We start from the raw sequence: 144,179 nt of genomic DNA on the forward strand, positions 1-144,179 counted from the left end.
TTTTGATGCTTTTGAGAAGAGGAATCAGATTTTTGGAAAGAAATTATTTTCTGTTTCTTTCAATTCACTTATTCCTGGGGGGAGGGGGAGAAATTTCCAAGGTTTCTTTTAAGTAGATCCTCTCACTTTTTTTTTTTTTTAAGTTTCAGTGCTTTTATCCTCATAGATGGAAATTGATATGTGCCAACTGTTAACTTGGTCAAGGAAGAGTTGAGCTGTGTTCTCTTATAGGTACTTGTTCTTGAGTGAATTTGGGAAATATTTTATACCTTACTATTTTTATATTCCCCCAAATCTGGAATTTAGCTATGGTAGAGAGATTTTGCTTGTATGCTAAAAATGTCTTCCTCTTTCCCCCTGTTGTGGCCAGCCATTCCAGTGACAAGACCTGGATATACCTAACCTGTTTGAGTGTCTTTCTGTGCTTCGCTTCCCTTAATGGTGTCTAGGTCTCAGTCTGTTGCCCTCAAATCAAAAAAGAATCCTGGGGTTGCGTAATGGTTCTAATAGGGTCCAAATATTGCTGATTAACACAGCATGGAGTGTGCCCTCACTGGTTCATCATCTTCCCTTGCTTCTTGCACTCACTCTTTTGGAATACGGGTTGTTGGAAGGAATCTACAGAAGGGAAAGTCTTTTCTCAAAGGAGGTGGAGGAGGCCTCTACGAGAATTATTTGGTACTTTCTGTCATATCACATCTAATATCTAATAGAAATTGGTTAAGTTTTCTGAGAAATAAAGATTGCTCTTTTCTGTTTTCCAGTGATGACACATATTTTCCCTGTTTTTCTCAGGGGGAGGTACAAGGGATTGAGTACAGAGGTGCTTTACCACTGAAGTATATCCCCAGGGTCTTGCTAAATTGCTGAGGGTCTTGAAAAATTGTTGAGACTGATTTTGAACTTTCAGTCCTCTTTTCTCGGCCTCCTGAGTCACTGGGATTACAGGTGTGCACTATCGTGTCTGACTCCTCCTTATTTTTTATTTTGATTTCTTGTTATTTCAGTGGATTTTTTAAAAAAATGCAGGAGGTAGTGGACAGTTATATTTTGTTTATCTAACTAATATCTTGTCTGGTATATATAATTTTTGCCAGCATGTTTAATTTGATGAAATACGGGCATAGAATTATTTTTAAGACATGTTTATATACCAAATTTATGTAAGGCTCATTGTATTTAATTTGGAAGTTATCTGTTTAGAAGCTAATTCGTACTTATTTGCTTTCTAGAAAATGGATTCTACATCTCTGTTCCCGACATTTTTAGATGTGGATCTGACAGTATCACATATTGAATGTCTTCCCAAGAATATTCTGGTGAAATTTCAAGGCAGAAATAATAGTGAATGTGAGTTTGACTACCACATATTGCAGAGGGAAATACAACATATTCCAAAAGTAAAAAATAATGTAAACATTGATGAACTTTGTTTGGTAGAAGAAAGAGCAACTGGAGAATGGCAGAGAGGAAGAGTTGTAGACAAGAAAAATGAACTGTACACGGTACTCCTTATAGATCGTGGAGAAGAGCTAAGAGTTGATAGTATGCATGTTGCTTCAGCCTGTGATAATTTATTTGATCTACCACCACGCGTAGTATTTGGAATTTTTGCCAATATACTTCCACTTGGGGAAAAATGGTCTCCTAAGGCTTTGAATTATTTCAAGTCATTAGTAGGAATACAACTGAAAGGTTATGTGCAAGCTATTTTGCCTTTGCAAATGATTCTTCTTGAAGTGCCAAAAGTTATATCCCAGGCTCTTGAATTACAATTAGGAAGATTTATTGATGGAGATTCATTTCGTCTTATTGTGGAAATGTTAAAAGAATTCCCTCAACAAATGCCAGATTTATTACAACATAAAGAATCTAAATTACCATTAAGTAATAATGATACTTTACTTGATGTTCAACATATTCTGGATAATTTGCAGCCATCTTTGTCAGTAGGAAGTTTTGAAAGTGTAAAGGTATCATCAGCATTGAGCCCAAGTAAGTTTTATTGTCAATTAACTAAATGGATTCCAGAACTAGAAAACTTGACAGTATGTATGACTTTGCATTATGATATTATCAGTCAAGAAACTAGCCCCACATGTGATAATTTTGGACTACTTTGTGTTGCCAAAAGGAGAAATGGACAGTGGCATAGAGGAATTCTTCAACAACTCTTGCCCAATAATCAAGTAAAAATTTGGTTTATGGATTACGGCAGTAGTGAGGCTATACCCTCAATTCACGTAAAGAAGCTGAAACAGGATTTTATTTTAGTACCATTATTTTCATTTCCATGTTCTCTGACATATTTACACAGTCCAGATAGAGATGCGAGAAAACTTCAACTGAGTGTATTTAAACAAGCCTTATTAGGACAAATAGTATATGCACACATTGATTGCTTCAATAAGGATGAGCATTTGTATTATGTAACATTACAAGCTCAAGAGTCTACAATTAATTCTAAATGTCTGCTGAAGACTGTAGACACTCAAGTATTTTGTCCAGTATCTGATCCAAAAATCTCCAATACTTTGAGTGAGACAAGTACTTCTGATGTAAACAGCTTTGCAACTGAAGGTTTTATTGGAAATACAGAACAGTTAGTACACTATCCAAATAAAAGAGACATTTTAAAAGTAGGTTTTCCTATTAAAACTGTAGAAATGGAGATGGAGGCTGCCTACGTAGCTTTTGTAGCATATGTATTAAACCCATCAAATTTTTGGGTGCGTACCAATGCCCATCAGAATGAATTTCAAGATATAATGAAAAATATAAACAAATTTTATGATTTGTGTGAAAACGATGAACTAATTCTAAGAAATCCTGAACCTGGATTATTTTGTTGTGCTAGATACAGCAAGGACAGATGTTTTTACAGAGCTGTCATAACTGAAATTAATGGTTATGAGATTAATGTTTATTTTTTGGATTATGGAAATACTGATTCCATACCATTTTTTGATGTAAAAATTTTGCTTCCAGAATTTTGTGAGTTGCCTGCCTTAGCCATGTGCTGTTCACTTGCACATATATTTCCTGTTGAAGATTTATGGGTAAAGGCAGCAATTGATTATTTTAAAAAAATTGTTTTGAACAAAGAAATTTTGCTTCAAGTTATAGCAAAAAAAGATGACAAGTACACTGTAAATATTCAGAGTATTGAAGCCTCAGAAAATATTGATGTTGTCTCTCTTATGTTACAAGCTGGATATGCAGAATATTGGGAAGTAGAACCCGAATGTTTTCCAAAATCTGTAAGTGAATATTCTGTTTTAAATTTAAAATCTAATAACAAAGTTAATATTCAGAAAGCCATGTCTGCCCTTCTTGAAGGACCTAAGTCTAAAAAGCACCAATCAAATAAGCTGGAAGAAAATTGCTCACCTTTGTCTGAGTCACCAACTGTTAATTTCTCAGATTTAAAAAAATTTTTCACCTTGTCTGTGGCACCTAGGTCATCATGGACTTATAAGGAATATATGTTTAAACCAGGAACAGTTCTTGAAGTTAGATGCTCTTATTATTATGGCCCAGGTGATTTTTCATGCCAGCTACAATGTAAGTTAGAAGACCTAAAATTACTGATGGAACAAATACAGAATTATTATAGCATTCATTCTGATCCTTATCAGATTGGTCAGATTGCTTGTGTTGCTAAGTATTCCAAAGATAGGAAGTGGTATAGAGCTGCTGTTTTGACTCATGTATCAAAAAAAGAAGTTGATGTAATATTTGTTGACTATGGTTACCAAGAAAGAGTTTTAATTAAAGATCTTTGTGCAATTAATCCACATTTTCTTTTTTTAGAAGGTCAAGCCTTCAGATGTTGTCTTAACTGTTTAGTTGAACCCATTAGTTGTAAATTATTTAGTTGGACAAGAGAAACATCCAGAGACTTTGGAAATTTTATTACTTCATCTAAAGGATTATTGACTTGTATTATCTATGCTTTAGTTCTTAAACATCCAAACTGTTTATGTAATTTAGTGGATTTAAGATCCTCATTTACTAGTGCAAAAGAATTTATTAATTGTGGCTCTGCACAATATAGCATGTTATCAAAGCCACTTTCATCCTCAGTTAGTCTTTACAGTTTCTATTATTCTTCCTTTAACATAAAAATTGGAAGTGAAGAAGAAGTGTATATATCTCATATATACAGTCCCCAAAAGTTTTATTGCCAGCTTAGTAGAAATGATAAAGATCTGGAGATGGTAGAAACAAAAATCACAGAGATGATTAGCCTCAAAAATTGTCCAAAATATGATTTTAATAAAATGAGGTTGTGCATATGTAAATATGTGGAGGATGGTCTCTCATATAGAGCTTTAGCAAAGCGAACAGATTCATCATCTGACTTTCTAGTCTATTTTGTGGATTTTGGAAATAAGCAGTTAGTAGAAGAAAACATGTTGAGGGCCATTTCAAGTCAGTTTCCAGAGTTGCTATTTATACCTATGCAAGCTATTAAGTGTTTTTTATCAGATCTTAGAGACATAGATATTCCAGCAGAAATCAATAGCTGGTTTGAAAACAATTTCTTGGGAAAACCACTGAAGGCAGTAATATTGTCCAGGGAGTCAGATGGCCAGCTTGGTATAGAATTATATGATGGGCATCAACATATAAATCAGAAAATTAAAATGTTGCTTCATGCTTATGGAAAAAAACATTCTGACCAAGCACAACATGGGGAAAAGACTCATAAATTAAGTGAGAATAAGAGGCTTGCTGCTTCTTTGAAAAGCAAAAGTAATGTGAAAAGCAAAAGTAGTCTAGTAACATATTCTGAAAACAAAACTGATAAATTAGTGCATCCTAAAAGTATATATGCCAGGCTTTTGAAACCATCAGTTTGTTACAAAATTGAACCTGTGTCTAAAAACAAAGTAAAGAAGTCATTGAATGATGGACTTAAAAATAAAAGTGTAAAAATTGTCCCTGGACCTGAACATATTCTTGATGAAAGTGATGTGGGCCAAAAATCGGTAAAGGTTGTATCTCAGTCATTTGTTGGTGGGTTAACTCAAACAGCCTCACAAAACCCACATAACCTTATTAGACCACAGACCAAAGACCTTCCTCAACCCCAAATTTACTTGAATGCTCAAGTAAAAGGGTATGTATCTAATATTAGTAATCCAGCAAGTTTTCATATTCAGCTTGCGGAGAGTGAAAATATAATCCTTAGACTTGCAGATGCTCTAAATGAAAGAAAAGAAAACAGAGTGAAAAAGCAAAATTCAGTTAAACTGCTGGTGGGAGATCTTGTCGTTGCAGAGTACTCTGGTGACAGTGCCATTTACAGAGCAGTAATTAAGAAAATTTTGCCAGATAATTCTTTTGAAGTAGAATTTATAGATTATGGCAATATCGCAATAGTAAGCACATCTAAAATTTATGAACTTAAGAAGGAATTCTTAACTATTCCTCCACTAGGAATCCATTCTTTTCTTAGTGGAGTAAAATGGAATGAGCCCGATGAAATATGGGACAGCAAAACTGTGGATTATTTTGCTTCAAGAGTAAATAACAAAACAGTTTCTTGTGAATTTTTGAAAAAGCATGACCAGAAATGGGAAGTAAATATAATCTGTGATGACAAATGTGTCATTGATGAGCTACTGAAATGGACAGCATGTTCAAAACTGCAGAAGACAGTATTGCAAATGCCTCCTGTTGTCTCTCAGAAGGTGAGTCTTGGTGTTGATAATGAATTGAAAAAAGGAAGATCAAGTGAATCTGAAAGTTCTGTGAGCCTTCAGCCTTCCTACCAAGAGCTGGTGAAAATTCCTTTTGAGGAGTTAAAACCCGGTCAGCTTGAAAAAGCTGAAATACTTTATGTTTCAAAGAGTGGAAGATTTTATGTGAAGTTGTCCAAAAATAAAAAAATCTTATCAGATCTAACATTATTAATTGCTAAAGAAGAACAAAACCCCTCTTTCTTATCAATGGAAAATGTTGAAAAAGGTTCAGAATGCCTGGCAAAATCTAAAAAAACTTTAAAGTGGTACCGATCAAAAGTAGAAAAAAAGTGTATTGATGGGAAAGTGCTTGTTTTTTTAGTAGATCATGGTAGATGTGAAGTAGTGCCTTTAAATAATACCAAGGGGCTTAGTGGTGAAATCAGAAATATTCCACAACAAGCTGTGCCTTGTAAATGGATTTGGTTTGAAAATTCTAGGAACAAACCATTTGAGTCCATTGTGTGTTTATTTGCTCATTTGGAAATAAATGTTCTCTTCCTGAAATATTTAGACTCTGCTTGGGAAGTAGAAATTTTGGTAGATGGCATGTTACTTTTGGAATATTTAAATTTCAATATGGATCGGGTTGAAGAAAACAAACTTCAATCTTCAGGAATAATTTTCAACATGGAATCTCAGACTCTTATGTCATCATGTGCAATAAGATCATTTACTTGGGCACAACTCCAAAATGGTAGGCAGTATTCTGGTATTGCCACTGCTGTTTCTGATCCTTCAGACTTCTGCGTTCAGTTGGAGGATTTCTTTGACACAATGAAATATATTTTTATGTTGCTTTCTGATCTACCAGAAACCTTACAAACATTGCCTCAAGAGCTCATAATTCCTGGTTCTAGTTGTTTATTCAAATATGAGTTGGAAGATCAATGGAATAGAGTAGAAATTTCTGAAGTCCATGATAGGTCTTTACATCTTGTGTTCATTGACTATGGGTTTTCTCTTTATATAGCTTATTCAGACATAGTAAATCTTAAAGTTGTTCCTGAGGAACTTCTGAATTTGCCAAGGCTGAGTTATCCATGTATCTTACATGGCATCTCACCTATTACAGGGAAACATTGGAATGAAGAAGTCAAAAGTTTTTTTCAAGATTTTCTTAGCAAACCAGGCTTAGTTTTTCAGTTTAGGGAATGCGGTTTTGAAACAAAACTGAAAGTAGATGTCTTTCATGAGAAAAACAGTTTGGCAGATATATTAGTTGCATCTGGTCTTGCAGTGTATTCTAAGGATTCAGCTCATCTTGATGTAATTACGACTACTGGATCTACTAAAATCCAATATAAATTACAGAATAAGCCTTTTTGTGCATTGTTAGATCAAAATTGTTTCAGAAAAGAACATATAAATTGTACGTGTGCTGAGAACCAAAAGCTTAAAAAGCAGAAACCTATAAAAAGGAAAGATGTCTATAAGAGCCTCTTAAGGAAAATACATATTAGGAAAAAATTGGCTTCTAGAAATTTAACACTGAGAAATAAAGTTGGTAGTGGAAAACATAATCCCCAAAGTACCACTATGTTTGATACATGTGCAGCAACTTCATTTTGGGAACTGCCTGATTGTTTGAAAAATAATACCAACTGGATTGAAAGCATTTTTGAAAAACTACCATCTGAAGAAGTACAAGAAAATAACACATTGGATTTAAGGATAGGAGTAAAAGCATTGCAAGTTAATGAAAAAATTGTATCAGAAAATTTACAGGGTAAGTAGCCATTTTTTATAAGTAGATTCTTTAGACTCTGTTTTTGATTCTTTTAAGTTCACATGTGCTGAAATAACCCAAATTGAAAATATCAAATTGCAAGGAAACAATTGAAAATATGAGTAAATTGATATACTGGGTATAATAATTTGGATTATAAAATGTTTCAATATTTTCACCTTTTTGAATGGTGAACTTTTTAGAACATAATGAAAGTTGAGGACTTTAACCACACTGGCATGACATTTACAAATTATTTCAAGGGTTTCACAAAACTCCCAAGATCCCTACATTTCAGGTTGATAAATCATGCTATTGTTAGGGAACTTCCCAGGCTGATTTTGAAGAGCCAAATTTCTGTTATGTAAGATGAATTTTATCTTCCAAGTTTCCTTGAGTGTGCTTCAGGGATGTTGCTAAACACTTAAAATATATAGAGTAAACCAACTCTAGCATATTTTCTCTTAAACCTTTTAGATATCAGACTGATTCTAAAATGTTAAAATTTTAATATTTATGTACTATGGTATTATCTGGTTTTATATAATGTAGTATCATCTGATTATATTCATTTTCTCAGTGGATTAATTACGGAGGATTTTGTAGGCTATAATGACTGTCCCTGCTTAATGATTGTTCTGACTTTATAAATAGAATTTATTCCATATTCCCATATTGTAACCAGCACAATAATAGGTCACATTCTTTCAGTGAATAGAGGTATCTTGTTTTTATTGATGTACTCTTAGAAAGTGTTTCACATGAAGCTGGGTGTGGTGGTGCACATCTGTAATCCCACCAACTTGGGCGGTTGAGGCAGGAGGATCGCCAAGTTTGAGCCCAGCCCGGGCAACTTATTAATAAGATTCTATCTCAAAATAAAAAAATAAATAAAAAGCTGGGATGTAGTTCAGGGGTAAGCCCTTGGGTTCAGTCTGCAGCACTGCAAAAAAAAAAGTGTTTCACTTGAATTCATATTTAGATATTTTATCGTGGAATTGATAAATTATTTCAAATTGACCCTTTTATCCTAACTTTTGAATGTTTCATTACTGTAGCAATGATTATGAGTGATACAAGCAGCTCCCAGTTTTGAGTGCTTGTTTTATTCTAGGCACTATGCTAAGTGTTTATATGTATTAGCTCATTTAATGCGTAGTACAGCTCTACTAAAATTAACAAAGGAAATTTTGAAAAAAATTTTGAAGCCTGTGTCCCTTTTTCAGATATTCTGTTTTAATTGATGAAGGGCTATAGCATTGGGATAAGCTCCTCGAGTGATTCTGATATACCAAAGATGGGTACCACTGTTCTAGACCATATTGTGGGTAACTTCTTGAATTATTTTGTAAGAGTATGTAAGTTTGGAGTTTAGATCATACTTAAGATAGACTGCAATAATCCTGGGTCAAACTTGAGTAAATGTTATGCTAAAAGTAACATGTTACAAATGACCTAGATGTGTGATGCATTTTAAAATTTTTGGTCATGTATTGTTCTACTGATAGAAAGTGGATCACTATACATTTAGAAAATTGGTTTCTTGACTTTTCCATAGTTTCACCCTATTCAGGGTAATTGTTATTTGCAGACATTTTTTTTTTGAGAACAAAATTTGCTTGTCTTTTGGTCCAAGATGTTTTTCATTAAAAAAAATTGTTTGTTTGCCTGCATTCTTGTTCTTGCCTGGAAGTCCTTGAATAGACAGTGTGGGAACTGGAAAATATACCAACCATTTAGAAAAAAGCACAGAAGAGAAGAAACTGTGACCACGCACAGAGCAGGCCCAGCGGCCTGCTGAGGGGCAGAGCCACCCCCCACCCCCCGCGCCTGCCAGGTGACCACCAACAGAAAAGGCCCAGTGGCCCGCGGTGGGACAGAGCTTCCAATCACTCCTGCAAGGTAGGCGGGCCTGCGACCCACCGGCAGAAGAGGAGCAGCGGCCTGCTGTGAGGCTGAGCCGCCCCCTCCCCCTGCGCCGGCAAAGTAGAGGGAACTGTGACCACGCACAGAGCAGACCCAGCGGCCTGCTGAAGGGCAGAGCCGCCCCACACCCCCCGCGCCTGCCAGGTAGGGGAACTGTGACCACCGACAGAAGAGGCCCAGTGGCCCGCGGCGGGACAGAGCTTCCAATCACTCCTGCAAGGTAGGCGGGCCTGCGACCCACCGGCAGAAGAGGAGCAGCGGCCTGCTGAGAGGCAGAGCCGCCCCCTCCCCCTGCACCGGCAAGGTAGAGGGAACTGTGACCACGCACAGAGCAGGCCCAGCGGCCTGCTGGGGGGCAGAGCCGCCCCCCACCCCCCGCGCCTGCCAGGTAGGTGGAACTGTGACCACCGACAGAAAAGGCCCAGTGGCCCTCGGCGGAACAGAGCTTCCAATCACTCCTGCAAGGTAGGCGGGCCTGCGACCCACCGGCAGAAGAGGAGCAGCGACCTGCTGAGAGGCAGAGCCGCCCCCTCCCCCCCGCGCCTGCAAGGTAGACGGAACTGTGACCACCATCAGAACAGGCCAGACCCGCAACCGAGAGACAGAACAGGCCCAGTGGCCTGAGGAAGGGTAGAGCCGCCCCCCCCCCGCGCCTGCAAGGTAGGCGGACCTGCGACCCACTGGCAGTACAGCCCCAGAGGCCTGCAGAGGGGCAGTGCCGCTGCCTGCGCCTGCAAAGTAGACAGAACTGTGACCACCGACAGAACAAGCCTAGCGGCCCGCAGAGGGACAGAGCCGCCGCCCGCGCCTGCGAGGGAGACTTTGCAACTATACAAGACCAATATAAATATATAGGGGGAAAATTCAATAGCACAACAGTTTCACCAAGTAGAAAGGAACGCGAACAGTATGAAGAGACAAGGAAAGAAAGGACCACAAGCATTGCAGGTCAACTCAACGTTAGAAGAGGTAATAGCTGCAGCAGATGGAATGTCAGATAAAGAATTCAGGATATACATGCTTCAGATGATCTGGAGTCTCAAGGAAGACATCAGACAGCAAAATCAGACAATGAAAGATCACTTCAACAATGAATTACATAAACAAATCCAAGAAGCAAAAGATCAACTATACAGGGAAATAGAGGTTATAAAAAACAAACAAACAGAAATCCTAGAAATGCAGGAAGCAATAAGCCAACTTAAAAACTCAATTGAGAATACTACCAGCAGAGTAGAACACTTAGAAGACAGAACATCAGACAATGAAGATAAAGTATTTCAACTTGAAAAGAACATAGACAGCTCAGCAAGACTGTTAAGAAACCATGAGCAGAACATCCAAGAAATATGGGATAACATCAAGAGACCAAATTTAAGAGTCATTGGGATACAGGAAGGGACAGAGTTTCAAACCAAAGGAATGAGCAATCTATTCAATGAAATAATACGAGAAAACTTCCCAGACTTGAAGAATGAGACAGAACCCCAAATCCTAGAAGCCTACAGGACACCAAATGTGCAAAATCATAAGAGACCCACACCTAGACACATTATAATGAAGATGCCCAACATACAGAATAAGGAGAGAATTTTAAAAGCTACAAGAGAAAGGAAGCAGATCACATTTAGGGGTAAGCCAATCAGGATAACAGCTGATCTTTCAACACAGACTCTGAAAGCTAGAAGATCCTGGAATAACATATTTCAAACACTGAAAGAAAATGGGTTCCAACCAAGAATTGTGTTTCCAGCGAAATTAAGCTTCAGGATGGAAGATGAAATTAAAACCTTCCACGATAAACAAAAGTTAAAAGAATTTGCAGCTAGAAAACCATCTCTTCAAAACATCCTTGGCAAAACATTACAGGAAGAGGAAATGGAAAATAACAATGAAAACCAACAGTGGGAGGTAGGACACTAAAGGGGGGAAAATAATCAAAGAGGAAAACAAACCATGTTTAGTAACATAAATAAACAAATATGGCTGGAAGAACAACCCATATCTCAATAATAACCCTAAATGTTAATGGCTTAAACTCACCAATCAAGAGACACAGGCTAGTAGAATGGATCACAAAACAAGACCCAACAATATGCTGCCTACAGGAGACGCATTTGATAGGAAAAGACATACATAGGCTGAAGGTGAAAGGTTGGGAAAAATCATATCACTCATATGGACTTCGGAAACAAGCAGGAGTATCCATACTCATATCAAATAAAATAGATTTCAAGCCAAAGTTAATCAAAAGGGATAAAGAGGGACACTACATACTGCTCAAGGGAACCATACACCAACAAGACATAACAATCATAAATATTTATGCCCCAAACAATGGTGCAGCTATGTTCATCAAACAAACTCTTCTCAAGTTCAAGAGTCTAATAGACCACCATACAATAATCATGGGAGACTTCAACACACCTCTATCACCACTGGACAGATCTTCCAAACAAAAGTTGAATAAGGAAACTATAGAACCCAATAACACAATTAATAACCTAGACTTAATTGACATATATAGAATATACCACCCAACATCAAGCAGTTACACTTTTTTCTCAGCAGCACATGGATCCTTCTCAAAAATAGATCATATATTATGTCACAGGGCAACTCTTAGACAATATAAAGGAGTAGAGATAATACCATGCATCCTATCTGATCATAATGGAATGGAACTGAAAATCAACGATAAAAGAAGGAAGGGAAAAGAATACATCACTTGGAGAATGAACAATAGGTTACTGAACGATCAACGGGTTATAGAAGACATCAAGGAAGAAATTAAAAAATTCTTAGAGATTAATGAAAACACAGACACAACATATCGGAATCTGTGGGACACATTGAAAGCAGTTCTAAGAGGAAAATTCATTGCTTGGAGTTCATTCCTTAAAAAAAGAAAAAAACAACAAATAAATGATCTCATACTTCATCTCAAAATCCTAGAAAAAGAAGAGCAAAACAACAGCAAAAGAAGTAGAAGGCAAGAAATAATTAAAATCAGAGCTGAAATTAATGAAATCGAAACAAAAGAAACAATTGAAAAAATTGACAAAACTAAAAGTTGGTTCTTTGAAAAAATAAACAAAATCGACAGACCCTTAGCCATGCTAGCGAAGAGAAGAAGAGAGAGAACTCAAATTACTAACATACGGGATGAAAGAGGCAATATCACAACAGACACTTCAGAAATACAGAAGATAATCAAAAATTATTTTGAATCCTTATACTCCAATAAATTAGAAGATAGTGAAGACATCGATAAATTTCTTAAGTCATATGATCTGCCCAGATTGAGTCAGGAGGATATAGACAACCTAAACAGACCAATATCACTTGAGGAAATAGAAGAAACCATCAAAAGACTACCAACTAAGAAAAGCCCAGGACCGGATGGGTATACAGCAGAGTTTTACAAAACCTTTAAAGAGGAACTAATACCAATACTTTTCAAGCTACTTCGGGAAACAGAAAAAGAGGGAGAACTTCCAAATTCATTCTACGAGGCCAACATCACCCTGATACCTAAACCAGACAAAGACACTTCAAAGAAAGAAAACTACAGACCAATATCTCTAATGAACCTAGATGCAAAAATCCTCAATAAAATTCTGGCCACTCGGATACAAAAACTTATCAAAAAAATTGTGCACCATGATCAAGTAGGATTCATCCCTGGGATGCAAGGCTGGTTCAATATACGGAAATCAATAAATGTTATTCACCACATCAATAGACTTAAAAATAAGAATCATATGATCATCTCGATAGATGCGGAAAAAGCATTCGACAAAGTACAGCATCCCTTTATGTTCAAAACTCTAGAAAAACTAGGGATAACAGGAACATACCTCAATATTGTAAAAGCAATCTATGCTAAGCCTCAGGCTAGCATCATTCTGAATGGAGAAAAATTGAAGGCATTCCCTCTAAAATCTGGAACAAGACAGGGATGCCCTCTCTCACCAGTTCTGTTCAACATAGTTCTCGAAACACTGGCCAGAGCAATTAGACAGACAAAAGAAATTAAAAGCATCAAAATAGGAAAAGAAGAACTTAAATTATCACTATTTGCAGATGACATGATTCTATACCTAGCAGACCCAAAAGGGTCTACAAAGAAACAATTAGAGCTAATTAATGAATTCAGCAAAGTGGCAGGATATAAAATCAACACGCATAAATCAAAGGCATTCCTGTATATCAGCGACAAATCCTCTGAAATGGAAATGAGGACAACCACTCCATTCACAATATCCTCAAAAAAATAAAATAAAATACTTGGGAATCAACCTAACAAAAGAGGTGAAAGACTTATACAATGAAAACTACAGAACCCTAAAGAGAGAAATAGAAGAAGATCTTAGAAGATGGAAAAATATACCCTGTTCATGGATAGGCAGAACTAACATCATCAAAATGGCGATATTACCAAAAGTTCTCTATAGGTTTAATGCAATGCCAATCAAAATCCCAACGGCATTTCTTGTAGAAATAGAGAAAGCAATCATGAAATTCATATGGAAAAACAAAAGACCCAGAATAGCAAAAACAATGCTAAGCAGGAAGTGTGAATCAGGCTGTATAGCGATACCAGACTTCAAACTATACTACAGAGCAATAGTAACAAAAACAGCATGGTACTGGTACCAAAACAGGCGGGTGGACCAATGGTACAGAATAGAGGACACAGAAACCAATCCACAAAACTATAACTACCTTATATTTGATAAAGGGGCTAAAAGCATGCAATGGAGGAAGGATAGCATCTTCAACAAATGGTGCTGGGAAAACTGGAAATCCATATGCAACAAAATGAAACTGAATCCCTTTCTCTCGCCATGCACAAAAGTGAATTCAAAATGGATCAAGGAGCTTGATATCAAATCAGAGACACGCCGTCTGATAGAAGAAAAAGTTGGCTACGATCTACATACTGTGGGGTCGGGCTCCAAATTCCTCAATAGGACACCCATAGCACAAAAGTTAATAACTAGAATCAACAAATGGGACTTACTCAAACTAAAAAGTTTTTTCTCAGCAAAAGATACAATAAGAGAGGTAAATAGGGAGCCTACACCCTGGGAACAAATCTTTACTCCTCACACTTCAGATAGAGCCCTAATATCCAGAGTATACAAAGAACTCCAAAAATTAGACAATAAGAGAACAAACAACCCAATCAACAAATGGGGCAAGGACCTGAACAGACACTTCTCAGAGGAGGACATACAATCAATCAACAAGTACATGAAAAAATGCTCACCATCTCTAGCAGTCAGAGAAATGCAAATCAAAACCACCCTAAGATACCATCTCACTCCAGTTAGATTGGCAGCCATTATGAAGTCAAACAACAACAAGTGCTGGCGAGGATGTGGGGAAAAGGGTACACTTGTACATTGCTGGTGGGACTGCAAATTGGTGCAGCCAATTTGGAAAGCAGTATGGAGATTTCTTGGAAAGCTGGGAATGGAGCCACCATTTGACCCAGCTATTCCCCTTCTCGGTCTATTCCCTAAAGACCTAAAAAGAGCATGCTACAGGGACACTGCTACATCGATGTTCATAGCAGCACAATTCACAATAGCTAGACTGTGGAACCAACCTAGATGCCCTTCAAAGGATGAATGGATAAAAAAAATGTGGCATTTATACACAATGGAGTATTACTCTGCATTAAAAAATGACAAAATCATAGAATTTACAGGGAAATGGATGGCATTAGAGCAGATTATGCTAAGTGAAGCTAGCCAATCCCTAAAAAACAAATGCCAAATGTCTTCTTTGATATAAGGAGAGTAACTAAGAACAGAGTAGGGTCGAAGAGCATGAGAAGAAGATTAACATTAAATAGGGATGAGAGGTGGGAGGGAAAGGGAGAGAGAAGGGAAAATGCATGGAAATGGAAGGAGACCCTCAGAGTTATACAAAAGTACATACAAGAGGAAGTGAGGTGAAGCGGAAAAATAATATAAGGGGGACAAACGAATGTCAGTAGAGGGAGCAGAGAGAGAAGAGGGGAGGGGAGGGGAGGGGAGGGGAGGGTTGGGGAGGGGAGGGGGGATAGTAGAGGATAGGAAAGGCAGCAGAATACAACAGACACTAGTATGGCAATATGTAAATCAATGGATGTGTAACTGATGTGATTCTGCAATCTGTATATGGGGTAAAAATGGGAGCTCATAACCCACTTGAATCAAATTGTGAAATATGATATATCAAGAACTATGTAATGTTTTGAACAGCCAATAATAAAAAATTAAAAAAAAAAGAAAAAAGCACAGAAATATCTGGTAACCCTGGGGCAATGAGACAGTGCTTGATAGTGATGTGTGCCTATTCTCCTGTAGCTGTTTATTTAACTGGAAGACATCTTTGAAAGAAATCTGGAATGATGGTCCATTTCTAGAGAGGAGTTTGACATTTAAAATTTTAGGTAATAGCTAGACATACAAAATATCAGACTTAATATTTATAATACAAAACTAGTGAGTGATAACAGATTTATGAGTTACTTGCATTGATGGTAGTTTAAAGTATGGATAGTAAGGCCTGAGTCCCTGAGTTTGAATACTTGCTTCATCCCTTATTAATTATAAAATTGTGGGTAAACTTTTTAACTTCTTTTTGCCTCTGTTTCTTTATTACCCCGTTGGCTGATCATGGGGATTAAATAAGTTAAAAACCTATAAACATTTTCAGTAGTACCTGTCATATATTCAGTGCTCATGTTAGAAATAATATATAGTCATCTGAGTAAAGCTGCTAATTTTTTGAAAGTTATTTTCATGATATAATAAAGTTTCATTTTTGTTTCTGGGCTTGAAATTAAAACAATATTGCCATGCAAGAATCTGAAATACTTAGGGTGAGATACAGACACACACATATAATGGTTGCATTAATGATTAAATTTTTATTCAAAATATAGGTTTATGTTTAAGAGAAACAATTATAGTTCTACATAAAGAATAGGTTGTATGTATTTATTCCATCTGGATATATATTGTTAAATGACTAAATAAAGATGTTTTAGTTTTTATGTATAAATATATACACAGTATAACTGTATAACTTGTTCCTGTTTTGTTCCCTCTTTACACTTTGTATTTTGATTTTTAGGAATTAAGTAAAAAATCCTGTTGATGGTAGGACTTTAAAAATAAGTCTCAAGTAAGTCAATAAGACCCACAATACTTTGAAAATTATAACATATTAATATTTGTTTGTTTTTCAGTAGAGGGAGATGAAACCCCAGATCATTTATGCATCCGTTTGACAACAACTGATCAATAGGATACCAAGTCATTACTGTCTTGTTTTAGATGCTCCACTTCTAGAATAACATGGTAAGCACAGGGACAAGGACCTCTAACGATGAAAACATGTTAAAGGAATCTCGATTTTCAGATTATTTCCCCAAGAGACAATGTTTAAATTTGTAGAAATTTTCTGTGACCAAGAATGTGATGCTTTGTTTTCAGTAACTTAGGAAATGTGGATCACCAACTTTCTGTGTCTTGGAAATATTTTGTTTGGTAACAGTCCTTTGTGGTTGTGGTTTCAAAGCCAGTGGATATCATTTGACCTTAACCTACTGATATTTTTCAGGTGTCTTTCTTACTAAAGTATTTGTTTCAGTGGCTACTTTGCAGAGTCATAATTACAACTGTGGTTGCTAAATAGAAAGTGGGGCTTGTAGGACTGATGTTTATTTAAAGGATATAAAGGAGAGATCAGACTTAATCTATTCTTCTCTGTCTTTAAATCTACATTATATTTTTCTTTCTTTCATTTTATTTTATATCTATTTTTCATTTGATTTTATATTTTTGTTGTTAATCTTTAGTTTTATTAGCATATGTTAGTTGTACATATTAATGGGATTTAGTGTTGTATTTCCACACGTGCAAATAGTATGCACCTACCAAATCCAATTTCTTTCTATACCCCTGCCCTCAACACTCCCAGACTCTTGCCATCTCTATTGTACATTTAGGTTGACTTTTTTTCTCCTCTTAAATTTGTGGATATTTCTGACAGTCATGAACACAGTTATCGAGTGGGAAGGAGGATCCATATTTTGTCATTGAAGTTACTTGTGAACTGGAATTTGTTTTATGTTTTAAAAATGTTTTAGAAAAAAAATGTTTTAGTTACAGATAATAGTGGGGTTTAGTTACAGATAATAGTGGGGTTTAGTTACAGATAATAGTGGGGTTAATTTATTTTAATATAATCATAAATGCATGGAATATGATTGGCTCCATTTCCAATACTTCCTCTTTCTCTTCCTTTCTCCCCTCCTTCCCTTTTTCCCCCTTCACTGCTTGTCTTTTTTCTATTTATTTATTGTCTCTTTAGTTGGTGCTTTAAAGCAAAATTTGGTCAATTTCTTTCTACAGTTTCTCCCTTTTTCCATCCCTTCTCCTTCTCCTTCTATCTCTGTCTTCTAATGTACTAATCTATCTTGTATTTTTTTATGCAAAAAAGAGCTCTTCACTTTTTTCCTTATTTTGCTATAGCTTCTGTATATGAGAGAAAACATTTGACCTATGACTTTCTTTTTTTATTGATTTTTTTTAAAAAAATGACAGCAGAATGCATTACAATTCTGTTACACACATAAGCACAGTTCTCCGGATCTCTGGTTGTATATAAAGTATGTTGACACCAAATCGTGTCTTCATATATGTTCTTTGGATAATGATGTCTATCACATTCCACCATCCTTGCTAACCCCCTGCCTCCTCCCTTCCCCTCTCACCCACCCCTGCCCTATCTAGAGTTCGTCTATTCCGCCCATGCTCCCTACCTACCCCACTATGAATCAGCCTCCTTATAGCAGAGAGAACATTCAGAATTTGTTTTGGGGGGATTGGCTAACTTCACTTAGCATTATCTTCTCCACTGCCATCCATTTACCTGCAAATGCCATGATCTTATTCTCTTTTATTGCTGAGGAATATTCCATTGTGTATATATGCCAAACTTTTTTTATCCATTCATCTATTGAAGGGCATCTAGGCTCCACAGTTTAGCTATTGTGAATTGACTTTCTGAGTCTGGCTTATTTCACTTAACATAGTGTTCTCCAGTTCCATCCATTTACTAGTGAGGCTATTGTGAATTGTTCTGCTATAAACATTGGAAAATGCTGCTTTTAGTTCTTTTGGATAAATGACAACAGTGGAATAACTGGGTCATATGGTAGTTCCATATCTAATCTTTTAAGGATTCTCCATATTGATTTCCAAAGTGGTTGTACTAATTTGCAGTCCCACCAACAATGTATAAGTTTTCTTTTCTCCCCACATCTTTGCCAACATGTATTATTATTTATATTCTCAATGACTGCCATTCTAATTCTGATGAGATGAAATCTCTATGTCGTTTTGATTGAATTTCTCCCATTGCTAAGGATGTTGAACTTTTCAAAAATATATGTGTTGGCCTTTTGTATTTCTTCTTTTGAGAAATGTCTATTTAGTTCATTTCCACACTTATTGATTGGATTATATGTTTTTTTGTTTGTTTTTGGTGTGTGTGTGAAGTTTTTTGACTCTTTATATATTCTGGATATTAATCCTCCATCAGAAAAGTAGCTATCAAAGATTTTCTTCCATTTCATAGGCTCTTTCTTCATGTTCTTGTTTCCTTTGCTGTACAGAAGCTTTTTAATTTGGTGCCTTCCCATTTTGATTCATGTTTTTATTTTTGCAGATAAAGTTTTTTTCTTCATTTTTTAAATAAGTTTTTTACTTGTTTTAATTAGTTACACATGACAGTACAATGATCTTGACATATCATACATTTGAATCAGATGGGGTATAATTTCTCATTTTTCTAAGTGTACAGGTTGCAGAATCACATAAGTCATGCAGTCACCTATATACATACAGCAACAATAGTGTCTATTTTATTCTGCTGTCCTTCTTTCCCCCCCTTCCCCTCCCATCACTTCTCTCTACCCAATCTAATGTGGCACACTTCTTTTTTTCCCTCACATTGTCATACATGTATTCTGTATAACGATGAGGGTCTCCTTCCATTTTCCATGCAATTCCCCTTCGCCCTCCCTTTTCTTCCCACCTCTCTTCCCTATCTAGAGGTAATCTTCTCATACTCTTCCTCCATATCCCATCTTATATCAGAGAAGACATTTGGCATTTGTTTTTTTAGGGATTGGCTAACTTCACTTAGCATAATCTGCTCTAATGCCATCTATTTCCCTGCAAATGCCATGATCTTGTTATTTTTAGTGCTGAGTAATATTCCATTGTGTATAAATGCTACATTTTTTTTAATCCATTCATCCATTGAAGGCCATCTAGGTTGGCTCCACAGTCTAGCTATTGTGAATTGTGCTGCTATAAATACTCATGTGGCTGTGTCCCTGTAGTATGCCGTTTTAGGTCATTTGGGTATAGTCCAAGAAGAGTAATAGCTGGGTCAATGGTGGTTCCACTTCCAGCTTTCCAAGGAATCTCCATACTGCTTTCCAAATTGGCTGCACCAATTTGCAGACCCACCAGCAATGTATGAGTGTACCTTTCTCCCCGCATCCTCGCCAGCACTTGTTGTTGTTTGACTTCATAATGGCTGCCATTCTTACTGGAGTGAGATGGTATCTTAGAGTAGTTTTAATTTGCATTTCTCTGATTGCTAGAGATGGTGAGCATTTTTTCGTGTATTTGTTGATTGATTGCATATCCTCTTCTGATAAGTGTCTGTTCAGGTCCTTGGCCCATTTGTTGATTGGGTTATTTGTTTTTTTGTTGTTTAACTTTTTGAGTTCTTTGTATACCCTAGAGATTAGAGCTCTATTTGATGTGTGAGGGGTAAAAATTTGTTCCCAGGATGTAGGCTCCCTAATCACCTCACGTATTGTTTCTCTTGCTGAGAAAAAACGTTTTAGTTTGAATTCGTCCCATTTGTTGATTCGTGGTTTTAATTCTTGTGCTATAGGTGTCTTATTAAGGAACTTGGGGCCTAACCCCACATGATGGAAATTAGGGCCAACTTTTTCTTCTATTAGACACAGAGTCTCTGGTTTGATTCCTAGATCCTTGATCCATTTTGAGTTAACTTTTGTGCATGGTGAGAGATAGGGATTCAATTTCATTTTGTTGCATATGGATTTCCAGTTCTCCCAGCACCATTTGTTGAAGATGCTATTCTTTCTCCATTGCATGCTTTTAGCACCTTTGTCTAATATAAGGTAGTGGTAATTTTGTGGGTTGGTCTCTGTGTCCTCTATTCTGTACCATTGGTCTACCAGCCTGATTTGGTTCCAGTACCATGCTGTTTTTGTTACTGTTGCTCTGTAGTATAGTTTAAGATCTGGTATAGTGATGCCACCTGTTTCACTCTTCCTTGTAGATAAATTTTGATTGAGCAAGTTTAGAGTATTGGCTTGATTTCTTAGAACCATATAATTATTCAATTATACTTAAGAGTCAGCATAAGTTATGTAGTTCTAAAGAACTGAGTATTTCAGAAGTTAAAGACTATTTGGGAAAGCTTGGAAAATTCCTATGCAAGTAAGGGAAAACAGTGTATCATTATCTGTACATATATATTGAACATGTTGAGGTCTTCATTTTTTTGAGATTGGAAAATAATTTTGAGAAATACTGTTATTTATGAAGATCTGTGAGTTTAAATTTGGTATTTTGAATTTTAAAGTTTAATTCAAGACTGGGAAATGTTGTATATTTCTTTTACATAACAAGCTAATGTCTAATTTGTAGCTATTTTGGAACAGAGAATTTTACATATTACTCTTTGTAATCTAAACTCTTTGAAAAATTTTGAGTTATTTTCTCCCAAAAAAATACCCTGCCAGATTTTGAAGAATTTTTTTTCCTGTAATTATGAAGAATGTTTCTGCTGGAAAAAATGGTTCTCTTTATCTATCACTAGGGTGCTTTTTTTGTTTTGTTTTGTTACCATAGAATACAACCCAGTTAATTATATGGGTTAATGGAAATGAATTTGAATGCCAGAGTAAGATTATGTGATAACTCTTTCAGAGAGGGGCCATTTAACCAGTAAGGACCTTACTAGCCTTTCCAGAGTTCTTTTTAACTTTACTTATGTGTCTTAATGTTTTATGTCTTTTATGTTTGGAAATGACAACAAAGACATACTAGGAAATGTAGTTGCAATATTTAAATTATTAAATACTGTAGAAAATGATGTTTCACAAGTCTGCATTTTAGTTTATTCCTATTTGTTTTCCTATTTGGATACAAATATGAAAATAAAGTAGCTGAACATCTGATAAAATTATGTTGACTTCTAAAATTTTAAGATAGTGTTTAATTGTAGCTTTTCTTTTGTTTTATGTTTATTTTGAAGGTACATTGATTTTTTCACATTAATTATTTCATTGTGCTTTAATATTACTACATGGAAGATATGTCATAATATATGGATTAATTCAAAGTATTGTCAAATGAAAACAAAAAGGATATTAATTTTAAGATTTATGTTTTCTTTGGGTAGTTAATATTAGAATAATGCATTTTTCTCATCCTAAAGCACTCACATGAATTTAATGGTAGTAGGATCAGTTATTTGTAAGTGTTGACAACTGATTTTTGCTTAAGAATTTGGGAAGCAGAATGTTATAGGCAAAATATTTCAAAAATTTTTAATTATTAAATTATACCCTTTGTATTTTCATTTCTAATTTTGCTGTACATAAATAAATTTTTAAACTCATGTAAAAACAGTTTATCAAATGGGAAAAGTATGATTTATTAGAAAAACACTTAAGATTATTATTTTTTTTAAATTCACACATGGCACGTACAGTTTTTTAGAGAACTTATGCAAAGAAGAAAATGATAGAAACTGTATTACAGCTATTAATGTGCAAAAAAGTATGATTCATTAGAAAATAGTTCAGATTATTGTTTTAAAAGAGAATTTCTGCACATAATCCATTGGGTTCTGATTTAATTATAATAAGACATATCAATCCATAATTGTTAAATACAAATTATTTAGCCATTTTTCTAGCATAATCACTTTTATTCTGAATTCTTCTGGAGAAGATGCTGAGTGAATTAAATTTCAGTGTTTAATTTTCTGATTTTTTTTACTTTTTCATCTATTTATCTTCATAATGCCAGTATATTTTTTTCCTGATTTTTGAAAAGAGAATTGAACTATAATATAAACTTAAAAATTTGTTTTGAGGTATTGTTACTTTTATTCCTGTATACTCAAAGGAAATTCCTTTTGTTTCAAATATCCCATCTTTTGAGTGAAAAAGTTTTCACAGTAAAAATATTAAGTATTAAGATACTCTGAATATATTATCATTATCCTCCTTTATAATCCTGTCCCTCTCTCTCCTGTGATATAATTGGTCATCATATGTTTTATAAGTCACAGTATTAGATATAAGATATATAAAAATGAATAAATTGAAGTATAATTAATTCTTAAGATATTTCCATTGTAGTGGTAGAAACTAATAAACAACAATAACAGAGTGGTCTGTAATAAAAGTGCATAGAATGGGCATGTAGGAATGGACAGAGATAACATTCTGAGATTAAGGAATTAATTGAAAAGAATTGACAATAATGTGACTTGTGAGTTTGACTTTTGAAGAAGATAAGGTACAGAGTTTTAGAGACCTTAAGCAAACATAAGTAAGGAAATGGTAGAAACTATAGTCTATCCAAGCAAAGTTGGCACTCTCACCAACACACTGCTTTTATTTGAAATATCATTACTTGTAAATATGTGTCTTTTAGTTTTCTGGAACCTCAACCTTCTATAATAGTGCAGGATATGGAAATTTATGGTAAAGGGCAGTACCTGATACTTCTAGAACCTCTTGAGAGTGACCATTTTGGAGTCCACATGTGAGATTTGTCTTTCTGTGTCTGGCGTACTTCACTTAGCATAACATTATCCATGTTAATCCATATCATTACAAATATCAGGATTTGCTTCTTTTTAAAGGATGGGTAAGTAATATTCCATTGTGTATAAGTACTGCATTTTCTTTGTCTGTTCATCCATTGTTGGACACTTAGGTTAATTGCATATCTTGGCTACTGTGAGTAATGCTGCCATGAACATGGGAATACAGATGTCTCTCTTCAGTGTACTTATTTCATTTTCCCTGGATGATAAATACTTAGAAATAGGATTGCTAGATTGTAAGGTAGTACACCTAATATGTTTTGTGGGCCTGTGTTAACCCAAGTGTTCTGTGCACGTCATCTTAAAATTTGTTTAAGTATTTACTCAGTCATCCACGTCTACAATATTAACTAAAAAAAATCAAATGGGACCCTGACTATGACCATTAACTAGAAATTTACTGACAATAATTAACATCTTTGTGTATGGCCATCAAACAATTTCAAATCCACTGACTAGGCATACTTGTCTACAACTGAAATTACAGTCATCTCTTAGTGTTCTCTGGGGATTGGGTGCAGGAACCCCTGCGTGTACCAGAATTGGCAGATGCTCAAATCCCATATGTAAAATGGCCTAATATTTGTATAGGACTTATGCACATTCTCTTGTGTATAGTCAGCTGCTCTGTATCTGTGGGTTCCACATTTGTGGAATCAGCCACCTGCAGATCAAAAATGTAGTTAGGCCTGAGACTGCACTGAATATTTATAGATTCTTTTCTTGGCATTATTCCCTAACTAACATAGTATACCAACTATTTATATTGGGTTACATTGTTTTAGTTATTATAAGTCACCTAGAGATGATTGTATGCATGTTATATGCAAACATTATTCCATTTTATATAATGGATTAGAGCATTTCTGGGGCTTGGTATCTGTAGGGAGATCCTGGGATCAATTTTCCTTAGACACTGAAGGACAATACATATTTCTTTTGGGTATGTGCTGGGTTATCAACTACAAATCTTGTACCCTTTCTCTTAGTATGGATTTTTCAGTATACAAAGTTTGAGGCAAGATCCTTTGATACAATTACTTTATTTGGGAGTAGGAAGACTGGAATGGGGGAGAATGAGATAGGAAAGGAAGAAAAATGAACAAAAAAATGTATTATTGAGGTCATTGTTAGATACAATGGGAGCCCAATTCCTAAGAAGTTGAAAGAATGCATTCCAGAATTGTACATCTGAAAGTTAGGCGGTTGGAGCAGGTTTTGTGGTCTTAGGGAAGGCACACAGGAAAGAGAACACTGCTCACAATGAAGGCCAGATACATTACAATGCTAACATTTGAGCTTGCAGATACCACTATTAAGACTAAGATTTGTTTTAGACTGAGAGGATTTTTTCAGGGCTCTAGTGGCATTTGCTTCAGCCCATCCCTTGAGCAGCTTGCATCTACCCTGTAACACATTGTCTAGTCTGTTTTTGAGTCAAGTTGATGACTCATTGAAATCACTATAAAATTATTAGAAGAGTTAGTGGAACATAATGGATCCCTCATAGTTGAAACTGTTTAAAAGGTTATAATTTTATATCATCTTCTGTCTTCTCTACTTTTTTAGGTTTTCTGAACATTTGACTAGCATCCCAGCTGGTCTAGATTGCTTGCTTGTTGGGTAGCCAAACCATGATTCCTGAGACAGTTGGCCCCTTAATGATGCAGTTGCCTGCCACAGGCAACCTATTGTCACTAGATGTTGACATGCTTAAAGACATCTAGAGAATCCCCTGAGTCCTGGTCATAGTCCTTCTTACCCTCATTATGTAGTAGCAGCTTTAGCTGGTATTCACAATACTTGGGTTACTGTCTTTCAGGGTGTGACCAGTTGTCTCTTGATTCATCAGCATGAGATGCCAAAGGGATTAGGCAGCAATCATAGCTTTAAGGATTGGGGAAATCTTAGGGTCTTTGGTGCAATTATCACACCTTTCCCACCCAAGGAACCTGTTCCTTTGCTTTTGTATACCCTAAGATTTGTAGAGATGAAAAGACAAATTTGAGAATAGGTCACTGAAGTGATTGGAAAGGCCAATCTGACTTGACACCACTCAATTCAGGACTTAAGTATGCCAGCTGTTGGGTCTAACACATCATGCAATGGCTATTGTTGAGTGCATATATCGCATCTTGGAAATTAGTGCCTTAAATCTGACTGTGGTTCCTTATTTGTATGCTACCCTGATTATGACACTGGTCATTTGGCCATTGTGGTAGACAGACTGACATTAATGTGATATATGGTAAGATTAGCAGTTCCCATAGCTGCATACTTATTTTATATCCTTTACCATGAAATATGTTTCTTGATCTGAGGTGATTCTAAATGTGATCTCCTGTAAGACAATTTTAAGTAGTGTGACTGACAGCTATTCTATAGTAAACAAATTTATCCCATATCCAAAGCAGATGCCAGCTCTCTTAAGGTAGTCATCACTCCAGCATGGAATGAATTCAGTGCAGAATATTTGTCACTAAGTGTTTGTCTACTTTTGACATGTGCACCATATTGAGGTTCATCATTGGTTTCTACTGCTGACAGGAGTATCTGCAATAGAGATTGTTAGATATGACTTGGTGAGAAGTAACGAGGTCATTGCTTACATCTGTCCCTGCCACCTTAAGGCTATTCATGGATCCTGAAAACATAGGGCAGCACGGCTGAGAACAGAGGTTGTATGAGACCTCCCTCACTTTTAGGGCATATCTTTGTGGGTTGTCAACTGAATGCTTAGGTATTTTGCAGGGTGCTTCTACTTTGGCTGGACTCAAACTGCAAAATATTCCAGACACTCCATAACCTCCCAAATATCTTTTAAACTCACAGTCTCTTAATGCTGCCATATGAACTAGAGTTTTGCCTTACAGATTTGACACCCAGAATTGTCTAAGGAAAGACCCTTGGGGAGTTGCCATGAAAGCCTCTGGCCTTCACTCTTGGCTCTCCTCACTCATATCCTGTCATCATAATGTCTTGAACTTTTCTCTCTTCATTCTTAATTTAGAAAAACTGTTACTTTGTGCCTCTCCTCCTCCCTGTACTGTGGTCCAAGTATACTTTTCCTAGACTTTCTCTATGTATCTTTCCTTTCTCAAGGATTACAGATCTTCATGGGTTACTTTTGAATGATTTCATAGATTCTCTTTAGGTTTCATGTATAGTTGTTTTTAATGGAGGATGTCCTGTGCTAGCTACTCTCATGGCCCAAACTAGAAGTTCCTAGTTTTTTTTAATTACCTTTTCCATTGGACATGGAAGCATTTGGAGTTAATACAGGCATGAATTCTGGGCTTATTCTTCTCTGGCTCCTTGTTTAGTGTCCAAATGATTTCCCAGCACTTCAACCTCTCTTCTTTACCTATTAGTTCAGTGGCATTAAGATTCTAAAGTGGCATGGACTAACCTGAGCTTTCAGTTCCCTAGTGCTTTTGTTGGGTTTTCTGATGGGAATATTCTAAGAACTTTAAACCAACAAAATTCATAGTTGTAGAAGCAGAAAGTATAAAATTTTTCTCTTGGTGATTGAGAATTTTCCTTAAGTACCAAAAGAATATCCCTGACTTAGGCTATAATACTATAGACATTCATTTTTTAGGTCATTTTAATTCATTTTAAGCCAGACCTGAACATTCTATTTCTCAATCCCTGGTTATTTTTATCAGTCTCTAGGTGATGATCTGATGATGCTGGTCGGGGAACCTGTTACTGTTTGGATATGAAGTGTCCTCCAAAACTCCCATTAATGCAGAAATATTGAGAAGTGAAGTGACTAGATTATGAGAGCTGTAACATAATCAGTCCACCCTAGTTTGAATGGACCAACTGTGGGGGGTAACTGCAGGCAGATGGGGTATGATTGGAGAAAGTGGGTCATGGGGGGCATGCCCTAGAAGGATTATTCTTCCTGTGCTCACCCCACTACTTCTTAACCCCACCATAAGCTGAGCAGCTTTCCTTTGCTGGGCTCTTCCCGCATGGTGTGCTGCCTTACCTTGGGCCCAGAGCAATGGAGACCATTTGTGAATTGAGACCTCTCAAACCTTGAGCTCCAAATGAATTATTCCTCTCCTAAATTATTCTGGTTGGGTATCTTGGTCATGGTGATATAAAACTGACTAAAATAGAACCATTCCATAGAGATCACAGGAAATCCTCATGAGACCATATATCAAGAAAGGGAGAATAGCAGTGGATGCCGTGGGAGCTGAGACATTTGTGTATATAATGTACACTCTTGCACGATGTTTGGTCCTGCCTGTTGTTGCAAATAGTATTTCTACTTTATGGAACACTGTTGTACTTTTACAACTATGATTTGTGAGTTAAATACTCATTTTGTAATGGTTAGCTCAGTTTATGTTTTAACTTCATGGTCCACAGTCAAGTGGTCTTGGTATTTTTTCCCTAATGCATAGACATCCTGACATTTTAAGTATTTTGGAGGAAACTAAGAGTAATACATTATGCACAAACTTTTGGAAGTGTAGCAGGGCATTTTTTTTTTCAAAAGTGAATCTAGTGTGATCTTCTGAGTTTGTGGACTCTTTTAGTTTGGGGGTCTGAATGAGGGCAATGACTTTCTTGTAGTGATTAAGTTAGATTGCTATTCATCAGACAGTTTTTGCTTATGTTGATCAAGTAAAACTTTAGTAGACTGCTCTCTATTTCAGTTCTGAAATATTGTGATTGATTAACCTTTGCTTCAGATCCATGTGGGTTAAAACATTTTAATTGTTGCTCTCATCTTATTTCCCATTATAGTAGTCACATATGACTTGTCAGTAGTGGTTAAATGCTTCTTCTTGGTTTCTACCACTCTGGAATTCCATCATTCTTAATGATTACAGTGATTCCATTTAAAGTGCATCATTTTTCACTATTATTCCTGGCATGCAGCTAATAGACAACACAGAGCTTTTACTGATATATTTCTCAAATCTATGTTGAAGGGGGTGTTCTCTGGATCCTCCTGGGAGACATAAAGAATGGCAGTTCACATGTAATAAATGTACTTGCACTCCTCTCTCCCCATGGCTGTGGATTTCTTCTCTATAACGGGTTATCATACTGGCGTGGATCAGATCTCTGGAGGACTTGTTAAAACAGATTTCTGGGTTCCCCTGTCAGCTTCTGATTTAGTATCTCTGGAGAAGGCCTAAGAATTTAAATTTTTCTCAATTCATAGGTGATGCTGCTGATGCTGATCTGGGGACCACACCTAGAGCACTATTGCTGTATATATATCAAGGAGATTGTGGTCATCTGAACATAAATGTAGGGCATTGTTATGCTTACATTTTATTCAACTGGCTAGGAAGCTGTTAAATCATTCCTGTCTGTTTGATTTCATATATTGTAGCAATTACTCAGTATCAGATAATTGAAAGTCCTCAAAAGACCCTATCAGTATGTAAAGAATACAGTACTTTAATAAAGATAAAGGTGCAGTATAGCAGGAGAAAAAAAAAAGAACAAGCAAACATATGAGAGGCTTTTCTCTCAGTCACATAGGACACGCTTTATATGTAGATTCAGAACCATCAAAATGCATGTGAAATTGATCCCTTGGACTCAGGGATGCCACATATTCATCTGACAGAGTCTTTTATATCCCTCTGATTATGTTTTATAGCTTTTTAAAAATTTCAGTAATGCAAAAAAATCTTTTTCTTGAAGTTGTATTATTCATTTTGCACTGCTATTTTTCTTCTTTCATATTAAATATTTTCCTTAAATATCTTTTTTGTCCATTTATGTTAATTAGTGAAAGGACTAAAAAGATGGATAGAATGTCTCCATTTAGGAGCTGAGAGATAAATGTACAGAGACAAAGCATTTTGTTGTATTGGTTTAACTTTAGTCATTTCTTCTGCTTACAGTGCTCTCATTTTCTGCATGGTGGATATAAACCAGACTACCAATCTGGGAGAAGTTGAATTAGGAAACAGGTTCAAACTCATTATTCATTGTATGTAGAATTTTATTTTGTTTTTAGTATAGTGCACTACACTGCCCTGTTGTGCTTGACATCACTAAATTGGAACTCTGACATATTTCTGGTATAATTTTTCTAAGACATTTTAATCTAAAGTTCCCTTTGTAATCTTGCATATTATTGGGGCGCCAAAAGAACTTTTATTTATGTGACTCTTATAACTGCTTCCATGTTAGAAAATAAAACAAATAATGTAAAATATTTGTTTACTTATTGTAACTTAGCAACAATTCAGTTAGTTTTTACATGATTGACACATTTATAAAAATTTATAAAGCAAAATATTGAGGAGAGAGGCATTCTTCTTAATGTCCAGTTTAATAGAAGAAAAGTGGATTTTCATATCAGCTTTGCATTTTTGTCTTTCCTATAACACATGTTTTTTAGCCCCTGAAATTCCACTATGCTCATGAAAGACTGAGCACACAAAAGGCAGGTGACATTATTATTATCAAAGTAGTTTTTTCCCTCACAGCCTCCCTTAAAGGATCCAGGGGCACAGTAAGTATAATCAGATCATCATTTCAGAACTCCTGCTCTATAGAATAAACTTCCTTTCTTCTACTGAGTAGTGGAGAGGTAATTACCTAGGCATTTGTGGTTGGACAGGGGGTCATTGCTTTAACTTCTCTACACAGAATATCAGTAAATTCTGACACTTTTTAAAAACTCCATCCACTCACTCTTTCTATATAAAAATAAGACTATTATGTGGTATATCCCTGGAAATGCTATTGCAGATTTAAGACGATTGGCCATCAGCTACCACCAGGATCCTGTTTTCAAAATAGCTTGGCTAACATTGTTACCTTCCCAGAAGAGGAAAAGGGAACAAAGAGAGGAAGAGAATCCTCTTGTAAGAAATGGGAGAACTTATGACTCTACCTCCACAGTCATCTCCCTGCCAAATCTCTCCATATCAGACCTTTGTGATAAGCATCGACTAATTTGTAATCACTTCTGTTGCTGTTCTTTTTTGTGCTTTTTGGATTTTATCTTTTAAAGTTTAGATTTTTTTTGTTTCAATAGGTGTTTTTTTATCAATAAAAATTATTAATGAAATATTTTTATTATATCATAAGTTCAATATTATTGAATATCTTATTGGAGTCAACAAATTGTGGTAAGACATTAAAAGGTGGCATGAGATGAATCTTCTTTCATCTGATTTATGAGTCATTACACATATGAAAAGATTGTTCAGTCTCCACTCATCCATGGCAGTGAGGTGGGCAAACAGATAAAGCTTCAATAATTCAATTGATTCAACCTGGTATAAGGTTTATTTTTTATGCTTTTATGAGTGCATTGTAGTTATTTATAATAGTTTGGCTCATTTTGACAAAATCATACATGCAAGGAATTGAATTTACTCCATTTCAGTCCCCAGTGTCACCCTTTCTCTCCCCTCCTCCCTCTCCCCTCCTCCCTCTCCCCTCCTCCCTCTCCCCTCCTCCCTCTCCCCTCCTCCCTCTCCCCTCCTCCCTCTCCCCTCCTCCCTCTCCCCTCCTCCCTCTCCCGTTCTTCTTTTACTATGTAGGTCTTCCTTCCACTCATTTACTTATTTTTTAAATTTTTTTAGTTGTAGATGGACACAGTACCCTTATTTTGTTTATTTATTTTCATGTGGTGCTAAGGATCAAATCCAGTGCCTCACACATGTGAGGCAAGTGCTCTACTGCTGAGCTACAACCCCAGCCCCTCATTTACTTATTTTTAATTGTATATATATATATATATATATATATATATATATATATATACATGTATATATAAAGGTGGTATTCACTGTGATATATTTATACATACACATAGCTTAATTTTTAAGTTCATTCTGCATTTCTTCCTCCTTCCTGTCCCTTCTTCCTCCCCCTCAATCTCTTTCTTCTACTCTACTGATTTTCCTTTATCTTTATATCTGTCCACCTTTAACACTCCCCCTTATTTGGCTCTAGCTTCCACATAAACTTTGAAGCCTTGATTTTCTGAATCTAGCTTATTTCACTTAGCGTGATGTTCTCAGTTCCATCCACCTACCAGAAAATGACATCATTTCATTCTTCTTTATGACTGAATAAATTAATTTCATTGTGTGTGTGTGTGTATATATATATATATATATATATATATATATATATTTTCTTTATCCATTCTTCTGTTGATGAGCACTATTCTTGGCTATATTATGACTTGTGCTGCAATAAACATTGATATGCCTCCATCACTGTGGTATGCTGATTTCAGTTCTTTTAGACAAATACCAAGGAGTGGGATAGTTGAGTCATATGGTAGTTCCATTCCTAGTTTATTGAGGAATTTCCAGAGTAATTTTACTAATTTACAGTCCCATCAAAAATGTGTAAGTGTACATTTCCACCACATCCTCACCAGCCTTTATTTGTATTCTTAATAATTGCCATTCTAACTGGAGTGAGATGAAATTGCCCTGTAGTTTTGATTTGCATTTCCTTAATTGCTAAATATATTGCTCATTTTTTCCTTTTATTTGTTGGCTGTCTGTGTTTTGTTTTTTGGAAAATGTTTAGGTATTTTTTTAATCATTTATTTACTGTTTGTCATTAGTGTTAAGCTTTTTAAGTTCTTTATGTATGTAATAGGGGTAGCCGGTAAAGATTTTATCCTATTCTGTAGGCCTTCTTCATGATCTTAATCATTTCCTTAGCTGTGCAGAGGGTTTTTAATTTGATGCTGTTATACTTATTGATTCTTATTTTTATTTCTTGAACTTTATGGTTTTTGTTGAGGAACATAGTGCCTGCATCAATTTTTTGAATGTTAAAACTATGTTTTCTTCTGGAAGTTGCAAAATTTCTCATTTAATTCCTAAGACTTTGATCCACTTCAAGTTTACTTTTATACAGGGTGAAAAATCAATTTTTATCCTTTTACATATGGATATGTTTAAAAGGCTGTCTTTTCTCCAACATGTTTTGTGCACCTTTGTCAAGTATCAGATGACTGTTTCTATAAGGGTTTGTCTCTCTATTTTATGTTTTATTTCATTGCTCTTCTTTCATGTCTTTTTCAGTGCCAATAACCATGCTGTTTTGTTGTTCCATCTCTGAGGTATAATTTGAGATCAGGAATTATGAACCCTCATCATTGCTCTGCTTTCTCAGTATCACTTTGGCTATTCTAAGTATTTTATTCTTTCAAATAAATTTTAGGACTGTTTTTTCTAATTGTTGAAGAATACCATATTTGCATGTGGACTGCATTGAATTTGTATAATGCTTTTGGTAGTATAGCCATTTTGACAATATTAATTCTGCCTGTTTACGAACATAGGAAGTTATTTCCATCTTCTAAGGCTGTCTTTCATTTATTTCTCCAGTGTTCTGTAGTTTTCATTGTAAAGGTCTTTCATCTCCTTGTTTAGATTAATTCCAAGTGTTTTATTTATTTTTGAGGTTATTGTAAATGAGATAGTTTTTTAATTTCTTTCTCAGAGATTATTGGAGTATAGAAAAGCTATTGATTTTTGAATATTGATTTTGTATCCTGCTACTATTCTGAATTTGTTTATCAACTTTAAAAGTCTTCTGATGGAGTTCTTTGGCTCTTCTAGATATAGGATCATGTCATCAGCAAACAGATAATTTGACTTCTTCTTTTCCTCTTTGTATCCCTTAGTTTCCTTCTCTTGCCTGATTGAAAGAACTATAGAATATAGAAGAACTATATTAAATAGGAAGGATGAGAGTGGATATCTGTATCTTGTTCCTAAGATTATAGGAAATGCTTCCATGTGCTTTCTCCATTCAGTATGACGTTGGCTTTGGTTTTATCATATATAGCCCTTATAATGTTGAGATAAGTTCTTCCTTCTCTCATTTCTCCAGTTGTTTTTTTTTTTTAATATGAGTGTGTGCTGGGTTTTATCAAGGGCCTTTTCTGCATCTATTGAGATGATCATGTGATTCTCCTGCTTAATTCTATTTATGTGGTAATTATATTTATTCATTTGCATATGTTGCACAAACCTTGCATATCTGGGTGAAACCCATTTGATCATGGTATGCTATCTTCTTGATGTGTTTTGAATAAATTTTTCTAATATTTTATTATGGATTTTGTATTTGTGTTCATCAGGGATATTGATTTTTAGCTTTCTTTCCTTGATGTGTCTATGTCTGGTTTTGGTATCAGGGTTATACTGGCTTCACAGAATGTATTGAGGAGTGTTCCCTCCCTTTCAATTTCATGGAATAATTTGAAGAAGACTGGTGTTAGCTCTACTTTAACAGTGGTGTAGAACTCAGCTAAGGATCTGTCTGAGCTTTTCTTTGTTGGAAGGCTTTTAATAGCTGTTTCAGTTTTATCGCTTGATATTGGTATGTTTAGATTTTCTATATTCCTGGTTTTTGCAGGTTGTATAAGTCTAGAAATTTGCCAGTGTCTCCTATATTTTCCAGTTATTGGAGTATAAATTTTCAAAATCATTTGTAATGATCCTCTGGATTTCAGAATTATCTGTGGTGCTAGCTCCTTTTTCAGCTCTAATTTTGTTAATTTGGTTCTTTTTAATCTTTCTTTTGGTTAGTTCAACTGGGTTTATAAATCTTTAGCTTTTTGTTTTTTATAGAACTAATTCTTTGTTTTATTGATGCTTTGTATATTTTTTTTATTCTCAGTTTCATTGGTTTCGACTGTGACATTATTTTCGGTTTTCTATTGATATTGGAATTAGTTTGCTCTTTTTTTTTGTCCTAAGAATTTGAGGTGGAACTTTATATTATTTGGAAACTTTTTTAAAAAAATGTAGGCAATAAATGTCTCTGCAGTCTGCTTTCCTTACTGTTCCAAATATTTTGATATGTTATGTCTCTGTTCTCATTTGTTTCTAAGAATTTCTTGATTTTTTAAAATATTTAAGAGATTTATTAAAGCATCTTATCACAAAGATAGAAACATACAAATTAGAAACATGCAACCATCATCTTCCATGGTTTGGCTAAATGTTATATATTTTTCCTGTTTTTGTAGCTGAAAACTTCATATCTTATACCCAATTCATTCATCCTGAATACTGAATTCAATCTTCCTGAAATTATCCAGGGCAGCAAATAACCAAGATACAAACCATTATATTATAAGGAAAGTGCAAAGTTAAAAAAGAAAATATGTAGAGAATACTCCCTCCCCACCCCCGTTAAAGGCATACAACGGCACTTTGTTCTTTTTATGCTAGATTGTCTTTGAAAAGAATTAAATTGTAATAGACTTAACAGAAAACAAAAAGATTTACTGAATGTCCAAAAAGCTCCTTAGTGTTTGAAAATAAATGCTTAGACAAAAGACAAAGTATTTTATATCAAACAAAAGAGCCCTGTAATGCAGCATTCTGTAAAATAAACAAGACAAGAAGCTGGTATAGGGTTTATTGACAGAGGCAGAGCATCTTCAGGCAGGTAAGTAAGGAGACGGTGGTTCCTTCTCAGGCATATTCACTGCCATTTCATTTCGTAGGTTGGCAAAACATACTGTGGAAGTGCTTCAAAGGCAGGGTATGCGGCAATCTCTGGCACGTTTCTGTTGTTGATATATTTGTAGCAGTTCCAAACACAGTTAATTAGATAAGCTTTAAAAATGATAAATACCACAAAGAACACAAGAGCAATGAATAGCAGGCAGCTGGAGTCCAATGCCAGGAGGTCATCTTTGTAGGGAAAATCAGGTAATTGATCCAGATATTCTTTGATTCTTGGCAAATAAGTGAAAGAACTGATAGCAACCAGACAACTGAGAACTAAGTCAAAAAGCCGGGAACAGAAGAATGGAATCAGCCAACCCAGCTGATGAGAAATTGCTCCATATACCAGCTTTGAACTGACGATAAACATAACAACTGAGACGGCAGAAAGGACACAGGCATCATCTGCCCCGCAGCTGAACCCAGGGAGCTCAGTCACAGTCTCCAAAGGCAAAGGACGCGTCTTCAAGCCCGCCCCTGCTCCGGGCCCTCGAATTGCTTATTTCTTCTATGATCTATTCCTCATATAAATTTCCATGTGCTTATGTGTTTTCTATAATTAATTTGCTTCTGATTTCTAATTTCATTATGATTTGATAGTATGTATAGGACTATATCAGGTTGGTTTTTTTATTTTTTTATTTTTTTGGTGCTTGTTAATACTTACATTTTGACCTAGAATATGATCTGTTTTGAGAAAGTTTTTTTGAGCTGCTAAGAAGGTGAATTCAGCTGTTTTTGAACGAAATTATTTCATGGATATCAGTTTGGCCCATTTGATTTATAGTATCATGCAGGTTAGAATATATATTTATTGATTTTATGTTTGGATGATCCTGTCTATTGGTGATAGGGGTGTATTGAAATCACCCAGTTTTATTGTATTGGGATATAGCTGGAATTTAACATCAAGAAGTAGATTTGGGTCTACTCTTTCCTCTATTAGGCACAGGGTCTCTGGACTATTTCCTAGGTCCTTGATCCACTTTGAGTTGAGTTTTATGCATGGTGAGAGATAGACATTTATTTTCATTTTGCTGCATATGAATTTCCAGTTCTCCCAGCACCATTTGTTGAAGATGCAATCTTTTCTCCAATATATGTTTTTTGGCGCCTTTGCCTAGTATGAGATAACTGTATTTATGTGGCTTTTTCTCTGTGTCTTTTATTCTATACCATTGGTCTACGTGTCTATTTTGGTGCCAATATCATGCCATTTTTGTTAGAATAGCTTTGTAGTGTAGTTTAAGGTTTTGTATTGTGATGCCTCCTACTTCATTCTTCTTGCTAAGGATTGCTTTGGCTATTCTGGGTCTCTTATTTTTCCAAATGAATTTCATGATTGCTTTTTCTTTTTCTATGAGGAATAACATTGGGATTTTAATTGGAATCACATTGAATCTGTATAGTGCTTTGGGTAGTATGGTCATTTTGACAATATTAATTTTGCCTAGATTTAAAAAAAGATTCCAAATGAATTTCATGATTGCTTTTTCTAGTTTTATGAAGCATGTTATTGGTATTTTAATAAGAATTGCATTAATTCTGTATAACACTTTTGGTAGTATTGCCATTTTGACAATATTAGTTCTGCCTATCCAAGAGCATGGGAGATCTTTCCATCATCTAAGGTCTTCTTCGGTTTCTTTCTTTAGTGTTCTGTAGTTTTCATTGTAGAGGCCTTTCACCTCTTTTGTTGATTCTCAAGTATTTTTTTTGAAGCTATTATGAATTTTTTCCTAATTTCTCTTTCAGAAGATTCATCAGTGATGTTTAGAAATGCATTTGAGTTATGGGTATTGATTTTGTATTCTGCTATTTTGCTGAACTCATTTATTAATTCTAGAACTTTTCTGTTGGAAATTTTTGGATACTCTAAGTGGATGCTGATTCAAAACAGGGAGGGGGAGGCATGGGAAAAATGGAGGAACTTTGATAGGGCAAAGGGGAGGGAGGGAGGGTGCAGGGGTGCAGGAAAGATGGTAGAACGAGATGGACATGATTACCTAGGTACATGTAAGACTGCATATAGGGTGTGACACTATATCGTGTACACCAGAGAAATGAAAAGTTGTGCCGAAGTTGTGTACAATGAATAAAAATGCATTTTGCTGTCACATATACCTAACTCAAATAAATTTTTAAAAGAAGTATTTATTTTTCATGTAATTAGATGCATTGACATTTGGGGCATAAATATTTACTATCATTTTATCTTCTTGTTGGATTGTGCCTTTTACCAGTATGTAGTAGTTTTCTTTGTCTCTTCTGATTATTTGTTTTAAAATATGCTTTATCATATAGGAGAATGACCATTCCTGCTTATTTCTGGACTCCATTTGGATGGAATACTTTTTTTCCTTCATTTTACTTTCAGTCTATGGGTGTCTGCCTATGAGAAGTTTTTTGCAAATAGAATATAGTTGAATCTTTTTTTAAAAAATTCATTCTGTCCGTCTTTCATTGGGGAGTTGAGTCCATTTATATTCAATGTTATTATGGATAGATGTTTGTTATTTCCTTTAATTTGTTTGTTTATTTTTGCTATATTTAATTTGATCTTAATTTTCATTTAATTAGTTGCTTTTCTAGTGTGCTTCATCTATTTGGATGTTTGGGGTTGTTTTTTGGTTGTTCTGTGTGCAGTATATCTTCATTCTTTGTAGTGCTTGCTTAGTGGACAAAAAGGTTTTCCTTGGGCTGGGTATCTATAGCTCAGTTGGTAGAGTGCTTGCCTTGCATGTACAAGGCCCTGGTTTCAATCCCCAGACCTGTATCCCCACCCCACACAAATTTCTTTTCCTTTTTCCTCATCCTGGAAATGTTTTATTTTCACATCAGTTCTGACACATAGCTTCTTTTTGGGATATAGCAATCTTGACTGGCAGTTGTTTTCTTTTAGATCTTGGAATATCTCATTCCAGGAGGCCCTACTAGAGTGAGCCTATTCCTTTATCTCTAAACATGACCTGACATTTTTCTCTTGCAACTTTTAATATTCTTTCCTTATTTTCTATGTTGGAAATTTTGATTATAATGTATCTTAGAGAGGTTCTTTTTTGATCTTGTCTATTTCTTGTTGGGTACGTACATCCTGTATGTGGATGTCTTATCTCACTTCTAATGTTAGGAACATTTTCTGCTTTTATTTAATTGAAGAGGTTCTTAATGCCTTTATCCTATATCTCTATGTTCACTTATGCCAATGACTCTCTTGATGTTGTCTCAGAATTATTGTAAATTCTGAGGTCCCCCTATAGCTGTTTTTATTTGGGGTATGTTTGTTGGTTTGGGTTTTTTCTCTCCCCTCTTCTATGTGTTGATGTATTGCTGAGGTTCAAGTGGGGTTTGTTCATGTGTGGATCTCTGCTATACATCTGGGTCTCAGGGTCCTCCCATAAATTCCACTTTTAAGGTGAGGAGTCTAAACCACCACAGGCTTTCCATAGTCCTCCAGCATGGGTGTGAATTACCAAGGATCAGACCTTGAATACAGATGAATCTGTCTGACTGGTTACGTGTATCTTCCCAGTTGCTTATATGGGATGCCAGCAACAAAGGGGGAATCTCCTCAGTTTTCCCAGCCTACATTACCCTAGGTACAGTCCTTTCTACACCTGTTTCAATTACTCCGGAAGAGGCACCCTTGACTCCACAGTAGGCAACTGCTGGGTCTAGCTGGAAACTTCCTTCATGAGTTCTTAATCTCTAGCTTCTGCTAGCTGCCCTGTGGCCTCCTGTAAATGGTTCCTGCTGCTGCAGCTGTGGTTCCTGGCCGACTCTGCTTGTTGGCTGAGTGAATTTGCTCACTTATCACTTCCCCACACCATCTCTGGGTCAGTTAAGATCAGCCTCCATCTATATTCCTCAGGTTCTCGCAAGCCAATTTTATTTGCCACACTTTCCTCTATCTCTGCCTTTACTCCCCTCCCCTCAGTAGTGGGCTGGTAACTAAGCTGGTCCATCTCTAATACATTATTTCTTATATTGTGTTCAAAGTTTCCAACTTTCTGTGTCTCCACAATTGTTCTACTGCTCAGTGTTGAATGTCGGTGAACTCCCTTAGTCACTCACTTTGCAGAGGAGCAGTCGTCCTGCTTTTTAAATCTTGAGCTGAGAACTGATGAGGAGTGTACGCTTCCTCTCATCTGCTGACTTCCCTTTTCCTTGATAAGGGTTTGAGAGACAGCAAAGGTAAAATGTTGCAGACAGTGGTTCTTCCTTTTGTCATCATGTATGTTGCATTGTTGTCATTATGCGTTTTCGTCTCCTTCATTAATTTTCTTGATAAACTGGTGTGGAGGATTTTATTTCCCCCCAAATAACTACAACAGTGTCACCTCTCCACATCCTGTTCTTCAAGGAATATAGAGAAGTGATGCTCTGTGACCATAAAAGGCTTTGATAAGATTGGGTCATAAGGCTATGAACCTTTGCTTTGTTCACTAGAAAATTTGGGCTTTATCGAGATTGTCATGCTGTGGGGAAATCCATGCCACATGAAGAAGACATGATTAAGGTGCTTTTATGACATATGCATTCTATGCCATTTAATCTTTCTAGATGAGACTCACTCATGATAGAGATAAGAAAAGCCAACCTTCTCATGTCCTCTCTGAACTTTTGCCTCACAGAATCTGTGAGTGTAATATTCTTTTTACCATCATGTTTTGCAATAAGTTATTATGTAGAAATGATAAGTGGAACAGATTTGGGTACCAGAATTGAGATACTACCTCAATTTTTGGTCAGGGAGGTGGGCAGAAATATGAAAAGCCTTGATGAAAGAAACTTGACAGGTCTCCAGAGGCTATCAGTAAGGGCTTTAAGGAAAGTGAGGAAAATGTCATGGAAAGTGGTGAATGGGATTACTTTATCATAAATAGTAGAAGAAATTTAGCATAATTACTACTATCATAATACATAAAATTGAAGATGTACAAATGAAGTAAGGTGTAAGACTATAAATAGATTTCCAAGTGAAATGTTTCATTTGTTCTTTTTAGTTATACATGACAATAGAGTATATTATGACATATTTATACAAACATAAAGTACATATTATTCTAATTAGGATCCCAGTCTTGTGGTTGTACATCATGTGGATTCACTGTTGTGTATTCACATATGTACATAGGAAATTTAAGTCAAATTAATTTCACTGTCTTTCCTATTTCAACCCACCCTCACTTCCCTTCATTCCACTTTGTCTAATCCGATGAACTTCTCTGCTTTCCCTACCCCCTTGTTGTGTGTTAGCATCCACATATCAGATAGAACATTTGACCTTTGGTTTTTGAAATTGGCTTATTTCACATTGCACCATAGTTTCCAGATCCATTATTTACTATCAAATGTCATAAATCATTCGTTTTTATGGCTGAGTAATATTCTATTGTGTATATATACCACATTTTCTTTATTTATTCATCTGTTGAAGATCACCTAGGTTGTTTCCAAGGCTTAGGTTTTGTGAATTGAGCTGCTATAAACATTAATGTGGCTGATTACTATAGTATGCTGATTTTAACTCTTTTGGATATATACTGAGGAGTGGTGTAACTGGCTCAAATGGTGGTTCCATTCCAAGTTTTCTGAGTAATCTCCATACTGCTTTCCAGAGTGGTGCACCAATTTGCAATCCCATCAGCAACATATGAGAAAACCCTGTTTCCCATATCCTTGCCAGCATTTACTGTTACTTGTATTCTTGATTGTTGCCATTCTGACTGGAGTGAGATGACATCTCAGTGTAGTTTTAATTTGAATTTATCTAATTACTAGAGATGTTGAACATTATTTTATGTATTTTTTAACCATTCATATTTCTACTTCTGTAAAGTGCCTGTTTAGTTCCTTTGCCCATTTATTAATTGGATTGTTTGATTTTTTGAGTTCTTTATATATCCTAGAGATTAATGCTCTATCTAAGGTGCAGGTGCAAAGATTTTCTCCCATTCTGTAGTGTATCTCTTCAGGCTCTTGATTGTTTCCTTTGCTATGAAGAAGGTTTTTAGTTTCATGCTATCCAATTTATTGATTCTTGACTTTATTTCTTGCACTTTAGGAGTCTTGTTGAGGAAGTCACTTCCTAAGCTGACATGGTGGAGAGTTGGGCCTATATTTTCTTCTAGTAGGTGCAGGGTCTCTGGTCTAATGCCTAGGTCCTTGATCCACTTTGAGTTGAGTTTTGTTCAGGGTGAGCGAGAGGGGTTAAATTTCACTCTGGCACGTATGGATTTCCAGTTTTCCCAGCACTATTTCCAACAGGTTTTCTTAAGATAACATAGAGGAAAGGAAGCTTATGATTTGTTAGTTTATAGAAAAAATTAGAGAGACATATATGAATCAGAAATTTTTTGATTTAAAAAACAAAATTGATCTTCATTCATATCTTTTCCAGATGACAGAATGTTCTTATTTTAAAAGGGCCCTAAAGCAAAGATCAACACATAGTGTTGATAGGAAAACACCTCTAGATAAAGATAAGATCTGGATGTGACTATAAAACCCTGTTAACACATCAGAAATGTCTTAGGTGTTTTCTCATGGACCCCTTAATGAGCTTGAAGGCATGCTTATAGCTCTTATTGGTAAGCCTATGGGAAAGAAGTATTTACTTCAGAGATTGCGCCTATGAACTTTAACTTTATATACTATAAATTGATCCACTGGAAGATTAGTAAAAGTTATTAAAGAATTTAAATGGAATTGGTCAATTTTTACAGAAAAAAAAATAAAGAGAAGCCTTTTGATGTCCAAAGTCCTGTGACCATGAAGGTAGAGAATCTAACTCAGATGCAAATATAGTGATGTAGAATTACTGAGAGGATGAAACCAAAAATTTAAGGAATGGATCCAAGAGCCATGGAGAACCATTTCCAGGAGCTATGACTAAGACAATACAGGAACTGAGAGTAATACTGTTGTGTATCAGTGATTGCTCTCTGCCTGGTGGTATTTTTCCTCTTCTTCTCCCTCTCCCGCTACCCTACCCATGAGATTACTTGTAGAAATTATTCTGTGCTTATAACACAGTTGTGTGTTGGATGTTTAGGGGCTAACTTGCCACTTTGTTTCATAGGTCTTCAGATCAAGAGGACATATACTTGAGGAACAGCTTCTGCAACTGGACGTGATTTAGATAATAAGATTCAAGACTTTGTTTGATGTCAAAATGAAATGAGACTTTGGATGTCTTGGAAGAGGGTTTAAAGTACTGTGCATATAGGAAGGATATGAATTTTTCTGGCCAGTAGGCAAACTGTGTCATATTTTCCAAAGATTGTCACAATAATATTTCACATTTTACATGTTTTATTCAATGTGACCTTGCCACTCCCAACAAAAGATAAGAGTATAGCTTCCCTTCTCCTGGATCTGGGAAGGCTTGTGACTGCTATAACCAGTATCACATATTAGAAGTCATAGCATATCATATAAGTAATACCATATGACATAGGCTGGGTCATAAGGATGATGCAGTTTAGCCTTATTATCTCAGACACTTGCCTCTGGTACTATGTGTCATTATTTGAGAAATCCATCTACATGATAAAGCCAATCTCTGAGAATCCAAATCATTTAGGGAGGCTTGGGTACATGCACTAGCCAGTTGAACTGTCCAGTGAGATAAGCCTACTCCATCACGCCCTATCCAAACTCCCAAGATATAGGACTCATGAACTTAATAAAATAGTTGTTTTGTTTATTAGTCATTGAGGTAGTAACCGTAACAACTGGATAGTTTAAAAATCACATAAAATTCATTAGACCTGTTTGGTACCACACAAGTAGCGACTTGGTAATGAATTAGCTGATTTCACTGAATAAGTTGATGACAAAAATTTTAGTTGTCTGGTGGCTTGCTTACATATTTATTTAGATTTGAGGTGCTAAGTCACATGGCTATGTCTGAGTTCTAGATGATGTGCCACTGTACCTTAGTTTACTTGTAACATTCCGTTTGATTTACATTTTGTTTGACTTCATTAAAAACTTCCATAAATGTGATTTCAATTTGTCTCCATATTTTACACATATTAGATAAGAGATAAATGAATAATGATTAACTGAATATTATGTTTTTTTAAAATCTTTTTAGAGAGAGTACTTAATGGGTTTTAAAAATCCTATAAATGTTTTAGTAAACAGGGATTACATGTACCAATATTAACCTCTATATTTATTAGGCTTATTGTCTATCTTTTAAGGATCATTATTTAATCTTCTGTTAATCTGTATATTTAATTTGAATATAGTACAATTCAAATATTCTAAGAGGTAAATATTGTAGATAAAAGCAAATTTTTCCATCAGTTAAGAATGCTTCTATAATTTTTTGGGGGGGTTTTACTGACACCTAGTGGCATTCAGTCTGGTATGTAAAAAATTCCTTTTAGCTCACTTCATTCTATTATTCTCTCTATAAGTGTCTTCTCTTATTTTTTAATTTTTTAATTTTTTTCTTCTCTTATTTTTTAAAACTTAATAAAGCAAACAAAAGGAAATTTCAGGTGTCTCAATGTGACCAGCATTTTTTGAGGATACATGATACTATACAAATACACACACACACTCACATATAATTTGACATAAACAAACAAGTAGGATTATGTTATTCATTTTGACTCTAGGTTTTTACTGTACTTATTAATTTCCTTTATTTACTTGAATTCTCTTCCTCCTTTATACATTCATATAATTCCTCCACCCGTTTTAAGTTAGGTCATAATAACATTCTAGATTTTTCTCCATGTGCCTGTAATAAAACATATGAGTGAATATTCTTCTATAAACATACAAGTACAATGTACACATTTTGTTATACTTTAGAAAAATAAAATTGTGCCTATTTTTCTGCACTTTGCTCTTCTTAGCATACCTCTTGGAAATAGTTCTAAGATAAGTATGTAGTCCAAATTATTTTTTTAAGTACATGCATGCTATTTACAACTGCAGTTTTTCTACTGCAGCCATTCACCCTTTCAGTATTTTTGCCACCTTGAATATAGCAATGCACACCCATGTGTGTATATCCTTATAAAGGCTAACTTTATTTATCCAAGATAACTTTTTGTAAGTTAAATTGCTGGAGAAAAGAATGCATTAATTTCAATAGGCATTACCACTTTGCTTTCAAAAATAGTTAAAATGTGTATGATTAATATGTGAGAAAAATATGTTTCTACATAGCCACTAGTATATCTTATAGGATTGTAAATATATTTGCCAGTGTGACAGGTATAAAATGATTTATTTTGAGTTTTCTGGTGACTAGGGAATTTGAACAACAACTTAGTTCTTAGTTTGTTCACTCTGAATTTATTCTATGGATTTTCTGATTTTAACTTTTGCTCTTAATATATTATAAGATGCTAACCCCTTGTTTCTCAGCCAGTTTAAAGGTAATTTTATGGCAAAGATTATAACATAGTTTCAAGTCTTTATGTAATTAATCATGTCCATCTTTTGTTTTTATGACTATGGATTTTCAGATATAATAAAGTCTCCCTTACACAGGATCTTATTCTTCTAGGTTCCCTGCCCTTGCTTTTAAAAATTATTTTTGCAAAGTTTTTATTATGAGTTTAAATTCAAAAAATAAAAATAATAAACAATTGAAGTCTTAATTCATCTATAATTTAATTATTTTAATAACATTTAAAAAAGTGAAGTAAAACATACATAGTACAGTATTAAAGAATTACCAGGAAGTGAACACACCTGTGTAATCACCAACCAGTCACTAAATTTCTATTCCTTCTTAATTGCTAATTTTGTAATTCTCTGGATTAGTGACTAGTATCTATGATGATAGCCTTCCTGCCTCTCTTCATATTTTTGCTGCTTGAACCTGATCCTTGAACAATTAGTTATGTTTAGTCATCATTGACCTTCATGTAAATAAATTTGTATTTGTTTTTAAATATTTAATATTATCCTTTTTTTTTTGAGTATAGAAGTTCATTATCCTTCCTGTATAGCATTACATTGTATGAATATGTGGCTTCTATCCATTCTGCTACTGGTGGATTTTTGAATTTTTTTCAGTTTATGACCATGTGGAACAATGCAGTTATGAACATTCTTGTGCATTAACACTTTCAGTTGAACATATACTCCACAGAGAAATTGATGAGTCACAGGGCCCAAATATGTTCAACTTTGGTAGATTAGCAATTATTGCCAACAGTTCAACAGTTTTCCAAGTAGGCATACCAGTTTACACTTCCACTCGTGGATTAAGAGTTTTAGAACTCTACTTTTTCACCAGCACTAAAAATTTTCTTTTTCATCTGAAGTCATTCTGATGGATTCAGTGGGTATTAGTATCTCATTTTGGTTTAAATTAGCATGTCTCTAGTAGCCAATGAAGTCAAATTACTTTTTATATGTGTATAGAGAATTATTTCCTCTTGTGAATTATTCCTTCTTGGCCATTTTCCCATGAGGTAGAATTTTCTTATTGATTTGTTGGAGGTCTGTGTATTTTAGGAGTCCAGGACCCTTGTCGCAAATATCTTCCTTTAGTGGCATTTTTTTTTCTATTTTCTTTAGGATAGTCTATTAATTATTTTTGATTAACAGAAATTCTTAGTTTAATGTATGGATTTTTTTGTTCATGTTTAGTGCATTTGTTTTCTGTTGAAAAAATCTTCCTATACTCTTAAATTTGTGATTTTTTTTTCCTATTCTAGAATTTTGAGTTTGATGTAAAACTTAATTAACTTTTTTGTAGGAAATAAAGAGTGGGTCAACTCTCATTTTTTACACATAGTATTGTGGAGCAGTACTTACTTGGTCCACAAGCATTTATTGAAAAGGGTAATGTTTAAACCCACAGCACTGATGTATGCTCATGGACATTAATAAGATGTTCATCTGTGCATTGGCAGGTTTTATTTTTTGACAGTGTCATGTAGAAAGTGAGTAAACACCATACTATCTTAAATACTGTGGCATCACACTAAGCCTTGATATTTGCCAGTGTAAATTTACTGCCTTTTTTTTTGTCGTTTCTTTTTTTTTATTATTAGTTGTTCAAAACATTACAAAGCTCTTGACATATCATATTTCATACATTTGATTCAAGCAGGTTATGAACTCCCATTTTTACCCCGTATACAGATTGCAGATTCACATCGGTTCCTCATCCTCTTTTTTACATACTGCCATACTAGTGTCTGTTGTATTCTGCTGCCTTTCCTATCCTCTACTATCCCCCCTCCCCTCCCCTCCCCTCTTCTCTCTCTACCCCCTCTACTGTCATTCATTTCTCCCCCTTGTATTATTTTTCTCTTTCCCCTCACTTCCTCTTGTATGTAATTTTGTATAACAATGAGGGTCTCCTTCTATTTCCATGCAATTTCCCTTCTCTCTCCCTTTCCCTCCCACCTCTCGTTCCCCCTGTTTAATGTTAATCTTCTTCTCCTGCTCTTCCTCCCTATTCTGTTCTTAGTTTCTCTCCTTATATCAAAGATGACATTTGGCATTTGTTTTCTAGGGATTGGCTAGCTTCACTTAGCATAATCTGCTCTAGTGCCACCCATTTCCCTGCAAAGTCCATGATTTTGTCATTTTTTAATGCAGAGTAATACTCCATTGTGTATAAATGCCACATTTTTTTTATCCATTCGTCTATTGAAGGGCATCTAGGTTGGTTCCACAGTCTAGCTATTGCGAATTGTGCTGCTACAAACATCGATGTAGCAGTATCCCTATAGTACACTCTTTTAAGGTCTTCAGGGAATGATCCGAGAAGGGCAATAGCTGGGTCAAATGGTGGTTCCATTCCCAGCTTTCCAAGAAATCTCCATACTGCTTTCCAAATTGGCTGCACCAATTTGCAGTCCCACCAGCAATGTACAAGTGTACCCTTTTCCCTACATCCTCGCCAGCACTTGTTGTTGTTTGACTTCATAATGGCTGCCAATCTTACTGGAGTGAGATGGTATCTTAGGGTGGTTTTGATTTGCATTTCTCTGACTGCTAGAGATGGTGAGCATTTTTTCATGTACTTGTTGATTGACTGTATGTCCTCCTCTGAGAAGTGTCTGTTCAGGTCCTTGGCCCATTTGTTGATTGGGTTGTTTGTTCTCTTATTGTTTAATTTTTTGAGTTCTTTGTATACTCTGGATATTAGGGCTCTGTCTGAAGTGTGAGGAGTAAAGACTTGTTCCCATGATGTAGGCTCCCTATTTACCTCTCTTATTGTTTCTCTTGCTGAGAAAAAACTTTTTAGTTTAAGTAAGTCCCATTTGCTGATTCTTGTTATTAACTCTTGTGCTATGGGTGTCCTATTAAGGAATTTGGAGCCCGACCCCACAATATGTAGATCGGAGCCAACTTTTTCTTCTATTAGACGCAGAGTCTCTGATTTGATATCAAGCTCCTTGATCCATTTTGAGTTAACTTTTGTGCATGGCGAGAGAAGGGAATTCAGTTTCATTTTGTTGCATATGGATTTCCAGTTTTCCCAGCACCATTTGTTGAAGATGCTATCCTTCCTCCATTGCATGCTTTTAGCCCCTTTATCAAATATAAGATAGTCAAAAGTAGAGGGAACTGTGACCACGCACAGAGCAGGCCCAGCGGCCTGCTGAGGGGCAGAGCCGCCCCCCACCCCCGGCGCCTGCCAGGTAGGTGGAACTGTGACCACGGACAGAAAAGGCCCAGGGGCCCGCGGCGGGACAGAGCTTCCAATCACTCCTGCAAGGTAGGCGGGCCTGCGACCCACCGGCAGAAGAGGAGCAGCGGCCTGCTGAGAGGCTGAGCCGCCCCCTCCCCCTGCACCGGCAAGGTAGAGGGAACTGTGACCACGCACAGAGCAGGCCCAGCGGCCTGCTGAGGGGCAGAGCCGCCCCCCACCCCCCGCGCCTCCCAGGTAGGTGGAACGGTGACCACCGACAGAAAAGGCCCAGTGGCCCGCGGCGGGACAGAGCTTCCAATCACTCCTGCAAGGTAGGCGGGCCTGCGACCCACCAGCAGAAGAGGAGCAGCGTCCTGCTGAGAGGCTGAGCCGCCCCCTCCCCCTGTGCCGGCAAAGTAGAGGGAACTGTGACCATGCACGGAGCAGGCCCAGCGGCCTGCTGAGGGGCAGAGCCGCCCCACACCCCCCGCGCCTGCCAGGTAGGGGAACTGTGACCACCGACAGAAAAGGCCCAGTGGCCCGCGGCGGGACAGAGCTTCCAATCACTCCTGCAAGGTAGGCGGGCCTGCAACCCACCGGCAGAAGAGGAGCAGCGACCTGCTGAGAGGCAGAGCCGCCCCCTCCCCCCAGCACCTGCAAGGTGGACGGAACTGTGACCACCATCAGAACAGGCCAGACCTGCAACCAAGAGACAGAACAGGCCCAGTGGCCTGAGGAAGGGTAGAGCCACCCCCCCCCGCGACTGCAAGGTAGGCGCACCTGCGACCCATTGGCAGTACAGCCCCAGAGGCCTGCAGAGGGGCAGTGCCGCTGCCTGCACCTGCAAAGTAGACAGAACTGTGACCACCGACAGAACAAGCCTAGCGGCCCGCAGAGGGACAGAGCCGCCGCCCGCGCCTGCGAGGGAGACTTTGCAACTATACAAGACCAATATAAATATATAGGGGGAAAATTCAATAGCACAACAGTTTCACCAAGTAGAAAGGAACGCGAACAGTATGAAGAGACAAGGAAAGAAAGGACCACAAGCATTGCAGGTCAACTCAACGTTAGAAGAGGTAATAGCTGCAGCAGATGGAATGTCAGATAAAGAATTCAGGATATACATGCTTCAGATGATCTGGAGTCTCAAGGAAGACATCAGACAGCAAAATCAGACAATGAAAGATCACTTCAACAATGAATTACATAAACAAATCCAAGAAGCAAAAGATCAACTATACAGGGAAATAGAGGTTATAAAAAACAAACAAACAGAAATCCTAGAAATGCAGGAAGCAATAAGCCAACTTAAAAACTCAATTGAGAATACTACCAGCAGAGTAGAACACTTAGAAGACAGAACATCAGACAATGAAGATAAAGTATTTCAACTTGAAAAGAACATAGACAGCTCAGCAAGACTGTTAAGAAACCATGAGCAGAACATCCAAGAAATATGGGATAACATCAAGAGACCAAATTTAAGAGTCATTGGGATACAGGAAGGGACAGAGTTTCAAACCAAAGGAATGAGCAATCTATTCAATGAAATAATACGAGAAAACTTCCCAGACTTGAAGAATGAGACAGAACCCCAAATCCTAGAAGCCTACAGGACGCCGAATGTGCAAAATCATAAGAGACCCACACCTAGACACATTATAATGAAGATGCCCAACATACAGAATAAGGAGAGAATTTTAAAAGCTACAAGAGAAAGGAAGCAGATCACATTTAGGGGTAAGCCAATCAGGATAACAGCTGATCTTTCAGCACAGACTCTGAAAGCTAGAAGATCCTGGAATAACATATTTCAAACACTGAGAGAAAATGGGTTCCAACCAAGAATTGTGTTTCCAGCGAAATTAAGCTTCAGGATGGAAGATGAAATTAAAACCTTCCACGATAAACAAAAGTTAAAAGAATTTGCAGCTAGAAAACCATCTCTTCAAAACATCCTTGGCAAAACATTACAGGAAGAGGAAATGGAAAATAACAATGAAAACCAACAGTGGGAGGTAGGACACTAAAGGGGGGAAAATAATCAAAGAGGAAAACAAACCATGTTTAGTAACATAAATAAACAAATATGGCTGGAAGAACAACCCATATCTCAATAATAACCCTAAATGTTAATGGCTTAAACTCACCAATCAAGAGACACAGGCTAGTAGAATGGATCACAAAACAAGACCCAACAATATGCTGCCTACAGGAGATGCATTTGATAGGAAAAGACATACATAGGCTGAAGGTGAAAGGTTGGGAAAAATCATATCACTCATATGGACTTCGGAAACAAGCAGGAGTATCCATACTCATATCAAATAAAATAGATTTCAAGCCAAAGTTAATCAAAAGGGATAAAGAGGGACACTACATACTGCTCAAGGGAACCATACACCAACAAGACATAACAATCATAAATATATATGCCCCAAACAATGGTGCAGCTATGTTCATCAAACAAACTCTTCTCAAGTTCAAGAGTCTAATAGACCACCATACAATAATCATGGGAGACTTCAACACACCTCTATCACCACTGGACAGATCTTCCAAACAAAAGTTGAATAAGGAAACTATAGAACCCAATAACACAATTAATAACCTAGACTTAATTGACATATATAGAATATACCACCCAACATCAAGCAGTTACACTTTTTTCTCAGCAGCACATGGATCCTTCTCAAAAATAGATCATATATTATGTCACAGGGCAACTCTTAGACAATATAAAGGAGTAGAGATAATACCATGCATCCTATCTGATCATAATGGAATGGAACTGAAAATCAACGATAAAAGAAGGAAGGGAAAAGAATACATCACTTGGAGAATGAACAATAGGTTACTGAACGATCAACGGGTTATAGAAGACATCAAGGAAGAAATTAAAAAATTCTTAGAGATTAATGAAAACACAGACACAACATATCGGAATCTGTGGGACACATTGAAAGCAGTTCTAAGAGGAAAATTCATTGCTTGGAGTTCATTCCTTAAAAAAAGAAAAAACCAACAAATAAATGATCTCATACTTCATCTCAAAATCCTTGAAAAAGAAGAGCAAAACAACAGCAAAAGAAGTAGAAGGCAAGAAATAATTAAAATCAGAGCTGAAATTAATGAAATCGAAACAAAAGAAACAATTGAAAAAATTGACAAAACTAAAAGTTGGTTCTTTGAAAAAATAAACAAAATCGACAGACCCTTAGCCATGCTAGCGAAGAGAAGAAGAGAGAGAACTCAAATTACTAACATACGGGATGAAAGAGGCAATATCACAACAGACACTTCAGAAATACAGAAGATAATCAAAAATTATTTTGAATCCTTATACTCCAATAAATTAGAAGATAGTGAAGGCATCGATAAATTTCTTAAGTCATATGATCTGCCCAGATTGAGTCAGGAGGATATAGACAACCTAAACAGACCAATATCAATTGAGGAAATAGAAGAAACCATCAAAAGACTACCAACTAAGAAAAGCCCAGGACCGGATGGGTATACAGCAGAGTTTTACAAAACCTTTAAAGAGGAACTAATACCAATACTTTTCAAGCTACTTCGGGAAACAGAAAAAGAGGGAGAACTTCCAAATTCATTCTACGAGGCCAACATCACCCTGATACCTAAACCAGACAAAGACACTTCAAAGAAAGAAAACTACAGACCAATATCTCTAATGAACCTAGATGCAAAAATCCTCAATAAAATTCTGGCCACTCGGATACAAAAACTTATCAAAAAAATTGTGCACCATGATCAAGTAGGATTCATCCCTGGGATGCAAGGCTGGTTCAATATACGGAAATCAATAAATGTTATTCACCACATCAATAGACTTAAAAATAAGAATCATATGATCATCTCGATAGATGCGGAAAAAGCATTCGACAAAGTACAGCATCCCTTTATGTTCAAAACTCTAGAAAAACTAGGGATAACAGGAACATACCTCAATATTGTAAAAGCAATCTATGCTAAGCCTCAGGCTAGCATCATTCTGAATGGAGAAAAATTGAAGGCATTCCCTCTAAAATCTGGAACAAGACAGGGATGCCCTCTCTCACCACTTCTGTTCAACATAGTTCTCGAAACACTGGCCAGAGCAATTAGACAGACGAAAGAAATTAAAGGCATCAAAATAGGAAAAGAAGAACTTAAATTATCACTATTTGCAGATGACATGATTCTATACCTAGCAGACCCAAAAGGGTCTACAAAGAAACTATTAGAGCTAATAAATGAATTCAGCAAAGTGGCAGGATATAAAATCAACACGCATAAATCAAAGGCATTCCTGTATATCAGCGACAAATCCTCTGAAATGGAAATGAGGACAACCACTCCATTCACAATATCTTCAAAAAAATAAAATACTTGGGAATCAACCTAACAAAAGAGGTGAAAGACTTATACAATGAAAACTACAGAACCCTAAAGAGAGAAATAGAAGAAGATCTTAGAAGATGGAAAAATATACCCTGTTCATGGATAGGCAGAACTAACATCATCAAAATGGCGATATTACCAAAAGTTCTCTATAGGTTTAATGCAATGCCAATCAAAATCCCAACGGCATTTCTTGTAGAAATAGAGAAAGCAATCATGAAATTCATATGGAAAAACAAAAGACCCAGAATAGCAAAAACAATGCTAAGCAGGAAGTGTGAATCAGGTGGTATAGCGATACCAGACTTCAAACTATACTACAGAGCAATAGTAACAAAAACAGCATGGTACTGGTACCAAAACAGGCGGGTGGACCAATGGTACAGAATAGAGGACACAGAAACCAATCCACAAAACTACAACTATCTTATATTTGATAAAGGGGCTAAAAGCATGCAATGGAGGAAGGATAGCATCTTCAACAAATGGTGCTGGGAAAACTGGAAATCCATATGCAACAAAATGAAACTGAATCCCTTTCTCTCGCCATGCACAAAAGTGAATTCAAAATGGATCAAGGAGCTTGATATCAATTCAGAGACACGCCGTCTGATAGAAGAAAAAGTTGGCTACGATCTACATACTGTGGGGTCGGGCTCCAAATTCCTCAATAGGACACCCATAGCACAAAAGTTAATAACTAGAATCAACAAATGGGACTTACTCAAACTAAAAAGTTTTTTCTCAGCAAAAGATACAATAAGAGAGGTAAATAGAGAGCCTACATCCTGGGAACAAATCTTTACTCCTCACGCTTCAGATAGAGCCCTAATATCCAGAGTATACAAAGAACTCAAAAAATTAGACAATAAGAGAACAAACAACCCAATCAACAAATGGGCCAAGGACCTGAACAGACACTTCTCAGAGGAGGACATACAATCAATCAACAAGTACATGAAAAAATGCTCACCATCTCTAGCAGTCAGAGAAATGCAAATCAAAACCACCCTAAGATACCATCTCACTCCAGTTAGATTGGCAGCCATTATGAAGTCAAACAACAACAAGTGCTGGCGAGGATGTGGGGAAAAGGGTACACTTGTACATTGCTGGTGGGACTGCAAATTGGTGCAGCCAATTTGGAAAGCAGTATGGAGATTTCTTGGAAAGCTGGGAATGGAGCCACCATTTGACCCAGCTATTCCCCTTCTCGGTCTATTCCCTAAAGACCTAAAAAGAGCATGCTACAGGGACACTGCTACATCGATGTTCATAGCAGCACAATTCACAATAGCTAGACTGTGGAACCAACCTAGATGCCCTTCAATGGATGAATGGATAAAAAAAATGTGGCATTTATACACAATGGAGTATTACTCTGCATTAAAAAATGACAAAATCATAGAATTTACAGGGAAATGGATGGCATTAGAGCAGATTATGCTAAGTGAAGCTAGCCAATCCCTAAAAAACAAATGCCAAATGTCTTCTTTGATATAAGGAGAGTAACTAAGAACAGAGTAGGGTCGAAGAGCATGAGAAGAAGATTAACATTAAACAGGGATGAGAGGTGGGAGGGAAAGGGAGAGAGAAGGGAAAATGCATGGAAATTGAAGGAGACCCTCAGAGTTATAGAAAAGTACATACAAGAGGAAGTGAGGGGAAGGGGAAAAATAATATAAGGGGGACAAACGAATGTCAGTAGAGGGAGCAGAGAGAGAAGAGGGGAGGGGAGGGGATGGGAGGGGAGGGGGGATAGTAGAGGATAGGAAAGGCAGCAGAATACAACAGACACTAGTATGGCAATATGTAAATCAATGGATGTGTAACTGATGTGATTCTGCAATCTGTATATGGGGTAAAAATGGGAGCTCATAACCCACTTGAATCAAATTGTGAAATATGATATATCAATAACTATGTAATGTTTTGAACAGCCAACAATAAAAAATTAAAAAAAAACATAAAATAAAATAAAAGAAATGGCAAAAAAAAAACAAAAAAACAAATATAAGATAGTTGTAACTTTGTGGATTAGTCTCTGTGTCCTCTGTTCTGTACCATTGGTCGACCTGCCTGTTTTCGTACCAGTACCATGCTGTTTTTGTTACTCTTGCTCTGTAGTATAGTTTGAAATCTGGTATCGCTATGCCGCCTGATTCACACTTCCTGCTTAGAGTTGCTTTTGCTATTCTGGGTCTTTTATTTTTCCATATGAATTTCATGATTGCTTTATCTATTTCTACAAGAGATGCCATTGGGATTTTGATTGGCATTGCATTAAACCTATAGAGATCTTTTGGTAATATCACCATTTTGATGATGTTAGTTCTGCCTATCCATGAACAGGGTATATTTTTCCATCTTCTAAGATCTTCTTCTATTTCTCTCTTTAGGGTTCTGTAGTTTTCATTGTATAAATCTTTCACCTCTTTTGTTAGGTTGATTCTCAAATATTTTATTTTTTTGAGGATATTGTGAATGGGGTGTTTTTCCTCATTTCCGTTTCAGACATTTTGTCGCTGATATACAGAAATGCCTTTGATTTATGCGTGTTGATCTTATATCCTGCCACTTTGCTGAATTCATTTATTAGTTCTAGTGCCGCAGTCTGGCTGGGCACAATCAGGAGCCACTTGTCAAAAGAAACTAACTTTATTTTTAGAACCACACACGCCAAACAAAACAGCCTCTCAGGAAAAACCCTCAGAGCCTCAACTGCCACCACCGGCTTTCCACAAGCCTCTCTCTCCCCCACAAGCTTCTCTCCACCTCCCACAATCCTCCTGCTCTTGAGGCCGATTGGCTGGGTCACATGGGCGGAGCCAAAAAAGTCCCCCAATGAGTAGCTCCGTGGTCTGAAAGGGCAGGGAAACAGCCCAATGAGCATCACCGCAGAGGAGCCAATCATCTAGATGTTGCTGGGCCCGAGGAGCCAATCAGCTAGATGTTGCTGGGGCCGCTGTGAGCCAATCATCAGCCAGCAGCTGGAAGTTTGCTGGCAGCTGGAAGTTTGCTGGGGCCCCTTTGGCTGTGGCTCTCAACATCTCCCCCTCTCTGTTTAAAGAACAAGCATGTGGCTTAGGGACCGTGCCTGTTAGGCAGTCCAATTCAACATATGGTCCTTACCCGTCATCGGATGAACTGACCTCTAGGCGTCAGCCTCCTGTCTTAGGTTGGTACCACTGCAATTGGATCATACCCGTCACTGACTACCGGTCCAGCATACAGCCATACTTGTGGATAGGCCTTTGCACCTGTGGGGGGGTGAGGTTCTTTGCCTCACCTCTGTTGGCCCCCAAATTTTAGACCATCACTAGTAGAGGAAGATGCAAAATGCCATGACATTAAGCCAATTGAGGGCTCCTTTGAAAAATTGTACCACCGGTGACACCATCAGCAAAAATACTCCAGCACTACCACAATTCGCTGTACCAACAGATAGTTCACAATGCATACAGGTGAGCTCACAATGTGTCCAGGCAAGTTCTGCAAGCAGTTCAGTGATGGCTATTGTAGAAGCTGTAGATTGGTTTTATCTTTGACTTCACCAGCACTGGGATGAAGATAGGAATTCTGGCAATAATGGCTAAAGAAAAAATTATGTAACATTACAGAAGGCACTAAAAGAAAACAATTTTCTTAACAATTTACATTATCTTTAAGAGAATTATTAAATATAATGAAAAGGAAAGGTGAAAGTAAACAAACAGATCTGTTAACCTTCTTTTTTGTTTACATATTAAAACAATCCTCAACAGTTGTTTACCCAATTTAAATTAAACCATATAAATCACGTGAAAAAAATATTTTGATCCATTTTATCATGAGCGCTCATCATATATGATATATGGACATACGTACATTCAAACATATAACACAAAACACAAGTGTGCACACATAATATAATACATACAACACATAACATTATAGTAAAGGCCTTATAACTTTTTACAGGTGAAATCTCCATTGCAATGTTTAAAAACTCTATAGTCAAAAAATAGAACTGATCAGCAAAACATTAACCTAGGTCTGTATGAGCTCAAAAAACAAAATAGAACTTCATGATGTGGCAAAGGGCAATAACAAAATAGATATTGAAAAAAGCATCCTGGTTCTATTGCAGATGTAAGAATAGCCAAACTGGAGTTTTGGATATCAGTTGTTATGGATTTGAGCCAAATCATCTTCTTTTTGGTCTGTAGAAATCGCTTTAGTTAATCTTTCTGGAATCCAAATCGGCTGCTGTTCTCCCTGTGGAAACACATAAACAGACCCCCGACTCCAGACAATCACTGGGTCAGGACCTTGGTTAATCTCTCTGGAATCCAAATCGGCTGCTGTTCTCCCTGTGGAAACACACAAACAGACCCCCGACTCCAGACAATTACTGGGTCGGGACCTTTCCATTGTCCTGTTAGAATATCCTTCCAAAGTACCTTGGGCTTATGTACATTTTTTGGACACATATGCCTTTCCGCAGCACTAAGTCCTGATGAATCCAAATTTAAAAAGTTAATTCTAGTAGTTTCTTTGTAGACCCTTTTGGGTCTTCTAGGTATAGAATCATGTCTTCTGCAAATAGTGATAATTTAAGTTCTTCTTTTCCTATTTTTATGCCTTTAATTTCTTTCGTCTGTCTAATTGCTCTGGCCAGTGTTTCGAGAACTATATTGAATAGAAGTGGTGATAGAGGGCATCCCTGTCTTGTTCCAGATTTTAGAGGGAATGCCTTCAATTTTTCTCCATTCAGAATGATGCTAGCCTGAGGCTTAGCATAGATAGCTTTTACAATGTTGAGGTAAGTTCCTGTTATCCCTAGTTTTTCTAATGTTTGGAAAATAAAGGGATGCTGTACTTTGTCGAATGCTTTTTCTGCGTCTATCGAGATGATCATATGGTTCTTATCTTTGAGTCTATTGATGTGGTGAATAACATTTATTGATTTCCGTATATTGAACCATCCTTGCATCCCAGGGATGAATCCTACTTGATCATGGTGCACAATTTTTTTGATGTGTTTTTGTATCCGATTCGCCAGAATTTTATTGAGGATTTTTGCATCTAGGTTCTTTAGAGAAATTGGTCTGTAGTTTTCTTTCTTTGAGGTGTCTTTGTCTGGTTTCAGAATCAGGGTGATGTTGGCCTCATAGAATGAATTTGGAAGGGCTCCCTCTTTTTCTATTTCCTGAAATAACTTGAAAAGTGTTGGTATTAATTCTTCTTTAAAGGTTTTTTAAAACTCTGCTGTATACCCATCCGGTCCTGGGCTTTTCTTGGTTGGTAGTCTTTTGATTGCTTCTTCTATTTCATCTATTGATATTGGTCTGTTCAAATTGTGTGTATCCTCCTGACTCAGTCTGGGCAAATCATATGACTTAAGAAATTTATCGATGTCTTCACTATCTTCTATTTTATTGGAGTATAGGGTTTCAAAATAATTTCTAATTGTCTTCTGTATTTCTGTAGCATCTGTTGTGATATTGCCATTTTCATCCCGTATGTTAGTAATTTGAGTTCTCTCTCTTCTTCTCTTCATTAGCATGGCTAAGGGTCTGTCGATCTGATTTATTTTTTTGAAGAACCAACTTTTAGTTTTGTCGGTTTTTTCAATAGTTTCTTTTGTTTCAATTTCGTTGATTTCCGCTCTGATTTTAATTATTTCTTGCCTTCTGCTACATTTGCTGTTGTTTTGCTCTTCCTTTTCTAGGGCTTTGAGATGAAGTGTAAGGTCATTTATTTGTTGGTTTTTTCTTTTTTTGAGGAATGACCTCCAGGCAATGAATTTCCCTCTTAAAACTGCTTTCATTGTGTTCCATAGATTCCGATATGTTGTGTCTGTATTTTCATTTATCTCTAAGAATTTTTTGATTTCCTCCTTTATGTCTTCTGTAACCCATTGATCATTCAGTAACATATTGTTCATTTTCCATGTGATGTAGGATTTTTCCTTCCTTCTTTTATCATTGATTTCCAGTTTCATTCCATTATGATCAGATAAAATGCATGGTATTATCTCCACCCCTTTATATTTACTGAGGGTTGCCCTATGGCATAATATATGGTCTATTTTTGAGAAGGATCCATGTGCTACTGAGAAAAAAGTATATCCACTTGATGATTGTTGATATATTCTATATACGTCAGTTAAGTCTAGGTTATTGAATGTGATATTGAGCTCTATAGTTTCTTTATTCAACTTTTGTTTGGAGGATCTGTCCAATGGTGAGAGAGGTGTGTTGAAGTCACCCATAATTATTGTGTTGTGGTCTATTTGATTCTTGAACTTGAGGAGAGTTTGTTTTATGAACGTCACAGCACCCTTATTTGGTGCATAAATATTGATAATTGTTATGTCTTGTTGGTGAATGGTTCCTTTTAACAGTATATAATGTCCTTCCTTATCCCTTTTGATTAACTTAGTCTTGAAGTTGATTTTATTCGATATGAGGATGGCCACCCCTGCTTGCTAATGAGGACCGTGTGCGTGGTATATTTTTTCCCAACCTTTCACCTTCAGCCTGTGTATGTCTTTTCCAATCAGATGTGTCTCCTGGTGGCAGCATATTGTTGGATTTGCTTTTTTAATCCATGATACCAGCCTTTGTCGCTTTATTGGAGAGTTTAAGCCATTAATGTTCAGAGTTACTATTGATATATGATTTGTACTTCCAGCCGTGTTTGATTATTTATTTATTTATTTATTTTAATTTGGTTTGTTTCTCCATGATTAGCTTTCCCCCTGCCCTCTGGCTTTACTGAGGTACTTCCCACTGTTGGTTTTGGTTATTGGTTTTCATTTCTTCCTCATGTAGTGTTTTGCTCAAGATGCTTTGCAATGCTGGTTTTCTGGCTGCAAATTCTTTTAACTTTTGTTTATCATGAAAGATTTTTATTTCGTTGTCATATCTGTTGCTTAATTTTGCTGGGTACAAAATTCTTGGTCGGCATCCATTGTCTTTCAGTGTTTGAAATACGTTGTTCCAGGATCTTCTCGCTTTCAGCATCTGTGATGAAAAATCCGTTGTTAACCTTATTGGTTTACCCCTGAATGTAATCTGCTTCCTTTCTCTTGTAGCTTTTAATATTTTCTCTTTGTTCTGTATATTGTATATCTTCATAACAATGTGTCTTGGCATTGGTCTACTGTGATTTTGTATGCTCGGTGTCCTGTATGCATCTACAATTTGTACATCCATTTCCTTTTTTATTTCTGGAAAGTTTTCTATAATTATTTCATTCAGCAGGTTGCTCATTCCCTTGGTTTTAACCTCTATACCTTCCTCTATCCCGATGACTCTTAAGTTTGGTTTTTTTATGTTATCCCATATTTCCTGGATGTTTTTCTCTTGATTTTTTACCAGCCTTTCTGAGTTGGCTAGACTCTTTTCAAGATGATATATTTTGTCTTCATTATCTGACGTTCTGGCTTCTACTTGCTCTACTGTGTTAGTGATACTCTCATTTGAGTTTTTAATTTGGTTATAGTTTCCTTCATTTCTAGAATTATTGTTTGATTTTTTTATAATGTCTATCTCCTGATAAAGATGCTTATTTGCTTCTTTTATCTGTTTATGTAATTCATTTTCAATGTGTTCTTTCATTGTTTGAATTTGCTGTCTCATATCCTCTTTAAGATTCCATTCCATCTGTCTAAGGTATTCCTTGAGTTCTTTATTTGACCATTTTTCTGATGCCTCTAGGTCCTCCTGAATATTTAGGCTGTCCTTCATTGTTTGTACTCCTTTTCTTCCTTGCTTTTTCATGCTGCTCATGTTACTTCTTGTTCTGTTTGACTGTTGAGTTACTGTTTACTCCTATAAATTTATTTGATGCTTGGGAGGAAAGGTATTAGAAGGGAAGGGAAGAAGTCACTAAGGAGAATGAGAGTCAGCAGGTAGAATTCAAGGAAGGGGGAATAAGGAAATTGAAGAGAAATGAAAAGACAAAAAAAAAATAGAAAATAAAAAAAAATTAAAAAAACAAAAAATAAATAATGAAAAAAAATTTAAAAATATTAAAAAAAATAAAAAAATTAAAAAAAAAATCAAAATGAAAAGAAACCCAAATAATAGTAAAAAAAATTTAATAAATGCAGTCTTAGAGTTTGATTAACTTCTCTTCCAGTCTGTGGAGCTGTTCCCACCAGGCCAAACTTCTCCTCTCAATACGCGGGAACCAATCACTGTGCAGCAGATTCTCCTCCCAGACTGGGCGGTCTCCAATCCTGAGTGCCTAGGGCCTTTTCTTGTGTCTAGTCACTTCCCCACTTTTCCTCAAGCTAGGCCCCGCTCACTGCGCTCACCACAATACTGGCTACACGCCAGGTCTGTTTCTCCTGGGAGCCCTATTTTCTTGCACGACTGGGCACACTCTCCCTGTTTGCCATTCCCTCAGACCCTAAGTTTGTGGAGCTTGGGGCTGAGAACCCTCAGCGTATTTTGCTTGCCCTCCGGTAGCCACGCCCCCGGTAGCTGGTGCAAGAGACCTCAGTTTTCAGCACTAGTGGGAGCGTAGCCGGGGGTTCCCGCACCGCGGGAGAGCTGGGAGTAGCCCTTAAGGTTTCCCCGCTGTGTCGAGGGGGTTACACACCTGTTGCCTCCAGTTTCAATGAAGTTATCTCCTCCGCCGCATTCTGGTGACATCAGTTCTCTGCCATGGTGGTATCCCATGCAAATGGCGACAGTTCTTTCCCTTTGCCGGGTGAGCAATGCAACGGGTGGGTCCTGACTGGCTCCCCCAAGCCCTGTCTCACTCCTGTGGCCACTGCCTATGAAGGCTCGGTTGGTATTAACCTCCGCAGATTCAGAAAGGCCGACCAGTTGTTTCAGCGGGATCGTTTAGTGCTCAGTCACAGCGGTTTGTCTGCGAGATGCAGGCGAACGGGAGCTTGAATTCAGCCGATCCGGGCTCCGTGTGTGTTCTGAGAGGCCCAGACTGTTCGCCCCAGATCCACGTCAGCTCAGCATTGCCTAGTGATCCTGAGCAAACAGCATTTAGAGGGTTTAAGACTCCCTAAGCCTGCGCAGCTGAAGAGGTCAGAGACTTGATCTCTCCGTGCCCGCTGCCATGTTGGATCCCCCAATTTACTGCCTTTTTTATCCATTTAAAAAGATTATCTTGCCTGTACTTTGCTTTTATATTTTTATAACTTTATAATTAGGTTTAAATTTTCATATAGAAATATGCTATTCTGATTTTCATTTGGATTTGATTGCATCTGTAGATCATTTAGGGATTTATACCTCTGTAATACTGATTTTTCTGGTCTATGAATATGATAAATAACTTAGTTCCTTTAAATTTTCTTTTAAAAATAATTCATAATTTAAAAAATAGCAATCTTATACATCATAGATATTTTGCTAGGATTTAATAATTTATATACTCTCATTTATGTTATACTTTTTAAAAAATTTAGTTAACTCACATAAAAAATACAATTTGATTTTTGTATATCAAAATATAAATGTATCTAGTGACCCTAAGTACATTTATTAATATTTGCATTTCTAATAGTGTCACTTATGAAAAATGAATTTTTTTTTCATCTTGTATTTTTTAATTTTTCTTTTGCCTAGATGTACTCAAGTTCTGTGTGATCTGGAATAAAACAAAGAGGTTGTGAGGGTTCTTGTGTCATTCTAGATTTTGAAAAGAACTTTTAATCTTCTAACATTAAATATGTTATATGTGAAAGTGATCATTATATATTTTATATGATCTTTATATACTAGATTAAAGAGGTTTCTATATCTTCTTTGCTAAGAATTAGTATGAGAACTTATTGAATTTTATCAAATTTCTTATATTGATATGATGTTTATTGTGGGTTATTTCATTATTCCATTTTAAATCAATCTTGTGTTCATGGACTAAAATATACTTAGTCATGATATTTTATCATGTTAAAATTTCTTTGGGTTTAATTTGGTAGCTTTGACTTAATCATTAGAGAGATGCCTTCATAATTCTTTTTTTCTAATTAAATTGGTCCTATAAATAGAATTGAAAAGTATTTGTTTTCTTTTTTTTTTTTTGAAAGATTTTGTATAAGTTTTCTGTTACCTCATCTTTACGTGTTGTGGCTGGAGGAGGTGAGCACTGGGGGCATACATTTAAGGTATATATTTTGTGTCTGGTGAGTGGAATCTCTCTGTGCTTTCTGGTCCTCATGTGAGCCTCTTCTGTACCACATACTCTTCTGTCATGATGTTTAGCCTTACCTCGAACCCTGAGGAATGGAGCCAGACCTCTGAAACTGTGGGCCCCCAAATAAACTTTTCCTCCATTAAAATTACTCTTGTCACATCTTTTAGACACAGTGGGGAAAAAGTTGACTGAAACAGAAATTGATACCAGAAGTGGGGTCATTTCTGTGACTAACTTGACTGTGTAAGTTCATAAGCTTTTTGAGCTTTTTGGAATTGCAGGAGGAATTTTGAGATGCTTAGCAATGCAAGCTGGAAATGATTTCAGATTGTTGTAAGTGGAGCTGAATGACCGATTCTGGAGGGAGCTCAGAAAACAGGAATGCCAGTAAGACCATGGCAGTGAAGACAGGACTCAAGATGGTTCAGAGAAGGAGGACTCTGTTGGAATTTGGAGTAGAGGCCATTTGTGTCATGTTCTGGCCAAGAAGTTGTCTGCATTTTGCCTGTGGCCTGAGACTTTCTGTGAGGCTGATTTTAAAAGCAATGGACTTCTTAATCTGGCAGAAAAAAAAATTTCTAGGCAGCATAACATTCAGGCAGTTGTGTAGATATTGCTAGAGGATTTTAGCCAAATTAATTGTGATAATCAGGAAGAGAAAGCAAAGCAGAAAGATCTGAAAAACTTGGACTTGAAAGGTGGGAGTAAAACTGGGCCTAAGAAAGTTAGAGTTGTTAAAGACATTACTTCCATTAAGGCAATGCTGAAGACATTGCCCAGAGACAATGAGAAAGATGGATTGAGGGCATCTGAGGAATTGGCAAGATCATATCCATCTCAGACTCAAGGAAGTAAAAATAAAAAAAATCTCTTGACAAGAGACCGACCAGTAGGCATTCTTCTTGCACTAGGGAGCCTAGAAAGTTTTTCCAACATGCTCAGCTACCCAGCCACTCAGAGGCTGCTGCAACCAGGGTTCATGGAGACTAGGCTATTTCTTGATTTGTTGGCAGACTTTGTCATTAACCATGTGGTGCTGGTTCTTCAGGATTGCAGGATGCTGGAGTTATGGGTTCATGGAAATTTCCAGTGAGATTTGAAAGGAAGCTCTGGGAGGCTAGACCAAATGCAGTAGGGTTGGAGTCCCTATGGGCTGCCCCTGAGAGGGAAGTGTGCATGGAAATGTGAGTAGGAAGCTAAAGCTGAAGTAGAGGCCCCTACGATTAAGAAATGCCAGTAACATGGAATGTCTGCCAAGAAAACCTGTAGGAATTGAGCAGAGACAAACCATGAGAGATGCCTTGTGGGCTTAAATAAGCAAAGCCCATGGGCAGAGCTATACAAGCGCTTTGGAGAGGACAACATGATGTCATGTGCTTCAGATGCCAGATATAGAACTACAGGACTTGTGTGCCCAGCTGGATTTTAGTCTTGCTTTTTGTCCTGTCCCTTATTTCTGTGTCCCTGTTTTTCTGAATGGAAATGTTTACTCTATACATTTATATATTGGATACTTATAAATTGTTTTTTATTTTTATAGGACCTCACCATGTGAGTTTGCCCTGAGTTTCAGAGGAGACTTTGTACTTGAACTTTTGGGCAATCTTGGAACTGTTGAGACTATGGGGACTCTTGGGACTGTAGTAAATGCATTTTACATTGTGAGATGGTCATAAGCTTTTAGGCTTATGACCAGTAAGACCATGGCAGTGAAGACAGGACTTCCAGGCGTCAGGGGCAGAGTGTTATGGTTTGGATGTGAGGTGTCTCCCCAAATGCTCATGTGGGAGACAATGCAAAAAGGTTTTAGAGAAAAAAATGATTGGGTATGAGAGCCTTAGCCCAATCAGTGAGTTAATCCCCTCTTGGGATTAGCTGAATGGTAACTGAAGGTGGGCAGGGTATAGCTGGAGGAGATGGGCATTGAGGGTGTGCCTTTGGGGTATACATATTTTGTATCTGGTGAATGGAGTCGCTTTCTGCTTTCTGATCATCATGTGAGCCTCAAGCCCCAAGGTAGAGAGTTAGCTGTCAGTGGACAGAGACCTCTGAAACCATGGGCCCCAAATAATCTTTTCCTCCTCTAAAATTGTTCTTGTCAGGTCTTTTAGTCACAGTAGCAAAAAGGTGACTAAAATACATGTTTAGAAGAATTTACCAGTGAAGTTTTTAATGAGTCAGAAAATTTCTTGGTAACAGAGTTTTAAGATTTTACTTTTAAAAAATATGATCATTCAGATTTTTCATTTTCTTATGTCAAATTTGATAAACCACTTTTTAATCATTAGCTAGACTTTTTGAAGGACAGTTTTGGTAAATCTTTAGGTCAGGTTATCATCAAATATTTTTCTGCTTTATCTCTCTTTCCTGTCTGAGATTTCAACTGTATTATATTTGAGGTTTCACTGTGTCACTTGTATTCTATGTTATTTTATTTCCCATCCTTTTCACTCTCAGTGCTTCCATCTGCATATCTTCTAGTTCATTAATCTTTAGCCAGATCCTATTCAATATTACACCCATGTATTTAGTATTAAATTTAGTATTGCATTTTCAGTTCTATGATTTCTATGTGAGTTATTTCATTGTTTTCTATTCTCTACTAAAATCCTTTATTTTATCTTTTGATTCCTTGAACAATGTTAATTGTTGACTTTGGCGTATATATTCAGTGACTCTATTATGAGAATTGGCTCTGAGTCTGTTTCTAAGTTTTTTTCTTTTTCTTTTCTTTTTTCTTTTTTTTTCCTGTTGGTTTTCTGTAAATGTTGTTTGCTTTACATTGACTACAAAATATTGTACTGTATATGGAAATGGTAGATCGTTTGGGGATAATTCACTTTTGCATCTAGTAAACAGTGTGGCTGGTGGCAAATCACCTTAATTAAATCAGGAACTACTGCATTCTGGCTTTTTAAACAAAGCACACATACAGGTTTTGGGTTTTTTTCCTGAAAGCCTTGGATATTTTCCAGGGTTCTGCCTTCTTGGAGGACAGTGTGCTTTTTGTATATCTCCCAGATTTTAGACTGTCAGTCATAGCTTTTTGCAATTCACTGTTCCCTTTATGCAAAGCTGTAGGAAGTACAAGGTTCTTGTTCTTTCTATCTTCTTAGATTTTTAACTCCAGAAGTTTCACTGCATTCATTGCTCTCTGATAACTTCACACAGATGCATTTTACATTTTGTTTAGCTGTTCTAGATTTTGTTAGCATTAGTCTTGGTCCAGTTGAACCTGGAATGTTACTGCCAGCTATGTTTACTTATGGTATAAATCAGAGATGCAGTTTTAATTTTTGCAGATCAATAGCAATTTTGCCAGAACCATTTATTAAGTCACCCATTCTTTCCCTATAAAATTCAATATCAACCATTGCAAGATATTAAATAATATATATCCTGGAATCTATTTCTGAATATTCAGTTTAATACCGATTTTATTAGGTTGTATCTATAAATAAGATATCAACCTTATTATTATGTAGATTCTAGCCTTTCTAGTTGACTTTATTTTGCTATTGAAATGGAAATTTAAAAAAAAAATTCTGCTTCCAAGTGACTGTTGCTATGTTTAAGATAATCTTCTGTTTTTTTGTATATGCATATTTTTATTTTATCAGTATGTTACATTATTTTACTTCTGGTTCTTAATTTTCTGATTAGGAAATAATATCTCCAATAAAAATAAATATTTAAATATAAAATTTCCAATGAAATGAGGAATAACATTGATTTTGAATACCACTCTAGTTACTGATTTATAAATAGAATAGTATTTAATTTTAATGTATAGGATATTTTCCATTTTTTTTCTCTTTCCATATTTTGTTTTTTAAAAATAGTTTTTGTTTGTATTTAACTAGTTTCATCTACTTCTGTTATAGAATTTTTGTTACAAGGGGTTGCTGAATAATATTAAATACTTCATCAGTTCTATTGATAAATTCATGCCATTTACCCTTTTGTTTGTTAATATAATCATTTATTTGGATAGATTTACTGAATTTAAATAATTCTTACATTTTTGGAGTAAATTCTTCTTGATCATATTATATAGATAACAGTTATTCCATATACTCCAGCCTTTTAGTAAAAAGTTTTAAACAAAGCATATTGATTTTTTTTCAATATTTATGTACGACTTATCAACTAATATCTAATGGAATGAATAGGGAGGCATCAACTAATTAAGGCCAAAAGCTAGCATATTATTGTGCCACAGAATACTCCTGGGTGACTGTCCCCCTGCAACATAACCATTTTTTCTGACTTTGTACTTATGAGTCATTGCATTTAAAAAATATTTTTACCACTCACGGTCACATATTCTAACAATGCATTTAAAATTTTTATTTTGTTTTCCTTATAAAATAAAACTCTACTTTTTATGGCTTATTTAGTCATTATTAGGTCTTTGAGGTTAATCTACTTTGATGCCATAGAGTTACAGTCCATTAATTTTCATTGCAGTAAATATTATACTCTATGAATATACCACAGTGCACTTCATTGTGTTTGATGGACATTTGTCTTATTTCTAGCTATGTTGTTCTACAACTAATGGTGCCATAACACATTTTTGTACATTCTCCAGTGAACATGTACAAGACATAGGTTGCAGCCATATATAATTTTTACTAGTGACTATGACTATTTTGTTAGATTTTTTTTCAAATTATCACACCAGCAATTTATGAAAATTACCATTTCTCCGAATCCTTCTCCTCATTTAATATTGTTTGACATTCATTAATTTGGGTATGAAATGAATCTTATAATTTTTACAGCTTTTTTTGAAACAGTTTAAAAATTACAGTAATGTTATAAAAGTAAAATGATTCCTCTTCACTCTTTACTCATTTCCCTCAGTTTACCATATTTACCCCATATTTTCATTTTGTGTATTTATGCATGTGTATATATTAAGCTGTATATTAATGTATGTATGTGTATAATATATAGGGTGTATGTATATATGCACATTTATATGTATATATTCTTCTTTTGGAGGGGAGGATTGAACTGAGGGTCACTTAGCCACTGAGCCACACCCCCAATTCCTTTTATTTTTCATTTTGAGATATATATTCTTATATATACATGTGCCTATATATATTTTTTTTTCCTTAGCTGAGAGTAAGTTGCATATACTGTTTCTATAATGCTACAGAGTTTCCTACAAAATGATGCTGCATCCATCAAAATCAGTAAATAAATATAGATCAAATCATACCATCCAATCTGTTAGACCCTATTAACATTTGCCAATCCCAGGAATGTCTTTTATAATTACTCTTTCCTTGATGATCTTGGACCTAATGTAAGTCATGTACTATTAATTGTTGTGTATCTTTAGTCTTTTTCCATTTGGAGCAGTTATCAATTTTCTTCATGAATTTTGAGGCATATAAGACATTTTACAGTTACTTCATAGAATGACCCTTTAATTTGGGTTTGCTATCTTCTCAGGATTAGATTCTGGTTATGGATTTTTACAGAAATTTATAGACATAATGGCCTGTTAATTTTTATCAGCACACAATATTGCTTTACCCCATGACTGGTGATATTGCCCTTTATCATTTCCCCTAAGATGATTCTTCCAAATTTCTCTATAGGAAATTTATACTTATTGATTAATGAGTAATTAAACATTATTCTTTGAATCTGTGTAAATAGCCTCTTCATCAAGCTTTCACCTACTCATTTGACATCCTTGATAAATTCTTGTCTAATCAATTATTTCTATGATAGTTACCAAATGATTTTCTAATTCATTCTTTCTTGCCTTCTCTTCCATACTTATATACATAATAATGTTGCAGGAAATGAGGGTCAGGACACCAAGATCTGGAAGAAGTACTTTATTAGTAGTGCCATGATTCAGAAGGAGAATTCCCAAAGTCTGAGCCCAGAGTGCAACAGGGCTTTTACTTTTATACATAAGCATGTTTTGAGTACATCAAGGCAAGGGAGTTTTATTGGAGGCAATCCTATTGGAAGGTGCATTCTGTATTCTTTATATGGGATAAGTTTTCAACAGCCTGTGGGCTTTAAGCTCATACAACTTGGGAACTAAAGGGGGGGTTCTTCTGTCCCAGTTATTTTGTTTCCTGCTTCTGCTACTAGGGTCATCTTGTCACAGCAACCTGTCAGCCACTGCAAACTTCTATGGTTAAATGTTAGTAAGCAGAGCTGCTGTATGTCACATGTGCAAAACCACAGTCTTTCAGCTCTTAAACTGCTAGAGTTTCCATTCTGTGCTACCACATTAACGAATGGATTTTTATTTTATTTAATAGACAATAATCCATTATTATTATTATTATTATTATTATTATTATTATTATGCATTTTTATTCATTAATTTTTACAGAATTGGCCAATGCCAATCCCTTCAAACTTATCCTTCTAGTATTTTAACATGTCCCCTTAATTTTTTTTAATACTCTTTCTTACTTTAGAGTATCATAGTTTTGGAATTGGCCATTTCTCCAAGGAGCTTAGATATCTTTTAGTGAAGAATGACATTTATAAATTGAGACTGGATCTTGTCAAGATTTTTTTGTGGGGCTGGGGATGTGGCTCAAGCGGTAGTGTGCTCACCTGGCATGCGTGTGGCCCGGGTTCGATCCTCAGCACCACATACAAACAAAGATGTTGTGTCTGCCGATAACTAAAAAATAAATACTAAAATTCTCTCTCTCACCTCTCTCTCTTTAAAAAACATTTTTTTCTTATATTGTTTCTATAAACTTTTAGTAGACAGAATTAGATATTATGTAAGTGTGTATACACATGCATATACATATATATATACATATATATACACACATACACACACTTAATTTATATACACATACAAGTTTACACATATGTGTATCCACATCCATTCATTTCAATATAACAAAACTGTTTGTACTGAACTCCAATTTAGCCTTCCTCATTTTCATATTGGTAACTCATCTCTGACAGAAACCTGGCCTCCATATCCTCAATATATTTACCTATTCAGTCCCCTTTTAAGTAGCTGATCACTCAACCACCAGACCATCACCATTATTCCAGTTCTTCCCACTTGGTGGCCACAAGGACTAAGTCTCCTCTCTTCTTACCATGGTTGTATTCCAACTACAGTTTTTATGGGCATTTCTTAGATTACAAATTAGAAGCAGCTTTAATTTACTGGCCATTTTCAACCTGTTTTGTAAAATTCCTGTTTTTTTCTTTCCTTCCTTTTTATTGATTGTCATCTTTTTTATTTCAATGTCAGATACTTGCAGATGTTTTCTAGATTAGTTGATTTTCTTGAATCTATGGATTGAGGTCATTTCTAAGTCTGGAAAATTCTTCCCATAATCTCTTTGAATATTTCCTCTGTCCTATTTGCTTTTCTTTGGTGAACTACAAATAAATGTGAATTAGATGTCCTCATTCTAACTTATTTTATTTTATTTTGTTTCCTGCTTCTTTGTTTATTTTATTTATTTGGTGGTGCCGGGGATTGAACCCAGGGCCTTGTGCATGCTAGCACTCTACCAACTGAGCTATATCCAGAGCCCCTGTATCTTATTTTAAATTGCATTCTATATTTTTCATTTATTTATTTCTGTATTGGATTCTGGATAATTTCTATTAGATCTGTTTTTGTGTTCCCAAATTCTTTCTTCAAATGTTAAACCAAGCCATTTAGATTTTTTCTTTTTTTAATTGGTTTTATTTTTTAAATACATGACAGAAGAATGCATCACAATTCTTATTACACATATAGAAAATTTTTTTTCATATCTCTGTATATAAAGTATGTTCACACCCATTCATGTCTTCATACATGTACTTTGGATAATGATGTCCATCACATTCCTCCATCATTGCGAACCCCCTGCCCCCTCCCTTCCCCTCCCACCCCTCTGCCCTATCTAGAGTTTGTCAATTCCTCCCATGCTCCCTCTCCCTACCCCACTATGAGTCAGTCATCTTATATCAGAGAAAACATTCACTATTTGTTCTTTTGGGATTGGCTAACTTCATTTAGCATTATCTTCTCCAACTGCATTCACTTACCTGCAAATGCTATAATTTTATTCTCTTTTATTGCTAAGTAAAATTCCATTGTGTATATATGCCACATTTTAAAAATCCATTCATCTACTGAAGGGCATTTAGGTTGGCTCCACAGTTTAGCTATTGTGAAGTGTGCTGCTATAAACATTGATGTGGCTGTGTTCCTATAGTATGCTGTTTTTAAGATTATTTAAAGAAATATTTAACTATGTCCACAAAGATAATCTAGAGGGTTTTTTCTCTAAAATATTTATTGTATTATGTTTCACATTTATATGTGAAATAAAAATTTTAGCTTTCTGTGAGGTAGGCATAAAGATGCATATTTGAGGGTATAGATAGCCAGTTGACCACTACACTTTATCAAAAACACACACATCGTTTTCATTAGTTTACAAGTAAATTTCAGTTAACTGACTATATATGTGTGGGTCTATAGCTGAACTCTATTCTCTTCCATTGAGTAATTTGTCTTTTTTGCACATAGCAGATTGATTTAGCTACTCTAGCTTTTTAAGAGATCTTAGTAACTTGTATAATAGCCCTCTAATTTTGTTCTTTGGGATTGGTTTGGCTATTTTTTGATTTGTTGTTATTGTTATTTCTAGAGTGAATACATGGTTATTTTTCAAACTTGCTAACTATTCTTATTTTCAAGGTTCTCTTTTCTTCCTTTTATCCTGTCACACCTGTCTCCATTCCTCACATTTCATTTCACTACCTGCCTCTTTATCTCTTCCTGTCTTCTCTTCAGTATCTCCACCTCTTTTTCCTCATTTGCTCTTTCTTTTCTGCTTTGCCCAGAAATAATGCCATAGTGAATATTTTCTGACATGTTCCAGAAACATGTAGAAAATTTAAAATATGTATCAATGAATGGGATGTCTGATCAAAAAGAATGCATGCATTTGTTGAGAAGTATTAGATTACTTTTCAGGATGACTTGACTTGTCTATACTCCTCTCAACACTGAATGAACATTCCTGCATTTTCACTTAACATTGCTCAACTTCAATTTTGCTATTATTAAAGGCATAAAAATTTAAATTTAAACATTTTTTGATATAATAGATTTTTCTTTATAGTTTATGCTTTGAAATTTTTATCATATATGTCTCTTTTACTATTTATCATTGAGAATCTCCACTCTGTATTCCCATGAGTGGAGTTGCTGATCTACAGAGTATGAGCAAACTTAATATTGGTAAACTTCAGACTACTCTCTAAATGACTGTCCCAGTTTATACTCATGAGTATATACTTATTCCCTGAGAATATATCCCTGTATTCTTGCTAGTCAGTTATATTATTTAACTTCTTAAATTTTGCTTGTAAACATCCTCTGGATTTTCTGTTTTTATATAGAACACAGTAATGTGTATTTGCAATGATAGCTCAAAATCTTTTTTAAAATTACATTTTTCCTTATATTCCATTTTAGATAGTTTTTTGTTGGGAAACTGAATTTATTTGGAACTTTTTTGGCAGGCAAGATTAGTTTTATTTGGAGAATTTGAGTCCTTGAGTTTTCATATGAGTATTTCTAGACTGGCCAAATCAGGACTGCAAGAAAAAATATATGTTGGACTGTCTGATTCCTCTGTCTTTGTTCTCCGGACTAAATCTGTGATAGTAAGATTCTGTCATTTCAGTCTATATTATCTACTCACTTAAAACCCCTCACCTTTGTGTTCTGATATATTATCTTAGACTGAAGGGAGAGGCTCTATTCTTCATATGACACTAGTAATCTTTTCATGTTAGCCAAAATATTATTCATCATTCAGAAAACTAGATCTAAGATCAGATCAACTTTGCTTGATATTATCTCACTGTGCTTAGATTCTTAGTGCATAGAATAGCCATTATCATGTATTAACTGATGATATTTTATAAGTCGACAAAGTTTCTCCTATGGGAGTAATGACAGCTAACCAGAACAACAAATATAGTCAAGTCCAGAAATATCAATCTCAAGTCATTAAAAAATTTGCTTATCTGGAACATTTTTGCTTATTGATTTTATATAATTGAAATATTAATAATATGATTTAAATTTAGATACAATTCCTAAATGTGAAGTGAAATTATTAAATCAGTTTTTTTTTAAAAATAACATTAACTTTTGTTCTTTTGTGCTTTAACTATCAGGTCATGTGTCTGCCATTATCCTTCTTGCTTACATCATTTTACATACCTCCTGGTTTTCATGGATTCTCTTTTTCCTGTGATCCTGTTCATTCACACATATTGAGTTAATGCTTATTTCCTGCAATTTGTAGAAATTTCATTTACTTATCACTATGAAAACTGCAAACTTCTCTGCAGTGACCAAACCTTTTATTTTCTTTGTATATCATAGTGCCTGAGATAGATGGTCAGCACAAAGGAAGAGTTGGAAAGTGCTTAGTAGTAAAATTTGTTCACAAGCTCTGAATTATTCTGTCATCAGTGATGTACTTGAGCCATTCTGGTGGATTGTATTGAGGCAGCCATCCACATTTTCCCACCAACCACAGGAGTTACAGAGCAGTTTGGGGTTTACAACCCCATTTCTTAACATTTCCCTAGAACTGCAACCCCTGTATTTTATTACATTCTTGACATTTTCACATTAACAGGTAATTCAAATTTATGTCACAGATTAAATTCTTGTTTTCCTCCCCCAAACCTACTCTTTTCCCCAGCATTCTCCATCTTAGTAACTGCCTAAGTTATGGTTGTGATGAGAAAAATTTTAGTGTCATTCTTTTTAAAAAATATTTTTTATTTATAGATGGACACCTTTATTTTATCTATCTATCTATCTATCTATCTATCTATCTATCTATCTATCTATCTTTATTCATTTATTATGTGGTACAGAGGATTGAGCCCAGTGTCTCATGCTAGCTAGTTAGGTGCTCTACCATGAGCTCCAGCCGTGGCCCATTAGTGTCATTCTTGATTGCTCTGTTTCTCGTACCTCACAGACATTCCTTTGGGCACTACTTATACAATTTCCCTCTTAACTTTTTACCCCTTCCACTGATGCCACCAGTCTAAGTTACTACCCTTTCTTGCCTAAATTAATGCAGTAGAGTTCTGATTAGTTTCCCTGCCACTCCTTTTTTCCCTTGCCACACACCAGGTCACATCTAGTGTCTTCTTCACATAAGTGTCAAGAGTGAACCTATTAAAACCTAAATTTCATCAATGATTTCCATTCAAATTAGTTAGTAGTCCTTATTGTGGCCTACAATGCAATTTCCATGATCTGACTTCCTACCTCTTCGGGCACTCTTCCTATTACTCTCTATTTTCTAGCACACTGTTCTGCCTATACTTTTTTTTTTTTTTTTGTACCAGGGATTGCAGCCAGGGCTACTTAACCACGGGGTCACATCCCCAGCCCTTTTTTAGATTTTATTTAGAGACAGGGTCTCACTAAGTTGCTGAGGTGGGCTTTGAACTCATCATCCTCCTGCCTCAGCCTCCGGAGCTGTTGGAATATAGGTGTGTGCCACCATGCCTGGCCACCTACTCCTCTTTAAACATGTTTGCACTTTATGTCCTTCATGCATACCTGTTTCTGTGGCCTGAAACATTTTCCCTCATGAATACATAAATTTCTCATTTAAATCTATTGTTTAAATATTGTCTTCTTATAAAGGCCAATCCTGACCATTCTTTATAAAGTAACATATTCTTTCCTCCATAACTCTTATCTCCTACTCTACTCTACTTTACATTGTTGATGAAAAACTGACATTATATTGTGTGTGTGTGTACAAAGCTACATAGCTCTCTGAAGGGAAGAAATTTTCTTGTCTTGTTGATCGTAGCCCCTACATTTAGGAAATTTATTGACATATAGAAATTTGTTGACGTGTGTGTGTGTGTGTGTGTGTGTGTGTGTGTGTATATGTATATAAAATATAATTTCTGACTGTGACCAAATTTCTTTTTATACTCAATTCAGAATATATCAACTTTTAACATTTTTCTGCATGAAATTAATCTATTTTAAGAATGCTGGACTTTGTTTTGTAAATATTAGTGCACTGTCAAATTCATGATGTTCTGATTAGTGATTAAATGAGTTTGTGCATTACTTTTAGGATAATTCTTGATTTTTTAAAATAATATTCACTCTTAGGAAGGAAAATTCTGATCCATTAGAATTTAAAACTGGAAATTTTGGCCACCAGATGGAGACCTAGTACTTACTTTTTAAATTTTTTTTTATAAGTTCATCTAATTATTAGAGAAATAATCATAATAATATAAGTGCTTAAAACAAAATTCTTTAGTTTCTTTTCCTTCTGTTTTGTATATTTCTAATAACTTTTACTCATTAGGAATATTATTACCTAGATTTGAAGTTGTGTAGTAAATTGTACTAAAAAAGAAGCATAGCATATATATCAGGCATCTAGGTCCTCTTTTATTCAGAGATTTTGGGATAGGTGGCTAATTCCCTGGTGAAGCAAGGACAGAGGAGTGTGGACTGTTGATGAAAACCAAAGCATGCAGGTAATGTTGAGTGGCAGGTTTTAGGAGTTGAGGGATTTTTGTTATTGGGGAAGAGAGGCTACAGAGAATTGTTTAGAAGGGAAAGTAACGAGAATAAAACAGGTTTAACCAAAATGTGTTTTCCTGAATGGGGAGTAGAGAGACAATGAAGGTCATAAATAAGGTGGGAGCATCCAGAACTTCATTCATGCCAAGAGGTTTTGAAGGATCTTTTAACTGGTCAGACAAATTTCTCTGTTTGTACTTTCCTAAATGATAAGAGATGTTGATTGATTTTATTACTTCATGTTTTTCATTTTTGTAATTTTTCCCCACAGTGTCATGTAATTTGGAGAATATATGTATCATGTATGAGACACCTAAATAAAGCAATAAGTGTTTTCTCTGAAGTTCTTAACTTACATAATTTCCTCATGCATGAAAGCAAAAAGAGAAACTTAAAATAATTTTTCTGTCTCCTCACTGGGTTTCATTTACTTCACTTTGAGAAGAAGCAATAAAACAAAACAAAACAAACAAACAAAAACCTGAGGCCCTTTATGTCAATCCTAGGAGAAGAAAAGTAGTTCACAGCTTATATGCTATTTATTTGACCTGAACATTAGAAGAAAATTTTGCCTTTTGTTTTACTGTCACCTCACCAAGGTTGATGATCTCTGCTCTGGTTTTCTTTTATCCCCCAGATAGAAATAACCTTTTAAGCTGATCTTTCTGCTTTCTTATCTGTCTAATTTGCCTTCTATAATCTTGTTAAGCGAATTTACCTAAAACAAAGATGACCTGGCTGTGTTTTCTCTTTTTTTCTTTTCTTTTCCCTGACTAAAATCTGTCAAAGACTACATTTCGCACAGGGTAAAATCCAAACTTGTTAGCATAGAGAGGTACCCTCTAACCTGACCCTGCCTGTATTCTTTATTTGATGCTCAGCTCAGGTATAATTTCTTTAATTCTTCTGAATAAAAGTGATATAGCTCCTTCTGAGTTCTCATATTTTTATTTGTGTTTTTTTAAAATATATTTTTAGTTGTTGATGGACTTTATTATCTTTATTTTTACGTGGTGCTAAGGATTGAACCCAGTGCCTCATGCATGCTAGGTGAGCACACTATCACTGAGCCACAACCCCAGCCCCTTTATTTGTGCTATTTTTATATCACTTTTCACCTTATATTATAGTCAAGTGCCACTTAATAATGAGAACACATCACTTCATTAATTTTGATTCTGCATAGATTTCAAATTCCTGAAAGTGGGGATCCTATCTTACTTCCTAGGGTCTCCAGTGCCAGAATTATTGTTAGTTTGAGGGAAGTTAGTTTTTTTCTAACATTTTCAATTTTGTTTTTGTAAAAACATACTATAATTTATTTCTGGTCATGACATATTATAGACTTTAGATAATTAAAATCAAATTATTTTTAATATTCTTGAATTTTAATGCTCAAAATCAAAATAGCCAATTGAGCAAAATTGCAAAAAAAGAGACTGTTGTTATTTTAACCTCTTAAAGTGTAAATAATTGATCATATTTATATTACATAATGAACCAACTTCAACAGAACTGATTTCTTTTAAAAATATATAGAAAAGTTGAACATTAATAGAATGAATCAATAGCCTACAGTGTGAACCAATGTCAAATAATTATTTCCTCTGCATCCTCCTTCTCAAAAAACATTCATGGAGAAAGCACTTAAAACAACAGTGTGCAAATTAATTGAAGTATAGTGAATTTTAGTAAATATATTGAGAAAAGATTTAGTATTCATTTATTCACTTTACAAAAGCTTACTGAGCATCTACTGATGTCAGGCACTGTGATTATCTAGAGAATATCTGTAAATAGTCAGCTTTCAGTCCTCATGAAACTTAATGTGAATGAGAAAAACAAGAAGCCAATGAAAAAGGAGCAATACAATTTTGGATAATGGTTATTGCTCTTAGGAGAATTAAACAGAGCAATAGTTTATAGAATAGCTGGAATGTCAAGGAGAACCTTTCCTTTTTTCCTCATTTAAAAGATTATGTGGAGCATTGGGTGTGGTGGTGTGTGTCTACAATTCCAGTGGCTCAGGAGGTTGAGGCAGGAAGACCACAAGTTCAAAGCAAGCCTCAGAAACTTAGCATGGCCCTAAGTACCTGGGTGAGACCCTGTCTCAAAATAAAGAATAGAAAGGGCTGGGAAGTGTGGTCATTTTGACAATATTAATTCTACCTATTCAAGAACAAGGTAGATATTTCCATCTTCTAAGATCTTCTTTAATTTCTTTCTTTAGTGTGTTGTAGTTTTCATTGTAGAGGTCTTTCACCTCTTTCGTTAAGTTTATTTCCAAGTACTTCATTTTTTTTTGAGGCTGTTGTAAATGGGGTAGTTTTCCTAGTTTCTCTTTCAGAGGATTTGTCTCTGATGTACAGAAATACCTTTGATTTATGGGTGTTGATTTTATATCCAGCTACTTTGCTGAATTCATTTATTAGTTCTAGGAGAACCTTGCATCCCTGGGATGGGCCCTACTTGATCATGGTGTACTATGTTTTTGATATGTTTGATATATTTTTGATATGTATTCGATTTGCCAGATGCTATGCAGATTCAATGCAATCCCAATCAAAATCCTAATGACATTCCTTATAGAAATAGAAAAAGCAATGATGAAATTCATCTGGAAAAATAAAAGACCCAGAATAGCCAAAACAATCCTTAGCAAGAAGTGTGAAGCTGGTGCATTACTATTCCAGACTTTAAACTATAGTATAGAGCAATAGTAACAAAACAGCATGGTATTGGCAGCTGTAGACCAATGGTAAAGAATAGAGGACACAGAGTCTACCCCATGTTAAAAAAAAAATAGACAAAGGTACCAAAAACATACATTGGAGAAAAGATAGCGTCTTCAACAAATGGTGATGGGAAAACTAGAAATCCACATTAACAAAATTAAATTAAACCTCAATCTCTTACCAAGCACAAAAATCAAAGTGGATCAAGGACCTAGGAATTAAGTCAGAGACCTTGCACCTAATGGAAGAAAAAGTAGGCCCAAATCTCCATTGTGTCAGATTAGGCCCCAACTTCCTCATTAAGATTCCTATAGCACAAGAATTGAAATCAAGAATCAATAAATGGGATGGATTAAACTAAAAAGCTTCTTAGCAAAAGAAACAATCAATGTGGTGAGTAAAGAGCCTACAGAATGGGAGAAAATCTTTACCATAAGCACGTCAGCTAGAGCACTAATCTCTAGGATAGATAAAGCACTCAAAAACCTTAACACCAAAAACACGCAAATAACCCAATCAATAAATGGGCCAAGGAACTGAACAGACACTTCTCAGAAGAGGATATACAATCAATCAATAAACTGAAAATTTTTTTAACATCTCTAGCAATTGGAGAAATGCAAATCAAAACTAAGATTTTGTCTCACTCCAATCAGAATGGCAGCTACCAAGAATACAACAATAAGTGTTGGCGAGCATGTGGGGGGAAAGGTATACTCATACATTGCTGGTGGGACTTCAAATTATTGTAGCCAATAGGAAAGCAGTTTGGAGATTCCTTGGAAAACTGGGAATGGAGCCACCATTTGACCCAGCTATCTCTCTCCTCGGTCTATATCCAAAGTACTTAAAAACACCACACTACAGGGACACAGCCACATCAATGTTTATAGCAGCACAATTCACAATAGCTAAACTGTGGAACCAACTTAGATGCCCTTCTGTAGACAAATGGATTTTAAAAATGTGGCATATATACACCATTGAATATTAATCATTAATAAAAGAGAATAAAATCATGGCCTTTGCAGGTAAATGGAGGGAGTTGGGGAATATAATGCTAAGTGAAGCAAACCAATACCAAGAAACTAAAGGCCGAATGTTTTCTTTGATATGAGGAAGCTGACTCATAATGGCGATGGGTGGGGGCGGGATAGGAGAAATGGAGGAACTTCAGATAGGGCAAAGGGGTAGGAATAATGTTGGAATGAGTTAGACATCATTAACCTAAGCACATGTATGAAGACACAAATGATATGAAAATACTTTGTGTACAATCAGTGACTTGAAAAATTGTGCTCTATATGTGTACTATGAAATGAATTGCATTCTGCCATCATGTATAACAAATTAGAATAAATAAATAATTTAATTTAAAAAAAGGGGGCTGGGGATGTGGCTTATTGGTTAAGTGTCTCTGGGTTCAATCCCTGGTACAAAAAAAAAAAACAACAAAAAAAAAACAAAGATTATGTGAGCAACAATGTTAGTTTGGATCATAGTGGTAGTGGTGAACATGGAGAAAAGTGTATGTATATGGGGTATATTTTAAAGGTGCAGCCACGTAGACTTGATGATAAGATTAGATGTCAGAGATAAAGAGGAATGAAGAATGACTAAAGGGTTATTTTTTTCTTTTCCTTGAGTACCTACAGATTTTAATAAAACTGATTCTGGAATTCTTGCATTCTTAACCACAAGGATATAGGGATTGTTTAGTGGACTAGGAGGGTATTCAATAGAGATAGAGTGAAAAGGTACTGGATACCCTGCACTCCACAGGCCTAAATATTCTTGTATACTATTCAGAATAGTTTTCTGCTGCTTAATTAAGAAATATAGCAACTTTATGGCATTTTTTTTCAAAAAATGTGGTAAATCTTAATGAAATCTAAATAACCATTGCTTCATAAACCTAGAAATGAGCCAAAATGGATTGTAAGAAGATGTTTCTGTTGGTAAGATATTTTCTGTTTTTTTTTTCCAAATTTACTTTCCATTCCTTTTTAGCTTATATTGGTTCCTATGTGTTGTGTAAGGATTGCATCCATGACTTTCTCACCCTTTGGCTTTAATTTAGGTTTGGGAAATGGGATACAGTGGTGGAATTTTAGAGGGTGGAAAAAGGTGGGAAGTGTACTCGCTTCCCTCCTTTACTCTCAGCTTGCTGTGGGATGGCTGTGACTCTGTTGAAGGCCACGACTCTGACAGGTTTTTCCCTTCTGTAGCTCCTTTGTTTGGCTTTCAGTATCTACTCTGCCCCTTGCTTCTTCAGGGTTGGGGAGTTTTTGTTATTGTTGTGCCTAGTCCCAGAAGACTTCTGCATTCCTTGTTTCATTTTAACTCTTTATAAAAATCTTCTCAAAGATCTCTAACTATTCTGTTGCTTTCTAGAACCCTGACTGAATCAGTGTCTTTCTTTGAAACCCACAGAAACTGACTGGATGAAATTAAGAAATAAAGGAGTTAATTATAAAGGGTATTAGATATCTAATAGAATTATCCAAAATCATATTGCATGATTTTCCTGATGAAAACCTGTCACTGTTATTATCCTCTTGTAACTCTAGATGAAATTGTTGCCACAGTCACTGTTCCCTACCAGTGCTATTTCTGATTAGGAAACATGCTTATCAACAAGAAATGGCCACTCCTGTCACTTATGCCAACCAAAAAATAGAAGCTTCATGAAAAGCTGGTTTTCTCACATGACTGTATTCCTATTGGCCATGTATGGTATGACCCTGCTGTTCTTTGGTTACCCAATGTCATTACACTCCCATATTCCAGACTCAAACTTAAAAAGGCTACAAAATTTCTAGTTCTTAAATAATGCTCCTAATACCCTCAAAGGGGGCAACCCAAAGTCTCCTAAAGTAATTAATCCACTCATTAGTCCTGAGCTGTAGTCTTTTCTTTCTTGGTTGTATTATATTTCTGTTTTGCCATTCTGTGGTTTATGGACTAAAATGTAAAATTAACCATTATCCCTGATGCCCCAGCTAAAACTAGCAATGGAACTGGAATGGGAAAAATGGTAAAATTTATAAATTTCTCATAAAAAAAAGCAAGGAAGAAACTATGGATAGATGCTATAGCTCCGGCTTCTTCAGTTATAAGTCCATGTTGCTATTTTAAAATTTTCTTCTTCATCATGCATTTCCTAGCTTTCTTTTCAGCAGCATATCTCCTGGTCTTGATACTTTGCATAGTGGGGAATGAAGATCTCTGTTTATGAGCTTTTGTGGTCTTAACTGAATGACATCTTTCTAGTCTTCTAAGTTTGGTATCAGGAAACACTCCAAGGATTTTGTTCATTTTCTTCCCTGTCCCAATTTTATAGAAGCACCTTTTTTTTCTTTGTGACAATTAAGATCACTCTAATCAAACCCATAACAACCACTCCAGCGTCCTTTTTTTTTTTAAAAAAATAATCCAATGTTATTAGAAGTTTTAGGATTCATAAGTGGCCAGGCAGTAAGCTTTCTTCATTTCCAATTTAATAGACTTATTCTTGTGTCTCCTAATGAAAGCATTCTCTTAAGTGAGAACTAAATCAAAAGGGCTAAGGGTAGTTGACATGAGATGACAACTGTTTTGCTAGTTATAGAAATGAGATATGACCTCCACCATTTAGTTCCTGAAACTATTTATTTTGGCTACAGAAATATGATACCATATAAGAATGGCTGGGTCAGAGCATATATTAAATTTATTAAGACTACATCATCAAAAGGTATTAGAGGGTGGGTGTGGTGCACACATCTATAATACCAGCAACTTGAGAGGCTGAGGCATGAGGATGGCAAGTTCAAGGCTATCCTTAGCAACTTAGCAAGACCTGTCTCAAAATAAAAAATAAAAAGGAAGGACTGGGGATGTAGCTCAATGGTAAAATGCCCCTGGGTTTAATCCCCAGTACCCTCCCAAAATGTATTAGAATGAGAAATGGTTATTAGAATGAAATGATACAAAAGAGAGGTGGGTTTAAAGTAATAAAAACAAAGAAATTGACCATTGTTTATAAACAAATGCATTTGAGTGATGAGGTACCTGTCAAGACCAATGAGTCACATGGACAACAGCAACTGTTATTTCTTTTTCACTTAAAAAAAATCTAAATCCAGACATAGTGTCTCTTTGGTAAGGACAAATTACTGGTCTTCATTATGGGAGAATTCAGTGTAATTTACCACCAGGTGACTGACTGCTTGGAATATGAGACCTTCTTGGAAATTCATGCCAGTCTCTGTTGCTTGCAATTTTGTTTCTCAGCAGTGGGATTGTTTCTCAACAATGGGATTGTTCTATTCCTGAAATATTACAAATGTCTGTCATCATTACCATTTTGTTCATAAATTTATTAAGCTCTGGTTTATCCAAGCAGGGAAGTAGGCTGACATTTCCAGGTTGCATTATCTGTTCTGCATTATTATGGGAATCCGTTTTACAGAGGTGGCATTCTGGTAATGCATGAGACATAAATATTTTCACATTCTTGACTTATTCTGAGAGCTCTGTCCACATGCTGTTCTCTCCATAGTCTTCATGTCTAATTCTCTAGGCATCATATTTCAAAGATCTTGATCATCCATGTGGACTTTTGAACTTCTCACTGGTAAAAAGTGACATCCCCATTGTTCTCAGCAGAGCCGATCAAGTTGGATAGTAATGCTGCGGGAATCTGTCTGTCCTCAGTGAGCTGGTACTGGCCACTTTCCATGGGGTTGCAGGTGTGGGGTGAGTGCAGCATACAGTGTATGTTGTCTCTAGAACCCCAGAAATGCTCCCAAGCATTATGGTTGTTTCCCTGCAGTAGACACCAAAGGCACGACAGTTTTCCTTTGGCTTTGCAGGGAGTGTCCTAATGTGCCTCAGATTACCAGAGCCTTACTCTTTGCCAAGGTTTCAGGCCCCTGTACTTTTACGACATTTATTTCAAATTTACACCATTATAATATTCTGTGGCCTGGGAAACAACCAAGGTCTAAGTAGACCAAGTTGCCTTAGCCTGAGAATTGGCCTACCCTGAGGCAAAGAGGGAAAGTTACTGCTGTCACTGTGAAAAGAGCAAGTTAGGGTGAGTCCTGTTTTGTCTAGTGGATGGCAGAAAAAGAATTTACACATCAGTAGCTGCACGTCAGGCACGAAGAGTTGGGTTGAGTAGCTGGCCGACTGCTTCAGTTTATAGAATCACTCCATTAGGTTGTCCTTTTCACCAAACCAAGTGTTTTTTGAGTTTCACAAATCATGTAGAGTATTAGAAGGCTGCTCAATCATTTCAGATATTTATTTCATCAGTTATTTAATATCAAAGGTATTAAATACATTACTTCTCAGAAAACCCAGGATACCACTCTACAATAGTTAGGCTTTCTTGGGTCAGTTGAGTGTATCTCCCAATCTTGTACCATCCTGAGACCTGATCATTCCAGTTGGTCTCATTCTTTCTCATTTGCATCATCATCATCCACATTCTTGCTGTATAGAAGACAGTCACTATGACACTTTTCAAAGGTATTGGCACTCCCCTCAACCAATATATGTCTAAATTATTTGATTATTGAGTGTCTTGTAGGTTTCATCGGGAGACACAGGAGAATGGGTGAAAAGGGGATTCATGATAAATGAACACCAGCACTGTTATCTTCCCAAGTTTTTTAAAATTCTTCTATTATTATACCAAGGATTTTAGGCATTTCAACTTAATTAATATAGTCACATTGAGAACAGGATTCAGTTAACCAAGTTAACAAAAATTTAGAACCACTCTCAGCTGCTCAAGGCAATACACCAAATCTCGAATGTTTGCAAGAAAACTCAGTAACATGTTCTCCTTAGATTAAAATTGTGAAGCCTTTTCTTAGCACAGAACCCTAAGAATTCATTATTCATTCCCAGATATATTCTCTGATATTTTTGTGTGGGAGGGGTACCAGGGATTGAATTCAGGAGCACTCAACCACTGAGCCACATCCCCAGCCATATTTTGCATTTTATTTAGGGACAGGGTCTCACTGAGTTGTTTAGTGCTTTGCTTTTTTTGAGGCTGGCTTTGAACTTGTGTTCCTCCTACTTCAGCCTCCTGAACTTCTGGGATTACAGGCGTGTGCCACCGTGTCTGGCCTATTCTCTGATTTTTTGATGTTAAGCAAAGACTTGCAGGTCTCTCCATGATTGAGTTTTTCCCTGATGGGTTGAATTTTGAAACTGGCTCTCTCTGGAATGCTGTGATTTGATTCTGGTTATAGGTCAAGTGACATTCTGAAGGGGTCTGAGGAGAATTGTCTTTTCCTTACAAAATAGCTGCTATAGAAAAGGTCCTAAAAGATCTTGTTCTTCAAGCAAATTAAAAACAGTTTCATAAATCCAAAGGAAATGGGCTGCTTTTGGCAAGGAATCCTCAGTGGATTTAGGTATTAGAGCAATTTGGGTCATTTTAAACCTCCTACATATCTCCATTACAGTGTTTAGAGGCATAATCTTTTGCACTTATTGCCCTATCTTTCACATAAGAGACCTGATGAGGCTGTAAAGTCAATACTTCTGGAGGATGATAACAAGAAATCTGCAAGATAAAATTTTATTTTTAGCTACTTTGGTCCTGTTGCAACATCTGAATAATCTTTTATTCACTGTTATAGAAATTCTGTGATTTTTCAGGCTTTGCTCTGAGGTAAGGCTTCAATCTTTGGATCTGCCTTCATTTAGGCAGTTGAGTAAAGTTAAGTAGCAAACAGTTACTTATGGCACTTGAATTCCTCATATTCTTTAAGTGGTTATGTGGCAGTGGTCCTAGATTTCCCAAAGCATTACCTCCAAGGAGCACTTCATACTCAAGTGACCACAGGGGTAATTAGCAGTATCTCAGTGTGTACCTTCAAGTACCAGATTCTATCTTTTGGCAGATCCATCAGCACAAACCAGAAATGAATTCTGATTGATTAATGTAGTTCTGAAAAATGATGTTAGGTAGTTCACAGAAATAGTGGGATGCCTGCAGAACTAGAAAAAAAATATTTAAACCATGTCCCTGATCTAACCTGTGGAGTAAAGTACTACTTCTGTCTTATTGTGCTTCAGAGAAAATTGATGCCATCCATGCTGCCTACCAACTCATTTGCACTAAGAACTTTAACTATCAAACCAGAGAAACCATTCCCCCACATCCACTGCTGCATTGGAAGCCCAGATACCTCTGCTACTACCCACATGTGGAATGGGGATGGAGAGGAACTTGCTTCTGCACAGGTCATATTTTCTCATATAGTTGGTGTCTAATTGTACAGGGAAAATCCAAGTGACCTGCCTGAATACTATAGATTATGTATCCTGATTTATATGTTGCGAAAGTGGAACCTTGAGGTAAGAATTTTCCAAATATAGAAATGCTATTCAAAAGTTTGTGGGTATATATATGATCATCAGCAATATCCACAGAGGACACTGATTATTTTCTTTCTCATTTATTTTACTTTGATTCATAGACAATAGTGTTAAATGACATTTTATATTACTATATTTTATTTTGATAAGAGGAAATTCTCAAAAAAAATTAAAATAATTTAATTTATATAAAAAAATCTTAAATGAGTGTTTGTCATTAATATATACCTAGCCATGCATTAAAATAAATTCATTGTCATATAAGTGGCAATAAATTGAATTAGTATGTTATAAAAATATTAGCTATCCCCTCAAAATTGTTAAGAATGTATTTGTGAATGTGTGTTTTAGTTTATTCTGTTACATGTAGACCATTTTTTAAATGAGATAAACATGTTGATATATTAAACAATTTAAATTATTTAAAATTATTTCTTTCTCAAGTGTTTTTTTAGTTTTAGTTTTTGCTACATTTTCCTCTGTTGTTTTATAGTTGGATTTTTTCATATTGCAATTTTTAGACATTCCTATTATGTCATACTTTTTTTTTTTTTTACTATTTTTTTGTCTTTTTTCCCCCCTCACTTCGTCTCTAAAGTGGTTCAAATTTCTTTTCTCAGTATTCTGTCCCTACAACTCTGCTCTTATTTCTCTGTGTTTGGGCTGTGGTAATATCATCCATTCTCATTGCTCCAATTTTGGCTTCTATGGGATCTGATTTAAACATCTAGCTCTAATCCTACTAGCATTAAGGTTCCTTATTCTAAAGGCCATAACATTTCCTTCACTGTACTTTCAACTGCAGGGTTTTCCCTGATTGTACCTTTCACTAACTTATGTAATCAGATTGCCATCCTCTCTGCTCAGCTCAAAACACAGTAGCATGCTTCACTCACCCCTCACCTTAACCCTCACAAGGTCAGCCTCTGAGTCCTTTTGGGTTTTTGAATTGCTCTCACATGATCTGTAGCTCTTGCTTTTCCTCATGTTGTCTCCTTCACGTGGCTTAAATCCATTTGTATTTGGGTCTCACCTTGGAAGTTATTTTTTCCTAGAATCCTTTACTGATAAGTGCAAATGTTAAAGATGAGTCAAGATGGAGAGAGATCTACCAATGCAAGTAGATGAGAACTATCTGCAAATAGAGGGTACCCAGAATAATGGGAAAATGAGTGGGGATGGAACAGAAGGTTCCATGCTGGACAAACCAAAACCAACAGCCTGTTTTTTGACTGTCACTTTTCTTTAGATTATATAAAGGAATAAATATTTAAGCAAGCCAAATGGAAACGCTTTGATGACAACCTTTTAAAAAAAATCACTGGATTAGATGAAATATGAGATTTCTTCTAGAGTATTACTGTGAAAAATGATCATAAAAATGAATTATTCAAGTTGATTTGCAGCTCACTCTTTTGACTTAATGTCTCCAGACTTCTTTGCTTGTGGTGCAAGTCAGTGGATGAGGCGGGAGATGGTGGTGCCAAGAGAACCCTGAGGAAAGCTACGTAGAAGGAGAGCTGCTCCTCTACACCTAGAAGCCTGAGATAGTCTTTGGTTCACTTCTGAACTTTGTTTTTCTGACTATGTTTCTATTCTGCTACCCATATTATCTCAATTATTGTAGGATTATGTTTTTCTTTTAAATGTCTTGCAGTACAAGTCTTCTCTCACTTTTTGTAGATTTTTATGCTTCTACCTATTTATGCTTCCAGATTAAATTTAAAATCTGATTCAGCTTAAAAAAATGGAATTCCAATTGGGAGCGCATTGATTTCAGAAATTTTTATAGAGGTAGTTTTTTCATAGTCCCTCTTTTTTTGATCATCAGGTACAAAGAGCTGAATTTATACTTCTTAGTTCATACCATATTATTATTATTGTTAATCCATGTGTTACCTCTGTTTTATTTTGTGCTTTCTTTTTTCTTTGTCCATTCCTTATTGCCCCCTCCACTTCCTTCTCTCAATATGTTTGATATATGTTCTCAATCAAATGCATGCATATCCTTGTGTATTTCTAGAGATTTTGTGGGTGAATGTGTTTTTAATTTACATAGATAGTAGTATGCAATAGATGTTTCTTTTTCCATTTACTGTATTGCCTTGGGGATCTCTTCATGTTGCTGAATGTACGTCTATTTTGCTGTTATTAACTGTAGGATGTGTAGTCTTAACTATTGTATAGTATTTTGTTTTATATATCTAGCACATTTTACTTCTCCATTTTCTTGTTAGTGGACACTCAGGCTCCATTTATCTACTGTTTAAAGTGCATTCAGTGAACAACCATTTATTTGTCCCCTGATGGAACTCTTGAGAAAGTATTCATCTGCAATATACAGGTAGACCCGGAATTGTTGAGTCATAGGGCAAATAGTTAATATAGGTAAATACTGACAGATTGTTTTGAGTGACACTTCTCTGACATGAGGACTTTACTTCTTCTAGTAGCTTTGTCAACCCTTGGTATTTGCTGCCTTCAAACCTTTTGCCAACCCTAATTGCATAAATTGGCATCCCATTGTTTGAGTTTATATTTTCTGGTTATTGATGAGTTTGTCCATCTTTTCATTTATTTGTTAGCCATTCAGGTTTTCTTCTCAGGGAATTGTTTATTACTTTTCAGAAATATATATTTTTTTCTGTTTTTCTGCTTGAGTACAAATATTCCCCATATATCCTCTATGTTAATTCATTATTGGTTTCCAATGTTGCATTTATCTTATCCCAGCCAATGTTGCCTGTGAAGTTCTTTGTTAAATATAGTCAGATCTATCTTTATAACTGTTTGGATTTTTGTTTATAGAATCTCATTTTAGAGACCTTTCTCTATCATTAAGTAACATAGATATTTATTATCACTTCCTTCTAGTATAATATTCGTGTTTTACATTTTTATTTTTGTCTTTCACATTTAGATCTTTGATCCATCTGAAGTTCATCTTTGATTATGATATAACCATGGGATCATTTTATCTATAAAATTTCTTCTTTAAGTTTTTTTTTTGTGGTTACACCAATTTATATTTTCATTAACACTTTAACCTACATGCTGGTCAGCATTTGGTGTTATTTAAAAAATGTTTTTATCAGTACACCAGAAGATGAATGATGTCTTGTTGCAAATGAGCATGTTTTATATGCTCATTGAGCATTTCTAATTCTTGAGGATGTATGATTTCCCATTTATTTCTTTTCCCCATTTTTGTTTAAATGTCATGTTTCTCATGGGATGCATCCATAATTGTGAGAAGATGAATTTCTGTTATTGAAAACTCTTGGTTTGTATACTTTGTCATGTGACCCTAACAAAAGAATGCAGTGCTCACTATATATCATTTGAGTTGAATAATATACTTTTAAAATTGGTATATTTGCTTTCTATTTTTTGGAGCCCTTTATGTCATAAGAATATTTTCTTGTTTTTATGCTGAAATTTAAGTGGCTTTTATTTTGAGTTTTTAAATTTCTGTTTATATTTAATTACTTTTAACTTTGTTTACAGTGGGGTTTTAAAGAACTGGTGCACAAATTTTTAATATCAATGTAGTAAAATCAATCATTTCTTAATATAATAGAGTTATTTCTTTTTTTATTGTGTTCATTTCAGGTGTTTGTTTATTTTGGTTCAGATATCATGATTTTTAATTATTATAAATTTACAGTATGTTTTAGTACTTATTTCCATTATTTTCTTCTTTCTAGTTGCAGTGTTTTCAAATTAGCATGAGAATGATAAGATTTAATAATGTCTTTTCTTTGCTTCAAATATGCTTCACAAAAGTGTGTTTGCTGTTATTCCTGCGTATTGATCATTTTCATTCAAACTATGAAATTCTCTCATATATATATATATATATATATATATATATATATACACACACACACATATATATGTGTGTGTATAAATATCTTGCCTATATATAGGCTGCCTTTTTAAAAATTGCTTATTGTTCATTTAGTCATAGATGGTTGTATTTCAAGTGTATAGAGCATATATTTTGGTCCAGTATTGGAATTTATGTAATTTCTCATAAGGAAGAAAGAAAAATAAAATTACTGTCATTTTATTTAGCCATATTAGGTCTGACTGCTTTTGAAGATATAGAGAAAGAGTAGGAAGCAGTCTTTTGGTAGTAATCTCACCTATATTTTGATAAACATTTGATAAACACATTTTCAGAATATTTTTTTTAATGTAACTCAAATAGTTGGACACTCTAACTATGAGGGAAGTGGTTAGCTAAGTAGACTTACAGAAACCTGAGACCGTGTTCTTCAGTTATTCACTCAAGGAACTTCTCTTGTCTCACTTAGGGTTCTTCTAAGGGGAGGTGAGGAATGAGTATCAAGGCCCAAGGCTGTTGGGCCTTGTGTGGGAGCAATTCCTTCCCTTGGGAGCTGCTGGCAGAAATGGTGTTGACATTTAATGTCACAGTCCACTCTCACCTACAGTCTCTGCCTCCTAGGGTTAGGGATTTGCTAGTAGGGGTTCTACTTGTGGTATCAGTAATACCCACTTTCAAGTTAGGAAATTTCTTTATTCTGATCTCTTCTGTGATTCTTTACAAAAATTCCTTGAAATTTCCAACAGGTTTATATTCACCTTCTTCATCTGAAACTGAAATGGATGTAAGTTTGTTTATGTTTACTCATTTCAATTTGAAAGAGGGTAAATACATTTTATCATTTTAAAATCCTGAATACTGTAGCTAATACTCTGCTGTATTTTTTCATTCTTTTTGATATATATTTTGAAACAGTTGAAATTAAAATTTTATGCAATTTTCTTCTTCATCTAACATTATATCAAAAATTTCTCTAATATTTGAAAAATAAAATTTTAATAGCTGTATAATATTTCATTAAAAAGATTTGTTGAGTTTTGCTCTGCCTTTTTACTTATGAAGTAAATCAGAACAATGCCCTATGTCACAAACATAAGATCTTGTGTGGGAGCAATTCCTTCTTATAGACTTATTGACAACTAAATTTGCTGTAAATATGTATCTATTCTAGGTAGCACTATGTTTCTGAACCTAGTAGTAGGGGAGGAGAGATGGATAAGTGGGATTTCAGATTATAAAATATAAAGTATAAAAAATATTCTTAGAATACTGGGGAGAAAATAGTATGTTTGGTCTCGATATTACGCGGTATAGCTTCACTAATGAATGGCATTTGAAATGGCATTGAAGGCTTAGTAGAATTTGCTGTTAGGAAGAATGAACATTCAAGATAGAATATGCAACAGAAATAAAGGCAAGGTGTAGAAAAAATAGGAAATTCAGTCAACTTATTTATCTGTCAGCTGTTGGCAGACTTTATCCTGGCAAATATTTTAACCATACCCCTTTATAATGCCTCTTTCTATCTTTATAGATGCTGATAAAAAATCTGGTGAATTATGTGTAATGTTACATGTTTTCTCTCCCTTTCTTTCTTTGATGGTAGCTGTGAAAAAAACAGGAAGAAACTGGTAAAAAGGGAAGCAAAAGTTTTTTGTGTGTCTTTCATTTTTCTGCATTCTGAGTTAAATTTACTAGTTTTGTAAAAACCATTTTGAGGAGGGATGATAGCCTTACGAAGATAGAGACCAAACAGAAAATGTCCACAGGGTTCTGCGTGGAGGTTAATGGATAGTTTTTCAAGAAATAATCATGGTGTTTGAAATTAGTGTGAAAAACTGCAATATCAATAGAAGAACATAACTTTTTGACTTCTCACCCTTTCCTATATATAGTTCTCCCAACATTGAGAAGATCCAGGCACTGCTGAGAAGGAGGGATTCTAAGAACAAAGGGTTTACATCATGTATATTGTCTATTGTGAGTTATTGTGAGTTGCAAGTGTTCCTATATCTCTATCTATCTCTCTTTATATATATATAACAACTCTCTCTTTATATATATATCACCAATTCTGGAGCCATGGATGCTTTTTTTTTTTTTTTAAATCAAATTAACAAAAGGGCAGTGAGATTTGTTGAGGCTAGAGATGTAACGATTAGATAATATGTCAGTCTGTGGAGAGCACTAATTGCAGCAAGAGATTAAAGTCTCTGTTGAAATCACTTAAAGCTCTGAAGATTTGTTGAAGTAAATCAGAACAATGCCCTATGTCACAAGCACTATCAGCACCCGATGAATGAACATCATGTTCTCCTGCCTTCTGCCTGTTTTCCCGATTGTCCTCAGGACAGTGGGACTACAGTTATCATACTGAGGAAGATTAAGAGCTTTGCACCTCTATTAACAGACCTACAATTACCCAATGGGGGCAGACATAGCAGATTAAGTGCAACAAAAGGGAGATTGGCATCAACTTAATTTATCCAAGCCTCCAACGTATTGTACTTAGTAAAATAATTTTGAACTTTACACAAGATGAAACTTTATGGAAGTCATCCTTTAATTTGAAATTTAGTAAATTAGCATTTCTAGGATACCCATGGCTGTGATTCATATATTTGAAAAGTTAGGCTGGGGATGTGGCTCAAGCGGTAGCGCGCTCGCCTGGCATGCCTGAGGCCCAGGTTCGATCCTCAGCACCACATACAGAAAACAAAGATGTTGTGTCCGACAAAAACTAAAATAAATAAATAAATAAATAATTCTTTCTCTTTCTCTCTCTCTCTAAAAAAAATAAATAAATAAAAATAAAAGGCACTTATTTAAAAAAGAAACACGAAAAGTTAGATGACCTGTTTTTAGTCTTTTAATGATGACTTCTTCCTGCACTCTATATACATGCACACACATATAAACTTACAAATGTATACTTAAGCATGTAAAAGTCACTTGAGGTATTTTAATGTCTTTGCTTGCTTGTGCTTAATTCAACACTGATAGCCTCTTCCGAAATTATATACAAAGAGTGTTTTTGTTGTTGTTGTTTTTACATAACTCTGTCTAGAAATTTTTTAGTGACAATTATGACTAATATAATACTGTTAGCCTTTAGGCTGAAATCAGCCCACAGATTTTGTTCAGTAAATGTAATGTCTTCTTTAGGATTGCCATTGTCTTAAAATTACTTAACTGATCTAAGTGCAGCACAATAAGAATACACACATGGGGTAAGGTGTGAGAGAGGGAGGAAAAAGGACTTCATTTCTTACCTTTTCATTTTGAAAACATGAAGATTTTACTTGAAGTGTCCACCTTGTTTCACTGCACTAAATTACTACCAGCAAGTGAAATTTGTTACCTGTGTGAATAGACTACACTTGTCTCAAATATCATGATTTTAAAAAAGATCTTGTTCTTATAGCATTTTCCTTGGGGACTCAGAATTGATTCATTCTACAGATATTTTGGTGTGTCTGCTGGATGCAAATCATTCCATAAATATTTATGCAAGATCTATGTTTGAAACACAAATGAATAATATCATTCCTGACCTCAAGGAGTTTATTTCTGATAGGGGAAATGAGAAAATTACAGTTATCTGTAATAAAAGGTGAGCTAGACTAAATTCTGCATTAATATCCGTTTAATATTTACGGATTAGGGCAGAGTAGGATTTAGTGTCACAAACGTATTTTAATTTTAACTCATACCAACAAAGAGATTTTTTTCATTCTTGTCCATGGGCATATAGCTGAATTATTTCCAGAAAGAACTCTGTCATTTTGCTATTAACAGACAAAGCAATTAGATCAAGAGTATGAATTCTTCTGTGTACTTTGCCATATCAGAAGTTATCTTGCTCTTCCCACTCAAATAATGAAAGCAAACAAAGGAAAACACCTGCTTATTTCACCTCTAATTGTGTTTTCCTTCATCCTGGCCCCCAAGGGCCAGATTTAGTCCACAGCTGTGCGCCATGTGTGCCCAGAATCTGTGGAAATGTGTGCCATGATCTGCAGAGCATTCCCTAATTCTCTTTTTTCATGAAATTGTTATGATTGAGGTTTATTTTTTCATATTAGTGTTTATTTTAAGTCATGCATAATAAACAATAATACACAGACACAAATAACTAAGGTTATCCTTTAAGACATAATGGACATACTATCATAGCTGTCTCTTCTTATTTGGCAGCTACAAAGGTATGTGAAGAAGAGTCCTCCCAGTGGCCTACTTTTTCCAAGGAGAGGAAAAGGTCCAGCTGTTTTCACAGTGATTAATCTGCAGACTTACCTAGGGAATCCTATGCAATGGAGTCCTTTGTGATTGTATAGGGAAATAAGAAAACTTCATCTTTGCAATTAGCACATGGCTGAGGAAGATAGCACTATGTGGGGGGTGGGTCACAATTTAATTTTATTTTTCCTGGAAAAATTTGTGCATGCAAGAGCTAGTATTTAGGTATTCCTCATAAAGGATTTTAAAATGTTAATCAGCTTTGTCACTATAAATATGCTTGTTTCATATGGAGATACAGAGCCAACTAGTCAATTTAACATACAGGAAAAGAGAAACATAACCTCTGTGAAGATTCAGTGGTGACTTCATCCTTATTTGCAATTCTGCCTTGTTGCTGGAGGCTCCCAGTAGTGTTCAGATGCTTGGGGAGAGTGATAGGCAGGGCACTTTTGCTATGTTGTAGATAGGAGTGTGTTTATTTTAAATGTGCTTTGTTTTATGGCAGCCTAAATTTGTTCTTTAAATAATGCCTCCACACCAAATAAATTAAGGTATAAGTAAATGAGTGCTCAAGATGATGTCAGTCCAGTTTGTTGAAGTTCTGGTGTTTTGTGGATTAAAAAAAGCAGCCACAATTTATGATGATACATGATAAATTACAAGTAAGTGGCCAGATTGGTTAACTTTATCCCCTTTTAAAATCACCTTTAAATAAATTCATGTGTGGGATAATATCCTCATGGGAGAGTAACAGAACCACTGTGCCACATGGATTCATGTTTTCACCAAGGAAGAACTGACAGTCTTTGGAATTAGTAAGAACATTCTTGGTTTGTTCTATAACAGCATCATAAAACATTTTCTCTTTTTAGTTTCTGTTCTTCATCTTTGCTTTTGACTGATGTTATACAGTCTTTGAGGTAGTTTTTGTAAAGTTAATTTTTGAGTTTGTTCTTTAAGTGATGGTTCACGACTATACCGACACTGGTGAAGACTGCAACATCTACCTGTTTTCCTTCTGGACTTGAAACAGAGGCAGCCTGATCAATAAGCAAGACATTAGTGTTGCCCTCTGCCTGCTGATCATCTTCCCGCCAGCCAGGCACAGCACAGTAGAGATCTCTATACATGATCATGGGGTTGATGAGGGAGACAGTGGGGTACAAACTGTAGATATTTTTCCTGTTATAAATTATGTAAAAAAAAGATATAATAGATGTGAAGACTACTGGCTCTATTAATCAGATATTTCAAAGTGTCAAAATAAAGTAAATGGATTTGAATTTTGATTAGACTATGGCCTGTTCAATTAAATGTAGTAAGGAAGATTTACAGCAGGAGTAGAAGTCTTTTTGGTAGAGGTTTCTAGATGACTTACATATGAATAATTGATACAACTACTTCCATTTCTTTGCTAACACATGCATTGTTCAGAAAGCTGTTTTAAACTACCAGGGCAGCCAAAATGTTGGAATATCCTCTAGGTTACTACAGTACCTATGTTTGTGATTTGAATGATTTCATATCTTGACGAGATGGAATTAATAACCATGCAGGTTTAAGGGAATCTGTATCAGTGATATGTCATTACCTGTTCATGTTCCTATTTATAAAGTTTGGTACCAACTAATTGGCATTGATTTGAACTTTATTACTGTTTTCATTTCCATATTAGCATGTTATTTCTTTCAAATTTCAATATATATATTATAAAAAGAGGTTTTTTTTTTAATATTTTGCTTTATCCTTTTCTAGTTGCTGACATGTCTCTGTTCTCAGGTTAGGGCAACTCTATGCTATGTCTCTTTGTAGTTTCTGCTAAAGGAATGTCTTCGATAAACAGATTTATCTAGAATCTTTCCCTTGTCAAATTTAGAGAGCAACCTGTTTAGTAGGATACACTTTTGTAGTTGTGGCAAAATGAACATGCTGAGCTCATTTCTCAGATTCTCTTGAAAAACACAGTTATAAAAAGCAAGCCATATTGAACATTTCAACATTTCTTTTTTTTAATTCATGGAATTTTATGACTAATATTAAAATGAAAGTTCAGCTTCTATCATTCAAATATTTGATTTCTCTTATCCCTATTTATTTTTTCATATTAAGTAGGTGCTTTGGGTTGACAGAAAATGAAAGTGTACCCATACAAAAAGGGATTCTGAATGAACAATATTGCCAGCGCTGAATCTGTCATTCATTTTACAGGTTTCAACATTCACATCTTATTTCAGTGGTGCATTTGGCTAATATGTGTTAGCTCTCACTGCAAGAGAAACAAAAGTATATTTTAAAGTCTGTGCTGTTAGACTGTTTATAGGAAAACTTTATGGTATGGAAAGAGAAGGAAGAAAATTCAACTAGCCTTATCCTTGGGTAATTATGGGTATATTTTGGAAGTTTCCCTGAAAGTTATTAAGCTTCTGTTAACAAATTTTGGAATTAGGAAATACAGAGGGCTTGCTAGGTATGGTGGCACACTCCTGTAATCCCAGTGACTTGGGAGGCTGAGAGTAGGTTTTCAAGTTTGAGGACAACCCCAGCAATTTAGTGAGGCCCTCAGCAATTTAGTGAGACCCTGTCCCAAAATAAAAAATAAAAAAAGGCTGGGAATGTGGCTCACTGTTAAAGCACCCTAGGTAAAATCCTCAGTACCAAAAATAGAAATAAATAAATAATCAGGTTTATTTTTGTTTAAATAATTGGGGGAAGGAGATTGATTTCCTCCAAACACTGTGGTTTAAAACTAATAAGAATGAAAAAACTCACTCATGCCATTTATCCAACCTGAGAAACAAAAAAACAATATCTATACCTGTGAAAGCTTTTATGTATGCTTGATCCTAATCACATCATCCATTCTCTTGATTAAGATTAACAAATTCTTGATTTTAGTGATTGTTTTTCAGATGCTTTTCTGTATAGTTTTACTACATGTTTTTTCTATGCTAAAAGCATGTTTATTTTTATGTTTTTCATTTTTTATATAAATGACTTGTTTTTTCCATTAGATAGTATATTGTAGCAGTTGAGCCATTTTGATGAATGTAGCTGTACTTAGTTCATTTCCTAATATTGATCATTTGTGTCTTCTCTGTTTTTCTTTATCAGTCTGCCTAAAGGGCTATCAATTTAATTGATCTTTTCAAACAATCAGCTTTTGATTTTTTTATTTTCTCCATGTTGTTTTTTGTTTTTCAACTTCACTGATTTCTTGCCTTTATTGTTTCGTTTCTTCTGCTTATTTGGGCTTCTTTTGCTTATATTTCTCTAGTCTTTAGAGAGTGAGACAATTAACTTGAAACCTCTTCTTTCTTTCATATGCACACGTAATTCTATGTTTTTCTATATAGTTCCTTTCTAAGTCCTATTCTATCTGTACCCCATATATTTTGTTACCTTGTATTTTCATTATAGTTAAATATTTTCTTATTTTCCTTATGATTTCTTTGTTAACTCATTAAGTTCTACATTTTCAATTCTGTGAATATTTCAAAAAATTGACAGAAATGCATTGAAATAAGTTGAAAATCATAATTTAGAGTTTATATATCCCTTATATTTTCATATATATATATATATATATATAAACGTGTACATTTTCAAACACTTATTATCCACCTATTACTTTTTCCCAAAGAAAAGAACTCTGAAAGCATAGTATTTATTGCAAAAGTTACCTAAAAGGGGTATGTTTGTTGCTCCATTTAAGGTTTTATAGATGTTCCACATCTGAGATGATGGTACTTAATGGGTTAATCTCTGAGTTATGTAATAATATATTTTTAACTTCCACATATTTGGAATTTTTCTAGATCTTCCTATTAGCTGAATTCCTTTGTGACCTCGTGACCAGTGAACATGTTTTGATGGCTTAAATCCTTTTAAATTTGTTGAGATTTGTTTTGTAGCCCAGAACATGTTATCTCCTGGTCTGGGTTCCATGCACACCTAGTGAGAACTTGTGTTCTGCTGTCCTTGGTTGACTGTTCTCTAAATGTCCTCCAGGTCAACTGGCCTTAGGGTTTTACAGTTCTTCTGTCTCCTTTTGGATGTTTTATTTCCTGCTCATTAGGTAAAATATTGATGTTTCCAACTGTAATTTTGGATTTCTCTATTTCTCCTTCTAATGCTATCATTTTTTTGTTTTATGTGTTTTGAATCTCTATTCTTGGGTGCCAAAGTATTATAGATCATCATGTCCTCTTGAGTTATCCTGTTTAAACTTGATGATATTCTTTGGGTTAAACTCTCTCTCCTTTTTTTCTTTTGGCTTGAAATAGTCACAAAAGTGACTCTTGCTTTCTTTTGATTAGTATTTCCTGATATATCTTTCACCATCTTTTTCTCTTCACTTGTGTAATTTAATAATTAAAGTTTATTCATGGCAGACAATAAATAATTTAATCTTATTTTTAATACATCATTATAATCTGTATGATTGCACGGTTTAAGCCACTGTTACTTAGTGTTTTCCTCATATGGTAGGATTTAAAAGTTGTCATTTTGCTAGTTGTTTTTCATTTATGCCATCTCTTTTTTTAATCCTCTATTTTCTCTTTTTATGTTTTCTTTTGGATTATATGGTGTTTAGTATGAATCTTAGTTCTCTTCCATTGTTGGCCTATTAGTTTCATCTCTGCATTTACTTTTTTCAGTGGTTGCTGTAGGGTTTGAAATATATATTTTTCAATTGAGTTAAATAGCATTTCATATTTCTATTTCACTTAATATTTTTATTAGAACTACTTGGATTTTGAAAATTTGGGGGGTGTATAGTGATATAAATACCCATTTTCTTAAGAAAATAGTTGGTTTTGTAGGTATTTGTTATTCTGAAAACCATTATATTATACATATTCTTTTGCATCTTGTTTTTTTACACTCAACATTTTGTTTTTGAGATTTAACAAAATTGGTACATGAAGATTTACTTATTTTTAACTAGTTCATAGTATTAATAATATGAATAAACTACAGTTTTATGCATCAGTTCCTATAGTTCTGGACAATTAATTACTACTTTTTTCTATTAAAATTGAGTGAATATTTTTATATAAGTCTTCTTATTACTTTGTTGACTAGAATCACAAGAAGACAATTTCATTCTATAAATATCAACTAGGTCAAGTTGGTTGACTGTTGTTCAAGTCTTCAATATCCTACCATCCTGAATACTTACGTCCTTAATAACAGTATTTCATAATAAATGAAGCAAAAATCCTTGTTAAACTACAAGGAGAAATAAACCCACAATTGTAATAGGAGATTTGAATACCAGATACCAATGATTAATAGATCATAAACAGAAAATGAGTAGTGTTATAGAAGAGCTGAAGAATATAATCAACCCATTTTATCTAGTTGACACTTATAGAGAACTCTATCCAATAGCAGTAGAATATATATTTTTATCAAGTGCACATGAAAAATTTACCAAAAGAGATTGTATTCTGGCCCATAGAACAGGCTTTTTATATTAACAAGAATTAAAATGCTAAGCTTGTTTTCTTACCTCAGTGGAATTAAAATAGCAATCAATAACAGAAAGACACCTAGAAAAATCTCCCATACATAAAAATTAAACCAAGCTATCCATGAATCAAGAAGGAAGCTGCATTGAATCTTATTTCTTTTAACTTAAAATACAACATATCAAAACTTGTAGGATGCAGTTAATGCAGCTTTTAGAGGGAAATCTATAGCATTAAGTATTTGTATTAAAAAGGGTTTGGTCCTCAAATCAATGATTTTAGCTTCCACCTTAAAAAACCAAAAAGAGCAAATAAAACCAAAGCAACTAGAAGTAAGGAAATAATATAAAAACAGAAATAAATGAAGTTGGTATCAGAAAAATAGTTAAAGAAAAAATCAGTGAAAGTAAAAGCTAATTTTTGAAAGAGCAATAAAAAAAACTGAGGTAGACTGATAAACAAGATAATAGATAATATATAATTTGCTTGTATCAGGAATGAAAAAAGGGATATCAGACATTTAAAATATTCAAAGAATAATAAAGAAAATTTATGTAAAACTTTATGCCAATAAATTTGACAGTTTTTTATATTTTAGATCAGATTAAATTTGACAGTTTAAGTGAAATTGAGAGATTCCTTGGAAGACACAAACTACAAAAGCACCTTCAAAAATAAAATAGATAACCTATAGATCATCCATTAAATAAATTGAACTCATAATTAATTAAAAACATTATAATTGCATAAAAACTACACACCCAGTCAGTTTCATTGGTGAATTATGCCAGACACCTAAGGTAATTCTACATAAATTCCTCTACAGAAAATACAAGAGAATGAAATAATTCCAACTTATTTTATAAAGGCCTATGTTACCATTGATATTAAAACCAAAGGAAGTAGAAGGTAATAAAACTATAGACCAATATCCCTCATGTACATTTTCTGAAATTGTCATCCAAGTGTATACTGTCATTTTAGAAAGTGTCTGATGTCATTCTCACAAAATGTGTACTGTCATCCTAGCAAGAATTTGGGAATGCAAATTTAAACAAGAACATTTTTAGCATCCCACATGTTAAATTTGTTTTGCTCTATTTAAATCCTGTCTCAGATTTTGACATTTGGACTTTCAATTAAAGTCAGACCTTTTGTTGAGTTTGAGTTGATTAACCTTTTGCAGTAGATAACTTTTCTTTCAATAGTGCCAAGAGATCCTCTGAGAAAAGAATTCCATGAATACTTATTTATAGTCATAACATTATAATTCATTAGCCTTTAGTTTTTATATTTTAAATCAGATTAAAGTATTAACTATCAAGAAAAATTAAGCTTGCTTTGAAGATTTTTTTAAAAACAAAAATACTAAAAGTTAAATTTACTTGATAAGTTTAGAGAATTTGAGATTATGAGATATTTATCTGAGACAATGTCTACTTAAATTGGGACTGAGGTATAATTTTGTGTTTGACTTTACCCTTAGCTCTGGCAGTACATATAAATATATTCTGTTTTTAGACCTAAAACAAAGTCTGGAGTATAAATGACTTTTCGGTTTTGTCCATAGTCACAATCATATTAGCCATTACTCTAATTAATAAAGTATCTCCATGACCAACCATTTTAGTTTGATTATGCTTGGGGGAGTTTCTAGAATGTGACACTTTCAGTGCTAGATGAGTTGGTCAGCCATATAATGCTAAGTTCTATCATGTCATGGGTTACTTTTTTTATTTTGTTTTGTTTTACGTTGCTTGCAATGATTAATGCATTCTCTTCTATGTGGTAGGTAAGAAACAAATCTTATTTGAATCATTGACATACCTCTGCCCAAGATTTTCAAGTGTAATAGAAAATCACTTTTGTATTGCCAGCAGCATGCCTTTCAGTGGCTGAAACAAACCTTCAGGAAACACTTGTGCATCCATGTGGACACGGCCAAGAATCTGTAGTTGCCCAGGTATAAATACACCGCATGACCTAATTTCTTGAGTAGGAGAAACATAAAGCATATTTATCCTTACCTCATTTTTCTTTTGTTAAGTAGAATATACATGTTTCTCTTCCAACAGATACAGTTAGAGTAAACTACCAAAATGTTAAAAATTAAAATCAGGAAAATTATTATAGCAAAAATTTTTCACAATTGAAAAGTAGGAGTAAAGTCGATCTTATAAAGTTGAGCATAGAGTGTGGGTTAGTCAATGAGTACTAAGTTACAGTTGGACAGGAGTAAGAAGATTTGGTGTGGCATTGTGGGGGGGACTATAAATAACGTTTATGTGTTGTATCTCAAAAAGCTAAAAGAAAGGATATGGAATGTTTTCACAATGAAAACAGAAGAAGATTGAGGAAGTAGACATGTATTTAACTTGTTTTGAACATTACACAGTTTACTTATATAAAAACAACACACATATCCCACAGTTATGTACAATTTTTATGTATCAGTGCAAAAATTTTTTTAAAGGTGGTTAACGATTTAGACAAAAGATTTTTCAATAAATTAAATAAATAAATATGGGTGTCTGTGCTTATTGAACATATTAATGGGAGCTTCATTTCACCATGTACAGTGGATGTTATAGAATGATCACTTGATAAATTACCTGTGAATTAAGCTTTGGCCTCGAAGATATTGCTGAAGATGTTACTTTTCTTTTGCCTCCTATGAGAATCTGTACTTTTGGTGTATTTCCCAGAGTTTGTTTTTTCTAGTACTTTCCTACAGTGATGAGTAGAGCAACAGGAATGGGGCTGAAGAGGGAGGGACTGGAATACTGGAATAAGGAAGCATGAGCAAACACAGGAGTTGAGAATAACAGAAAAATAGAACTCAGCCCTCATGAGCCCAGTGTTGACTCCTTTCTCTACTTCCATCATGAGGCATGTCTAACTGTTTGGAGTGTTATAGAAAAAAACAGTTTTAACCCTTTAAGAGCTGGCCCATTCTTTGTTATCACAAGAGTGAGCTGTTGCCTCTTCCTAGTTTATAGGCCCTTTCCTACAGTGATATCTATAAGTTTTCTAACAAATGAGACAACATGGACATAAGTTCTTTGCTCTTTACCTCCATTAATCTGACCAGATTCAATCCAGAAGTAGATTCTAGAAGTCTTTAGCAGTTGAAATCTTCTAAAGGGCTCAGACCCAAATTAAATCTTTTATGCCTGACCTCAAACTTTCTCCTTTCAGTTCTTGTTATTTGGTTGTACAGCCCATTCCAAACATACTCAAACTTTCTATTAACTTGGAGTAAACTAGCCAAAATGTTATCCTCCCTTAATCAGTGTTTATATGCATGTAATTTTTCTCATTAAAATGCCATTTTTAATAAAGGCAAGCTATTATATTGCCAGGATAATTTTAAGTAGAATGTACATGTTTCTCTTCCAACAGATAATTTTTTGACAAGTTCCTACTGTGGTCTTAGCTTTCATTCCCTGTGTGGTTTAAAGAGGGCAAAATAAGCCCTCTTGATTGGTATTGTCCACCGACCTTAGGATACTGTGTAGATGACAGTAAAGCATGATGTCTACCTTCAGTGAACTTAAAAATCTCTTCATGGCTTCAAGAATAACATTTATAGATGAATAAGAACAAAATTAAGAGGCAAACAGTATAATCCTATTTTTAAGCATCATTTATAGTTAATGAAGCTTAGGATGAATATAGGTTGGAACTGGATAGATTTAGGTGGTGTTTGGGTAAGGAAAAGAAATGTTCAATATGCAAATAATTCTGGGAGCAGAAGTGAAGATGAGTCTGTGTTGTTGGTGAGGGAGATTTAATGAATTTTTCCCACCAACAGTGGCAGATGGGAAGGAGCAAGTGAGTGGGGGAGGTTGAGAATGCTTATTAGGGGTGGGGAAGGATCAGGGAATAAGCACCACTTACCAAAGACCCAGAGTGCCGAGGGCAGGGTTTTGTATTCTATATGATAAATTCAAGGAATAGTTATAGAATTTTTTAAAAGGAAACAAATGGCTTCACAAATAACTTTTCAAGTTTAATGTTTTGTTACAAAACTAAATGATTTCAAAATTTAAGCTACAGAGACATATCTGATTTTCTTTTTCTTTTTTTAATATTTATTTTTTAGTTGTAGTTGGACACAATACCTTTACTTTATTTATTTATTTTTATGTGATGCTAAGGATCGAACCCAGGGCCTCACATGCACTAGGCGAGCGCTCTACCGCTAAGCAACGACCTCAGCCCCATATCTGCTTTTCAACACCAGTATCTGAAGTTATATGCAACTCATTTGTATATCTTCCTCCAGTTTTCCACAGTTATACAGGTTCACATGCACGTAGAGTTTAAGCAGAATTGGGATCTTATTAAGGCTGAGAGGATTTTAGTGAATTTTATTCTTCCATATTTTGCTAGAATCTATGACTAGGATGAACAAAGTAAGGGAAGGTACATTATGGCGCATCAGGAAAGATTGGTTAATGTGATTAAAATTTCCTTAAGATGTTTGAAGAGATAATAAAGACATGCCATACGGAACATTATTTCACTAGGCTACAATATTAAGTCATATTTATTATGGAGGAGAGAAAGAATTGTCAGGGTTGGATGGTAGAAATAAAATGAATTAAGTAAATTAGGAAAAATATTCAGGTTAATGAGACCTCATGGAAAAAAGGCAAATTAAGAATGTTAACATTTTTATTACCTCAAGAGTATAATGAAACAAAGATACTGGTTTTGTTTGACCAAGTGGGTAAAAGAGGATATCACTAAAACCTAACTGTGCAGCAGAAGATTAGCTCATAAGGGGAAGAATTTACATTAAATCAAGAAGTGTTGAACTTCTTGGAAATTCCGAGGCTACTGTAGATCTTTTATATCTCCTGATAACATTGTGGTCGGAATAAAAACTGTGAGATTTTATTCTGGTTGCAAGTTAAGAAATTAACTTGTTGCTGTTTCATGGATGCTAGCAGAAGGCATGAGATTTCAAGATCAGAGACAGATTTATTTCTTGTGGCACACCAGTCAGCATGAGCACTTCTATAGTGTTCTTTCTTGTACACCAAGTCATTCACAGGCAACATGGAGAGTCCAAAATGAATACTATGCATGCAGGTCATTTCATTTCAGGAAGGAATGGCCACATAATTATTAGATCTCATGCAAAATAAAATGTAGTGTGCTTCTTGAAGGCCTCAGGATGAGATGATGGGGCGGGGAGAGCATACGAGTTCAGCTTAACAAAGACAAAATATATACCTGAGTCACACCCCAGGGACTCACCTCCTCAGGCACACCCTACTTGCCTGTAGTTTTATAAATTCCATATGCATATGTATTCATATCAGAGAGTAGAAATATCACACAAAACTGATTCAGTTGTCTTATTTATTGATATAAATGCATGATCAAATTCTCTACCTTTGGCCTATAATGATGAGCAGCAATGACTGAAATGAAAAGGAACTGAGTTTCCCTGTCTTTCTCTTCCCTTCTGTGTCATTATTTTTAGGAGTAATTGGCAGGTTAACCAAGGAAGTAACATGAAAAAGAAAGGGTATGAGCAAAGACAGGATCAAGTTCCTTGTGATTCTTGGAATGCCACTGCCTTTTTCCTGTGGTTCTAAGCAAGTTCTGGTATGGTAGAAACTGGTGTCTTGGGAATGTCAGAACCCTTATGTGATGGTTTGGATGTGAGGTGTCCAGCAAAACTCATGTGTGAGACAGTGAAAGATGGTTCAAAGAGAAAAATGATTGGGTTATGAGAGTCTTAACCCACTCAGTGAATTAATCCCCTGATAGGGATTAACTGAATGGTAATTGAAGTGATGGGGTGTGGCTGGAGGAGGTGGGAATTAGGGCATGGCTTTGGTGTATGTATTTGTATCTGGTGAGTGGAGTCTCTCTCTGCTTCTTAATCACCATGATGTGAGCTGCTTTCCTCTGTCACACACTCTGCCATGATATTCAGCCTCATCTTGAGCCCCAAGAAATGGAGCCAGCCTTCTATGGACTAAGACCTCTGAAACTATGAGCCCTCAAATAAACTCGTCCTCCTTACAGTTGTTCTGGTCAGATCCTTTTAGGAACAGCAGTGAAAAGCTGACCTTACTTATTCAGTTATAGATATGAAATACTTCCTTGGACTTGCTTTGAATTTCATTGAATTTCTAGAATTCACACAGTATGGGAGTGGGACAGCAAGGAATCTTTTGTACCAAACAGGATAATTCTTAAGTCAGGCTGGCACACATGAATAAGAATCTCTAGGAAATCTCTTGACACCAGCCCCTCCAGTTAATTTATGGGTTTGTTCAGTCTTTAAATACTGATATATGCTGTGGTGGGAGCCTTAGAGACTCCATATCTTCCACTACGATGGGAAAGTTCTCCTAAAAGTTAAAGAGAGAGCTACCCCCCAAACCACCATCATAATAAACAAGGAGAGAGACAGAGAATATGCCATAAAGCCACCTGTAAGGAGCATCTACCTACCATAAACATGTAGGGACATGCTGGGACTCACTAAGTTGCTGGCCATAAGGAATAGCAGCCATAGGCATCCTTAGTCATGTGTGGTTGCAATTGATAAGGATCTGTAAGGGGCACTAGCCATAGGCACACTCAACAATGACTGGTTATAATCGATAGGGAACACAGTTCCATGGACATGCACAAAGAACATGTCCTGTTACAATTAGGTCATCTCACTGGACATAACCAATGGACATTGACTTTTACTGGGTATAGCCAATCACCAACATATACCACCAACTTGGAACTATATTTAAATTACTTGTCCTGCCACATCAATGAGGTTGCTCCGATGACATCAGTGAGACTGGTTGCCTTGCTGTACATGCCCGGATGGACTCCACCATTCCCTGACATCCAGCCGTCAGCTGGAGAGAACCAACAGATAACGACAGAGTCTGCTCTTCAGCTAGTCTCGTAGCATCAGAGGTATTTTGGGACTGGTGGTTGCCCTAGGCTTATGTGATTTTCTTGTAGTGTTAGTGTGCATTAAATGCTAGTTGGGGTGATCCAGCACACCCAACACTTTTTGCATTAATTGTTTATGTTTGATGATTGGTGTGATCGAATATACGCTTGCATTTAAAGACAATCTGCCTCCAAGTAATTATTAATAGCGACTCTTGCGACACTACTACAAAGGATAACCTTGCAACGAAACCAGCACGTGTTTTGTGGAGGGTCCATCTCCTTCTTCAACCCCTTCCTTCTCTCTCAGTTACCATCCTGAGCCATACTGACTATTGAGCAAATCTCAGGAAAGGAAAAGCTCCTTCCTAATTGGGATCATTGCACCTGCTGTTGACCTTTGCCTGGAGTGCTCCTCCCTTGGCTTTTATCTTTCAGGTGTAGGCACATTATCTTCCTAGAAATTCTTGTTCTTTGGTAACATGCACATAAAGCTGTTTCAAAGCTTTGACATGTGTTTCAGCCTGACTTAAAATTCCCTATGGTTTTAAAGTGACAAGAAAGGAGAGAGTTAATTGCAAACGAACAGAATGGTAGGAAATATATAAAAGTAGTTGGCAAGAAAATGTGTTCTTGGTCAACATAACCCAATATTATAAGAAGATAACTGGGAGAACAATTCCATGAGAAGATTAGTAAGGAATTATTTTGTTTGATGCAAAAGGTGATATTTTTTTGTAAGAAGTATAATCTAGATGGGATATTTTTTTGCAGTAGTTTTGTAATATGGTTCTGTCATGTTCTCTCCTGATCCTATATTTCTATTTTTGAATTTTTCTCCTTCTTGGAATCATTTATCTTGTCTATTGACCTAATTTTATGGTCAATCGCCACTTTGAACCTGTAGTTTAGAAAGGTGCTGCTGTTGGATTTGAAGTGCTACAATGAAAACTCCCAATCACTTCATGTAAAAACATTGGCTTTCCTCTGCAAGTTGGGGTGTAGAGAAAATCTAGGACAACCTCCATGAGTGAAAGAGGTGAGGAAAGGATGCTGGAAAGAGAGGAGACTGCATCCTTACCATCACCTTCATGCTCCTGGAAGTATTTATGACTTCTGCATGTGTGAAACTCGGGTTTTCCAGATGGTGGAGTTATCTTGTCCTGAGAACTCAGACCAGTTTTGGGGAATAGTTTTCTTTGTCAATTTCTTTGCACTTATGTAGTAGCCACTGGTTTGACTTCAAGGGGTGCCTGACTATGAGCCTTAGCTTCCTCATCTGTGGACTTATGAATCGTATTTACCAAGATTATAGAATGAACTAACTTGAAAACCGTGAAAATCCTTGATGAAAGTGCATATTTGACTTGAACCTCTTATATTTATTGAGCATTTCTTGTGGGCCCGAATATAGTCAATGTTCTGGGGGCACTCAAAAAGAATGTATTCTGCTGTCACTTGGGGGGGAGTGTTCTATTAATGTCAGTTAGGGCAAGTTGGTTGATTGTGTTTCTCAGATCTTCTGTATCATTCATGTTTTCTGTCTCCCTGTTCTAGAAATTTTTGAGACAATACATTGAAATCTCCAGTTAACTTTTGCATCATACATTTTGAAGCAATGTTACTATGTACATAAATATTATTATGTCCTTTTGATAAGTTGATCCCTCTATAATTATGAAATTATGTTTTTATATCTGGTAACAATCTTTTTTTCTGATACATGTCTGCTAATATTAATATAGCCACTTTCTCTTTCTTTTGCCTCATGTTTTCAAGGTATACAGAATTTTAGCCTTTTGCTTTTAACCTGTGTCTTTATACTAAATATGCATTTTTGTGGTTGGCATGTAGTTTGGTACTGCTTTTATATCCAATCTGACAACCTCTGGTTTCTAATTTGGATTATCAGAACATTTATAATTTTTTTTTGATACTGGGAATTGAACCCATAGGCATTTTACCACAAAGCTGTATCCCCAGCCCTTTTTATTTTTTATTTTGAATCAGGGTCTCACTAAGTTGCTTAGGGCCTCACTAAATTGCTGAGGCTGGCCTCAACTTGCAATCCTCCTGCCTCAGCTTCTTGATTACAGGCATATGCCATCATGATGGCCAGACCATTGACATTTAATATGGTTATCAAATGTGGATAACTTTAACATGATTATCTTATGTTTATTTTTTGTCCCATTTTTCTTTGTTCCCCTTCTCACTTCTTTTGCCTTCTTTTTTTATTCTATTTTATCCCTTTTGTTGATTTATTAGCTGCAACTCTTAGTTTTATTAATTTAATTGTTGCCTTAAGGCTTATAATTACATAGTTAGCTTATGTATTTTGTATTAAGACATATTTAATGTACACATATTTAGCTTTTATATGGACTTACATATTTAACTTGATTTCAAGTGATATTTTACTTTTTCATATGCAGCTGTGTATATTTTCTTTCCTTTAGTATATTGCTTTTGTACGCTTATTTATTTGGTATAAACCCCACATTGAATTGTTACTATTTTTATTTAAACAGTCAGTTATATTTTAGGTAGATGTAAATAATAAGAAAGACAATCGTATGTTTACCCATTTCCAGTGTTCTTCCTTCCCATATATGAACCCATAGTTCTATCTGTCATCATTTTTCTTCTGCCCAATGCCTGTCTTTTCTTTCTTCTTCCTTTATCATTTCTTGTAGTGTGGGTCCGATGGTGATGAATTCTTTCACCTTTCCTATGTTTGAGAAATTCATAATTTAATCTTTATATTTGAAATATATTTTTGATGGACACACAATAATAGGCTGATGGATTATTTTCTGATTTCAGTACTCAAACATATTGCTCCATTGTCTATTCATTCATAGTGTTGCCAATGAGAAATCTGCTATTACCACGATCTTTGTTCCTTTCTACTTAGTGTGCTTTCCCAGGTGTTTTTAAGATTTCCTTTTTATCACTGTTTTTGAGCAAGTTGTTAATAAAATTTGTGGTATAACTTTCTTCATATGTTTTTAGGCATGTGAATGCACACTTGAGATTAGTTGGAGTTGTTGGATCTATTTGTAGGTTTACAGTTTTCATTAAATTTGAAAGTTCCTGTCCATTATTTCTTTAGCATTTTTTTCCTGATCTAGTTATTTCCTCACTGACTCTGGCTGAAATACTCATTGGGTCGTGAACCTACCACTGCTCTGGTCCTTGAGCTCTGATCTAAGACTCCCATGTCCATTTTGTTAAATTAAAGCATTTTTAAAGTTGGAGATCTTTTGTCAATGCCACCGAATTTGCAGTGCTTTTGCAACTTTCTCTCTCATTCTGAGATTTCTTGTGCATTTTGGTAAGTAGATCAAGGGTAGATGAATTAAATGCTGCTACGAGACTTAAATTTTAACTCTCTGGTCATTTTTTTTTTTCTCATGCTCTGATATTGTTTACTTAAAATTAGAACTGTCCATTTAATTTGAATTTTGTTGACCCAATTCACGTGGAGCTAAATTTAGAAGAAGTCCAGAGTAGAGAAAGCTGGATAGACATGCTAGCCAGTGGATTTTAACACTGTAAAGTATGGCTTGATTTTTTTCTAATTCAAAATACCTGATTAAAATCAAATAATCATCTTTACCTTCCAAATTATGTGATAAAATTAAACTAAGTTCCAGGAAACATCATCCCCTCAACTGGAACAGAAAGAGGGTATCAGTTACTTAGGAGTGGGAGTCACTACTATGTACATGGTGATTTCTCATTAACACCAACAACATCAGAGCTGCTTTCACATTTGGTTAAAATAGTAATTTTGCTGCTTAGGAAATAATTAAATGCAAAGAGTGTTATATAGTCTGCTGACTAGGAATTGGTAAATGTTGCCAATTACCAATGATTCATTTCCTCAATAATGCAGGAAGTACCAGGCCATACATTTCTGATAACGAGATTGTGTCCAGTCTGGATGCATGGTCGGTGCAGAGGCAGCTCACTCAGTGGGAAGAACGTTGGCGTGTGCAGGCCTAGTTTTGGATCCTGGCTCTGCTTCTTAGTACTTAGGTAACTGTGAGAAAATTAGCCTCCCTAAATGTTGGCTTTCCTTCTATAAAGGGGCCCAGTTTAGTAGAATCACTGTGAGTAAGTAATAACATAAATCTACATTGAATCTTCCTGTAGTATTATTAGGGGCTGTTCTGGCATGTGCCTGGACATTGGTTTCTGTTGTGCCTAAGATGGTATTTTTCTTAAGAAACGATACTCTGTAATAAGACTGGAAAAGAAAAACCAGTGAGTTTGAATCCATCCCATTTATTGATTCTTGATTTTACTTCTTGTGTTTTAGGAGTCTTGTTAAGGAAGTCAGATCCTAAGCCGACATGGTGAGATTTGGGCCTACTTTTTCTTCTATTAGGTGCAGGGTCTCTGTTCTAGGGTCTGAGTCTTTGATCCACTTTGAGTTGATTTTTGTGCAGGGTGAGAGAGAAGGATTTAATTTAATTTTGCTACATGTGGATTTTCAATTTTGCCAGCACCATTTGTTGACTAGGCTACCTTCTCTCCAGAGAATGTTTTTGGCGCCTTTGTCAGGCTTCTTGTCACCAAAGGAAACAATCAAGAATGGGAAAAAAATCAGGGCTGGGGATGTGGCTGGGTTCGATCCTCAACACCACATAAAAATAAAATAAAGATGTTGTGTCCACCGAAAACTAAAAAATAAATATTAAAAAAATTCTCTCTCTCTCTCTCTCTCTCTCTCTGTCTCTTTAAAAAAAAGTGGGAAAAAGTCTTTACCACATGCACTTTAGATATAGCATTAATGTCCAGGATATATGAAAAACTCAAAAAACTTAAAACCAAAAAAAAAACAAATAAGTGGGCAAAGAAACTGAACAGACACTTCACAGAAGAAGAAATATGAATGATCAACAAATATATGAAAAAATGTTCAACATCTCTAGCAATTAGAGAAATACAAATCAAAACTACTCTAAGATTTCATCTCACTCCAGTCAGAAAGGCAATTATCAAGAATACAAGCAACAATAAATGTTGGCGTGGATGTGGGGAACAGGGTTCACTCACACATTGCTGGTAGGACTGCAAATTGGTGCAACAATTATAGCAGCCCGATTCACAATAGCTAAACTATGGAACCAATGTAGGTGTCCTTCAGCAGATGAATAGATAAAGAAAATGTGGCACATATACACAATGAAATATAACTCAGCCTTAAAGAAGAATGAAACTATAGCATCTGCCAAAAAATAGATGGAGCTGGAGAATATCATGCTAAGTTCTCCCCCCAAAGAAACCAAAACCAAAACACCAAAAAAAAAACAAAGGCCAAATGTTTTCTCTGATATATGGATGCTAATTTAGAATAAGGTAGGGGGTAGGGAAGAATATAGTTACTTTGCATAGGTAAAGGGTTGTAAAGGGAGGGGAGTAGTATGGAGGTAGGAAGGATAGTAGAATAAATCTGATATTCTACATCATATATAACCAGAAGAATGAGACATTACACTTTATTTATGTATGATGTGTCAAAATGCTTTCTACTGTCATGTATAACTAATTAGAACAACAACAACAACAAACCCAGTGAGCATTTTCTTGTTGCAGGATTTTCTTTTCTTTTTTCTTTTTTTTTCGTGCTGAAACAGAATTTTTATTTAATTATTTTATTGACTGGAAGTGTGTTTTGGGGGATTTTAGTGCTCCTGTCAGGGTGGGGTTAGAGAAGGACATACTGAAATAACAACATAAATATGTTTGTAAATTCCTTATCCCATTGTAAATTCTCTTTTTTTAAAATTTATTTATTTATTTATTTATTTTTATGTGGTGCTGAGGATCAAACCCAGTGCCTCACGCATGTGAGGCAAGTGCTCCACCACTGAGCTACAACCCCAGGCCAAGTGGTGAATGTTTTTTTTTAAATAATTTTTATTGTTGGTTGTTCAAAACATTACATAGTTCTTGATATATCATATTTCACATTTTGATTCAAGTGGGTTATGAACTCCCATTTTTACCCCTTATACAGATTGCAGAATCACATCGGTTACACATCCATTGATTTACATATTGCCATACTAGTGTCTGTTGTGTTCTGCTGCCTTTCCTATCCTCTACTATCCCCCTCCCCTCCCCTCCCCTCCCCTCTTCTTTCTCTACCCCATCTACTGTAATTCATTTCTCCCCCTTGTTTTTTTTTCCCTTTCCCTTCACTTCCTCTTGTATGTAATTTTGTATAACCCTGAGGGTCTCCTTCTATTTCCATGCAATTTCCCTTCTCTCTCCCACCTCTCATCCCTGTTTAATGTTAATCTTCTTCTCATGCTCTTCTTCCCTACTCTGTTCTTAGTTACTCTCCTTATATCAAAGAAGACATTTGGCATTTGTTTTTTAGGGATTGGCTAGCTTCACTTAGCATAATCTGCTCTAATGCCATCCATTTCCCTGCAAATTCTATGATTATGTCATTTTTAATGCAGAGTAATACTCCATTGTGTATAAATGCCACATTTTTTTTTATCCATTCGTCTATTGAAGGGCATCTAGGTTGGTTCCACAGTCTTGCTATTGTGAATTGTGCTGCTGTGAACATCAATGTAGCAGTGTCCCTGTAGTATGCTCTTTTTAGGTCTTTAGGGAATGGACTGAGAAGGGGAATAGCTGGGTCAAATGGTGGTTCCATTCCCAGCTTTCCAAGAAATCTCCATACTGCTTTCCAAATTGGCCGCACCAATTTGCAGTCCCACCAGCAATGTACAAGTGTACCCTTTTCCCCACATCCTCGCCAGCACTTGTTGTTGTTTGACTTCATAATGGCTGCCAATCTTACTGGAGTGAGATGGTATCTTAGGGTGGTTTTGATTTGCATTTCTCTGACTGCTAGAGATGGTGAGCATTTTTTCATGTACTTGTTGATTGATTGTATGTCCTCCTCTGAGAAGTATCTGTTCAGGTCCTTGGCCCATTTGTTGATTGGGTTATTTGTTTTCTTATTGTTTAATTTTTTGAGTTCTTTATATACTCTGGATATTAGGGCTCTATCTGAAGTGTGAGGAGTAAAGATTTGTTCCCAGGATGTAGGCTCCCTATTTACCTCTCTTATTGTTTCTTTTGCTGAGAAAAAACTTTTTAGTTTGAATAAGTCCCATTTGTTGATTCTAGTTATTAACTCTTGTGCTATGGGTGTCCTATTGAGGAATTTGGAGCCCGACCCCACCGACTGTAGATCGTAGCCAACTTTTTCTTCTATCAGATGCCTTGTCTCTGATTTGATATCAAGCTCCTTGATCCATTTTGAGTTAACTTTTGTGCATGGTGAGAGAAAGGGATTCAGTTTCATTTTGTTGCATATGGATTTCCAGTTTTCCCAGCACCATTTGTTGAAGATGCTATCCTTCCTCCATTGCACGCTTTTAGCCCCTTTATCAAATATAAGATAGTTGTAATATTGTGGATTGGTTTCTGTGTCCTCTGTTCTGTACCATTGGTCCACCCGCCTGTTTTGGTACCAGTACCATGCTGTTTTTGTTACTATTGCTCTGTAGTATAGTTTGAAATCTGGTATCGCTATACCGCCTGATTCATACTTCCTGCTTAGAGTTGTTTTTGCTATTCTGGGTCTTTTATTTTTCCATATGAATTTTATGATTGCTTTATCTATTTCTATAAGAAATGCCGTTGGGATTTTGATTGGCATAGCATTAAACCTATAGAGAACTTTTGGTAATATCGCCATTTTGATGATGTTAGTTCTGCCTATCCATGAACAGGGTATATTTTTCCATCTTCTAAGATCTTCTTCTATTTCTCTCTTTAGGGTTCTGTAGTTTTCATTGTATAAGTATTTCACCTCTTTTGTTAGGTTGATTCCCAAGTATTTTATTTTATTTTTTTGAGGATATTGTGAATGGAGTGGTTGTCCTCATTTCCATTTCAGAGGATTTGTCCCTGATATACAGGAATGCCTTTGATCTATGCATGTTGATTTTATATCCTGCCCCTTTGCTGAATTCATTTATTAGCTCTAATAGTTTCTTTTTAGACCCTTTTGGGTCTGCTAGGTATAGAATCATGTCACTGCAAATAGTGATAATTTAAGTTCTTCTTTTCCTATTTTGATGCCTTTAATTTCTTTCGTCTGTCTAATTGCTCTGGCCAGTGTTTCGAGAACTATGTTGAACAGAAGTGGTGAGAGAGGGCATCCCTGTCTTGTTCCAGATTTTAGAGGGAATGCCTTCAATTTTTCTCCATTCAGAATGATGCTAGCCTGAGGCTTAGTATAGATAGCTTTTACAATATTGAGGTATGTTCCTGTTATCCCTAGTTTTTCTAGAGTTTTGAACATAAAGGGATCCTGTACTTTGTTGAATGCTTTTTCTTGTTGCAGGATTTTCAGGGGAAGATTGAGATTATCTTACAGAAATTTATTTTGATTAGTTTTAAAATTTTCTATTATTCATTTCAGTGATGAAGAAATCCATATTAAAAAAAACCCTAGAAACAAAACATCTCACAAATATTTGTGCAGAAACAGTAAAAACTTAGATCAACTTATTTTGTGTCTTTAAACTCGAGAACTAAATTTTCTCAGATGGTACCAGACTTAGAAATAGGTTTAGTTTTCTCTTTGGATCTAAGGTCAACATCTTTTCTTTATCATTTGGAAAGTTAATGGATGCAGGTTAGATCATTTGTGTTCATGAATGAATAGAAGGTAATGGAGATAATCTGAAATTAAAAAGTGAGAAAACCAGTTTCAAAAAGTATTTTTTTCTTTAGTAGAAAAATAACAACAACAAAACCCAATGAACTATTAAAAAAAACAGCACAAGGAAGATGAATGAGAAAAATGTGGTTTTGGTTCTTGTGAAAGTAATAGATAAGGAATATTGATCTCTATGTTCAGAAGAGAAACATAATCTCATGTTCTTTCATGGGCACCAGGTTGCTCTCAAAGACTGTCTATGGTGGCTTTGGTGCTAAAGCCATGTAGTCTGTACAGTGGTAAAACCATTGTGCACACTGACTGTGTATGTATATGCCCACAAGTACATAATGGGCATTTGTGTCATTCTTTTAATGACTATTCATTGGATATCCATTACAAATTATGGACTGAGTAGAGTGGTAAATCAGCAAAATCCCTGCTCCAATGGAGGTATTAGGTAATATTAGGAGGAAGGCAGACAATAAAAAAATTAAGAAAATAGCACTGTTGAAAGCTAAGAAATTGTATAGGGAAAATAAGGCAGGAAAGGGGAATAATATAATGTGTTAAGTGTGTTTGGGGGACTCAATGAGGAGGTCATATTGAGCAAGCACCTGAAGGAGGTCTGTGATTAGTCATGGTGATTGTATGGGAGAGGAGGAGTCTTCCATTCAGAGGACCAGCGAGTGTAAAGGCTTTGCATGGGTTTTTGAGTGGCTTTCTCTATGTGGATGACAGCTGAAAGGCGAGTGTTTCTTGAGCAGAATGAGTGAGGGGAGAGGAGATGCGATTGATCACAGGGGCTAGATCATAAAGACCTAATAGGCCATTGTTAGTTGGAATGGTTTACTGAAGCTTATGTGTTGGGAGTAGGATGTGAGGGGCTGGAGAGGAACCACAAAGACCACTAATCCATCAAACTGAACCAAGTTAGTGGGCTGCTCAATTGCTTCTTTATATATGTTGTGCCAGGGAGAAGATTAGTGGTAACTATCCATTAAAAATGAGATTGGAAGGGTTGGCTTCCTCTAGGGGAATGAAAGTTCCTTTTGACAGATAAGGAAATATTCCTAGGTGATACAGAGGTGTCCTTTCTCTTATTAGTGGTGACTTGGTGACTGGAAAGCGAACTTGCTGGCTCCGGCCCACCTGGATGTTTCAGATCTATTTCTGCAAAGCAGGTTTTACTAGGTGTGCAGGTACTTCTTCCTTTTATTGCAACTTAAAAGTTCCCTAATTGGGTTGAGTTCAGGTTCTGTGTCATGGTTCTGTTTTGCTGGGAGAAGCTAATAAAGGAGGAAGCGATGGATTCTTAGGTGGAGGACAACCGGAGTATAGTAATTAGGCAGTGTGGTCCCTCCATGGGACAAACCTTTGAGCAGCTCAGGAAAACACCAAACAAAAACCTACCGTGTACAAACAGATGTAGATGTGTGGCAAAATCTTAGAAGGTGCATTTACATTTATTTTCTGGAAGTAGTGTTCTTTTCATGAAGTGTTCCACACTGTGATAGCTGTGTCATTAGCCTGGTAATGTCAAGTTAGTTCTCTGTTGCTTTTATATGATTTACTTTGTGTTGTGGTTTAGAGTGTAAGGCTAACTAACTTAAAAAGATTGGTCTAAGAAATTGCAGGTTAGGTGAGAAAGGAGAACAGACTACCTCTGGAAATAAAGTGTAGTTGAATCCAAATGGAACAAGTATCTTTGAATGGATGTTTGCATTTGTTCTGTAAATGGCAGGTAATTTCCATGTGTCTCACACTGTGCCAGATACACGGGGTTTCCACATAATTCCTGCTCTAGAGATGCTTATGTCTTTTAGTGGAAATGATTACATTGACATGAGGCACAGTTAGCTAATGGTCACTTGTGGGATTTAGATTTTTATAGATAGAAGAAATGGAAAGAATAAGGAGAACGCTGAGATACAAGGGAAGGAGGCTGCTTCCACATTGTTGTCTGGTCCTTGGGATACAATGGTTTTAATAAAAGAAACTGTTGGATTTCTGTCTTTTTGTAAAATAAAATACTGTGTCGGTATATGGCTAATAAAGTACAAAGAAATCTTCACAAAATGGTGACTTCTAGTTGCACAATATTTGAAATATTTCCCACTTTAAAGAAAAATCTTACAATTTTATAGTTATTTTATAGATAATATGGGGGAACAGTACTAATTGAAAATGATTAAAGATACTGGCCATAATAGTCCTCTATCAGGCCTACAGACGATATTGGCCAGAGTATTCCTTTACAGTGAAAAATCAAATGATAAGAAATAGTAAAAACAGCAATTCTGAATATCCATCCTTTCATGGCTTATAATACTAACTATTCTCTGATGATCCCTTCAGAGCATTTTGTTTTATAATATTCCACACATATAGATTTTTCTTCTACTTCTCAATCAAGTGGATCACATATATTGGGATACTATGTAGCTGTTTTGACCTACTAGAGAGGTTCCTCAACCATTCTGCACTATTGAGCATTGGGTTGCTGTATTAGCACAGTACAAGCTGTTTGGTTAAGCTCAAAAATTTTCAGTGTCTTAAATAATCTAATGAAAATCTATTCCTGGTTCATTTAAAGGTCCAGTGCATGTATTCAGGTGTTTCCAGGTGCTTCCTTTCATGAGAGGTTTTAGGGCCCCAGACTTTGTGGGAAACTCTGCCATCCTGTAAGTTCTCAGTTCTCTTCAGACAGAAGAGAGAAGAGAGGAAAGACAGTATTTCGCTGGACATTCACTTTTTCTTCTGTGGAGAGAAAGAACTTATTTTTTGTGTGTGAATAGGGAACTGATCTTGTTCATTCAACTACCAATTTTTGTCATTTACCAGAAGTAGTAATTTTAACTAGTTCTATTTGATATTAACTTAATTTGAATATGTTTCTAGAAATAAGTTTGCTGGATGGGTTAATCATAAAATAGTGAATTATGTTTTATTTAATAAACACATTGAAATAATAATTTGTATGCTATAAAGTTACTCGATATAAACCTTCAACTCATTATTGTTCAGGCTTGGATGAAGAATACATGTATTCCTATATCTAGGATCATGAATACAATGGACATAGAATCTCCAACTCAAAATGACTTGACTTACAAATTTTTGACTATACAAAGGTTTGAAAGTGATACGCATTTAATATAAACCATACTTTTGGTTTTGAATCTTGATCTTTCTTGAGCAAGTACTATGTTACCAGTCTGAGACTTATGATACTGGGTGGAGGCAGCAGCAAGATGCAGGTCCCATCAGCCACATGATCACTCTGATCAACAATCAGCATTTACAGTGCACTTGTTGCAGCATTTTTTGGATGTTGTGTTTTGTGTTTTCACATTTCATCTGTATACAAAATACCCATTTATGTGTGTACATGAGATATTCAACATTTGATTGCAAAATAGGTTTTGTGCTAGATGATTTTGACAAGTCATAAGCTAGTATAAGTGTTCTGAGCATGGTCAAAGCAGGCTCGGCTAACCAATAATGTCCAGTGTGTTAGATTCATTAAATGCATTTTTTTAAACTTATAGTACCTTCAATTTGCAATGGGTTTGTCAGGATACAATCCCACTGTAAGTCAAGGAGCATCTGTATTAATATTGTTATGTTTTAAGAAAACCATTGCTGTTATTTATTTCACACAAAAACATGAGTTAAATAATTTCACAAGACAGATACGTGTACTATTATACTAAAATTGCTTTAACAATACATGTGTTTTGGAAAAAAATGCATGACTAATAGTTTTAAATTATTTTTTAGCTTATTTATAGATAGGGAAACAAAGATGTTGACTTCAAACTTTTAATTTGGAATGAATCTGTCCAAAATTAGGAAATTGTCTTTCTGTGCATACTCTAGAAGTTACTGCTTTGAAAAGTTAATCATTGTGTAACTTCAGATAAAAAGACATATGTCAGTGAAATTGAGCAGGTCATCAATATGATAATTTGGGGGGCTTTTCTTTGTTTTAATATCTACAGCACAATTGAAACCAGATTGAAGACTGATAATGGCTTCTATCTTACGTAAACTAAAATAATAAAGGAAAAACTGCATTGTACTTTAGTGAAAATTAACAGGTTTATATATGGAAGGATGGTGGAAGTAAAACTGCCACCAACATCACAAATATTTGCAGAACTAATTCTAATTTATAAATTTCCTTCTCTATCTCTATAAACTTTATGATTTCAGGATTACAAGTGGAAAGCTTGTGGAAATATTTTCATTTATTTATAAAATACTGCATTTCACTGAATTAGCAAAACTCAACAAAGTTGGTAAAACGCAGAGAATTGTGAAACCCTCTTGAAGTGTTGGTGTGTTGCAAAGTAATACTGAAGATGTTCCCACCGCCTGGCTGAGTGCCTGTGAACTGTGGGATCTCATCCCACATTGTTTGCAGGGGTCCTGAGGGAATTGAGAGTCCATCGTAACTGCTTTCTGCATGACATGACATGACATGACCCATGGTGCAGTTGAGCCCTGGCAAGCTTCTTCACTCTGCTCTGATGGCTGCACGTCAGCGGAGTTTGCTTGAATTAGGACTCCCACTCTTCTTCAGTCTCTGGGGTCTCCTATTCTTACTCATCCTCCATCCCTGCAGTTACTCTTTTTCAAAGTACACTTGAATGTTACAGTAGTCTTTTTTCAAGTTACAGCATCTTTTATGGACATTACATGGTTGTGTTTTGCTTCAATACTCCTTCTTGATTAAGAAGCTTTTATTTTTCTCCTAGTCCTGGCATTTGTTTGAAGCCAGGTTGAATGGTTTCTCCTTGTTTTTATCACTTACTTGTTTTCTTTAAAACTGTTTTTAAAAATTAATTTCTCTTTCAAAATTGAAAAATTAATTCATGCACATAGCAAATAATTAAAGAAGAACAGGAAGGTAAATGAGGATGATTGTCAGGGAAAGACCAGGGATCTGAAGTAATACATGGTTGATGCCCAAGTCTACCACTTACTAGTTGCATAAACCTTAGAAAATCACTTAACTTTCTGAATCTTAGTTTTTCAGTCTCAAAGACAGAACTAGGTTTTGAGGATCAGCATTGAATTATAAAGGGTAAATTACTGGATAGATGTTAATTATTATTAACTATCACTAATGGAAAAGATTTTAGCAGTTTGTCCCACCATATTTGGGGATGGAGTGTGGGGAGAGAGTTTCAGCCACTTGACTATCTGTCTATCTATCTACCTACCTACCTTCCTATCTAACTTCAAGGCAGATTTTTTTTTCTGAGAACTGTAGAAAGCTTGGTTACATGGTTGAGAGGAAACATTTGGACCTAGTCATGAAAAATCAGGACTGTGGCAGAGAAATAAGTGAAGTTCTCATTTTTAAGTAATTAGTCTTTCAAGTCTTAATTACTGTTCCTTGTGTAACCTTCTAAAACTATGCTGTCCAAAAATTGTGTACATCCCTTTTAAGAGAAGGTTACACAAATGCTGAGTAAGTGCTGGCTGAGTAAAGCCACGTAGAGGATATATATGCCACATTTTCTTTATCCATTCATGGGTTAGCAGACATCTAGGCTGGTTGCATAACTTGGCTATTGTGAATTGTATCACCATAAATATGGGTATGAAAGTATCACTATATTATGCCGACTTTAATTCTTTAAGATAAATACTGAGGAGTGGTATAGCTAGGTCATGTAGTAGTTCCATTCCTGAATGTTTGAGGAAAATACATATTGATTCCTACAGTGGTTGTAGTAGTAGTAGTTGTTGTAGTCCCACCAACAGTGTAAAAGTGTTTCTTTATCCCAACATTCTCACCAATAATAATAATAATTATTGTTGTTGTTATTATTATTATTAATCTCAGTGTAGCTTTGATTTGCATTTCCCTGATTGCAAAATATGTTGAACATTTCTTCATATATTTGTTGGATTTTTGTATTTCTAAACTTCCTAACGTCACCTAGAAGGCCTTCAGTGTCTGGTCTCCAGATTCATTTTGGCATCTTAATCTCTTTCCTCTTCCTCTACACCAGCAAATACTCATGTTTTCTGACCTCTTGGCCAGTCTGGGTTAGGGTACCCTCTCTGTTTCCTTCTTTCCTTTTTAATAGCATCCATCATGTGGCATTATAATTGTTTGCATGACTGTATCCCCCAACTAGACTACAAGCTGCCTGAAGTCTGAGACTACCTTGTTTACATCTAGTCCTAACCAAGTATGGTGGTTGGTGCATTGTATGTACTCAGTAAACATTTATTTACTTTCCTTTTTTATCCCTGAGCCTAATATATTTTAAAATCGTGCATATAGTCATTTGCCTTTATTTGAAATCTGTAATGGAAAGATCAGAAGATTCAGTCATGTAGAAAACAAGAAAAACTCTCTATTTAGCAGTAATTGTCTCCTGTTTCTTACATTCCCTTAGTGAAATATAGGTGGTATGATAAAAATCATTATTAATTCATATAAAGTACAGCATTTATCTCACTTTTGCCATACTTCAATCTTGAAATTTCTTTCAGATCAGTCTTCATTTTGTATTAAGGAAAAATAAAAAATTAAGAACAAGTGAGTTATTTAAACTGAAGAGATTGATTTCAAAGAAACAGTATCATAAATTTACAAGAACTAAAGCATCTGATTACTTGTCAATTTACCTTAACTGAATAAAATAGGCACAGGGTATGACTTCTCAATATAAAGTTCAAGTATTAAAGAGGAGTTTGCAGAGTGTTCATGAGAAATATGACCAGAACTTAAAGTCACCTTTTTCAAATAGAAAAGTATACAATGTGACTGTGGGGCAAAGGATTGGAACTACCAGTCTTGTACAAGTGTTGTGAGCATCTGTTTGTGGAGAGGGGCGGAACACAGTGCAAAGGTCAACCATGTTTTCTGGACCCAGGAAGAAACCTCATAAATGAATGATGCCTCAGTTTTTCTTTTTCTGTCTCAGACTTATTATAACCATAAATGAAAGCACAGTGGGTAGAAAGGTTCACAGCCTTAATTAATTAATCTGGAATGTTGATGAAAGGAACCCAGGAAGATATTATCCAGTTTCATACATGGCTAGATTGGAAAGTAGTTGTAACATCAGCACCTTCGTTATAGTGCTTTTAAAGTAAAAATCAGCATATTCAATTGTTTCCACCTAATTCCAAAGAACCTCCTTGTGAGGTAAAGTAACTGAGTAGAACGAGGTGGGAATGTGCTGTGAGATGCAGCAGCTGAATCTCAGAACTTGTGGGGGAATGATGTCGAGTGAGAAATGAGCCAAGGGTTGGGGAACAGGCCACTGACAGGGAAATCCGGAGCAGTGGCCTGCGTGGTAATGAGGACTTTGTCTTGAGCCAGGTGGAAAGGATGGGGTGGAGTGAGCTGGAGGAGAGGGAGCAGGGGGAAGGGAGATGGAGTGTGAGAAGGTGTCTTGCTCATGGAGGAAAATGCAGTAGCCTTCACCTTCCCTGTCCTCTCTCCCGCTGTCTCATTGTCCTCTTCTTGGCTCCCACCACACAGGCAGCATGCACTGGTATAGAACCTTTGCCTTTTCCCAGAGACAGCAATATTTTGAAACCCCTTCCCCTACTTATCTAAACTTTGGAAGCCCTGTGTAATTTATTCCAGTATCATTACACCACTTTGACAGAGGAAGAGAAGGGTTCAGGGAGACTAATATGTCACTTAAAGCTTTATGTCAGAATAGGGGTGGTGATCAAATCGTGAAGCAACACTCTCATGGAACGTGTGAGCAGTGTGTACTAGATGTTTGTAGGGATTGGTGCTGTCCTCATAAAACTGGGATCCCAGCCCGGGTTGTAGACAGCTTTTAATCAGGTAGAACACTAGAAGGAAGATCTAAACATTTTGTTTGTCTTTATCTTCTAATATTATTGGAAGAAATGTTGTTTTTCTACCCAAGGAACCTGTTTTCCATCATAAATGGTACTGCTAACAATAAGACTAAAAACTTTATTAAGCTAAAAAAAATAGAAGAAAAGGAAACAAAATAGCTAACATATTAGTATTTCATGGAAGCAGTTGTAAAGAATACCTTAAAGTTAATGAGCATTAGGCTGCTTAAATAATCTACAAGCCTTCATAGTCTTTACTGTGTCATCTGGAAGTGTAAGTTGGCTCCTTTCCTCATTCTGGTCAGTCTTCTGACCATGGGATGGCTGCCCATCTTCTCTGGACCCCCACATCCAGGTCTAGAGGAGCTACCTGAATGGGTTAGGCTTTGGTTAAATGAATGTGCTCTAGAACCATCCCAGATGACCACATGGAGGTTTAGACTTGCCTTTTGCCATATTTTACATCTCTTTTCTCCTAGAAGTCACTAGTTCTGGGTCATTCTAAACTCACACTGAGAACAGAAGGTCTCATACTTCCTAGAGGTATCTTTCTCTTTTAATGAATTCAATGGGGAGGGCAAGACAAAGTCAAAAGATTGATTCTCTAATGGTGAAATTCAAGGCAAACTCCTGTCTGGGCAAAGCAGTTGCAGCCAAGTCACAAAAAATGATATTCACTTCGGCCAAATTATCTTAGTACACTTACTCTAGGAATGTAGCCATCATGCCACCAAGAAGCCCAAGCAAGCTGTGGAGAGGCTTAGATGAGAAAGGGAGGCACCTGGTGCATGGCTCCAGCCTGAGTTGCCATTTGACAGCACTGATTTGCCAGCCATGTGAGTGGAACATTTTGAAAGTGAGTCTTTACTCTCAGCTGTTGGCACCAGATGTGGAAAGGAGAGAAGCCATGCCCACCAAGCTCTACCAACTTGCGGATTGTTGAGCATTATAAGCTATTAAGTTTTAGGGTGATTTATTAAACAGTAATAAATGATTAGTATGATCAGACATTCCAGTCTTATCCTTTACTATTTGTATGCGTGTGTGTGTGTTCATTAATGTGTGTTCTTAAATAATTTTTTCTTCCGGAAGGCCATGAAGGTATGGATCTATCTTTTCATCTAGAGTTCTGCTATCACATTTTTAATTAATCTGAGACTGATATATATGCATAGAGTCAAGTGGGGCTCTATTTTCCCCCAGGTGAATAAAAAGTTTGACACAATTTATTGGCTAATCTGTCTATAGATTTTAGTGCCACTTCTACCCTTTCCACATTTCCTTGTACTTGGGGGTCTGTTTCCAAGTTCTTCTTGCTTTTCTGTGGTTTGTCTGCTTATTCCCAAGTGATATCAGATAGTCCTATTTGGTGTGGTGCTAGAGTCAGTCTTTACCTTTGTCAGAAAGGTTCCCTGATTTGGTTTTTTTATTCAGAGTTATGTTACTTTCTGGCTTTTTATTCATCAATATAAATTTTAATATTAACATATCAAGTTCTACAAAATACTTTGTTGATAGTATTCATAGATTAACTTTGGGAGAATTATTTACAGGTACACCACTTATAATTTTGTGTTATAAATAGCATATTTAAAACTTAAATTTGAAAAATATGAAAAAAACTTACATTTGAATTGTTGATATAAAGGAGTACATTGATTCTAGTTGCAGTTCACATAACTAAAGAAAACTCACTTTAAATGTGCAGTTTGTTGAGTTTTGATGAATATATATATATCCCTGTAATGCATACCACAATCAGGGTATTACTCTCATCCTAGAGTGTTCCCTCATATTTTTTTTCCAAACAATGCTTTCCTCCACAAAGACAGCACTGGTTAGTGTATATGTATAGACAAAAGTGAGGATCTATTTTTCCTCATATAGATGAAAAGGTTTTCTGATACAATTTGCTGTCTGTTCTGTCTATAGACAGCACTAGTGCTTTCTCTGTCCTATACACATTTCCTTATACCTGTGAGTCTTTTTTCAAGTTCTGTGCTTTTCTCTGATTTATTGGCTTATTCCAATGCTGACATCATGTTATTTATTTGGTGTTTTTTTTTTCCCTTGCTCTTATTTTTCATGTAAAATAAATAATTCAGACAAGTTTGGGGGCATTCAGGTTGGTATGGCCATAAACATTGATTCAATACAATATTTGTTTTTAGTCTACTTTCCTTTATATACTGTATTTATTGTTTATATTGTAGACAGAAAAGACTTTTCCATTTAATTACTGAATACTATTGCATGGTATAAATAAATATACCACTATTTACCCATCTTCTTGATGGCAAATATTTGATTTATTTCCATTTTTTAACTATTAGAAAGATACTAAGAATATTCCTATAATGTCTTTATGTGGGCATATGTTCTCATTTTTCTTGAGTAAATGCCATGAGTGATATTGATGGGATATCTGGATGGGTGTTTATTTATCTTTTAAGAAGCAGCCAAATTGTTTTCAAAGATAGTTTTGCTATTTAAAATCATCAGCAGTTGAGATGAGTTTCAGTTGCTCCAGATCTTCACCAACATTATTGTTAACCTATTTAATTTTCACCATTCTATTAAGTGCGTGGTAGCTTTAATTTAGTTTTAATTACATTTTTTATCACTGGTTGCATTGAGCATCTTTTCATGTGCTTGGTCACCATTCCTACATGTGGTTTTGTGAAGCATCTCTTTTCATGTTTGTCCATTTTTAGACTTTGTATTTTGCTTTCTTATGCTTGAATTATAGGTTTTTAAGAAAACATTAATACCAGTGTTTATTAGATGTGTTTATTGCAATATTTTTTCATTTTTTACCCGCTTCCCTACTTTTTCTGGTATTTGGGATCAAGCCCAGGGCTTTATGCATGCTAGGCAAGTGGTCTAGTAATGAACTGCATCCTTAGCCCCTCATTTTGTTGTCTTGATTATGCTTTTCAAAGAGCAGATATTAAATAGTTGATGAAATCCAACCCAGTTTATCTTTTTTTTTTTTGTCTCTTATAGTTCAAGACTTTGGCATCATTTTTAAGAAATCCTTGCCAACTCCGACATTATTAATGATTTTTTTCCTCCATATTGTCTTCAGTAAGCTTTAAAATCTTACCTTTTACATTTAGGCCTATAATCCATTTCTGGTTATTTATTGTGTATGAGGTGAGGTAAGACTCAAAGTTTTTACTTTTATATGTTCCAAATGAATATCCAGTTGGTCCAGAATGATTTGTTGAAAAGATTGTCCTTTCAAATTGACTTACTTGGCATTTTTGTTAAAAATCAATTGAGCATATATCTATAAATATATTATGGACTCTATTCTGTTTGATCGATTTGTGTGTGCATCCTTAACGCCACTATCACTCTATCAGAATTCCTGTAGCTTTATATTGAGACTCGATAGAAGGCAGTGTCAGTTTTCAACTGAGCTCTTCCTTTTTATGCACATAGGAACTGGCGATCATAAGTCCTTTGTGTTTTGATATAAATCTAAGAATTGGTTTGTCCATTTCTGCTCCCATCCAAAATACAAAACCAGCTGTTTAATTTTTGTCAAGTGTTCTACTTGACTATAATGAGAATACAAGTCATGTGCCAGCCCCAGAATGAAGGTGTGCTAGTTACATCTTACAGGTCAACCTGGCTAAGCTGTGGTACCCAGCTGCTTTGTCAGACACTGACTTAAATGTTGTTCCAAAGGTATTTTGTACATATAATCAACACCTTCAATCAACTGATTTTACACAAAGGAGATTACATTAATAATGTGGGTGGGCTTCATTTAATAAGTTGAAGGCGTTAAAAGGAAAAAGTGAAGTTTCCTTTGAGAAGAAGGAATTCTGCCTCGAGACTTTAATATAGAACTCCTGCTTGACTTCTCAGAATGCTGACCTAGTATACAGATTTGGGGCTCAAAAACATATAGGGCCAGGTGTGGTGGAGCATACCTGTAGTCCCAGTGGCTTGGTAGACTGAGGCAGAAGGATCGCAAGTTCAAAGCCAACCTCAGCAAGTTAGTGAGGCCCTGAGCAACTCAGCGAGACTGTGTCTCTAAATAAAATACAAAAAGGGTTGAAGGATGTTGCTCAGTGATCGAGTGCCTCTGGGTTCAATCTTTGATAACCGCCCCCAAAAGAAGTATATGTATGTCTGTCTGAGTTACAGTCTACCTGTTTGCTCTATAGATATTGGACTTCAGAAGGACTGATGCAGAAGGATAAGAAAACTTTTAATCATTGATATCTCCCAGTAAATTTTTCCCATTGAACTCAAGTGTGGCATGAGTCTGAGGCTTTTATAAAGGATAAAAGTAAGAAAACTTAATAGAAACTCCCCAGAAAGGGCAGTTCCTCGGTGTAGGAAGCTATGTTTAAGAACAATTGGAAGTGCAACATTTCGGCAGCGTGCCTTTTGCTAAGCATTTTCACATAACTGATTATGTCTTCTCTTCATGCAGTGATGCCAATTCTGCAGGAGGCTCCCATCCTTGGAACACAGATTCCCTCAAGGAACTCCTGGTTTAATGAGACAGTTCTACAAACAGATAGCATGTAATGAGTATACAACAAGGATGAGTAAAGGTTGCTGTGGGACTACTTGAGAAGCATGGACTGTCCTTTAATTAATCAAACACATGAAGTGTGTTATTAGAGTCTGGAGATACTCGAAGGTGCAGGGAGCTGAGAAGAATGTGGGAAGCCTCAGCTTTTCTCCTGCCCAAGGCTGACAGGACCAGGCTGTGTGTGTGCATGGAGGCTCTTGGGAGGGTGAGCCATGTGTTAGGGGAAGGCTCCACTGCTGCTCTTTCACATTGTAGAATCTTCTTGGCTGTGAATAGTGTCACAGTTAAAAAGGTCCCAAGGTATTTATTTCCCTTGGGGAAAACCTCTTGCTTTTGTGTGGACCTGTTAAAAAGCATATACCGCCATACACCTGTAAATACATCTCATAGCAGACCGATCTGATCTGCCATAGCCAGGAAATTCCACTGAGAAAAATCCTGTGATTAGGATGTTACCATTTACATCTTTACCTGGTAGCAGTTCCCGAAAGGTGAGTAACTGGGCTTTGGAGGCTGCATTCTTATGTTCTGGGGATGCAATGTATGCTCTGAGATCTGTGCTTGTATGTGCCTCATTATTCACCTTTTTCTTAGTTTAAAATGGTGCATTTATAAAAGAAAATGAAAACCTGGTACTGTATTCCTAAAATCTTCGAATGAATTTCAAACTTGGCTATCACCCATGATAGAGAGATGATAACCATCCTCACTTAAGGATTTTGCATATGAGAAGTAGATTCTTTCATTGAACCTCAGGTGGCTCGGTTTCGGTTTCTGAATTTCAAATTTTTAAATGAGTAAGAAATAACAATGAAAATACCTATGACTTCTAGGTCCAGAAGTATAAAGGGTGTGGGAAAGTAAATAATTATCACATAATGGGCTGTAGGGAGAGTGTCTTTCAGGGACAAGACAGACTTCCGTTAGGGAAAGACGGTCTAGGGAACGTGCACCGAAAAGGTGGAGAAATGATATCAGGGGTTCTGTCAGCGATGGAATGTGAGGTCCAGAGGGACTGGTGTAAGGGGACTGATAAGGGGTGGAAGATAAGATTAAAGTGCTTGAAAAGCCTTGGAGACATAAGGGACAACACTTGAGATCTGGGTCATTTCCCCAGTTGCTCAACCCAAGGCTTGGATGTTTGCTGTCCATCAGCAAATACTGTTCATTGAATTTAAAAATAGATCACAAATCCTATTTATTACTTGCACTTTTCCTCTTTAGGTTCCTTTTTACCCCTTCACTGGACTTCAAACTGGTCTCCCTTTGTTATGGTTTGATGGTGAGGTGTCCCCCAAAATCTCCCTGTGAGGCAATGCAAGAAGTTTTGGAGGAAAAACGATTGGGTTCTAGTCTTAACCTAATCAGTGAATTAACCCCTGATGTGGTAACAGGACGCAGCTGGGTGTGGCTGGAGGAAGTGGTTCATTGGGGGCTTGGCTGTGGGGTATATATTCTGTATCAGGAGCGTGGAGTCTCTCTCTCTGCTTCCTAATAACCGTGGTGTGAGCTGCTTCCCTCCGAGACACTCTTCTGCCATGATGTTCAGGCCGCCCTAGAGCCCGGAGGATGGAGCTGACCTCATGTGGACTAAGACCTCTGAAACTGTTGAGTCCTCAAACAAACCTTTCCTCCTCTACAATTGTTCTGGTTGTGCCTTTAGTCTCAGCAGTGAAAAAGCTGACTTAAACACCTTTTTGCCACCCTTCCTTCCACTCTCCACATAGCAGTGGTTGAGTAGTTTTTTTTTTTTTTTCCTGAAAGCCTCCAGGGGATTCTCATCATGTTTGGAACCATTTAAATTCTTACCAGAGCTTACACAGACCAAGGCCATAGCTACTTGGGTTGCCTCATTTCCTACTACTTCTATTCAATCAATTACTCTTTCCATCAGCGGTCCTACACACTGTGCACTCCCTTCTCTGGGGGTTTTGCCTTTATTGGTACCTCCATCTGGAGTGCTTTTTCCTCCAGATACTCACACAGCTCCTCTTTCATTCTGTTCAGCTCTGTTCAGAGGCTGTCTTGTCTAAGAAGCTAATAGCATCTTCTGGTCATTGTCCTTCCCCTATCTTGTTGACTCCTCATTGTAGGTCTTAACATGGCAAATACTATATCATATATTTGCCTATATACCATCTTTTTACCCTGGCAATTTCTTCACCTCATGAAAGTTATCTTCAGGAGTTTTGTCACTGCTGAATTCTTGTCCAATAAATATTTTTTTTCTCTGTTCACATAACAATTTAATTATTGTTCATAGATAAGCCATAATGAAGTCCATGATTACCTTGTTTCACATGTTTTTGTTTTTCCTAAAGTTAATAACTGCCTTACATCCAAATTTTGCTTAATTTTCCTTGTCCCAAATACAAAGGTGTAATTACAGGACATCTTAATATGTCTAAAGGCATCAGATCCACTTTATTTTTTCTTTTTTCGAGATGCTTCTCCAAGGGATTTCATCTTAATTGGTTTCTTTAAAATTCAAAGCTTTCCTTATCCATTTTCTTTCCTGGAATTTCCTGTGACCTGTATTCTGTGAGTCCGTTTGCCTCTTTGAGCTCCTCTATTCCTGGATCTCATATCTTACTTTCTGATTTATTCCCTCAGTACATTCTCAGTGTCTTTCTGAGAAATGCTACAGGGACAGTAAAAGTTTTGAGAACTTGCACACAATAACTATTTCTTGAGTAAGTGAATGACTGACTCTATACTGGCTGATGTTTCCCAACATTTTATTTTTATTCAATTTGCATCTTCTTCCATGTCAAGGAGCTCTGGATGAAGTCGTTATTTCTTTGCTTGAGAGATCATTTATTACTTCATTATTTGAGATTCAAGTTTATCTATCTATAATTGGGCATACCTTGTGTGAATTACTCCCCATTCAAAAGACACTGATCCCATATTTCCTTGTTATTATTGCTAAAAGTTTGCATGTCTGTTGCCTACTTGCAAAATCTTTCTGCAACCTCCTAATCTCTTAGTCTTTCTTATCCTAAAACTGTGTAGAGCTTGAAAGCTGTGTCATGCATCTTGATACTTGGTCACACAGTCCTACCTACGTGTTGCAGATAGAAGATAGTCAATAGGGAGGTTGTTGGATACTTCATGAGAATCTTAAATTGAGAACATTACAGACCTCTGAATTATAGTACCCAAGTCTAGACTTTCTGCTAGGATTTTTAACTAAGTCAGGTACAGATTTTTAAGTGGCAGGAATTTCTAGAGTAAAAATCACCTGGGTTCAATTTGAATTTTAGAAATTTTCTCCCATTTTGCTCAGTTAATGCACATTAAAATAGGGGCAGAGAAAAGGACTAGCTTTAGACCATACTGAACAGCAAAAGCTCAATATTGATCTCTTACATATTGACAATGCTTCTCATAAGCATCATTTTTCTAGGACTGAGCAAGCTAATTAGATCATAGTAAAATTTTTGCCTATTATAAATCTGCACAAATTCTATACTATTAATGATAATCATGGTACTATAGGTACCTGAAAGTATAGCTCTCAACATGGTCTTGCTTTCATGGGGAAGAGTTTTATACATTTGCAGGAAGTCACAAATATTTTTTTAATTATTAAGGGAACATGTCTTCAGTCAGGTGTCATATTTTAACAAAGCTGTCATCCAATAACCTGAAACAAATGTCAATGCAGAATTAATTTGTTTTATAATTAACATTCAATCTTTGGTGTCAAATGGATATAATAATTTAATGGTAATAATTAGACTTTATTGTAATTAGCTTAAAATGAAGAGTGTATTCAGAGCCATGCAAAGCAATGCTGGAGTTGATTTTTGATTTATGTTATTCTGTAGTATTAAATTTTAAAAACATTGACAAGTTGATTCTTTCTTCTTGAAGAATTTGTGGGATGAAGATAGGAATTCTGGCAATAATGGCTAAAGAAAAAATTATGTAACACTACAGAAGGCACTAAAAGAAAACAATTTTCTTAACAATTTACATTATCTTTAAGAGAATTATTAAATATAATGAAAAGGAAAGGTAAAAGTAAACAAACAGATCTGTTAACCTTCTTTTTTGTTTACATATTAAAGCAATCCTCAACAGTTGTTTACCCAATTTAAATTAAACCATATAAATCACGTGAAAAAAAAATATTTGGATCCATTTTATCATGAGCGCTCATCATATATGATATATGGACATACGTACATTCAAACATATAACACAAAACACAAGTGTGCACACATAATATAATACATACAACACATAACATTATAGTAAAGGCCTTATAACTTTTTACAGGTGAAATCTCCATTGCAATGTTTAAAAACTCTATAGTCAAAAAATAGAACTGATCAGCAAAACATTAACCTAGGTCTGTATGAGCTCAAAAAACAAAATAGAACTTCATGATATGGCAAAGGGCAATAATAAAATAGATATTGAAATCTCGCCCTGCCCTCAGGGGCGAGCAGTTTCACTTACCCTCAGTCACTCCCCGTGCGAGCCACCAAATGCCGCAGTCTGGCTGGGCACAATCAGGAGCCACTTGTCAAAAGAAACTAACTTTATTTTTAGAACCACACACGACAAACAAAATAGCCTCTCAGGAAAAACCCTCAGAGCCTCAACTGCCACCACCGGCTTTCCCCAAGCCTCTCTCTCCCACCCAAGCTTCTCTCCACCTCCCACAATCCTCCTGCTCTTGAGGCCCATTGGCTGGGTCACGTGGGCGGAGCCAAAAAAGTCCCCCAATGAGCAGCTCCGTGGTCTGAAAGGGCAGGGAAACAGTCCAATGAGCATCACCGCAGAGGAGCCAATCAGCTAGATGTTGCTGGGGCTGCTGTGAGCCAATCGTCAGCCGGCAGCTGGAAGTTTGCTGGCAGCTGGAAGTTTGCTGGGGCCCCTTCGGCTGTGGCTCTCAACAATTTGGGTAATAAATGGCAGGAAATATGAGGGGAAATAATTGGGGGATATGGCCTGCCATAAACTGAAATACATTATGAAGTAAGCATAATGGCCATGATATGGTACTGACATAGGAATAGGAAGCTAAATCAAAGATAAGAGAAAATTCATAAAGAGTCTAATTTATGTTGAGTCTTATTTTGATGGAGTTTGCACTTCTAATCAATGTAGAAAATTTTGATTATTTAGTCAATGATCTTAGAAGAACTAGCCTGAATTAGCAAGAAATCTATTTTACACATTCATCAGACTCAGGTGGATTAAAGATAAGGTTTTTAAAAACCTATTTTGAGAAGAACATTTTATTCTAATCTTTCAGAAGGAAAGACATTTCATTTTTTGGTACAAATACCAGAAGTCATCAAGGGAAAGAGAACCAACTTGATGTCTTAAAGCTTGTAGTATAGCAAACTACAACATTCATTCATTCTTTCAGTTAACCAATATTTATTGTGTAGCCAATATGTGCAAGGCAAAACTATAACAATATATGTTAATATGGAATACAATCAGTTAATACTTTAAGTGCATAAAGAATTCCTAAAAATCAATAGCAAAAAGATTAACAACTTGAGAGAAAATGAGCAAAATACATGTAAAGGTAACTCATTAAAGTACAAAAAGCCAATAAACAAATGAAAAAATGCTCCATAATCAAAGATGTAATTTAAAACAACAATGATATATAACTTTGCATTTATTGTATTGATAAAGATTTAAAAGCTCGATAATAGTGTAAAAATTGACATTTTAACTTCTGTTGTAAAGATGCAAATTGCAGTTTCTGAGGGCAATTTTGTAGTGTATAACATTAAAAATGTATATAACATTTCACCTAGTAATTCTGTTTTTAGAAATCCTAAAGAGAACTACTATACAAGTGTGCCAGGATTTATGCTAATAAAAGGTTTTCATTTGTAACTGTGTTTGTACTAAAGAAGTGAAAAATCACTTGAACATCTGTCTATAGGGATGGGTTAAAATTGATTGTCCATTTGATGAAAGTCTATGAAATGTCAAAAAATAAAGTAATTGTTTGTGTACTTACATAAAAACATGCCTGCAATAGATTATATTAAGAAAGTCATCTTTACAGTATAGAGAGTAATCTCATTTTAAGAGTATATATGTGTATATATTTAAAAATATATATGCTAATGCATAGAGCAAAATGTGTTAATTCTGATTATCTCTGAAGGATAGGATTCCATGGGATTTAACATTTTTCTCATTATATATGTCAATATCTTTGTCTTTTCTCAACAATCATTTTGGTAAATGTTTCCTTAGGGTCAGACACTGACATTCACAAAAATAACGGGGAACTTGCTTTCCATTCCTAAGGAACTTGATACATTATATGGTCAGCTTGATGTAAAGGTTGATGGGCAATAGCACTTACATGGTCCCTAAGAAATATATTTCAGCTGGGCAAGGTGGTACATACTTGTTATTCCAGCAGTTCAGGAGGCTGAGGCAAGAGGATCAAGAAGAGTTCAAAACCAGCCGCAGAAAAGTGAGGTGCTAAGTAACTCAGTGAGACCTGTCTCTAAATAAAATACAAAATAGCGCTGATGTGGCTCAGTGGTTGAGTGCTTCAGAGTTCAATCCCTGGTACCCTTCCAAAAGGAAATGTATTTGAGGGGATCCTAGAGATTGATAATAAAATATTCACAACAAAGGCTCTTGAGTTCAGTACACTGCCTTCCTGTGGCCACCTTGGACTAGAAGAATGCCCTTTCCCCAAATTCACTGGTTGCTAGGGCCTCCATTGGTTCTGTGTGTACAGAGCATCTCTTAAATCCCTGCTTCTGGCCTCACCTTATTCTTTTGCTCTTTCATTCTTTAGAATATGAAAGGTTGCCTTTAAAACAATGGATAGTGGCAGGCCGGTTTTCCTGGGTGATAGGAAAGTGAACAATTTATCTGAGCATCCATTTCCTATAGGGGCAAGCTAGCATTATTGCTGTGTACATTGACAGAGTTCTGATTCGCAGACCCATGCTACCAATCCTGCTTGTGATTCCTGTGGGCTTGGAAATTCTTCTGTCTCCTTACATCATTTGATCATATAAAATTCATCCGGTTTCCCATGATGAGAAGAGGCTTTCATATTAAGATAGAGCACTGACATTAGTTGTTAAAATTATCATGGGCAAGGACACAAAGGTGTCAACTAGATGTGACTACCCAGAGTCCAACCTTCTGGTCTCCCTATATCCTGTGTAGAGGAAGAGGCTCAGCCATTCCCACATACAACTGATTGTGTGGTGCAGAATGTGAAGAGGAAGCAGAGGGCTACGGAGATTCAAAAAGAGAAGAGTCACGTCCTATTAGACCAAAGGAGGCTTAAAGGAGCAGGCAGCTTATAGAACGTGTGAGATTCAAATAAACAAGAGAGATAGAGAAAATAGAGTAAATGCCTCAGATGTCCCTTTTCTATAGGGGTCATGTGTCACCTGGGATGAAAGACCTACATCTTAAAGTACTTGAGATTAATATGTTGCCGGAACATAATTTAAAACATATGATTTTTGGACAGATTTTTTTTTTTGGCGGGGGGTTAGTGGTTAAAAAACATGAATGTAGTATATAGAACATGGGGATCATCGCCTGTTTTCGACAGATCGCAGCTCATTCAGCTATAGAACAGGTAATTTCAGGCTGCCATTCGCCTGCGTCTCGCAGACAAACTGCTCTGGCTCAGGGCTAAAGAACCCGCGGAAACTGCTTCTCGGTCCGGGTCCTGCTGAATACTGTGGAGGTAAATACCAACCGAGCCTTCATAGGCAGTGGCAACAAGATCGGGACGGGGCGTGAGAGGGCCGGTCAGGACCCACCCGTTGCTTTGGTCACCCGGCAAAGGGAACGAAATGCTGCCATTCGCATGGGATACCAACATGGCAGAGATCTGACGTCATCAGAAAGCGGCGGAGGAGATAACTTCATTGATTCCAGTGGCAACAGGTGTGTAATCCCCTAGCCCCGCCCTCCACACAGCGGGGAGACCTCAAGGGCCCCTCCCAGCTCTCCCGTGAGCGCGATAATCAGACTGAGGGATCCAGGAGTGGCGCGGACCCGCAGCACGGGACCCCCGGGCTACCACTCCCACCAGCGCAGACAACTGAGGTCTCTTGCACCAGCTCCTGGGGGCGTGGCTACCAGAGGGCAAGCAAAATACGCCAAGGGCTCTCAGCCCCAACCTCCACAACCTTAGGGGCTGAGGGATTGGCAAGCAGGGAGAGTGTGCCCAGTTGTTCAAGAAGATAGGGCTCCCGTGAGCAGCAGAACTGGTGTGTAGCCAGCACTGTGGTGAGCGTCACCTGTGAAAGGGGCCAGTGGCGAGGTGACTAGACACAAGAAACGGCCCGAGACACTCAGGAGTGGAGACCCGCCCAGTCGGGGAGGAGGAGCTGCTGCACAGTGATTGGTTCCCGTGCACTGAGAGGAGAAGCTTGGCCCGGTGGGCACAGCTCCACCTACTGGAAGAGAAGTTAATCGAACTCTAAGACTGCATTTTTTAATTTTTTTTTTAATTTTTAATTTTAATTTTTTTCTTTCTTTTTTAAATTTTTTAAAATATTTTTTATTATGTATTTATTTTTTACTATCACTTTTTTGATTTTTTTAAAAATTCTTTCTTTTTTTATTCTCTATTTTTTTTCTTTTGTCTTTTCATTTTTTACAAATTCCCTTATATCCCTTTCCTTGAATTCTATCTATTTACTCTCATTCTCTTTAGTGACTTCTTCCCTTCCCTTCTAACATCTTTCCTCCCAAGCAATACGATGCTGTTTATGTGTAATTTACTAAATATGTATAGGTCAATGTTCTGAGGAGTTATATAGTGCTACCAAGACCTTAACTTCCCCCAAATACTCCAGACCATTCTCCTGTTAATATCTCTCGTCAGTAGAGCAACCTTCCAAGGTTTCCAAGAGATACTAACCTCAATACCATCACATCATTCGACCTAAATATAAGTCCCAAGACCAAACTGCAGACCGCTAAATGCCATCAGAATCCATACACAGTTTAGGAAACGAATGAATCTACATTAAAGGGCAACAAAACTCATCATCTCTAGTCATAGTCTTCCATCACAAAAGAGAGACCCCACAGTCACACAAAACCAAATAAATTTATAGGAGTAAACAGTAACTTAGCAGTCAAACAGAGCAAGAAGTAACATAAACAGCATGAAGAAGCAAGGAAGAAAAGGAGTACAAACAATGCAGGACAGCCTAAATATACGGGAGGACCTAGAGACATCAGAAAAATGGCCAAATAAAGAACTCAAAGAATACCTTAGACAGATGGAATGGAATCTTAGAGAGGATATGAGACAGCAAATTCAAACAATGAAAGAACTCATTGAAAATGAAATACACAAGCAAATAAAAGAAGCAAATAAGCATCTTTATCAGGAGATAGAGATTATAAAAAAATCAAACAATAATTTTAGAAATGAAGGAAACTATAACCCAAATTAAAAACTCAATTGAGAGTATCACCAACAGAGTGGAGCAAGTAGAAGCCAGAACGTCAGATAATGAAGACAAAATATATCATCTTGAAAAGAGTCTAGCCAACTCAGGAAGGCTGGTAAAAGATCATGAGAAAAACATCCAAGAGATATGGGATAACATAAAAAAAACAAACTTAAGAGTCATCAGGATAGAGGAAGGCATAGAGGTTCAAACCAAGGGAATGGACAACCTGTTTTATGAAATAATTATAGAAAACTTTCCAGACATAAAAAAGGAAATGGATGTACAAATTGTAGATGCATACAGGACACCGAGCATACAAAATCACAGTAGACCAACGCCAAGACACATTGTTATGAAGATATCCAATATACAGAACAAAGAGAAAATATTAAAAGCTTCAAGAGAAAGGAGGCAGATTACATTTAGGGGTAAACCAATAAGGTTAACAATGGATTTTTCATCACAGACGCTGAAAGCGAGAAGATCCTGGAACAACATATTTGAAACTCTGAAAGACAATGGATGCCAACCAAGAAATTTGTATCCAGCAAAATTAAGCTTCAGGTATGACAACGAAATAAAAATCTTTCATGATAAACAAAAGTTAAAAGAATTTGCAGCCAGAAAACCAGCATTGCAAAGCATCTTGAGCAAAACACTACATGAGGAAGAAATGAAAAACAATAACCAAAACCAACAGTGGGAAGTACCTCAGTAAGCCAGAGAGCAGGGGGGAAGCTAATCATGGAGAAACAAACCAAATCAAAAAAAAAAAAAGATAAATAATCAAACATGGCTGGAAATACAAATCATATATCAATAGTAACTCTAAAAGTAAATGGCTTAAACTCACCAATAAAGTGACATAGGATGGTAACATGGATTAAAAAAACAAATCCAACAATATGCTGCCTCCAGGAGACACATTTGATTGGAAAAGACATACACAGGCTGAAGGTGAAAGGTTGGGAAAAAACATACCATGCACACGGTCCTCGTAAGCAAGCAGGGGTGGCCATCCTCATATCGAATAAAATCAACTTCAAGATTAAGTTAATCAAAAGGGATAAGGAAGGACATTATATACTGTTAAAAGGAACCATTCACCAACAAGACATAACAATTATCAATATTTATGCACCAAATAATGGTGCTGCAACATTCATAAAACAAACTCTCCTCAAGTTCAAGAATCAAATAGACCACAACACAATAATTATGGGTGACTTCAACACTCCTCTCTCACCATTGGACAGATCCTCCAAACAAAAGCTGAATAAAGAAACAATAGAACTCAATATCACAATCAATAACCTAGACTTAACTGACATATATAGAATATATCAACCATCATCAAGTGGATATACCTTTTTCTCAGCAGCACATGGATCCTTCTCAAAAATGGACCATATATTATGCCATAGGGCAACCCTCAGTAAATATAAAGGGGTGGAGATAATACCATGCATTCTATCTGATCATAATGGAATCAAACTGGAAATCAATGATAAAAGAAGGAAGGAAAAATCATACATCTCATGGAAAATGAACAATATGTTACTGAATGATCAATGGGTTACAGAAGACATAAAGGAGGAAATCAAAAAATTCTTAGAGACAAATGAAAATACAGACACAACATATCGGAATCTATGGGACACAATGAAAGCAGTTTTAAGAGGGAAATTCATTGCCTGGAGGTCATTCATCAAAAAAAGGAGAAACCAACAAATAAATGAGCTCACACTTCATCTCAAAGCCCTAGAAAAGGAAGAACAAAACAACAGCAAATATAGCAGAAGTCAAGAAATAATAAAATCAGAGCGGAAATTAACGAAATTGAAACAAAAGAAACTATTGAAAAAATTGACAAAACTAAAAGTTGGTTCTTTGAAAAAATAAATAAGATCGACAGACCCTTAGCCATGCTAACAAAGAGAAGAAGAGAGAGAACTCAAATTACTAATATACAAGATGAAAAAGGAAATATCACAACAGATGCTACAGAAATACAGAAGACAATTAGAAATTATTTTGAAAACCTATACTCCAATAAAATAGAAGATAGTGAAGACATCGATAAATTTCTTAAGTCATATGATTTGCCCAGACTGAATCAGGAGGATACACACAATTTGAACAGACCAATTTCAATGGATGAAATAGAAGAAGCAATCAAAGGACAACCAACCAAGAAAAGCCCAGGACCGGATGGGTATACAGCAGAGTTTTACAAAACCTTTAAAGAAGAATTAAAACCAATACTTTTCAAGTTATTTCAGGAAATAGAAAAAGAGGGAGCCCTTCCAAATTCATTCTATGAGGCCAACATCACCCTGATTACGAAACCAGAAAAAGACACCTCAAAGAAAGAAAACTACAGACCAATATCTCTAATGAACCTAGATGCAAAAATCCTCAATAAAATTCTGGCTAATTGGATACAAAAACACATCAAAAAAATTGTGCACTATGATCAAGTAGGATTCATCCCTGGGATGCAAGGATGGTTCAATATACGGAAATCAATAAATGTTATTCACCACATCAATAGACTCAAAGATAAGAACCATATGATCATATCGATAGACGCAGAAAAAGCATTCGACAAAGTACAGCATCCCTTTATGTTCAAAACACTAGAAAAAACTAGGGATAACAGGAACTTACCTCAACAATGTAAAAGCTATCTATGCTAAGCCTCAGGCTAGCATCATGCTGAATGGAGAAAAATTGAAGGCATTCCCTCTAAAATCTGGAACAAGACAGGGATGCCCCCTATCACCACTTCTATTCAATATAGTCCTCGAAACACTGGCCAGAGCAATTAGACAGACGAAAGAAATTAAAGGCATAAAAATAGGAAAAGAAGAACTTAAATTATCACTATTTGCAGAAGACATGATTCTATACCTAGAAGACCCAAAAGGGTCTACAAAGAAACTACTAGAATTAATAAATGAATTCAGCAAAGTGGCAGGATATAAAATCAACATGCATAAATCAAAGGCATTCCTGTATATCAGCAACAAAACTTCTGAAATGGAAATGAGGAAAAACACCCCCCATTCACAATATCCTCAAAAAAAATAAAATACTTGGGAATGGGAATCAACCTAACAAAAGAGGTGAAAGACTTATACAATGAAAACTACAAAACCCTAAATAGAGAAATAGAAGAAGATCTTAGAAGATGGAAAAATATACCCTGTTCATGGATAGGCAGAACTAACATCATCAAAATGGCAATATTACCAAAAGTTCTCTATAGGTTCAATGCAATGCCAATCAAAATCCCAATGACATTTCTTGTAGAAATAGATAAAGCAATTATGAAATTCATATGGAAAAATAAAAGACCCAGAATAGCAAAAGCAATTCTAAGCAGGAAGTGTGAATCAGGCGGTATAGCGATACCAGATTTCAAACTATATTACAGAGCAATAGTAACAAAAACAGCATGGTACTGGTACCAAAACAGGCGGGTGGACCAATGGTACAGAATAGAGTACACAGAGACTAATCCACAAAGTTACAACTATCTTATATTTGATAAAGGGGCTAAAAGCATGCAATGGAGGAAGGATAGTATCTTCAACAAATGGTGCTGGGAAAACTGGAAATCCATATGCAACAAAATGAAACTGAATCCCTTTCTCTCGCCATGCACAAAAGTTAACTCAAAATGGATCAAGGAGCTTGATATCAAATCAGAGACAAGGCGTCTGATAGAAGAAAAAGTTGGCTCCAACCTACAGGCTGTGGGGTCGGGCTCCAAATTTCTTAATAGGACACCCATAGCACAAGAGTTAATAACAAGAATCAACAAATGGGACTTACTTAAACTAAAAAGTTTTTTCTCAGCAAGAGAAACAATAAGAGAGGTAAATAGGGAGCCTACATCATGGGAACAAATTTTTACTCCTCACACTTCAGATAGAGCCCTAATATCCAGAGTATACAAAGAACTCAAAAAATTAAACAATAAGATAACAAATAACCCAATCAACAAATGGGCCAAGGCCCTGAACAGACACTTCTCAGAGGAGGACATACAATTAATCAACAAGTACATGAAAAAATGCTCACCATCTCTAGCAGTCAGAGAAATGCAAATCAAAACCACCCTAAGATACCATCTCACTCCAGTGAGATTGGCAGCCATTATGAAGTCAAACAACAACAAGTGCTGGCGAGGATGTGGGGAAAAGGGTACACTTGTACATTGCTGGTGGGACTGCAAATTGGTGCGGCCAATTTGGAAAGCAGTATGGAGATTCCTTGGAAGGCTGGGAATGGAACCACCATTTGACCAGCTATTCCCCTTCTTGGACTATTCCCTAAAGACCTTAAAAGAGCGTGCTATAGAGACACTGCTACAACAATATTCATAGCAGCACAAATCACAATAGCTAGACTGTGGAACCAACCTAGATGCCCTTCAATAGATGAATGGATAAAAAAATGTGGCATTTATATTTAATGGAGTATTACTCTGCACTAAAAAATGACAAAATCATGGAATTTGCAGGGAAATGGATGGCACTAGAGCAGATTATGCTAAGTGAAGCTAGCCAATCCCTAAAAAATAAATGCCAAATGTCTTCTTTGATATAAGGAGAGCAACTAAGAACAGAATAGAGAGGAAGAGCATGAGAAGATCACCACTAAACAGGGATGAGAGGGGGGAGGGAAAGAGAGAGAGAAGGGAAATTGCATGGTAAAGGAAGGAGACCCTCATTGTTACACAAAATTACATATAAGAGGAAGTGAGGGGAAAGGGGGAAAAAAACAAGAGAGAGAAATGAATTACAGTAGATGGGGTAGGGAGAGAAGACGGGGAGTGAGGGGATGGGAGGGGAGGGAAGGGGAGGGGAGGGGGGATTGTAGAGGCTAGGAAAGGCAGCAGAATACAACATACACTAGTATGGCAGTAGGTAAATAATTGGATGTGTAACCGATGTGAATCTGCATTATGTATATAGGGTAAAAATGGGAGTTCATAATCCGCTTGAATCAAATGTATGAAATATGATATGTCAAGAGCTTTGTAATGTTTTGAACAACTAATAATAAAAAAAAGAACATGGGAAGTATGCATCATTGGGATTTGAAAGATATGCAGGTTTATAATGCCTTCTTGTCTTTAGTAATAAGAAAAGAGAAGCCCATGGAGCTTTTGGGGACCTTCAACAGAAAATTAGAAGCAACGGGTCTTTGCCTGAGAAACCTGAGATTTTCACTGTATTTCTCCCAAACATGCCTTAAACATTTTAAAAAACCTTTAACCACTTCCTCTTCCTGGAATGTCCTTCACTGTCTCCTCCTGGTTTTATGCAGCCCGTTGTTCACTGCCTGAGACAGCCCTTCACTGGTATCTTCACTGTTGCCCCTCAAGAAATGATGTGCTCATCCAAGGAGCTCTTGTAATTTTTTTATGCTTGAACAAATAGAATCATACAGCAAAATTCCATGATGGCATGAACTTTGAAAAGACTTTAAAAAATACCTAATAATATTTGCCTCATTTTTTTCCCTAGAGAAGTATTAATTCTATAGTTTAATTTCAATTAAAATGGACTCCAGAGAGAAAAAGGGTACAAAGAAGGCATTGTGCTGAGAAATAAAAGGTCTACCCATGTGATAGCTAATGCAGTCAAAATAATCGGCCACATTAGTGTAAATACCTGGGAATTCTAATTTTTTGTATTTTCACACCAACTGCTGGAACTTTTATGTATGTCATTATTTATGCGTTGTCATGTAGTCTCTTGATTTTTGTACATGGTCCGTGTCCCCGGATAGAATATAGACTCTGATCCCGTCACTCAGCAAGTACCTTGCTGGAAACATCTCACTGATGTAAGTTGCTGGATAAGTGGCCTGTGAATATTCAAATGCATTTCTGTTTAAATAAGCAGTTATATTGCTATTTCCTAAGTGGTGTTTTGGAAATTTAAGGAACGACATTTTGATTATCAAAATGATTGGTCAGGGTCACTGGCATTTACTCAGCACAAACTAGGCATGCCTCATGCCCTGCTCTATATTGCACTGTCCTTCACAATAAGTAATCCTGTGGCTCACATGATCTTTGAATAACACCCCAGATATTCAGGTAGAGTTTTAAAAGTTCACAGTTATCTGAGCCTGGAACCGAACTTCATTCTGAACATAAAACAAAGTTTATTTTGCCACACACTGAATTTTCCAGGCATGTGATTTTCTTTGTGTACATTGAGGGAAATTTTGATTGTTTTTTTGTTTGTTTAGAATTTTACCAAGCGATGTTCAGCATTTTAGAAAATCTCATCACTGACAGCAGCACTTCTGATGATAAACAATTACCAGCAAAATACCTCCATATCAACTTGTACGTATAGAGGTTTCCTTCTTGCCTTAGCGATCTAGCTGTTTTATCTACTCTTGGGTAGGCATGCCCAAGCATTCACTTACTAAAATTCATCTTATTATATATTTTATGATCAATTATCTTATTTTTCTTTTAAATTATTCTTAGGAAATTTTATTAAATTGTGCACCTTTTAGGATATTAAAGGTATGTGGGGTCATATAAGGTTGAAGACTACTGATCCAGGTTGTGAGGTTTTGTATCTACTCACCTGGGAAACTTGAATGTCCTGTGGTATTTCCAGAAATGTGATCTAAATTATTCTCAATTAAAATAAACCCAGTTCACACCAAGTCTCCATTTAAAAGCTGACATTTCAACACAACTTGATGGATCAGTGGGAAGCCACTTGTAATATAATTATTGAAAAACATATGATAAATTGAAGTTTTCAGAGTGCTTCCAAGGTGATCCAACTCCTCTAATCCAGGCTTGGTCCTCCCTACCCACTCTCATGTCGAAGGCCTCCCTCATGATTCCTGAAGAGCTAGAAAGTTGTCACTTGTTTGGACAGAGGTTCTCACACATTGGCCTGCATCAGAATCAATGGAAGGCTTATTAAGATAAAGATTACTGGGTCCTGTCCCCAGAGTTTCTGATTCATTATGTCCAAGTTGAAACTTGATATTTTGCAATTTTAAGTTCCCTGGTGCTTCTGATATTGCTGTTCAGGGTCTCACACACTGAGAACCGCTTAGGAGATTTAGAAACTAATATATATATTATTTGTCCCTGCCTTGTACCAATACGGATTTAAATAAAGTGATATAGTTCTGAAGACAGAGTGAAAAAGAAGAGAAATTTAACAAGCAATGAATATTTTAAAAAATGCAGATCCTGGAATCTCATTGTGGAGGGGGCAGAGTGGGCAAGAATATAGTGTTAAGGATTTTGAAAGTCTTTACCCCTATAAATAGTTCTTTTATAGAAATCAACTAAAGTACCTGAAAAAGAGCTACAAGCCTATTTGCAGCTTTTCCTTGTGACAGATTTCCCATGGCCAGTTGATTGAGGGACATGTCTGCTGTTTCCTTATAGCATCTTTTTAAACCATTAGCACACAAATGTGTATGCATAATGTTAACACACTTATAGGCTGAATTGAGTGAGTCATGTGCTTCAATTTGGTCACTTGTGTCAAGCCATTTTATTCTGATGATTATAATTAGAGTCCCTTACACTATTTTATTGTCTTTATTGTCTCATATAGTTTATTTTTCATCGACACATACTTAATTGGAAAACAAACTGGATAATCAATGGAGGAGACTACCAGCCTAAGCTTTCTTCCCAGAGGAAAAAAGTAGAATTCCAATTTGTTTATTGTCCTTTATAAAAATCAAGTCTAATAGTGACAATGAACCCTTCACACATGAGCAAGCTATTCTTTCTTTCTGATTGTCTCCTACAGCGTTTATCTTAATGTTCTTCCATGTGTATAATTTCCCAGAAAATGTTGTACTTAATATTCTGATGGTTTCCAGTACATGTTTTGTCTCCCCACTGAGACAGTCAGTGATTCAAAGGCCAAGTCTATGCCTTACACCATTTCTTTATTTCCCAGCCCTGAACCCATAGGAGGTGCTAAATAGAGCAGGAGTTTTTCATGCAGGGCAGAGGTGAGAGAACACATCAGAATCACATAAGGAACTTTAAAAACTATGCATACCAGGTATAACACATAGACAGGCTCATAATATCTCCCAAGGTCCTAGATTTTGAAAAAAAAGGTTAGAATTGTAAAAAGAAAAATAAATAATATGACCAAGTATTCAAAAGGGAAGAAAGTCAACTGCCAATATTTGCATGTGATATGGCATTTTATGTAGTAAAACTCTTTAAATTATTAGGTGAACTATTAGAACTAGTAAGATAGTTCAGCAATGTTACTAGATACAAGAACAATTTATA

The 144,179-nt window shown here is 35.9% G+C and overlaps 1 protein-coding gene and 1 pseudogene across 1 annotated transcript; one reads left to right on the top strand and one right to left on the bottom strand.

Annotated features, from left to right (window-relative positions):
* Positions 1-1,235: 1,235 nt before the first annotated feature.
* Tdrd15 (tudor domain containing 15) lies at positions 1,236-7,487 on the top strand. Its single transcript, XM_046441695.1, has one exon. It carries the CDS (start codon positions 1,236-1,238, stop codon positions 7,485-7,487), a length of 6,252 nt encoding a protein of 2,083 aa, XP_046297651.1.
* A 27,232-nt stretch (positions 7,488-34,719) lies between these two features.
* Positions 34,720-94,492, bottom strand: LOC124090832 (lysosomal-associated transmembrane protein 4A-like; annotated as a pseudogene).
* Between the last annotated feature and the right edge of the window lie 49,687 nt (positions 94,493-144,179).

Source organism: Marmota monax, unplaced genomic scaffold (genome assembly GCF_021218885.2).
Source record: "Marmota monax isolate L192 unplaced genomic scaffold, Marmota_monax_Labrador192_F-V1.1 WCK01_AAM20220418_F8-fsc00010, whole genome shotgun sequence".
NCBI lineage: Eukaryota > Metazoa > Chordata > Mammalia > Rodentia > Sciuridae > Marmota > Marmota monax.

Bases quoted from the DNA above. Each gene is read 5' to 3' on its own strand.
- Tdrd15 (XM_046441695.1), top strand. From the start codon at position 1,236: ATGGATTCTACATCTCTGTTCCCGACATTTTTAGATGTGGATCTGACA.